Source organism: Telopea speciosissima, chromosome 8 (genome assembly GCF_018873765.1).
Source record: "Telopea speciosissima isolate NSW1024214 ecotype Mountain lineage chromosome 8, Tspe_v1, whole genome shotgun sequence".
NCBI classification, from domain to species: Eukaryota; Viridiplantae; Streptophyta; class Magnoliopsida; order Proteales; family Proteaceae; genus Telopea; species Telopea speciosissima.
The window spans coordinates 55043549-55187727 of NC_057923.1; the positions used below are offsets into that span (position 1 = coordinate 55043549).

A 144179-nucleotide genomic window follows, 5' to 3' on the forward strand; every position below is an offset into this window, starting at 1 on the left:
CCTCTTCTCTCTTATCTACATTTCATCTTCTCTTCTTTCTATCACTAATGTACTAACTAGTTGCAGGTTTTTGTTTTGTCTCAGAGAAAATATGATAGGTCTATCATAGTCCTTTCTCTGTCTTATCTACTATTACCTTTCTTCTCTTTCTTTCACTCTGATATTCTACTGTTCTTCTTCAATCATTTTTAATTTTCCTTCTTCTCAGTTTAGTTCTTCCATGTAATTCTGTTTCACAATCTGATTCCTAAACTGAATATTTTGATCTGAACTCTCTCTATTTTATTTTACTAATATGAATACTGGAATCATATTAGCCGACCCCATTTAGTTGGGATAAAGCTATGATGTTGTTGTTGTTGTTTTTGTATGATTACTAGAATCAAATCTTAAATCTGATTTTGGAAAATCATATTCGTTTTTAGTGCCCGTATTACTTCCTCTCTGAATCTGAGTTTCTAAGCTGTTGCATTGATAATTCGAGTATCCGTTGCCTGCATCAAGTTGTATTCATCAGGTAAGGAATACAATTGAAGTTGGGAAAAAATTATCACATGGATATCCAAAGGGTGACCAAGCTATCCAACGGTAAGATCCACAAGATCAACCCTCCATATGATCTAACTAGGTGCATTGTGAAATCAAGCTTGCCTTTTAGTAAGGATTAAGGAATTTTATAGAGCTTGGTTTTCCATTGGGCACAGTTCCAAGGAATTGTGTCAACTAGTTAAGAAGTTGTTCCAAAGAAGAGAGATGGATTTTAGATTATGTACCAAACAAAAATAAGGCTCAGAAGTTGAGCGGTTTCAAACAGTCGCATTTCCTTTTTGTCAAAACTGGTTGGCAACAACAAAAACAGCAGGACTTAAATAGCAACAGTAACAGAAATAAATAGTCTTTATGGAGTAGCTTGATGGTTGAGAAAGGGAAAAAAGAAAAACTTCATTAACACATATCTAGGAGAAATCAAAGCAATTAGCTAACCATAACAAAATTGGGAAGTGAATAAATCAAAACAAAATTGAGAAGTGGATAAATCAATAAAGAAGAAAGTTATACCTTATAGTCTCCATCTTATTAGAAGATATTCTTCTTCTCCAAGCTGTCGATTTCCTTGACTGTACATTCTATTTTTATCCTCATCTCTTTGCTGTAGATAAGATTGTAATTAAATAGGAAGATTGTAATAGATCAATCACCTACTGTCAAGGAGATTGTGTCTCCCTCCTCATCTATATAAATACCATACGATATGATCAATAATATCATCCAATTATTCACCAATTTTCATGGTATCTGTTTCAGAGCTTCTCTAATATATTTTTTTTTTCTCATTCCTTCTTCTCCATTGTGCTCGGTTCATCATGTGCCCTCCAGAGTTGAACATTTCTGCTACTGCTGCTGCTGCAGCCTCTGTTGTTACTGCTCCTGATGGCACTGCCAACCCTTTTTTCCTTCATCCTTCTAATAATCCAGGCGCAACTCTTGCTAGTCACCCCTTAACGGGTGATAATTATTCCACTTGGCGTCGCACCATGACGATGGCTTTCTCTGCCAAGAACAAATTGGGTTTTCTTGATGGAACAATCCCTTAACCACCCCCTACCGATCCAGAATTTAATGCTTGGACCCGTGCCAACGACATGGTTCTCTCATGGCTTCTCAATTCCATTCATCGTGACTTAGCTCCTTCCGTGATCTATGCGGACTCTGCTGCTACTATTTGGAAGGACCTCCATGACAGGCTCTCTCCTTCCAATGGCCCTCGCATCTTTGCTCTTGAGCGCTCCATCGCAACCCTCCAACAGAACTCCGATTCTGTTGCCAAATACTATAACACATTGAAAGGATTTTGGGATGAACTTGCCACGTATCACCCACTTCCCTCTTGTGCTTGTGCCACATCAAGCACTTTCGCTGAGCACCATCGTGCTCGCCAATTGATGCAATTCCTCATGGGCCTCAATGAAGTTTATGCCCCCATTCGGAGTTAACTTCTCGTCATGGGTCCGCTCCCCACGTTGAGTCGTGCCTTCTCGTTGGTCATCCAAGACGAATCCCAGCGCCTCCTTCAACCTTCACCTTCTCCAACTGGCATCGCTTTGCTGGCCACTCCACAGGCTTCTCCTCTTGCCGACACCCCCTCCCAAGGGTCGGTCAATGCAGTCACTCAGCCTTACAGATCTAAGGACCGCTGTGTTTATTGTAAAATCCTTGGCCACACTCGTGATACTTGCTATAAGCTACATGGAGACCCGCCTAACCACCAGCATGCACCTAATCATGTGCCTCCACTTCAACTCCAGCAACCCCATCTGCTGAAACGATACCCACTTTCACTAGTACCCAATATCAGCAACTTTTACGGTTGCTTACTGAGGTAAACACCCCTCCGGCTGCACATCTCACAGGTACATCTCTTTGCCTTACCTCTACTACCGATGCCTCCACCTTTTGGATCTTGGACACCGGTGCCACAGACCACGTTACATATCTCCCTACTCTCCTCCATGCTGTCTGCCCCCCACCCTCTCCCACCATCGGTGTTCCTGATGGTCGTTCCATTCCTCCCGTCTCTGCTGGCGACATTTCCCTCACCCCCAATATTATTTTATCTAATGTTTTATATGCACCATCCTTTAAACATAATCTGATTTCTGTTCGCCAACTTTCTTTACATCTAAATGCTAATGTCACATTTCTTTCTTCGCATTGTCTTATTCAGGACCGCTTGACAGGGAAGGAGATTGGACGGGGCCTCGGTGGCCTCTATTATCTTCAAATTGAGGCCCCCCATAGTCTTTTTCATCCACCGCCACCACTTTTCCGTTATAAAGATCTGAAGAATTACTACTGGTGGGGTGGAATGAAAAAGGATGTAGCTGAACATATGGCAAGGTGCCTTACTTATTAGCATGTGAAAGCAGACAGGCAGGAACCTCATGGTCTACTACAGTCATTGCCTGTTCTGAAATGGAAGTGGGAGAACATTACCATGGACTTCGTTACTAGTCTACCTCGAACACCTAGGGGTGTTGACATCATCTGGGTCATGGTGGAACGGTTAACCAAAATGGCCCATTTCATTCCTATAAAAGTCACCTGCTCGATGGACAAACTGGCCCGGTTATATGTTGAAAATGTGGTTCGCTTGCATGGAGTCCCTGTTAGCATCATTTCCGATAGAGATCCCAAGTTTACTTCTAAGTTTTGGGGTGGCTTCCAGAAGGCCATGGGCACACTGCTATACTTTAGTACAGTTTTCCACCCTCAGACAGACGAACAGTCAAAAAGGACTATATAAACCTTGGAAGATATGCTTCGAGCATGTGCCATTGACATGTAAAGCAACTAGGATGAGCACATCTCGCTCGTCAAGTTTGCTTACAACAATCGTTTCCAAGCCACAATTGGTATGGCACTATTCGAGGCTCAGTATGGGAAGAAATGTCGGACGTCGTTGTATTGGGATGAAGTTGGTGAACGTCGTATTCTGGGTCCTGAGCTGATCCAGGCAACCGTGAGAAGGTGGACCTGATTCGGGAGCGAATCAAGGCAGTCCACTCCAGGCAGAAAGGTTATGCGGACCTGAGGCGGAAGGACTTAGAGTTTGTCGTCGGCGACAAGGTTTTCCTCAAGGTGTCACCCACCAAAGGGGTGATGCGTTTCAGCAAGAAGGGTAAATTGAGCCCACGGTTTATCGGTCCGTATGAGATTTTGGCTAGAGTCGGGCTGGTGGCATATTGGTTGGCTCTCCCTCCATCTTTAGAAGGCGTGCAAGATGTATTCCACGGGTCCATGCTGTAGATATACGTTCACAACCCGTGTCATATTCTGACACATGAACCATCGGAGTTCGCAACTGATATGTCCTACAAAGAGCAACCCAAGAAGATTTTGGACAGCAAGATTGTTTACCTTCGTAACCGTCCTATCTTCTATGTGAAGATAAAGTGGTGTAATCACACAGAAGAAGAAGCATCTTAGGAAGCCAAAGTGGAAATGCGGGCGAAGTACCCCTCTCTTTTCGAGTTACAAGGTATACCAAATTTTGGGGACGAAATTTCTTGTAAGGTTGGGGGAATGTCCACACCTAAGATCATATTATAATAATGTTATTCTTAAGCCACGTAGATGGAGCTGGCATCTATGTTGGTGAGCTGATCGCAATGGTGGTCAAGCCAAGTTATACGGTTTTTGACCAGTTCACAGACATGGCAGTTGAGGAAAGATTTTTTAATCGGGATTGGGGGAAATTTGTAGATGAAGACTTCATGGACTACCCTCCAAGCACTAGTCCCAAGAGTGAGGAGTACAGAAGAGAGCCTCCAGTGTCCTGTCACATTGACAGGACGAGCCTTGGTGAAGTGAATGTCGAAGTAAGGAAACTCTTCGAGATTCTGGAAATCAATCCTTGATGGGGCAAAGGAACTATTCTTGGGTATATTCTGAACTTGTTTACGCGGTTACTTATTTCCTTTGTAACCCTCGAAAGGTAGGCCAAAGCTCGGGGTCTATTGCCTTAGGTTTACCCTATTTCTGTAGGACTGGACCCTGAGTAGGACTCACAGGGGTGATTCTACGATTGCGTTAAGCTCAATTTTGGGTAAAGTGCTATGGGACCCACTTGTCCCATGTCTCGAATTTCGTCTTGGTGTCCCAAACATGGTGGGCCCCACCCTCTTTTTTTTTATATTTTTGTGTTGGGCCTTTAAGTGTCCTAGGGACCTACTTGAGACCAAAAAATGGATTTTGGGGTCATTAGGTTAAACCATACATGCCCTTAACTAAAGCCACTATAAATAGGGGTTATGACCATTTAGTGGTCATAACTTCTCAAACCTATCTAAATCGTGGAAGTAAAGAGAGGAAGGAGGAAAGAGAAGGAAGAAATTGGAGGAATTCTAGGGCTCGTGGAGCTCAAGCCTAGCTGTCTTGCTGTCTTGGCTCAGGTAGATCCTTGAGTCTCTCTCTCTGTCTTCTTTATTTCTTTTGGGTTTGGGGAAAGAGCTGTTCAGGTTGGGGGTTTTGACCTAGGAACCCAAGGATGTTTATGGAATTGGTATCCTACCATCTTGGGGACTTGAAGCTCACCTGTAAGACCTCTCTTCACCTATTATTGGAATATATTTCTTAGATCTAGGGTTCTTGATGGAGAAACCCTAGATTTGGATCATTTGAAAGAATTTACTCCTTGAACCCTACAACCCCATGATAAGGGTAGGGTATTATGACCCTAGGTAACTTAAAGACATTTTTCCCAAGTCTTGATGGACTGAAACCCAAGTGAAATCCAGTTGGGAAGCTCAAACATTGGGAATTTTGGATTCAGTAAAGAGGTGGACCTAGTGGTGGACTCAGACCAGAAACCACCATAAGAGTCCACCCCTAGTCTGTTTACAGGTGGACCCAGTGGTGGACTCAGACCAGAAACTACCATAAGAGTCCACCCCTAATCTGTTTACAGGTGGACCCTGTGGTGGACTCAGGCCTGAAACCACAACAAGAGTCCATGCTTCCCTGTTTGCAGGTGGACCCAGACCAGGATCCACCCAAGAGTTCGGTCCTGTGTTTTTGGAGTATTTTGTTTGGGTTGGACCTAGGCACTGTGCCTCTACTCAAGAGTCCACCTGAACTCTATTATCCTACCTTAAAGCTTAACCTTTGAGACCCCTCCTACCTTACCTAACTTGCTTTGTCACGCTTTCTTAGGCAATATTACTCGTACGGTGAGGTTTACTTTACGTTGATCGACAACGAACCCTAATAAACAGATCGTGAACTAATAGGTGAGTGAGGTTGGGAGTTGACTTGATTTTTGGGAGTATTTACATATATTGTGTATGATTTGAATGCCAATTAGCATGTATCCTTCATAATTGCATATTTATAAATATGATTTGTGGATACGATAGTGATGTGAATTGTGTAGTTATGGTGGATCTATTAGAAATGCTTGGTTGGGATACGGTGTTAGATATGCCGACATTGGATCCCTATGAAATGTTATTCCTTGTCTGTCATGTGCCGTGTCATGCTAGTACCCAGGTACTAGATGGTATGGGACGTCAATGTGCCTGGAATACCTCTCGATACGATAGCTTCATGTAGTGTTATTGCGGTTAGGATTTTTGATCCCCTTGTTACGACTCTTACCAACAGGGGTTTAGGTGTTGGGTAATCGAGGCTCCCTGTGTGCCTGAGGAGTGATTCGAGGTCAGGTTTGGGATGACCATTGGTTATCGGGGTTTGCCTCCAGGTGGCGAGTGGCTTCTACTGGCGTGAGCCCAATTATAACAATTGAGGTCACATTTCGGTGATAAGATAAGTGATCTGCGATGTTACCCGAATTATTGCAGTAGCAAGTACCTAGTGACTGAGACGTGCCTGCTAGGTAGATAATTGGTTAATGATTTCATGCATCATGGACTATATGTTATTGCTTGTGTGTTCCCCATCCCCTCGCTAGGCTCAGTGGAGCTTATCCCCTTTGTGTACACCTTTTTAGATATGGCTGCAGATGATGGATTTATGGCGAACTTGGAGGTTCTCTCAGCTGAGTATGATTTTGTGGGCGTGGAGGACCCAGAGCCGTTGACAGGGGAACACGGCGACGGGTGTCCATGTGATGACTGGGCCTATGGGGCATTTTGATTCAGAGACCTACTTCTGTTTCTTTTGAGTTTATACCATGCATTGTATAAACTATGTTTTAATAGTTATGTAATGGTCATTTGAATTATCACTGGATTACTGTATAATCTAACACTAGGTAGATGAATGTTATGTAACTATTACTTAAACACTTCCGCAGTTCTGATTTACCTTGGAAATGTAATATTCCTTTGTTTCCATTTGCTAGTATATTTGTGATGATTATATTAGCTTCTGACTGTGATTCAATACACTGCAAATTGAGATCCTGGTGGTGTGGGGTGACACGTGTCGTCCTAATCACCCCCCCTCTTATTGTATTTTATTCCTTTTAGGGATGGGGGCGGAACACCGACTTTGGTTCTCTTGAACCTCAGTCATTGTTGAACGAAAGAATACGTTCACATTATGTAGTGACAAGACCCTCTCAGGTGTTGAGGAAAAGTCCTCATACTTTAACTCCATCATCTATCAAAGATGACACAATTGTTTTGACAAATAAACTGAATTATACTAACTCTTGTTGAAGATGTGTAGATAAGAGCATGACACCAAGTGAGGGGGAGCACTCAACACAAGAGATTGATGCTCAAAGCAATTTGAACCTTTGTCCTATCTATCAGACAAGTTTTGAAGACAAAGATTATGACAAGTTAGAGGAACTCACTTTGAAGACATTCATGTAAAGAAGTAAAGTTTAAGACTTGAAGAAGATTGAAGACTTAGAATTATACTATGTTGTAAAATCATATTTAAAGTCGAAATTGATGTAATGCACGCACATACACACGCATACATTCATATAGAATGACTTTAGGAGGTTAAAATTAACCCAATTCATGTGACCAAACTCTTTTAGAAACCCCCAAGTTAGTTTAACAAAGGACTTAACTTATTTCAATAGAAATTAGCTAATCCGGCATACTGGATCATAAAACAGCATTACCAGATCAGTTGTGGTCTCAGGAAAATGCCTACAGTAGCCTTCCAGCATACGTCGAATTGTGATCTAGCATATCGGATCAAGATTTGTTTTGTTTTACCCTAAACCGGCATACCGGATCATGATCCAGTATACTGGATCATGTTATAACCATTGGAAACATGACCGTTGAAATAAAGGCTATTTTAAGAAGTTTGGTGAACCGGCATAATGGATTAGAAACCGGTATATAGGATTATGTCTGTCCAATGAATCCGACCTTAAGATAGATTCCTAATTAGTTTGAGCTGCCTAGCTTATAAATAGGCACTTGTTTAAGCTCTAATTACTACTAATCACTATCATTAAGAGCCTTCATTAAAAACTCCAATTGCAAAAGCCTCAAGTGAGCATTCAAGCCTTTATTCAAGTAAACTCTCTCACAAGCTCCTTCACTTCACTTAGCATTAAGCTTCAAGTTAAAAGGTAACATACATTACTAAGGTTGAGGTAAGTCCTTCTTTAGTACCCTTTATTTAAATGGTAGTTTCAGTCCTCTTGCTCGGAATCAAGAGTAGTTTCAGTCTTCGCTTATGCCACTTCTATTCCCCCTTCTGACCCCTCCGATTCTAATGTCGTCCTACCCCTTCCCATCCATGATTCCTCATCCCACGAAGCTCTATTGCCCACGGCTTATGCCCCACCCACGACTGTTATACCCAATCCTACCCCACCCACAAGGCGCTCTCCATCACCTCCTCTTGCTCTTTCCATACCCTCTACTACCGTGGTGCCACCACACCCTCCCTCCACACGCACACGCCTACCTCCTACCCGCTTAAAAGACTACTACTGCGGTCATGTGCCCCCATCCTCGGCTCCCTCTTCGGCATGTGTGTCATCTCCATCAGGTTCTCTCTATCCCCTCTCTAATTTTTTATCTTATCAACCATTTTCCATTGCCCATCGTGCATTTCTTTGTTCTATTTCTAATGACCAGGAACTGACTTCCTTCACCATGGCCAACAAAGATCCAAAGTGGAAAGAGGCAATGGCAACTGAAGTAAAGGCTTTAGAACACAACAAAACCTGGACCATCACCACCTTACCCCCTGGTAAGAAACCAATTGAATGCAAATGGGTTTATAAGATCAAGCGCCATTTGGACGGGTCTATTGAGTGCTACAAAGCACGCCTTGTCGCCAAGGGTTTCACGTAGACCGAAGGACTTCATTATAATGAAACATTTGCCCCTGTAGCCAAACACATCACCGTGCGATGCCTTCTCTCAATTATGATTGTCCGTAATTGGCCGTTACACCAAATGGACATCAACAACGCCTTCCTGCATGGTGATTTGGCCGAAGAAGTTTACATGAATATTCCTCCAGGTTTTGCCAAACAGGGGGAGCATCGGGTTTGCCGCCTGCGCAAGTCCTTGTATGGGCTCAAATAGGCATCGCGGAATTGGTTTGAGAAGTTATCTGCTGCTCTTACTCAAGCTGGTTACACACAGTCAAAGGCCGATTACTCCTTATTTACCCATTGTAGCTCTGCCTCCTTCACGGCTCTACTCGTCTATGTCGACGACATTATCATCAATGGCAATGACCCTGTCTCCCTCACATTGTTAAAGAAGTATTTCCATTCCAAATTTCAAATTAAGGATCTTGGACCTTTGAAATTTTTTCTCGGAATCGAGGTCGCCCAGGCAAAGCAAGGGATCCATCTTTCTCAAAGGAAGTACACTCTTGACATTCTTGTTGATGTTGGTTTACTTGGCAGCAAACCATGTACTTTCCCAATGGATACCAACCTCAAGCTCACTCCGAACGATGGTACCTTACTCACAGACCCTGCCATTTATCGTCGTCTTGTTGGAAGATTATTATATTTAACTATAATCCGACCAGATATTACATATTCGGTTACGGTTCTCAGTCAGTTCATGAGAGCCCCGCGTGACCCGCATTGGCAGGTGGCCCTACATGTTGTTCACTACATCAAATCATGCCCTAGGACTGGCATTTTATTATCATCATCCAGTGACCTATGCCTCCAAGCTTATTGTGATGCCGATTGGGGTTCTTGCCCTACCACACGTCGCTCCATCACTGGATATTGTACATTCCTTGGAAACAATCTGGTTTCTTGGAAGTCCAAGAAATAACAAACAGTATCGCGTTCCTCTGCTGAGGCAGAATATTGTGCCATGGTATCGGCTTCTTGCGAGATCACTTGGCTCCAATCTCTTCTTCCAGATCTCCACGTCCCTTCCCATCTGGCGACACTCTATTGTGATAACCAAGCGGCCTTGCACATTGCTTCTAATCCCGTGTTCCACGAGCGCACGAAGCATATCGAGATGGATTATCATCTCATACGGGATAAAATCCAATCTAGCACTCTATCCACGGCACACGTCCCGTCCAAGTTGCAACTTGTCGATGTTCTCACAAAAGCTTTGGGTTATTCTGATTTCCAAGCTTTGACTCGCAAGTTGGTTTGTGACTTACACTCTCCAGCTTGAGGGGGAGTATTAGAAGATATTCTTCTTCTCCAAGCTGTTGATTCCCTTAACTGTACATTCTATTTTTATCCTCATCTCTTTGCTGTAGATAAGATTGTAATTAAATAGGAAGATTGTAATTGATCCAATTAAGATCAATCACCTACTGTCAAGGAGATTGTGTCTCCCTCCTCATGTATATAAATACCATACAATATGATCAATAATATCATCCAATTATTCACCAATTTACACATCTCCTGGAGGATTTGTGAAGCTACACTTTGATAAGATCCTTATTGGGTAATCCCCGCCCAATAAGGATCATAGGTTGCCGTTAGGAGGATCATGGGTTTTTCTCAGGTCCCATTGAAGAAGACAAATGATCTAGGCTGAACCTTATCTCTTCGCATCAGATTGGATTTTGTTATCAAGAAGACCTCTCTCATATACTGGAAGGAGATTCCTCAAATGTATTGAATGGGGTTCAAAGTACAGAGGAGAAGGGCTATAGAGGTGTTAGCACATCATTAGGCACATTAGGCATCTTGCTTACCTAGTGTATTCGGTGTTCCATTGAAGGCGAAGATCTCCCAATGGTGTGACAGCCCTCTTAGCAGAACAAGATTTAATCAGGGCCAATGTCCATTCAATATTCAAATTGGATCTTGTTGAAGCACCAGAACTGTTTCTATTAAAGTGCCTTCCAAATGCATTTTTATCTCTTTTATGATTCAGAAACACTTCTTACGCCCTACTAAACTCATTTTTACTCTCGTAGAAGTTCTCCTCGAGAAAAGAAATACAAAAAAGCACTATCAGCTCAGAAACACTCCCATGGAGCAGAAGTATTGTAAAACAACGACAGACTTCTAAACAATTACAGCTTCCCCCTCAACTATTAGGGTTGCATTTGTTGCACTTTTTGGGTGAAAACAAAATTATTTTTTTTAACAATAAACAGAGCTCTAAAAAATATTTGTTATATGTCAAACACAATTGTTGACTTCTTGGCGAAAGATGCTGCAAAACAAGTTTTATTGTGATGAACTTGCCTTTGATGCATCTTGCAGACCTAGATATCGATTTATAGCTAGCATTAGGAGATCCTACTGATGGCATTGCCAAAGGTGAGAGTATCCTAAATTGTTTTGTCTTTTGTATCCATCTAGGTATGCCTGGACGTTAAATTTTATACTTTTTTTCATTCTTTTAATAAAATCTGATCTTCTAGCAAAAAAAAATATTTTTTATATGTTAAAAAGAAAGTAACTTAGCATTTTATAGAAAAACAGTTATACTCTTGCATGCACATGCGAGGGTTAGCTTTGAAATTATGATCTTCTTGCATGGGAAAATCGGCAACGACAAATTTTCTCTCACATGAATCATACATCATATGAAGGGTAGTTTCGAAATTATGACAAACAATTTTTCTCCACATGGCGCATGGAAAATGGCACAGACACCTCCCACTTCCACAAAGAACAAAAAACTGCTTTGTAAAAGCAGTTAGAAACAACATATGTTTTTTGAGATTTTTCTGGTTCAAAAATTGTTCTTTTATTTCTTGAGCAAATGTCTGTATTTGTTTTTAAGGGGGGAAAAAAAAAGCCCTACCAAACACAACTTCTATAAGTAACCCAAACTAGACATTTGTATTTATAACCACTTTTCTACTTAAAACCTCCACAGCTGGGCCTTCCTCTTTTGAATAAAGACCCATGGGTCCTTTGTGCTCTCACAAGAAGTGCAGTGGGACATCAATCATTGGGACTTCTGGGATCTTCCAATTTATTAGAAAAAACCATGGAATAAGAAATTTCTCCCTCCCGACTTGAAATGATCTGCATAGACATCAACCATGATAAATTTTGGATTCATGTGCATTTTAAGAATAAAATATGGAGTACCCCCCCCCCCCCCCAAAAAAAAAGAAAAAGAGGATATGCATAGAGCCATAGAATTGTGTAATATAGATTCAAAAACTCCAGGAAGAAAACTATAAAACAATAAGAAAATATCCACTTAAAAGGAAAACCTAAATTAGAATGATAAAAAAGAAACTTGCTAATGTTTATTTTTGGTGTGGTTAGTCATATATAGTAAACCAAAAAAAATTAAAAAAATTAACACAAACAAAATTACACATGAGCAAGGTGTTGGGTATCAGTATTGGTCAGCATATCAGTGATTTTAAGAGACGTATCAGAAAGACGCAAAAAAATGCATGGAAATGTTACAGAAAGGTGTAAACTATTGTTTTGAAGGATAATACACTTAAACAAACAACAATTAGGTCTGACCATAGGAGGTTAGGTGGTCAAACCCAATATCTGACATGTGGCCGATCATTTAGGCCAAAATTTTGTGTATAGGTTAATGTAAGGCTGAATCACAAAGGACCTAGCCCAAGGTAGGATCTTCTTGAACAAAGTTTAATGCTGGTTTGGTCTTCAAAACTAGGCAACAATTGATGAACTTGTAGCAGATATTCCTTAATTGATCGCAAAACTTGTAGCAGATCACACAATGAAAAAAAAAAAAAAAAAAAGGAAAAATAGAAGATAGGATAGAAGAAGGATAGTTTGGATTGTGCCACTCACTCTCTCTCGGGTTTCTCACCCACGGCCTCTCACCATAACTGCATCTCACAGAGTTCCAACTACATGGTTGTTAAAACAACTCTTTTTTTCTTCCATTTAAATCGTTGGGGGCAATAGGGGCCCCTCTACTTTATTTATAATCAACTCATCAATGGTTACAAAATGGTTAAATTCCAGAAATGTTCATTTAAAATAAAAATAAAAATTGTTTAGAATGAAATATATTTTTTTATGTTAAATATTGCACAAAATGTACAATCAAAGGTTTTATGAATCGGGATTAAATAGGCTAAATCAATATCTAGCTGTATCGACATTACAATATGATCAAATTTCAGACAATCATATTTAATCATCATAGTACAATAAAATAATCTATCAAGTTCCACACAAAAAAAAAGTATTCTATAAAAAATAATAGACATATGTCACCTAACACAACCTGACACAAATTACAATTATGCGAAAACAATTAGATTTCAATTAATTTTGTTAGTTCAATTATCAACCCATAATTATATTTTAAAAAATGTTATGCAATCCAAATAAATATTTAATTATACATACCATCATATCACTCTAGCCTCACTATACTGAATATTGTGGTTTGTCGTATATATCATCATCAGCGTCATCATCATCCCTTCATAGTGATAAGTCGTGCTATTGGTATGCTACTGACTCCCCCGATTGTTGTCTCCAATAAGTAGACTCCAACTATTACTTCCCCACTACTATTCCCACACGACGTATGGCTTAGCCATGAGAAATAAACATGGTGTGGTGTATAGATAGGATGAGGTGAAGTTGATGAGAGTTTTCGTCGGTGCAAAAGTCCACCCATCACACATGATAGTAATACCCTTTTTGAGCCAAAGTGGCTGTATTGATTGAATGTAATTCTTGAGGTCCGACTCCTCAAGTGATAGGTATTGATGCTGAATTTATCAAGGCTTAAGGACCTCCACCTTCTCATCCTCTGCATAAACATCAAGGAGGTTTTGTAGTGGATGACCTTTATTTGAATTGAAAGATATTGCGTTAATCAGGTAACCTCAGCTTCGAAGTCTGAACTTTTTCGATCTTCTTCTAAGGAGACTTCTTACACCTTAACCAGGGGTTTAAAAATCCGTAAAAATCCAGAATCGTATTCCAGATAGGTCTGATGAGAAATTGGTCGGAATCAACCAAAACATGCCCTAACCCTAGTGTTCATTCAAAGATCGGCCCAGTCAGGCTTCTGAAAGTTCAACTTCACCATCGTTGTTTCCCCTTTCATGGTTTTTCTTGCATGATGTAGTACCTCCGCCCCTGTGGCGTGAACCGTCTCCGCCACAATGGCGTGTCCCCTTCCCTTGCTTTATCTTCTTGCCTGAAATACCAACTCCAACCCATCGTTTCCCCTTTTGTATTAGGCCTCCATAATCATTTTTTTTTGTTCAGAAACTTGTATTTCCAGAACCAGCGATGGGATTTTCTTTAGGGCTTTCCAGGTTTTTGGCCTTTTGGAAATCTCAAATTCTCTTCTTCTTCACCTTCTGTATCACTTGCCTATTCGAAAAGATCTGATTTCCTTTCATTTCCCCTTCTCTTTCTCTTCCTTCTCTCACCCACCTCTTTATGATCTCGGCCTTCTCAGTTTTCCAGCTTTCCCTCGCCTCTGCTTAGATCTACTCAGATCTGGGCTTCTCATGTCGAAACCTAGTAGGTATCCCTCGATTTTATAGATAGTGCCGCTCAATGAGATCTCAACTGAGTTTTTTGTGAAGAGAGCATAAATCCGAGACTCCCACAAGGAGAAACGACAGTAGATACACCCCCATCCCATATTGCTCCACCTACCACTGCTTCCACACCATTTTTGCCCTGCTCCCACCATGGAGGCCCACAACCTAGTTTGCGACATCACTTGGAGAGGCATCGGCGCCTTCACCTCCGTTTCTGCCACTGGCTCTGGTAGGATTATAGATATGCACAAAAAGGAGACAATGCATAGTGGGCCCTTTCTGTGGGTGATTAGGGTTTTTGGTCATCGTCGGCCAAAAATTGTAATTTTTGTGCTCCAAGGATATGTATCAATGTCAGGGCTCTTTGTCAAGGGTGGTTTTTCTTTTTCCTTTTTTCGTGTGTTTGTAGGTGTTGCCGACCCAGGTGCTTGTGGCACCAAGGTTAACGTCGGCTCTGATGCTCCAACCATCAGTCATGGATTGTTTGACACATTTGGGGCCCCTTTTATTGGCAAGTATGTGCACGTGCTTCAAATTAACAATGGCTACAGCCTGTTATCTAGGGAAGTGGTAGTGACCCAACCCCTAGTCTGGATGACCCAGTCAATGGCATGTGCGACCGGGTCTATTTCTACTCCTTGGTTTTGGATACCATATATCCATACATTGTGCTTATCATGCTCTCTAACTGTTTTATGTATTTCATTTTCTTTTGTTTGGCGTTGGGTGTGCATGAATGAATAGCCTTGCTTTCTACCAAAAAAAAAAAGAAAGAGAAAGGTATTGCGTTAGAGGTTAAAAACCTCATAAAGCCCTTACTACCCTATCTACGCTCCTCCTCATCAATACCTTTCACAAATTCATAAATCTACAATCTAGTACTTCCAAGTTTATAGTCACCTGATTTCATGGTTCGATCAACTGCAGCCTCCCTCCTAAGGTTAGCCTTCTCCTTCACCTGCTCAAATGGACCCTTACCACCTCTTACTGGACCTACTAGCTTGTAATTTGAGGTAGTACCAATTGATCCAATTCAGTAGCCATAAATCTCTATATCGTCTCATTGGCTTTAGAGTGGATTTGCTACAATGCATAGCCTCCTCCATTTGGCCATCAACATCCATGTGCAAAAGGGCAGTCTCGAGCCTCCAAATACACCTAAACAGTTTCGGTATTGATTCTATCGTATCCTTAAAGTTCCCTGTGGTAAGGGTCCCAGTAAGTACCTCAATCTTCCAATAGGGTTTGGCATAACAAAGGGACAGTTGTTTCGTGATATCTCAAATAAGGCTATTAAACGTTTTCAATAGTTGGAAGGACCTCTTGTTATATCATGCCGATAAAGAAATCATGTTAAAATCAGTAGCCTTCTCTCTTGCTAATTATGCGAGCTCCCACTTTAAACTATGGGCATCTCACCATAATTAATGAGGAAGGCAACGTATCGTTTCTTATGGGGAGATGATTCAGATAATGATAAGAGTCACTGGATTTTGTGGCAGTGAATATGTCATTCGAAAGAGAAGGGTGGACTAGGATTTCGCGATCCAACTCTTTACAATAAAACCTTTTTTTATCCAAGATGGCATGGTGTCTCTGGAAGGAATTTGGGTCTATGTGGGCAAAGTTTACTAAGTGCATTTACTACCATTACTGTGATTTTCTCGATGCCAAGTTGAACTCTAATCCATGACGTGTATGGAAAAGCATTATAGAGGGAGCAATGTTATCAAGATGAGGTTGCGGCAAGTAGAGATAAGGGATAAAATCCACATATACAACAATGCTTGGGTGCCCTCTTTACCCAACTTTTGTTCATAGTTTCCTCCATTGCAAAATTATCCTCTTCAATGTGTGTCTGAGTTTATCAATCAAGAAAATAGAATGTGGAGTATGATTCTTCTATATTTTTTTTTCATCCTACAAATAAAGAAACTAAATGTCTATTGGGCCATGATCGCAGTTCCAACCGACCATCCTTGATTCTAGTCTAGTTTGAGAGGAAAATGTCTCATTCGTTCCAGAAGTTGTAGATAAATGGAAGGCTTAAAAATCAAAACTACGAAGACATGATCTACTAAAAAATGAATGGGTAAGCAGTGGTTCAAGTCAAGCCCAGTCTGGTGCTGTCGTATTACGTAAAGGGCCAAAGAGGGGACTAGTTCAAGGCCATAATCTACGAAATCAATAAAAGCTTATCCTGGTTGGCCTTACTCAAATAGGGGCGAAATGAGATTCTTTATTTGCTAGATAAACTCCATTGCTAGGCCCACCTGTATATAGGCTCATACAAAGAGAAGACCCAATGGCAGATTCATTTCCAGAGTCAGATCGAGTGGAATCTATCCTGGATACGGGGAGCATCAAAGAATGGAGTTTCTTTATGTTAGAAGTGTCTATCATCTATTATATAACCATGGGACTTTGAAGACCATGACAAAACCATCAACAACGACACATCATGCTTGAACTGAAGTTCCCACAATGGTTTGGAAGAGGATTTGGAACTGCCATACGCTCACTAAGATTCACACACGCAGTGTGGCTTAGCTGTAGCCTTTCATTTAGAATCCTAGATAATGAGACTCTTAAGCTCCATTATCCTAGATACTGAGGCTCTTAAGCTCCATTGGTGGATCTTGGACATGAGTTCCTTCACCACTAACGGTAAAGAGATTTTTAAGGAAAACATCTTCCTTATGCTCTTATATATGTTGGTACATTTGACTTGAACTGAAGTTATTCTAGCTGCATTGGGAGCATGTAATGATTTTTTAGGGAATCAACCTATAACTGTGCCTCAACCATTTTCCTTACACAACAACGTGGAGAGTAATGCTTGGTGTTCACCCTAGTCTGGTTTCCTTAAACACAAGTGTGATGCTTCTTTGTCCGTGGATAAGAGACGTAGTGGACTGGGACATATCATGTTGCAGTCTCTAACCCAATCTCATTTACTGATATCTTGTTGGGGGAAGCAATGGCCATTCACGAAGATTTGTTAGAAACCATTTTCGAAGGAACATACAAGCTGTTTATTGAAGGGGAAAACCAGGAAATCATGTCGTGTTTACAATTTATGGACAAGCTTCCAATTGTTCAAATCCGTCCTATAATCGATGATATCCGCCATCTTTGTGCTTATTTTGATCATTGTAAGTTTCAATACATTTCAAGGGCTACTAACTGTAGTAGATTCCTTTTCTAGAAGGGTCCTTTTCGTTGCTAGTAGGAAAATTTGGCATAGTTCCGAATTCCGATCCATGTTTAATGGAGCAGCGCACTAATTTTTATGGGAGTGTTTCTAGTCTATCTTTTTTTTTTTCCCAGTAATAGTTTCTAGCCTATTTGAATAGATGTCTTTTGACCCCCCAAAAGGAACAGAGATTCGATTTTATTCTACATTTTGCAAAGTAAGAAAAGGGAAAAAGAAGGTTACCAAGTTGTGTGACCACAACACCAGTGCGAGGCCAATGAGACTTCGTGCATAGGCATCCAATAGGGGTGGATTCATGAGGATAGGGTGGTCGTTTCATCCTCCCTGTGTTTGGGCGTAGGGGCCACACAACCTAGCAACGATCCCCCGGACGTAAGGAAAAAATGGTTAAAAACCACTAATAAGTATAGACACATAATTCACCCCTCCCCCCTCCAAAAAAGAGTATAGATCTTTCGAAATTATGACTAAAACTATGGAATAAATGTTAGGTCATATGATTGAACTAGGGTTCCAAAAAATTAGATGCGGAAATTTTCATCCTTATATGTAGTGATAAACACTTTATTTTTTATTTCATAAAAAGAGTAAAAAAGAGCATGAATATGTAGATTGACATATTCTTGTGAGAATCATTGTAACTCTAATGTATAAACTATGAAAATATATAGAAAGAAAAATAGAGGGTAAGGGAGAGATGAAGGTGGAGGGTGAGATATATATTATTTGGGAAAAAAATCTTTGTCCGGGAGTGTGGCCTACACCAACACTCCCATGAGTCTATTTCTCTTCTCCCCATTTGAAAAGACACCTCTACCTCCTTATTTTAAGGAGAGAGATAGACACATGGGAGTGCTGGTGTAGGCCACACTCCCGTACAGAAAATTGCTTCCCATATTATTTATATTATTTGTACCTAATGCACGAGGCTCTCGCCACTATGGGGTCTGAGGAGGGGATATTGTACTATCTGTAATCACATGCATTGAAACGGAATAATCCTCTTCTCTATGGGTTCACAAATAAGCCCCTTAAAGGTTTCTATATTAAAAATACCCTTATTAATTAGTGTGGGATTCCACTTGGCGCATGCGGTTACCATTGTGAGAGAATCCAATGTAAACTCCAAAGTTTAAATTAGGGAAATATATAGAAAGATAAACAGAGTGTGGGGGGAGAGAGAAAGGGGAAGAGGATATTGTACAAAGAAAATTTTCATGCGACACTTGCAACAGGGATTTTCTTGTTGCCGGTAATCACATGCGTCCAAATGGAATAATCCCCTTCATGTATAGGTTTGCAAATAACCCCCTTAAACTTTCGTATTTTTTAAAATACTCCTGTAGTCTTGTTAGTCAAAGCGAGTTTCCACTTGGCGCATGCGGTTAGCCGGTTACGGTTTCAGGCTTCAGCAGGGAAATTTTGTCTGATATGTACGAGAGAGAGCGAGAGCGAGCGAGCGAGCCAACGTGGGACATGAGCACCCAAGGTGTGGACATGGGCGCAGTAATTAAACCAGGGTCAATTTTCTTTAAATTTTTTTTTTTTGTTTTCACTGTGTATACAGTATTGGCACTTTGGCAGATTATCAACAGAGAGGGGAGAGCGAGAGAGACAGAGAGAGAGACAGAGCGAGCTTCGTTTCGTTCTGTGTAAGCGTTTCGAAAACAAGAGTCTTTTAACGATTCTGAAAGCACCTTTGGTCGCCTCAAAACCATCCGAGTAGCTGGTTTACCCAAATTTCAAAGCCAAAATTTCTAGAAGTCTCAAAATTATTCGTGTCGATTCGTGTCTGCAACCTATATCTATTTAATTCCTTACCGTCAAAAGACCAAATGTTTTTCCTGAAAACAACCCGTTATCAATCGTTTTCTGGTTCTATCGTATATGTTTCTGATAAACTCTGATGCGTGATTCATCTAATCGTTTTATTTATTAACTTCCCAATGTGTGTGCTTCGATTTTGTGCCCCGGCGGTGACGAAAACCATCGCAGGGCCATTGAGTTTGTGATGATTTCTGGGTTTTCGTCGGACGATTTGTAGTTTTCACTTTTGATTGCATGGGTGATCTTGAAGTTTGGTCGCTACAGCCACACGGCGTCTTAAACGAAGAGGGCTCCTGTCTCTCCTCTTTGTCTGCTTCTTCGTCATGTAACCCAGACCCATTGTCAATTAGTGAAGCAAATTGGATAAAAGCCGAGCAGACGACCAATGGGATTATATGCCGGATTCAGCCCACTGTGGTATCTGAGCAGAGGAGGAAAGCAGTAATTGATTATATACAGAGACTGATTAGAAATTACCTTGGAAGTGAGGTGAGATTCCTTTCTACCTTTTTTTGTTGATATTTTTCTGGATAATAATGTTTAATTTATGGTTCTTAATCACTATTATTTCCAAGAAGTATAGTAGCCGTTTAGTATGATTCGGGTTATTGTTTCTGTATTTGTTTAATTTTATTTTCCGCTCTTTATTTCTCTTGATAGGTTTTTAATCACACTGCATTTTACCGTTCATACTTTTCATAAGCTCGAGCTTTGTGGGTTATGGATTTTTTCTTCTTCTTCTTTTAAATAAAGGAGGAACTTATGTTGGAAATTGGAATATGCATACACTTACCTTATTAAGAAAAGTACACTCATACATAGGCATTAATATTTTCATTTGGATGCCGAGAGAAACATCTCAGCTTCTACTATTTGCAAGATATACTCTATTATCAATCCTGTTTAGAGTTTACTGTGGACTCCAGTTAATTGGTTACACATCTAGTAGTTCAAATGGCACAGTAATAGCATAGTAGGAGAGAGTGAAGATGTCTACCATGTCTCTTTGATAAGGTTGGAAATATCACCCCACACATCATAACATTCTCTCATTTTCCTTTGGTATGACAGGTTAAGATGAATAAGATGCTGTGTTGGACATGTAGACAATTAAATGTTACAAGTTTTTTTGGGGATATCAAATGTACACTATTTTGCACACTCACAAATACATGTTTATAATTGTATGTGCTGGAACTTAGTATGGATCGTGGAGGATGATTTTTAATACTTTGGGATTGTATTTGTGGATTTCTGTAGGTGATTTTGGTTTTTTACAATTGTGATTTAAACAGAGTTGTATGGGAAAACAGGATCTATGTAGCTGATCCCATTTAGTTGGGATGTAGTTGTGTTTGAGGTGATTTTGGATTTAAAATGGACCTTTATATTATTCTTAAACTTGTATGCTGCAACATTATTAAGAACTGAAATCCCCAATTGGAAAGTCCAGTGAAGCCATTTTGTTCTTGGATCGCAATACCTAAAACAAATCATATGATCTTTGCTATGGATACTCATGCTATGCTAATCTGCTATAGTTTCTTTTGCAATGAAAAGATGGTAAAGTAGAAATTAATATTGCTGGTTCTATATGCAATGAGAAAGAAAATATTGAGGTTTATTAACTCTATTCTGACCATAATAAGGTATACCTGAAATATTTGCCTTGTCAACATGAGAATTGTTATACCCTTTCTGGGTCCCCGAATCAGGATTGCCCCATTGCTTATAGCCTCCCAGAACTGATTCATCAGGTCATTAGAGCTAAATTCATTTGCATGAAGGGGATGAATGATATGAATTGATGTGGTGATCTTCCTCAGGGGATAATTCCACGATCTTTGGTTTTGTTAATTGTGTTTCATTTTATCTTGATGAAAATTTCATGAGATTGCTCAATGTTTCACAAAATTTGCTGCTTTGGAAAACTAGAAGGAAAAACTTTTGGCAACAATTATAGCTCCTCTTGAAGGCTACTTTCATGTATAGGATCAGTTCTCATTGGTTGGGGTTGTTCATTTAGTGAGGTTTTTTTTTGGTGTGTGTGTGTGTTTAGAGGGCGTACTTTGGTTACAATTGTTGGATTTTTTCTTGCCCTAGGATTACTCCACCCCCTATTGCGGCTCTAGGGCATGCAGTCAAAATGGTGGTAATTTCAACCAGAAAACTGAAAGTCTCTTGCTTTGACCTGTAAAATCCTGAAGTCGAAGGTATTGTGCATGTTGATGCAGAGCATGATGAAATGCTGTATGCCTCCATTTCTGGTCTGTTGCAATCTATAGGGTCGTGATGTTTGGTCGAAGAGCATCTTTAATAATTGAAAAAGAAGGGGGAGGGGTTGTTTGGAATTAGTATGTTCTTCCTGTAGGCAATGGTATAGGTGCGACCATGAGTCCAAGATCATGTTTCCTCTTCATGCCATTCCATGTAATAGGCATGTACTAGTTGAGTAGTTTTTTTTTTTTTGACAAATAGCACTTTATGTGCAAGAAGAGAGAGTAGTAGTGCAACAGAAGAGCCTTCCAAATGGGAAAGTACTGGAAAATATCCCACCCGTAAAGAAAATACTGGAAAAACTTACGAAGGGATACCATTCCCAAAAATGGTCTCTACCAAAGTACCCCCCTTTTGCCAAGTCAATGCCAATTCATTAACACTTTTTGGCACTTTCATATTTTCCTCTGATGTTCATTGAGTATCTTTTGGTCCAATCAATATAGTTAATCTTTATTTTCACCTATTTCAAGCCCTTAGCATTCTTTCCCCCCTGTTTGATAAGTAAAAAAATGTTATCAGGTTAGAATCCCAAGAGAAAACAGTCTTACTACTTGTGCATGTATGTTCGTGATGGCCTGTGCTGGTGATGGTCTATTTAGTACAGCAATGAATCCCAGCTTGAAGAGAAACCGTTCTTCTCTATCCAAACTAGTTCTTTTAGTTTAGCCCATGATCAATCAGATGATTCAGATCTGATGGATCTGATTGGTCTGCGGGTAATAGACCCACTGAATGAGAGAGATCCTGATCTGACGGCTAGATATGGGCCAGATTGATCTCTGATCAAATGGTCAAATTTTGAGAGAATTATCATTAGATCTGAATAAATAATTTCCAGAATAAGATCAGTCATAAAATAGTCAGGTATTTTAATTTGGTGAGGTGCAATGGAGGAGAGGAAGAAGGGGATCAATGGGTGTTATGGAGGAGATAAAATAGGGAAGAAGCAACCTAAGATTTAGGATAAGTAAATTTAGCAATCGATGAGAAGAAAAAAAGGAAGATAAGAAATAAGAGGAAAAAAAGGGAGAGGAGAGAGAAAATCCAGCCTTCTTAGATAACAAATAAAAAGAATAAATATTTTCATTCAACTAACTCCTTAAAATTTTTTTTTTCGGGGGGGGGGGGGGAGTGGTTACATATTTATAAACTATTAATATTTTTAAATTGACTCTTACAAGGACTCCTTATCACTCTCTTACTCCTAGTAAAAACCAAAATTAATAAACTCTTACTAGCGTAGTATAACTAACAATAGGACTCTTCACTTCTCTAATAACAAAATATTTTTATCCAACTACTAAATGAAAACTCCAAACATATTACGTCGAGCTAAAAGAAGACCTCAATAGATGGAACCCACGAAACATCCTACGCCCATACTAATCTCCCCCCTTTACAGCTGTAAAATAAAAACTACATAAATACCCCTGTTTACAAAATTATTCTCCACATACATAAGAACAGATCTAGACCGTCCACTGGGTTTCCGAAGATGCTCCTGCATTAATCCCTCTATGTTAGAAAAGATGTCCTTAATTCTTATATTGAAGGGTAATCGTCACCTTACGATTAGCACCCTTTGTGTTGATCCAATGCTTCACGCTAACAAAATCAGTAACGATCAGCTTCATCACGTTAAAGATTTGTGGAGGTAGAAGGAAGTCAACGGTCTTGATCTTTTTGAATTATGTTTCCTCAATTGGAATCATCTTGATGATCATCGAGTTCTTTTGCGTTGGATCCTCTTGCTACTCCTGTAAAATTGGCTGAAACTAGTCCTCGATTTTGTGCTTTCCTCTTTACCCTCTTCAAGTTGTTTCATACTATGCCGAGTAATTTTGCAATTCTTCCACAAATTTAATCATGAGATGGATCGATTGTTTATCCATGATCAAGGTTTGGCTCGATACCAAGCTGAGGCAGTTCTGATGAATTTGATTGGCCCACGAGTAATGGGCCCACTAAATGGGAAGAGATTCCTATCTGATGGCTAGATATGGACCAGATCTGATCTCAGATCAAACGTTCAAATTTTGAGAGAATTATCTTTAAATTTGAATTAGTAATTTATAGAATAAAATCAGTCATAAATAGTCTAATATTCGAATTTGATGAGGTAGTATGGAGGAGAGGAAAAAGGGGATCATGGGTGTTATGGGGGAGAGGAAAAAGGGGATCATGGGTGTTATGGGGGAGATAAAATGGGGAAGAGGCAACCTAAAATTTAGGGTAAGTTAATTACCAATCCATGGGAGGGAAAAAGGAAGATAAGAAATAAGAGGAAAGAAGGGACAGGATAGAGAAATCCAGCCTTCTTTAATAACAAATCAAAAGAATCTATTTTTTTTTTCATCATTCAACCAACTCCATAAGCTTGGGGGGGGGGGGGGGAGGGAGGGTGATTACATATTTATCAACTGTTAACATTTCTAAATTGAGTTGCAGTGTCTCACAAGGACTCTTTATCACTCTTTTACTCTATATAAAAAAGAAAGGGCGTATCAAGTGCATGAGGCTCCCGCCACTGCGGGGTCTGGGGAGGGTCGTAATGTAGGCAGCCTTTACCCCCACTTTGCAGAGAGGCTGTTTCCTGAGACTCGAACCTGTGACCACTTGGTCACAATGAGCAATCGTACCGTTGTACCAAGGTCCACCCTCTACTCTCTTTCTCTACATAAACAACCAAAATTAGTAAAGCGTCCATCTGTTTGTAACCAAGAAGGCTACAAGTAGAAACTCTAATCGTACTTTGTTTTCCTATGAAATTGTTTTAATTGCCTAAACTACCCCCTGCTTTCTTCATTTTGCATACCTGCACTAGCTCGATGGTGATATGGCCGATGGAAGAAAGAGCAACTCCGCTCTCCTTCCTCCTTTGATTTTGTGGATGAATATGATCTATGGCGTCATCGATTAAGATGGGAGTCCATATTACTTTTACCCCCACACTGAAAAACCACATCATAACGGATGTCTTATTGCAGCGACATTCTCTCCGGGATTGGTGAAAAGAAGACGACGTATGAATAACGAACTGACTAAATGAAGGCTGAAACATTTGTTTTATTTTTGTTTTTTAATTTCCCCCCTCCCAGGTTCCAAAATAGATTTATTTCAATCAAACCCAACGGGCAGTATTCGTATACGCAATGTTATTTAACTTATTTGGACATTATTGCTTCTGAAACATCAGAATTCGGCATATGACAAGGAGCCAAGAACAGAGAACCATGAGGTGGAACCTGCCATAGATCTTGGTGGGAAATCTTGGTTCTACCTCTTTGTTCTTTCTTAGGCTCTTATATACAAAACAATTGTCAAGTGTCACATGCAGAAGCTATTGAAGCAGGATAAAGAAGATTAGAAGTCTATGACAAAATGTGTAAGGTGAATGGAAGAGAAGCATTGTCGTCCCGTTTTACAAAAATAAATGTGATATTCAGAGCTGCAATAACAAAGGGGCATAGTACTAATGAGTCATACTATGAAATTATGGGAGAGGGTTACTGAAACCCACTTGAGAAAAGAAACTACTATTTCGGAGAACCAATTTGGTTTTATGCTAGGAAGGTCCATGATGGAAGCTATTTTCTTACTTAGAAGCCTCATGAAAAGCTATAGAGAGGGCAAGAAGGATCTCCATATGGTTTTTATTGACCTAGAAAAGGCTTATTAATGTAGTCCTAGATAGGTAGGAGACCTACTAGGAGCCAGTTCAACCAGGATCTGTAGAACTGCTGGTTCGATGGAGGCAGAATTGAGGTTTTAGGTCAAAAGTAGGGTTAAAGTTAGGTTTAGGTTAGGGTAGTCTTATATGGTAATGATAGGCAGGTGTAGGGAAGTCTAATGGTATAGGTTTTATGATGTTTGAGTGAATGGAAGTAGGTTAGATGAGTTGGACAGCAAAATAAGGTTATTTGAGACAATTCCTGATGGAGGTAGGAGAAGGGGATTCTAGGGTTTAGGGTAGTGGGGGTCTGATGAAACTTGGATCGAGTGTCAATAATGATGGAAGGGATGTATGCTGAAAGTTTGGTTTGAAATTGATGGACAGATTTGAAGTTATGGAGGAATCCTAGTTAGGGTAGGAGTGAGAAGAAAGTTTAAACAAAGTTCAGATTCAAACTTACTGGATTTGAAGAGATCTTCAATGGCAGCAGCTTTGAAGATGAACAATGGGGTCTCCCGATCTTCACGATGCAAGGAGTCGATTGGAGATCCACCAATCCCTTCCACCTTGATGAACCCACAAGAATGCAACACTCTCAAGGAGCAACAACAGCAACAAAGGCAGCAAGCATAAAGCTGAGTTTTTATTAATCAAATTCGTGTTCAATGTTGGCTTCCCTTACAAACTTATATATAAGACTCAAAAATAGACTTAGACACTAAAAAGGAAAGGCCTAACCCAATCCTTAACCTATCAGCTAACTTAAACTGACTAGGAAACTGAAATAGACTCAAAATAGAGTCCTAATCCAGCCCAACTAAACAACTAAAAGAAAAACTAATAAAATCACTTAAATTGAACCACTGGTTCAAACCAGCTTTGGACCGGTTCAATTAAAAACATTTAAAACATGAAAATAAACTAAGTATAGGACTAAAACATCTAATCCCGTATGCAACCTAATTACCCATATTTTAGGCCTATAAAAGTGACATATTACATAGAAAACCCATGGGATCAAAGGCCCAACATGTACATAACCCAACCCTAGACTTATTTCTAAAGAAATAAGCACATTTCGATGATGAATCTGCATCACTTATGACAGAATCTCTAGAGAGTTAATCTGGAGTATACTAGAGAAGAGAAGGGTTTTAAGTAAATACGTGGACATAATTAAAGATATGTATGATGAGGTGGTGACTAGTAAAAGAACTTGGGGGGGGGGGGTCTAGGTAGTGAATTTTTAATTACAATTGGGTTACATCAAGGATAAGCCTTAAGCCCTTATTTGTTTGTGCTTATCGTTGATGATTTAACAAGCGATATTCAAGATGAGGTTCCTTTGTGTATGTTTTTTGCTGATGATATCGTTTCGGTGGACGAGACAAAGGCAGGGATTAACGCCAAGTTGGAGGTTTGGAGCTATGACCTTGGAGTCAAAATGTTTTAAAATAAGTAGAACAAAGATGGAGTATATGGTGTGTAACTTCAGTTAAACTAGGATGGTTAATGAGGTCGTGAACATGGATGAGAGAGTGAATCTTCAGAGTGATTTTTAGGTATTTGGGCTCAATCATAAATAAAGAAGGTGATATAGAGGATGATATTGCTCATAGAATTAAAATAATATGGATGAAGTGGAGAGGTGTGTTTGGAGTGTTGTATAATCTGTCTATTCCTTTAAAGCTTAAAGGAAAATTTTGTAGGGCTGTTATATGATCGGCTATGATGTATGGTGCGGAATGTTGGGCAGTTAAGAAGCACCAAATAGATAAACTAAGTGTAGCGGAGATGAGGATGTTGAGATGAATGTGTGGCAAAACTAGGAAGTATAAGGTAAGGAATGACCATATTAGAGCTGACTTGGGAATAGCTCCGATTCATGATAAGTTATGAGAGAGCCGTTTGAGGTGGCATGGCCATGTGCAACAGAGGCCTTGTGATGCTCCAGTACGGAGGAGTGATTTGATCTAGATTGAAGGAACTAAAAGAGCCAGGTGCAGGTCTAAAATAACCATAGGAGAAGTGGTGAGGAAAGACATGCATAGCCTAGGTCTGGTTTCATGTATAACTTTGAATAGAGCTGATTGGAGAAGAAGGATCCATGTAGCCAACCCCAACAATAACAGCCTCTCTGTGGAAGCAGGGGTAAGGCTGCGTACATTATGTCCCTCCCTAGACCCTGCAGTGGCGGGAGCCTCGTGCACTGGGTATGCCATTTTTTAAGGTTATGTTGTTGTTGTAATCAAGGGACTTATTTATGCTCTTCCTCCCATACGTTTGTTGTTCGACTTTGTGTCTTAGGAGGGTTGTTCTGTATGACTCGGGCTTTAACAAGAGGTACCCAGAGATCGATTCTTTTCTTGACCCCATTTTGGTGTCCTCTTTCTCTAACATCCACAGTATTTATTTTGCTATAAAAAGGAAACATTTTTCATTTCTGCTAAAAAAATGGGGATGTTTATGGGATGGCTGAAAGGGAATAAATGCAGAAAATTTTGTTATTTTGTTCTGCCTTTGTAAAATTCAGATTTGGTTTTAGATTGAGTTTCATATGTTTTCACTCTGTTTTCTCTCTCTCTCTCTCTCTGTTATGTTTATTCTCTTACAATTTTCATCAATGACGATTTTTGTCCTGGCGCTTGAACCCTAACTCTGACCACATCTCGTCCTCCCCTCCCTGACAATGTGAGATTTGAGAGAGAGAGACCTTTGGATATATATCAAAAGAGTATACACAACAGTCGGATCAGTTACACCAAAAACTACCGTTTTTAATTGGATTAAAGATAGATACTATGATAGATAGAGATGGCCGAAGAAAATTGATGAGGGAGGGCATAACGGTCATGGAAATGGGGAGTTGCAGTGGCGGCCAGAGATGATGTCTGTGCATGACTCTGAGACATGAGTAAGGGGAGAGTGTGAGTTGTCGCTCTTTATGATAGGAGTAAAAAGCGCAGAGAGGGAAGTTGATTGAAGCTGGCTACAAAACCCTTTATACCTGCAGATGGAGCTGATTGGAGTTGTCACAAGCCTCCTTGTGAAATGACAAAAATTTAGCCCTAGAAAGTAGGTAAATTGTATGGGATGGGCAAGTAAGCAAGGTTACAAACAAATTTGCCATCAATAAGAACTCTATACTAGCCTAATATAACTAACAATAGGACTCTTAACTTCACTAATAACGTAATATTTTTATCCAACTACTCAAAGAAGATTCTAAGCATCCGACAACCAGCTCAAAGCTGTAATATCCCCCCCCCTCACAGCTGTAAAATAAATAACCACATAAATACCACTGTTTACAAAAAAATTATTCCCCACATACATATGAACAGTTCTGGACCCTCCACCGGGTATCCCAAGATGCTTCTGCATTAATCCCTCTATTTTACAAAAGATTCATCCTCGAGTCTTATAGTGAAGGATAATCGTGACCGCACGATCAACACTCTTTGTGTTGATCCAACGTCACACTAACAAAACCAGCAACGATCAGCTTCATCATGTTCAAAAATTGTGGAAGAAGTCAAGGAGGAGGAAATCAACGGTCTCAATCTCTTTGAATTGTGTTTTCTCAATTGAAATCATGTCTGGATTATCATTGAATTCTTCTGCCGTTGGATCTTTTTGCCACTCCTGTAGGATTGGCCGAAACTCCTCTTTGATTTTTTACATTTTTTTTAGCGTATGTTGCCTCTATTTCTCTTTGCTCCTTGAGAAGCCGTTTCGTACTCTCTGGCTCTCTGCTGATTAATTCTGCAATTCTTCCACCCAGTTAATCTCGTGATGAATCGATTGTTAATCCATGATCAAGATTTGGCGCAGGTTTGGCTCTGGTACCAAACTGATGCTAATCAGTCAGATCTTTTCGATCTGATTGGCCTGCGGGTAATGGGTCCACACTGAATGGAAGAGATCTTGATCTGAGGGCTAGATATGGGCCAGATCTGATCTTCATATCTGATGGGTTTCTACTAGAAGACTAAAGGTTAGGTTCAGAAACTTGGTATGAATCCAGAAATGCAGTGAATAAGTGATGACCGGATTAAAAGAATTTCAATAGTCTGGAATCAAAATCTCGGGTAGGTCCGATATTCTGATCAAAGGTCAGAATTAGATGGGGGAATACAAAATGGGGTCCAGATCTGATGGCCGGATCTGAAGTTATAATGATGACCTACTAGGAATAGGATTCTTGCAATTTAGGATTTCCAGAAATAATATCGATCTCAGAATTGAAAGGTCTAATCGGTAAACAAAAGTTGATTAATTGAAGACCAGCATCAAGAATGAACAATGAGATAAAAGTCGAAACAGAATTTTGGTTTCGATTCACAATACTGTTCATCCGAAGAGTTTGCTCTTTCCAAACAAGAGCAAGAGTGGATCTTGAAAACTGAGATCAAAAGAGCGTAAGAAGCGATTCTAAATATGGTGTCAGATCTGAAAAATTGATTCAAAAACTGAGGAAATCCAAGAGTTTCAGTTGGAAAAGGAAACTCACAAACAAATCAAAGATTGAGTTTTCAAAACAGAATACTGAAGATCATTAAGTGCCATTGCAAGATATGTAATCAGATCTGAAATCAGAGATACAATCAAAGAGAAAACTCGGATTTAAATCACAGGATATGTGCAAGAAGTTAGAGTTAAGAACTGACCTGTTTGCAGGAACTAGACAATGAAGAAGAAGATTAGAAGAAGATCAAGATATGAACTAAGCATCTCACCTTGTCCTCAACTAGAATCCCACCAGCCATTGTTGGCATCCCAACAATAGGTTGCTGCATCTCACAATAGAATCCTGTATCACACAGAATATGGAAGTAAAACCATGCTTTATTCAACTTTAAAATCTTGGGTTTGGCTGAGAACAGCCTTACATATTTATAGATCATGATTTAGTCCTATTCATAATCATTGTAGGAAACCAAATTAAAGAAAACAACTTAGAATTTCCTCTATGTGCAAGCTGGAAAAGGAATCCTATCTAGACTAAGATTTGAAGAAACAAGATAACAAAAAGTTTCCTAATATGCTGTAATTTATAAATTCTGTTCCAGATATGATCACAATAAATAAAATAATTAAAAAGTACTTCTAGGAAGTACCTACGATTCTGGTTTTGGGCATAGTTTGAAAACTCGGATTTTGGCCTCATTTCAGCCTGACTGAAATCCAAAATTTCCCCGAAACAGTGTAAATTTCCTGGGTGAGTTTCGGTTGGCCATTTCGGGGGCAAATGGCCATATCAAGCTCCGATACCTAAGGGAAACCTTATTTAGCCTATATAAACATATATAAACCTTTATATTGCAAGAAAAGTCACACAAAATGGTAGTTTGGATTTGCACCCTTGGTTGACAGCATACACCAACTCCTATTGCATACCTTGTGTAATATTGCCTATTCTATACATTATTTTGGTACTAGAAGACAGAAAAGGCAAGTAAAACAAGTAAATTATGCATCATGAATGAAGAAATATACTATTGATTAATTATGAAATAGTACAAAGTACATCTATTTATGTAACATAGACTCATAGAGACCCAAGTCACAACAATACAATACTGTATGGTGATACATGAGTACAAAGTGGACCACCTCAGGCCATCCTAATGGCGAATACCACATAGGGTTACATGGAGGATCAAGCCCACTCATGAACTGATGGTGCCAATCGAGCCCAATCATATTTTTTTTTTTTTGCAAAAATTCATTTTTGGGAAGAAGCTCATACCTTGAATTATTGAATGTGGCCAAATCTTCACCAATATGCAGTAAACATAATAATTGTATCCTGTCGTAGGGTCTCTTATACATGATACCTTCGAGGAGAATGAATTGTGCTGCATATCTTCTCTAGAAGCACCTCTCTTGTTTAGTGGCCTCTTTAGGATACATCTTTTCCTGGATATAATCCACGATGTTAGCATACCATTGTCGACCATCTATTGTAAGAGCATTGATCTCATGGTAAGCTGGTTGTTCTCTTTGCTCCACAAAGAATTGTCAAATACAATCATTGGAGTGACATGGCAACCCCCAGCACCGTATTCCAACGGTGCGTAGAGGTGAGGTGGCCAAAATCAGGCTGAAATATGGGTTTTCCTTCTCCCACAGAGAAAGAGGGGTGAAACAGGAGAAATAGCTCGAGTTCGGTCAAAATTTTGACTAGGCCTGCATTCGAAACAGGGTATTTATAGTACCCTGTTGAACTGTATCACCGAAACGATACGATATAGGGTCGTATTTTTGGCGAAACACTGAAATTCAACTGCAATATTGTTGATTCTTTGATTCGTATAGTATTTCAACTTGGCCACTTCAAAATCTCTGAATTTTCAGAAATTCGGCAAGATTTTACTGAGTTTTTTGAACTATGGTGTTGGGTGAACCAGAAAACACCCAAGCTTAAGGGTTGGCTGAACCCAAAACTGGTTCAAACTGAGTTAACTCAGATCCTCAAGGCTGAGTTACTGAGTTAGGTTCTTTCTCTTCCTTTGGTACTTTCTAGAGTACCTTCGTTGATGCTGATCTGCATCAAGTTCTAATGTCAGACACTGATATTCTGAGAATAATCATTAGATCTGAATAAATAATTTCCAGAATAGTCATTCATAATATAGTCAAGTATTTGAATTTGATGAGGTAGAATGGACGAGTGAAAAAAGGGATTGATGGGTGTTATGATATGAGGGAGATAAAATAGGGAAGAAGCAACCATAGTTGTCATGGCGTCTAGGCGACCCTAGGCATTGGAGGAGGGGAAAAAACCAAGGCGATGCCTTGCAAGAAAGTCCTAATATCTAATCAATCTAGGACTCAAAAAAACATAAAATAGTAAATTATACTAGAACTCCAATTATATATTTTGGATAGATAGTGCATGGTCTGGATTGGCTAAGTGTCAAAAGTAAGAGATTTGTTTAATTAATACCATCCAATGTGTTGGCGTGCAGCCCTCGGTAGCTCATCCATTAGTGCACCCTCTTGGTAGTCATGGAGTTTCAGAGCTATATATTTTCCATGCCAACTTGGTTTTTGCTGGAATTTGACACGTGAGCATTGGACCTTGGGATCTACATATCTACAAAATTTGGGTCCCATCTGAGCTACCACGTGGCAAAAATTTGGGGTATAATGGAAGTTTCTCAGTAGTGTGTCAGCAAACCATAGCTCATTATAAAAATGAGTTAAAAGTATGTTTATTGTGAACATTAATTTTGTTTTCAAATTTTCATAAAAATAGTAAAACCGGGATTTACTATGATGACTATGTGAATTAGCATGAATAGTAAAATGAAGGGGTTGAAGATATTGATGATTTGAGGCCCCATAAATTTGATTCCCAGTTTTTTCCAGATTGTTGTTCTATCTAGGAGATTAAAGGAGGTGGTCAGCTTGCCCCTTGGTCTGTACAAGGGATCTTCAACATAGGAAGACGTATTTTAGAAGGTATATGAGAACATGGATTCTTTATTTGGTTGGACAATGCAAGAATGATCTTTAATATCGACAATGCAAGAATGATCTTAAGATCTATTTGACTATTTGTAAAAGCCATATGTTCATGTAGAGCGTAGCCATAGTACTACATCTCGCCGAAATCTTGAGATTTCGGAAATTTCGGCCAGGTCGAGACAAGATGGCAAGTCGAAATGAAGAAGTGCAACATCTCGGTCGAAATTTCATCGAGATGTTGAAATTTCAACCGTTTGTAGCATCTCGCGGAAATTTCAGCCAGATGTTACTAACCATGGGTATAAAAAGGCAAAAACTCGTGAGTCTCAGTCGAAATTTCGATCGAGAACTCTTTGGTGACTCCCATTTCGACTGTTTGTGCTGTTTTGTGCTTTCTTCTTCGATTTTTTTCCGCAGGTGGGCAGGCTGATTGTATGGACATTGATAATTTATGTAGCTGGCGGATTGAGTATGGGTGACAGCAGATCGAGTGGGCATTTACGCCCCATCTTTTGGCGGAGAGACAAGTCCATCGCTATCGGAGTTCAGTGCATCACATTCACATCCATATGGGCAGTTTATTGGGGTGGGGAAGCATATATCTTCTTCATCCATTCCCAGTTTTGAGTATAACTCCCACTCACATTGACATATTGGATCGTCTTTTGTGGACGACATTTTCTCCTACCCAACCCACCAGCCGTACATGCTGCCAATGGCGTCATATCACAGTGGCTCAGTGGGTAGTTCTTCACAATTTGTTGACCTATATCCCAGGATAGGTTACCTTCAGTATGTCGATGAGGCAATTTACATAGCAGTTGTGGTGGACTATACTTGTTCCAGATTATGACGTGGCATTCATTTGTCTTATAGTCAGAGGACAATGCACGTCGGCTCCATCGGACCATGAGTGGGACTGATCCTGGACAGCACAGTAATAATTATTAGTAGACACTTGTATTAGGAAGTGTATTGACATCCAAATTATGTACTTAATTCTATGACTCATTGACTCTATGTTTGTACGATTTACTTGCCTTTTATGTCTTCTAGTACTTAGACAATGTGTAAGTATACATTAGGATTCGACCGTATACTACCAATCAAGGGTGCAAATCCAAAAGACCACTTTGGGTGATTATTTTTGCAATATGAACATTTACATATGTCTATATAGCCTAAAACAAGGTTTCCATGAAGTATCATGCCTTAATTTGGCCTAAAACCCATCGAAACGGCCAACTGAAACTTTGCACGAAAAAGGACTAGATTTCGGGGAAATCTCGCTGAAATCTTGGTATCTCGGTAATTTCGGTCAGGCTGAAATGGCCCTCCGAGACTGGATTTTAAACTATGAGCGTAACTTTTTGGGGGTATGTTAAAGAGGTGATGAGGTTTTGGAAATTTGAAGGAATTAATCATGGCTTGTGCAAATATGGTATCCTTTCGATTGTTGTTGATGGATCTGATGCTGTTACGCAAAGCTCTCATCCAACCATACCCCTCTCATCAATTTTGAAGCTTCTCAGTTTAGGGTAGTATTAAATTTCAGAAAATGTGGCTGTCTCACGATCCATTTTTATATATGGTTAGACAATCCTGGGATGGTCCAGTTTATGGGAGTGAACTAAGTAAATACTGTAAATTCGCCTTCAAGTTAAGAAGACTTAAAGAAGAATCAAAAGTATGGAATCGTAATGTATTTGGTAATGCCTTCCAGAATGTTAGAAATGTAGAAGACGACGTCTTGGCTATAGAGCATGATTTAGAAGTGAATAACTGTGATGAAAATTTCAGGAAGCTCAGAGATGCTAAAGTTATGTATGGAAAACAATGCTCTTTTAAGGATACTTCAGCACGGGCTTACAACTTCAGTGGTTTCATTGTAATAGGTTCCATTATGAGGCCCAAATTTTAGGTCCTAAGAAGAGCACAGACTTTCTTCTCTTGTTGGAGTTACTAAACTGTTGTGCAAGTCATTTGTCGTCTAGCTATAAAGTTGTTTTCAGAAAGTCTACTTTTTATTTAAAAGAGTGCTAAGGTAAGTAAATAGGTCTGTTAGAAGTTTCTGTTTTTTCAAAGTATAATTTTTATAGTCAGGTTAGAAGTCTTAAAGTACTTAAGTAATTTCTGTATATATTTTTTTTGGCAAAAGTTTCAAAATCGGCTGGTCTAGAGTGGTTCTCTAGATTGGACACCAAGTTTTCCCATGTGGAAGGGTGATGTGACAATTTCAACCATTCTAATATCTAGAGAATGGTCTAGATTAGTCACATGTTGAATTTCAAACTTAGATTCAACCATATGCACTCCCATGTATTGGCATCTTCCCTTGTATTTTCAGTCATCCATTTCTTTCTAAAAAAGCTTCATTTTTTCACTGATTGAGCTCCACTTGGCCAACTCCATTTGGCTGAAACTTGATCTCTGAGCAGGGACCCTTGGGGTGCACTATCCTAGGATTTTCAATTTCAGTCAATCTGTCATGTGGTAGATATTGGTGCCAGACTAGAGAAACTCTTTAGACCTGCGAGACTAGAACAACTGCTTCTTTTTTTTTTTTTAATAAATAGGAGTTTCCATTTATTTTACACTAGAGGTCTTTATATATCAATGTAACTCCAACAGTTTTAGTGGAAGTGATGGAATAAACATAGTTCGAAAACTCGGGTCTCGATGGGATCTCGGTACCATGGGAAACATTTAATTTAGTAATACATAGCAAATTAGCAATCAAAACATTCAATTTAGTACATAGCAATCAAAACATTCATATAAAGAGTACATTAAATCAATCTTCTCTGAATTTGTTACATAAAATGTGATCGAGTAATGAATTCTTCCCCATATTGATCCACAAAGAATTCCCATGTCATCGAATTGCTGAAGTGTTGCACATAGTGTGACACAACCTCCATATAAGTGTTGTCATCAACATATACCAAACCCCCTATCCTAGGGTACATGGGAGGCTGTAGGTATGAGGTGTGAGATCCAATGCTATTGTCATATTGAGTTTGAGGCGTGTATGGCTGGTTTGGGACTGGGAATATGTACCCAAAACCTGACCCAATGCTTTGATTGTCAAACTCAACTGCTGACTGCCTAAACTGACCATAGCTACTATATTCAGAACCGGTGCTCTCCTGGCCATATTCATAGCCATGATGATGCTGAGATGAATGCCATGACTGATGCTCACTAGTAGTATCTATACTCATGCTTCCGAAACTTGCAAGTATGGTGTTCATACTGTTGTCATCATCTTGAGCATGTGAGTGTTTGTGACCCTTCTTTCTGTTGTACGTTTTAGTGTGGCCACCATGGTCTTGATCTTGAGTGGCATTCGTAAACTGAGACTCACCTGTGAAACGCATAGGGTCCATTTGCGTTTCCACATCATACTGGTAGTCTGGTACTGCTCGCGCATCCCCTCATGACGATCATCATTATAACCACCACTTTGCATGCCACCACCACCACTACCACCATCACCATTACCACCATCACCATCATCACCACCATCACCACCATCATCGTCACCACCATCATCATCATCAGTAGGACTTCCTCAAAAGGTCTCGGTGACTCTGAATGTCCACGCCCCTCTTGCGACATATAGTCCTCAACATCAGTACCGGTTACAGACGCAATGGTGGGGTCGGGCCTACCCCCAGGCTGATCCATATCGGGTGTACCATGATCCCTCACCCACTGGAATAGGGGATCCTCATCATCATCAGAGTCCTCCTAGAAAATGTTGGACAGTTCAATGAGTTCTTTGTCATTGGCTTTAATTCCTTCACGTATGTGCCTCATCCTTAATCTCATATTGTAGTGCACATACACAAGCTGCTCCAGTCGTTCGCTACCCAACCTGTTCCGCCTCTTTGAATGTATCAATGAGAATGTACTCCAGTTGCGCTCGCATCTGGAGGATGAACAAGTTTGTGAGAGCACTCTCACTGTTACCTTCCTCTGGTTGGGTGAACTTGTACCATAAAGCACCCACCAGTCGGTTGCATTACAAATATAGAATATTAAGAATATGTACATTCTAAAGGGATAAAATTATAATTCATAAATGTAATATCATGCCACCTACCAGGGTCTGACTTTTGTCTACCCTCCATTGCAGCTTGTCGACCGAAACTTGCTGAGGCCTCTCTGAAGTATTTGATCTGTTTTCATTTTAAATTTCAAACATTGTTAGAGGCATTAGTATTTGCTATTTAGTAATTACATTAATAAACTTACTACCAAAGTACCAAAGTCCCATACTCTTACCTCATCATTGCAGGTAGCTTGTATCTTTGGATTGGGCTCCAACTTCTCAATAACAGTTTGAACTCCCACTAACTAATCTGTTCTAGCCCAAGATCATGGGAGTATTGATACTTTGGATTCAAATAGTATGTTGGTAAAGTAGACACCACAAATATAATTTGTTAGTGACTTAATGCCTTTGGGTTTTGCATATGTAAATATAAAAAAGTTTTAACATTTAAAGTGTAAAGTATGTTGAACTCACCAGCTTTATGCAATGGATGACTCAAGTGCTTCTCCCGCCGCTCATCAATGATGTTAATGTAGGACTTTGCACTTCGAGGTATAGCAGCTCTAACCATTTCCTTCATTTTTTGAATGGTAGCATAAATTTGGGCCAAGGTAGGCTTCTTCTCTGTATCAACCATCCTCAGTATTGCCACCACTGGCTCTAATATGGTAACCACTTTATGCAAGTCCTTCCAGAATCCGTCACTTGCAAACATAGACCTCAGACCTATCACCTTCGTCTGAAAGCTCTTCAATGCAAAGTAATTGGTGGCAAATCGAGTAACACCAGTCCTCACTAAATCTCCATTGCATTTTTCCCTCAACATGGTTAAAGCATAACCATGGTTATATACAAAATTTGTCACTTGTCTTGCCCTATTTACCACACCCACCACCAAAGTTTTTTTTCCCCATGTCCTTCAGCATTAAATCAATGGAATGTGCTGCACATGGAGTCCAAATGAGCCGGATCCTCTTACTCTTTTTATTCATCAACTTCTCTCTACCCTTTTTAAAGTTAGAACCGTTATCCGTCACAATTTGGGTAACGTTCTTTGCTCTTACCTCGTCCACCACTAGCTTCAACTCCTTATATAAGTATGATGCATCCTTTACATGCTTTGATGCATCGACAGACTTCAAGAATACTGTCTTCCCATTGCAACTCACCATGAAATTTATAATGGACAGTTTAGTAGGTCCAGTCCAACTATCAACCATAAGGGTAATCCTATATGTCTCCCACATTGGCTTCAAACCATCAATGTACTCTTTCAGCTCTTGTACCTCCTGAAACAAATATACATTATATAATTCATGTGGTGAAGGCCTCTGCCATTCTGGGCCAGCCATCCCTGCGGCATCAAGGAATACATTATAGTATGTTCCTTGTGCTACATTAGCTGGAATGCCATTGTATAGCATGAACTTGCTGAAGGCTTTCCGTGCTTCCTCTTGTTTACCACCAAACATTTACGGGATGGCTGGCTAGTAGGCATTTTGTTGCCTAAAAATTGTTAGATCCTGCTAAAAAATGGGATATGGGGAATGTGCTCGTGGTCGGGTTGGGGGCCGTGGTGTATTTCTTGTCCTAATGCTTTTCCTCCTCTCATCTTCTTGCATTGGTGCAGCTGAGCCAGATCCACCACCAGCTCCTCTTGCCTGCTCATATCTTCTCACATTCTCAAAATGCAAACTTTGTCTACTCTCTGCCAAAGTTTGCTGGTAAATTCTCCATTCAGCCTCTGATTGAAACTCACCAGGTGGAGGCCTAAATTCAGTATCATCTCCTCCACGGACCTCTACACCAGGCCTCTCTAGTACTGCCTCATCAAACTGTTGTTGTATTCTTACCCTCTTAGCTTTCTTTATTCTTCCTCCTCTTAAGTGTTGTGCCATAGCCAGTTTCACTTGGGTCGGAACATTTGGGCATGAGGCAACATCCTTGCTTGTACCAGACAAATGTTGCTTTAACTTGGTGGCTCCTCCAGATAGCAACTTTCCACAATAATTGCATTAGGACTTATTTTTGTCTTCGGACATCGGGACTCCATGTTGCCATGCTATATCAGACATTGTGTACAAAATGTCTTATATTTTACGCTGTTACATAAAAAAACATTTATTAATAATTATTAAAGATTTAAAGTAATGTATTCAAGACTTAAAGTATTCTATTCATAACTGTTAAACATAATGTCAAGCTACTAGAACAATCAAATAGCTATCTCTTATTTATCCCCTAACCCTAGTATTTATTTCTTAATTAAAAATAATATTTAGAATTTTTATTAAAAATAATATTTACAATTTTTATTAAAAATATTTATACCTTAAAGTATAAGAAAAATATAATGTAATGATTTATTTGACACCATTTGAAGTTGAACATTATGTACAGATGTTGTGCATAATTTTCCATAAACAACAAGTATTTTTCCTTAATATTATATATATATTTTTAATTTTAATAATATTTTTATTAATTCTGAAAAATAAAATAAATTTTGTAATGGATGAAAATAAAAAACTGATCCATGAGGCTGTAGAGCATCCAAAGTTGTTCAACATATATGAAAATCATTTCCAAACAATCACTATTTATCCTATTTTTTTCAATTTTTTTTCAAATAGATCATTTATTTTTGTAGAAATTATTATAAAAAAAATAATAACAGAAAAATAATTCGGACTCCATCAAGTGATAGATTGGCCAAAGTTGTTCAACATATATGAAAATCACTTCCAACCAATCACTATTCATCATATTTTTTTCAATTTTTTTTTTCAAATAAAACATTTATTTTTGCAGAAATTATAATAAAAAAAGTAATAACAGAAAAATAATTCGGACTCCATCAAGTGATAGATCGGCTAAAGTTGTATAAGATATCTCAAAATCACATGAATCTATCAAGGATTGCACAAATTTTGTTGAAAAAAATAGATTTGGGGAAAAGAAGGAATACCTTTGAAAAATCTTCAAATATGTGATGATTCTTACAATATTGGAGTTGAATCTTCAATTTAGTAGTTGAATCACACTTCTAAGCTTGCAATCCATAAAAAATTTGAAGCCAAGAAGAAGAAAATGGAGTTTGGAGCTGTTTTTTCAAAGTTTTAGCCTTTTAGGACAGAACTCGCCGAGATATGCGAGTTCTATCCATGGTTAGGTGGTATTAATTTAGGTAGATGGGTCATGATGGGTAAAAAAAAGGGGCCAAATCGATACCCGAAACCGAGACTGAGATCTCGGCGAGAAAATGCAGTTTTAGAATGCGTATGTGGTATCGTCTCTGCTTTTTGAAATACCAAGAAACTCGGCGAGATCTCGCAAGTTCTCGAACTATGGGATTAAACAATTGTCTTGTATGAGGTGTGCTCATGGTGGCCAAGTGAAGGTTGTGTTCTTCTCTCTAAGATTTCTCCTATTTAGACTCTTTTATAGAGTTTACTGTTCACTGGTCTGTTCACATTCCCATACAACAAGATCAACAACTCAACCTTATCCCAACTAAATGGGGTCGGCTACATAGATCCTTTCAAAACAAAGTAGGAAAAAACTGAGGTCCTCACAAAGGGAAAGGAAAGTAAGAGGAATGAAGATTAAAAATGAAGAAATGAGATAAGAAAAGTGAGAAATGGAAATGAAAAATGAAAGTAAGAGGAAAGAGGACAGTCCAGGAAATCAGGAAAATCTCAGCTACATGGTGTCGACAACGTGGATCCTTGCCTTCCAATAGGCACTATCTGAGGTCATACTTGGCACAAGACCCAGACTTTGCATGTCATTCTTCACAACTTCACCTATGGTCATTTTAGGCCTGCCCTTAGCTCTTTTAGCTTCTTCAATTGGAATCAGATCACTCCTCCTTACTGGGGCATCCCTAGGCCTCTATTGCACATGGCCAAACCACCTTAGACGACATTCTCAGAGCTTGTCGCTGATCGGGGCAACTCCCACATCAGTTCTAATACATTCGTTCCTCACTTTATCCGTCCTAGTTTTGCCACACATCCATCTTAACATCCTCATCTCTGCAACACATAGCTTCGCTATATGGCACTTCTTAACGGCCCAACATTCCGCCCCATACATCATAGCCGGTCGGACAACAGTCCTGTAGAACTTTCCTTTAAGCTTTAAAGGAATGTGTCGGTCACACAGTACTCCGGTCGCACCTCTCCACCTCTCATCCATCCCACTTTAATTCTTTGTGAAACATCATCATCTATGTCACCTTCTTTGTGTATGATAGAGCCCATATATCTGAAATAGTCACTTGGCGGTATTTCTCTCTCCTCAATTTCATCATGTCATCATCCATCATAGTGTGACTAAAGTTACTCATCATATACTCCGTCTTTGATCTACTAATCTTAAATCCTCTTGTTTCTAAGGTTGATCTCTACATCTCTAACTTAGCGTTAATCCCTGCTTTTGTCTCAGCCACCAAAACGATATCAGCGGTGAAGAGCATACACCATGGTACCTTGTCTTGGATGTTCTTGGTTAATTCATCCATGATAAGCGCAAACAAATAAGGGCTTAGGGCTGATCCTTGATGTAACCCAACCATAATTGGGAATTCAATACTATTAGTAGCATGCTGTTCTATTCAATACTTTGGGGTTTGGGCACTAGCTTTGCTCTCTATGAAGTAATGAAGATGGAAACATATAAGAGGCTTCCTTTGGTAAGGAACCGAAATTAGAGAAAATAATAAAAATAATTTAGTAAAATTGCGTACAACTTGCAAAAGAGATTGGAGGGGCTTGAGAGTTGGGACTAGTGTAATCAATATTCAGGCACTCCAAAAGGCTTTGGCTTTCAGCAATGTTGCACTTTGGAGGGATGTAACAGTCCTCAAGCATGGGAGCGATGCAAGGGGGAAAACGAAATGGTTAGATCCACACATGGAATAGCTTACGGAAAAAAATTATGAAACATCATGAACCATTTGTTTCATGGGAAGTAGATAGATGCATAGTATCAGGTTTTGGTTTCAAACCAGGCTTGACACTGAAATGTTTTGGCTGAAATTGAAATTTTGGTTGGACCTGTACATTTTTTTCTGCAAGTTTCGATGGTTGGTTTTGAGAGCCAAATGGCCAAATTAAGTCTTGAAACTTCTAGGACGCCCTATTTTAGGTCCTCTAAAAATAGTGGAACCCTTCAATTTTGAAAAATCACACCTAAAATGGTAGTTTGACTTCGGACCTAGGTTGGTAGTGTACGCTGTATACATTCTGTAATATGGTCTATTCCGCACAATGTTTAGTACTAGAACACATAATTCAAGTAAAATAACTTAAATATGCATTAGGAATGAATAGACATCAAATTATAAACCATTTCATAAATCATGGAACCCTAATTTTTTCACAATTTTGTTGCATGGTAATTAATTTTTTTTAGAAAATTTAAAAATATTTAAAAACAGATGATGAATTCCGGCTCCCTGAAGTCATAGATCAGGCTACTGTCTGTACTATATAAAAAAGTGAATTCCAACCACAAAGTATTTATCAAAAAAAAAAGAAGTTAGTTTTTGGGAAAAGTGATATAATACCTCCAACTTTGAATCTTGCACAAATGTCCAACCACGTAGCAAATCATTGCTTCCATTGCGTTCCTCTATTTCCCAAGCACTTGTTCCAGCCTTGATCAACAGTGATTTGGCCAAGAAATCTTAAAAACCAGGTAAGAAAACCCTTCTGTGGCGAAATCAGACGAATTTTCGACCCATTTCATGCGAAATCATGCTTTTATTGTAAAAGCATTGTATTATTTTGGCCAAAACTTCGGCAAAATAAAAAATGACTGATATTTCGGTCGAAACATTGCAATTCTTTTCAGTAATGCAGGCTGTTTCATTTTTTTTTTGTTTTGATGAAAGTGTAATCACACAAACCACACACCAATCCCAAAAGGTTAACAGACTTTTAGGACCGTGGAATGGCGGCAGGCTGTTTCATTTTGACTGTCTACAAAATTGAAATATTTCGGTTGGTTTCACGAAATTTCGTTGAAACCGTGTACCATGGATAGATGGAAGGTGGCTGTTGAGATTATTAGAGTTAATAGTCTACCATAGGTAGTATCAACCATTAATCAGTTATCTCCAGCAGCATCCAAGCATGAACAAAAGCTGAAACCCTAGTTCTTTATGTTAGAACCAACTAGGGTTTCACGACAAGCCAATGCAGCATAGGTTGATGCATGCAAACCACAAGAGAGAAACCCTAGTGTGTCCCTCAAACCAGGAAAAGAAGAAACAAAGATTCTTATCCTTTATCGCTGTGATATCATGTAATGAAAGTGAGAAACCAGAGAAATAATGGACAGAACCTGCACAAGGTAAAGAGAGAAGAGCAATAGAGCTCACGATTTGTCTCAATGACCAAATCGTGAACAGCATATCAAATTTATATTGATAAAACAGTAAATATTACAAGTACGCCCCTGTCCACAGTAAATTACCCGTAACCATATAATCTAAGCTTGTAGAACAGAAATACCCCTGCGGTAGACCATTAATTATAATAATCTCAACAGTGGCAGGCTATGTCATTTATGGCTGTAGATAAGTCAGCTGGTCTTGGAGAGAGAAGAACTTTTTGAACAATGTGCTGAGCTGCACAATGATTTTGTAGTTCGACTTCAGAAGGAACTTAATTGATGAAAAGATAGAATAATGCACACTTCTGCTTTAGCAATTTGTACGTCCAAAAAAGCTAGCTGAGGACCAATTGATGCCGGTACACATAGAGATATTTAGAATTTCTGCTTTATTTTTGTAATTTGCAATGTATTTCTTTCTTTATTAGAATTTGCTATGGATAACGTTAGTAGTAGTTGGTTTCAATGTCTGTTTTAGAGTTTGTTTCCGTTTTAGAGTCCAGTTATGAGTCTTTTATTATCTTCTTTAAATACATGGTTCATGGTTGCAACCAACAAAAGATTTTGGAATGAAAATTTGAGTTGATACCATTGACTGCCAAGAGCTGCGCATCCCTCTCTCTCCCTCTCTGATATCCTCTCTCGTCCCAGGTACAACCCGTCCATACTCTGCCCCACTTCCATCTTTGCTCTTTCCTTCCTTCATTTCCTACCAGTATTCTGCTTTACTGTTTATTTTTCCTGCAAATTGCGGTGCTTTTGGAATAAATTCTTGACTTCTGACACACCCTCACAAGTCGGTTTGGTCCAGCTACCCAGATCCTTGCATCCAAAGTGCATCACTGCTGTGATATATTCCTGTGACACCAAACCTGGTTCTGTAGGTTCCGCTAGATCTGATTTCAGTAATTTTTTTTTTTTAATTGCTGGTTGTTGTTTTGGGTTGTGGTCAGATGGGTTTCAGAGAACTGTGAGTTGGTTCCTTCTAAAATTTTGAATCCAAAGGTGTTCATATGAGAGAGTTGTCTCAGTTGAAGTATCTGCAGGTTCTACCACCCTTGCTGTTTGTCGAGAGCTAGAAGAAAGCACTTTTCATAAAAATTACAGAACTGACCCTACTTTTTAAAGAGCTTTGTTATGTCCCTCCTTTAATTTCCACAAATACCCTCTGTCTAACAATTCTCTTCCAGCTTGGTTTTAATTCTGTATTATCTTCCAAAAAGGACCTTTCACTGTTCACATTATTTACAGATTTGCCATCACTCCTTTAAATTGGTTTCTGAGCTTGTATTTAATTACTAAATTGCCGCTGATCTCATATTTTAATTTTATTCATTTCTGTGGGCTCGTAGCGATCCAATTTAAGGGTTTCGGAACCTGGGACCTTAACTACCAAAGCATTGTAAATATTAGGCATCTTGCCCGGGGGAAAGGCTACATGCAGTACTGGACCAATGATTTGAGCATTACGCCCCAGGTTTTTTCTTCAAGTGCGGAAATTCCAGGATCAGAAGTAGTAGGATTGATTCTCATAATAATAATAATAAAGTGAAATATGTCAAAATTTTTTTTTTTTTGCGAAAATCGACTAACCGAAAATAAATTAAATGCCCGATAGCAAGTTGACCGGAGGGAATGGATTTCGAGCAATTGATTCGTGGTCCCCCCCTCTTTATTTTTTTATTATTTTTATGTTTCATTAATTTAATTTCGTTTGATTAATGCGAAGTTCCTTAAAAACTTCTGCCGCCTTTGAAAATATCCTTATTTCTGTCTCACCAATAAAGTTGGATATTGCTCCCTTTGGGGTTTACGACAAGATTCTCTGGGATCTCCTCTCATATGCTATCACTTATGTCCTGCCGTCTTGTGGAGAGTCTTTTACCCTTGGATGTGTGCAGACAATGGCTCCCTCTTATTGGTTTGGCTTGTTCTACTATGCAAGGGATATTTATCGTGATTCACTGGGAGATTCTCGAAGATCAGTTCTATGGGATTGAATCACAATGCATATGCTTATGAATTTTTGTATATTGATTGCGAAGCTGTAGTTGAATACACTCATGCTCAGTAACTCACACTTTTAAATTAATGTAATGCAAACTTGTGGCGTGACCCCTTCCACTAGCTTGAAACTATGATTTCATTTATACATGATGTGTTCTTATTATCTTCTACAATTATGCTTTAACCATTTGACAATTAAGTGAACTATGTTGTTTGAACTATTTCTAGATTTTTGTAACTAACTCTTCTTTGCACTTATACAGGTCTTCCCATTTGGATCTGTGCCACTGAAGACCTATCTTCCTGATGGAGATATCGATTTGTCTGCCTTTAGCACTCTAAATGCTGAAGATGCTTTGGCGAATGATGTTCGTGGAGTTCTTGAAGTAGAAGAGCAGAATGAGGCTGCTGAGTTTGAAGTAAAGGATGTTCAATACATTCATGCAGAGGTTCTTTACTTTGAACCTTCTAATTATATTATTGTCTGTTGAGAATTGAGATCTGTGTAGCCAACCCCAGTTGGTTTGTTTTAGACTTTTTGTAGTTGTGGTTGTTGTGTTCCCTTTCTTTTATTCTTAGTATATTAATTGTTCTTCGTAAGGATCTGTGTAGCTGACCCCATTTAGTTGGGATAAAGCTGAATTGTTGTTGTTGAGAATTGAGATCGCATATCTCTTTACCATCTAAGGGCCATTGTCATATCTTAGGATGTTACTTGTTGTTTTGCAAGTATATGGCTTTTTCATTTTTCTTGAGCCATTTTTTGATGTGCTGCCCCTGGCTAGATCTTACGTAGATTACCAATTATTTTTTAAGCCCTTTATTTCGAGCGATTAATTGATTTCTACTTTCTTTTGTGTGATGTTTTCTTTTCCATTTTGACTATAAAATTGTTATCTTTTGATGCTCCTGGAGTTTCCTCCGTAAAATAAATGTTGGAATATAGGTCTGTTCAAAGTGAGATTTGCTAGTTCACACTTTAGTTGCATGTCTATACCATGGTTATGATAACCAGACCAGTGGGAGTGAACTGTGAGCCTGGTTTCTATGGTTGTGGTTGGATAGATCCTGGTTTGGTGCATTTGGACTAAGCCGACAACAGTGGCTGGTTCCAGTTGAACCTCTGGTGCGGTCTGGTCTTCAAAACTATGGTCTGTACTAGCCTTTGCCTTAATTGTTAATTCTGCCCTTCATTTTTAATTTTATTTGGGTTTTATGGAGGTTTTAACTTGTTAAGAGATATGTAACACAATAGGGGGAGTCCCCCTATCAGTTAGAAATGAGTTAGGATTGATTCAAGACAAGAAGTAAGAGGGTAAAGGCTGAGAAGAGGAGGAGGAGAAGAGAAGAAGAGAGAAGGGAAGGAGAAGAGAAATGAACACAACTGTATGGGAGAGAGAATCGATTTCTCTCCCCTATATTCTTCATTAATCAACTGCTGGAATTACAAACAGCTCCCTAGGGAAGTAAAAGGAAAAAAAAGAAGAAACAAGAGACAAAATACAACTTAAGGCACAATACAATAACCAGTTACAGAAATACCCCTAAAATATAAACTCTAACACTCCCCCTCAAGTTGGAGAATAAATGTCGTACATTCCCAGCTTGCATAGAAGAGCACTAAACTGGTGAGGAATGAGTCCTTTGGTGAAGATGTCTGCCAATTGATCACCGGTCTTCACAAAGGGAGTACAAATGTACCCAGAGTCAATCTTTTCTTTGATGAAGTGTCTGTCAACTTCAATGTGCTTTGTTCTGTCATGTTGCACAGGGTTGTGTGCTATACTAATGGCAGCCTTGTTATCACAATAGAGTCTCATAGGTGCCTCAGTATCAAGTCCCAACTCTTGGACCAGCCGTCTCAACCATAGGATTTCACATACTCCATGAGCCATAGCTCTAAATTCTGCCTCTGCACTTCACCGAGCCACAACTGGTTGCTTTTTACTCCTCCATGTGACCATATTACCACCCACAAAGGTACAATAGCCAGATGTAGATCGCCTGTTAGAAACTGAACCAGCCCAATCAGCATCAGTGTAGCCTTCAATTCTCAAATGGTTGCACTTGGCATATAGGAGACCTTTTCCTGGGGAGGACTTTAAGTATCTGAGAATCCGATAAACAGCATCCAAGTGCCCACTCTTGGGGGCATGCATAAACTGACTCATCACCCCAACTGCATAGGTGATATCTGGGTGAGTCAAAGAGAGATAAATCAAGTTCCCTACAAGCCTCTGGTATTTCCCGACATCAACAAGGGAAGGTCCACAGTCTTCTCCTAGCTTATGATTCTGATTAATAGGAGAGTTTGCAGGTTTGCAACCCAACATACCTGTCTCTTTCAACAAGTCTAGGACAAACTTCCTTTGACATATATTTATTCCCTTCTTAGACCTTGACACTTCAATCCCCAAGAAGTACTTTAAGAGACCCAAATCTTTAATCTCAAACTGTTGAGCCAAATAGGTCTTCAACCTAGCTATCTCAGCCCTGTCATCTCTAGTTACTACAATATCATCAACATAGACAATAAGGGCTGTGAGCCTGTGATGGTACCATTACCTCACTGGGTAAATAAAGTGTGGTCAGCTTGGCTCTGGGAATAACCATTCTTCAAAATGGCTTGTCTAAACCTCTCAAACCAAGCCTTCGGGGACTGCTTTAGACCATGTAGTGCCTTCTTGAGCAGGCACACTTTCCCTTCAGCTGAGGGACACTTGAAGCCAGGTGGAGTCTGCATGTACACTTCCTCTTCTAGATCACCATAGAGAAAAACGTTCTTCACATCCAACTGATACAATGGCCAATCTTTGTTAGCCGCCAAAGATAAAAGAACTCTTATTGAGTTTTGCTTTGCCACAGGAGCAAATGTCTCCTGATTATCAATCCCATACACCTGACTGTAGCCTTTAGCCACCAACTGGGCCTTGTATCTCTCAATTGTACCATTTGATCGGTACTTGACTGCATAAACCCATTTGCATCCAACTGGAACCCTTCCCTTGGGAAGACCACCAATTTCCAAGTACAATTCTTCTCAAGGGCCATCATTTCCTCCGACATGGCTCGCTTCCACTTTGGGCCAGACATGGCCTTAGTGACATTTTTGGGAATGGAAATAGAAGAGAGCGCGGCAATGAAGGCAACACCTGTAGGAAAGAGCATCATAGGAAACAAACTGGGCTACAGGATTAGCGCAAGCTCTCTTTCCTTTTCTAGCAGCAATAGGAAAGTTTAAATCAGAAGGAAGAGAAGGAATGTTACCTGACTGAGGAGGATGTATCTCAGGATGTGGATCCAAAGAGGGCTCTTGGCAGGTCTTCTTTCCTTTACTCTTCAAGCATTCACCTTTTGTGTACGTAATGTGGTATTACTTCTCATTACCCTTCTCATTACCAGAACCACTTTCGACAACAACCCCTTCTTTAGGTTTTCCAATATCAAACAAAAATAGAGAAGTAGGTAAAGGTGGGAAGAAAGGGATAGAAACAACCTCTTCATTTCCACTATTCTCCCCCGAAGAGGATGTTGAGAAGGAGTGAAGAAAGGTATAGATTCAAAGAACGTAACATCTTTGGAGAGAAGTCGCCTTCGGGAAGAGGGATGATAGCACTTATACCCCTTGGTAGAGGAGGAGTATCCAAAGAAAATACATTTGAGTGCCTTGGGGTCAAGCTTAGTCCAAGCACATTTATTGACATGGACATAGCAGACACACCCAAACACCTTGGGAGGAAGAGAGAAAGCAGAAGTCGGAGGCGACAACAAGTCTAATGGGGATTCAGAGCCAAGAAGTTTAGTGGGCATGCGATTGATTAAAAAGGCAGCGGTAAGAAGGGCTTCAGACCAAAAGGTCTTAGGAACATGTATGCCAAATAGGAGACTCCTAGTGAGTTCCAACAAATGACGATTTTTCCTTTCAGCCGCCCCATTCTAGTGAGGGGTGTCAACATAAGCAACTTAATGGATAAAGCCATGATCAGTAAAAAACTGATAGAGCCCCCATACATATACTCCCCCCCCCCCCTTTATCAGAACGAACAATTTGAATGCGAGTACGAAATTGGGTATGATTGAGCTGATAAAAATTTTTAAAGACATCATAAACATCACTTTTTTGTTTCATCAAAAAAGTCCAAGTTGATTGGGAATAGTCATCGACAAAGGAAACAAAAAAACGATAGACAAACAAAGAGGTAGTGGGAGAAGGCCCCCAAACATCAGAGTGCATAATATGGAAAGGGACATTGGATCTATTACTATGATAAGGATACGAAGAACGGCAATGCTTGGCAAACAAACGGGGTTCACACTGAAACACATGGGAAGAAGGAATGGAAGAAAACAAGTGGGGTAATTTTGTCCTCATAACACCAAAAGAAGGGTGATTCAAACGTTGATTCCACAACATCACAGAGTCAACAGTACTGTTGTCATCACACCCACATGCGTAGGACTGAGCAGTAGGTAGAGGGGATGTTCCTTGATCAAGAAGGTAGAGTCCCTTTTCCTCACGTCCTTTGCCAATTACCCTCTTTGTCACCAAATCCTGAAAAACACAATAAGATGGAAAAAAGAGTAACAAAACAATTTAAGGATTTGGTTAGGTGGCTCATAGATAAGAGGTTAGTATGAAACTGAGGAACATGAAGAACAGAGTCAAGGGAGATAGAAGAACTGAAGAAGTGATACGAACACTACCTTTACCATAAATAGAGGAAAGGGAACCATCAACAACTCTAACCTTTTCCTTACCAGAACAGATAGAGTAGGATTCATAACACTGAGATATGCCGGTCATATGGTCAGTGGCTCCAGAGTCAATGACCCACATAGAGGTAGTGGAAGGGCCAGATGTAGTGGCCTGTAAAGTGGAAGCTGAAGAATCTGGCACTGCAGGTGTAGAAGGAGGGTTATCCAAATTCCAGATATGACAAAACCCTGCGAAATGCTGCATATCATCTTGAGTGAGGGATGTGGGTGTCTGTCTATAGTCCATATGGAGATTCCATAGGTGCAACCGCAGTCATCACAGAGCATGATTTGGCGCTCCCTCTCCTGCTGCCGTGCATACCAGAGGGACAACCATAAAGTATCCAACATCTCTCTCTCGTGTGTTCAGACTTCCCACAATGGTCACAACGAAACCTATTTCTGTCATTTCCTTGGGGGTGGACCCTTGCCTCTTCCTCCAAGAGTTGACATAATGTATGGATACTCAGAAAAAAAGGACATGATACTCAAATCCAATGGGGAGTACACACTCTACCCAAACAGAGACAGTTCTCCAAAGAACACACTTCAAGATGGGAGTAATACCCAAATTCAAATGGGGAAGTATATTCTCAACCCAAAAAGAACACAGCTCAGCAGCCAAACAAGGCGAACAGCCATAGTACTAAAACTCGCAAAATTTCGGTCGTGATATCGAATATTTCGAGTATCTTGACCTGTCCGAAACGAAACGCAAGTCCGTTATGAAAAAATGCAATATTTCGAATATTTCGGAAATTTTGAAAATTTCGATGAAATTTCGGTCATCTCGTTTCTGAAATTTCGGAAATCTCGTTTCGAAAATTTCGGAAATCTCGAACATTTTTGGTATTTTACACCCACAGAAAAATACCATATTTCGACCGAGATTTCGACGAAATTTCGGTATCTCGGAAATTTCTGTCAGACCGAAACACCGAAACGAAATGAGATTTAGTACCATGCGAACAGCTCAAAGAAATTCAACACCACAATTGGTAGACATGGTACCAAAAGTACCCAACAAATCAGAATGGTGTCTTGCACAAATGGGGAGTAAACTCTACTCAAACACAAGCAAGATACCCCACAAACAAAGGGCAATACACTGCCCCAAGTAGTCACAACAGTAAAAAGGAGGATAAATCCGTAAGAAACATTAAATCAAACACCTCATATGCAGCCCAACTGCAGTCACAGCAGCCATACACCACATAACAGTCCAAAAAAAACTTCAAAGAACCTTAGTTCATAACCATCCAACACCCAACTAGTGTAACAACATGCAGACCTTCCAATCTCAGCAACCAATAACCATCCAATGCATTGGTTTCCAAAAAAAAATCAAATATGGAGCAGAAACTGGGCTGGCGGTGCCTTTGGAGCAGCAAAGAGATGAACTATGCTCCTCAAACTGCTTCTCTCTTCAATCGAGTGCTGGGGGGTTTGAAAGGAGACCCCTGAGCGATTCTAATGGTGCTGGTCCCACTCCAAATGGTGATGGGATGAGGGAGAGACAAGCTGGACAAGGCAGGGCTGGCGGTAACAGTAGCAGAATTCTGTGCAGCAGCAAAAAAGAGCACCACTCTCTAACTTTCTCCCTTCAAGAACCAAGCCCTTGGGGCTGTAAAAACACACCTCTAGGCGACTCAAATGGGCCTAGCTTCAAGACAAAACAGCCTGCCAAGAGGCAGAATCGAAACTGAGACAAGAATGGCTGGCGGATTATTTTGGGTTCATCTCCAAGTGCTTCAATGCAGTTTTCCAGCCAAGAGACCTCCTCCATTCATCGTTGCTTTGAAGATCTAGCCACAATAGATCATTCTATGTGAAATTCTTTACATATGGTCTCAATGGAACCCCTTTACATTTCTAGGGTTCCAAAGAGAGTTGAGAGTCAAGAAGAGCCAGGTTGACTCTCAAAACCTGCTTTGATACCAAGTTAGAAATGAGTTAGGATTGATTCAAGACAAGAAGTAAGAGGGTAAAGGCTGAGAAGAGAAGGAGGAGAAGAGAAGAAGAGAGAAGGAAAGGAGAAGAGAAATGAACACAACCGTATGGGAGAGAGAATCGATTTCTCTCCCCTATATACTTCATTAATCAACTACTAGAATTACAAACAGCTCCCTAGGGAGGTAAAAGGAAGAAAAAAAAAGAAGAAACAAGAGTCAAAATACAACTTAAGGCACAATACAATAACCAGTTACAGAAATACCCGTAAAACATGAACTCTAACACTATCGTGGTTTCTTTTATTAGTTTATGTCTTTAATTGTTAGTTTCCTAGTCTAAGTTTCTTGTTTTAGGCTTTAGGCTTAATTAGGTAGCAGTTATATTCCTTTTGTAAGTCTGTTTTGGCTTTAATATAAATATATGTTGGTTGGTACGATAGAACATACATTCTATCGCACAGCCCTTTTCTCCCATTGTTCTCTCTTCTCTCTTCTCTTTGTCAGGCACTGGTTACAGGTTCTGGGATTCTTTGCATGGTATCAAAGCTATAACCAGTTGGCGGTTTGAGAGTCGTTTTTAGTTTTCAGGTTTTGTTTGATTTCAATGAAGATTCTTGTATGATGAAGCATGTGCCTATCATTTTGCTGCTGCTACTGCTATTGAAAGTGATAGAGTATTTCTGCTATTTGAACAAGGGTTTTGTATATTGAGACGATTGCAAATTTATTACTATCGTGAGTTATTTGCTACTTCTCTAAGGTTCGAAAATTTTTCTGGTTCGAAGGGGGTACTTGGCTGTTGATGAATTGTATACATCTATTTGTTGGTTGCTTTGATTGAAGTCCATTGTCGCTGCTGTTTGCTTTGATTGCTATCAAAGATTTACTTGTGGAATCAAACTCTGGTTTGCTGCTGGTTTAGTTGTCAAACCCTAGTCGATTTCTGGTTTTTATATAGCAACATCGTGGTTTGGTTTGCTGCCTATTTGAATCGATCCCTGGTTTCCGCTGTGTGACTGCCGAAGATTGAAGACAACCAACGTGGCTGTCTATTGCTTGAATCGATCCCTGGTTCTATTGTTGCTATCGATTTGCTGCCTCTGTTTCATGAGGAATAAGACTTCCTCTTCATTGTGGCCATTTATTTCTATCTATTTGATGCTGCTATTTCTTCCATGGTTCTTGAAAGTCGATGGGTTGAAGATACAATTTCTATTCTGGTTTCTCAGTTGCTGGTTGCATGACTCTGAGGAAGACAGTCGCGATTTCTATTCGAAGGTTACTGCCTTGATTTCCGCCGGATTTTCTCCTCTTGATTGAAGGATTGAAGAAGGTATACCCCTTGGTTTCCCCTTTGTTTCCTCTGGTTCAGAGCCGTGATTGTCAAGAGGTAGAAGACAGTCGTGACTCTTAAGTCTCATCATTTTCTTTTCCCATATTACCCCTAGTTGGTACCGTGAAGGTCTCCAACACCTTCTCGGTTAATCCCTATTTTTCAGGTTCCACCTTGTTTTATTGCCTATTTTCCAAGTTTGCCCCCAGCCTCTCTATTTGTGTTAGTGAAGTATCCTTTTACGAATGGCCTTCTTTGTTGAAGGTATTTAATGCTATTACCCCTACCTTTAATTATTACCCATCCTTCTCATGTTATTTACATCTTGCCATTAAGAGTTTTCTCCTTCCAAGTATGTCACCCATCTATAAATCTAATTCCCTACATGACCCATTACTTTTTTATTTACCAAGGCCCCCTTGAAAAATTCTGGTTATTTACGAAACTGCCATCACCTTTTAATACCTTCCCTTTTGTTGATTGAGTGGATCCACAAATGATCTGGACCGGGTTTTGGAACCCTGGGTTACGTTATTTGGTATATTTGCTTGGACTCTACCAGAGATTGCATGGATTAATTCTAGAATTGCCATTGGGCTTATGTTTTTACATGGAGTGATGATTGTGCTAGCCTAGCATTTTACCATGAGGGGGAGGTACGACATTATTATTGGGACTTTATTTGTTACCATGTGGTGGTGATTGAAGAATAATTTATTGGGATCTTATTTGCTGGTGCTCTTGCTTATGAAATTTGTTGCGATGTTCGTCCTTTGAGATGTTGATCATTGGTCGTTATACACATGAGGGGGAGATTGAAGATGTCTATTGCAAGCAATTTTATCTGAGACCTTTTTACGTGTTCGGGACTCAGGAGCGAGTCTGATTGTTGTTGGAGTGCCTTCCTTGAGATGGACTTTTGTGTAGCCATTGGAGCTGCACTTTAATGGATTTTTGTGTAGCCACTGGAGCTGCACTTCTATGGATTTTGTGTAGTCACTGGCGCTGCACTTTAGGGGATTTTGTGTAGCCATTGGAGTTGCACTTTTATGGGCTTTTGTGTAGCTATTGGAGTTGCACTTTATCCGTCTTTGTTTGAGCAGGTTACTACTTGCATTTTGTTGCCTTCATTGGGAAGGACGTTTGATGTAGCCGTTGGGTGCTGCATTTTAAGATCTTCCTTGGGAAGAGCTTTTGGTGTTGGCATGTTGCTATTGCTGTTGCTGCTTGGATTTGTTTGGGATTCTATTGTTGATGGATTTATTGATTGGAGTGCTGCTTTGAACTTGCTGGTGTCTACAACTATATGTGTTCAAGACTGGTTCTGCCTTTCATATCTGTTCTTGTTGGTCGAAGCTGGAGCTTTCTTCTGACATGTGTATACTCCAGCTTGAGGGGGAGTGTTAAGAGATATGTAACACGATAGGGGGAGTCCCCATATCGTGGTTTCCTTTATTAGTTTGTCTTTAATTGTTAGTTTCCTAGTCTAAGTAAGTTTCTTGTTTTAGGCTTTAGGCTTAATTAAGTAAGAGTTATATTCCTTTTGTAAGTCTGTTTTGGCTTTAATATAAATATACGTTGGTTGGTACGATAGAACTTACATTCTATCGCACAGCCCTTTTCTCCCATTGTTCTCTCTTCTTCTCTATCCTGTTCTCTCTTCTCTCTTCTCTGTGCCAGGCACTGGTTACAGTTTCTGGGATTCTTTACATAACTCATTCTAATTTCTGCAAACAGGTCTCAATTTCAAGTTAATGCTGGATTTACTTTGAAAGAAGTCAGAACAACAAAACAAAGCCTAACTGAACTTTTAACACATTAAGCCTTCTAAACCTTCTTTAACCTATATATTGACTAACAAGTGATGGAGGATAGGTTGCAAGACCTATGTCCTGCGCACAATGATTGTAGGTGTAACTTATGGAAGTTTAGAGTAATAGGGTCAGAGAATAAATGAACAATGCCAGGTTGTGTAATTATTAGGAATTCCAGCAGGGTTGTTGTTTAGGGATTGGGAACCCTTAATAATTTAATAGGAAAGCGGATCTAGTGGTGCCTACATGGTAGCAACCCCTCATATGGTGTTGTGAAATTGAATTTGGACGGTTGGGAAACCTGGGGCCATTTGGGGGGGGGGGGGGGGAATTGAGATTGGCTTGCAGTTTTTATTGGTACTTTGCCTCAATGGGAGCCTAGAGTGGTCAGTATTCAGGCTGATAAGCTGTCCATCACCTTGGCCATGGCAACCGTGAGTAATTCTCCTCTACTGATGACTGCTCTGTTCCCCTATCAGACAATTGAAAACTCTTTGCTGGAATCCAAGTTTGTTGATCTATAGGTACATTCAGTATTATTTGCTGTTTGAGTTTTCCAGATTGGTTCATAATATTTCCATATTTTGATTTCTTATCTATTTATTTAATCAGAACTCTTTTGATTCAGCAAGGGTTCTATTTTGACTTTAGAATCACTTGCAATACTGTGCCTAGATTCCCTAGATTCTGTACCGCACATGTTTGGTAAAATTCTTCTATCCGTCACACTGAGGGTTTTAGATATCCAAATCCATCCTACATTGAATTCCCTTTTTCCAGCTGAACCAGGATAAGCTGCAGTGCTGCACTTCTAAGCAGTCCAATACTTCAGGGTTTTCAATTACCAAGCAAGCATCCATCAAAAGTTGAGCTTGTCAAATCTCTGTTTGGATAGGGAACCACTCTTGTGAATGGTTGTGTTTACTTCTTGTCAAATCTTTGTTGGGATAGGGAACCACTCTGGCGAATGGTTGTGTTGACTACAAAATGGTTTGTGTATGTTTGTTACAACAATGGAGGCAGTTTGCGGAGGCCATAGGAAAGGCTTTCTAAATTTGGATGCAAAATACTAATACAGATAAAAAACTCTACTCTCTTTTATGTTATTAAACACTGGAAAACGTCAAGAAGTTTAACTTTGCAGTGCTTCATGTTAAAAAATTTTGCAATGCTGATATTGTAAATTCGAGAGGTTTTTTAGCTCCTGTAGCATTTTCATGAGTAAACTAGAGTCTACAAAGTCATAGTTAGCTTTTCTGTGTCTACTGTGGGGCAAAAGATTTTCATACTCTCGAAAGGCCAAGCACTATTTGGCTTGGACAGCACAATCATATTTATCCCTACTGCTCCAAAGCTCTCTCTGAAATCTGAATTCGCTGGTAAGTAGTGATATGGTTCTTTCCTCCCTTTTCCCATTTATCCGTTCTTCCGTCCAGTCAAGTGACCCTTTCTTAACACTGTTCCTTGTTTCCTTCTTTCCTTCTTTATTTCCTTTTCTTCCTGTTATTCTTTTCCCTTCCTATACCTTGCGATCTGTTCTGGGTGACCTAACAATCACTCATGACTTGGGCTTGACTTCCCTCATTCCTTCTTGTTTTTCTCTAATATTTTGGGAATTAATTGACCACCCTGGGGCGACTGAACCCCTTGAATATCGTCCCCTAAAGACTTTTCTGTAGTGACTTATTGACCTGAAACCAGGCTGCTATTCTTTTCTACCACCAGCTCAGATATCAGAAGTTCTTGGTTGATCAAAGACCTAATTTCTGAAGCTACTATTGGTAACTCCTAAGAGGCCTAGATGCTACATATCTATGCCTGAAATTCCAGACCAAACAAAGCCCTTCAGAGTGAACTTTCTCATTTGATGGCAGGCTGGGTTACCGCTGGCTTGAAGGTACTTTTTTTTAAAATTACAGATAAGTCCTTCCCTTCTAAAATTGATTCTGTTGGGTCCCATCTTTTATTTAATTTTCATAAATACCCTCCACATAAGTAATTATTCCCAGTTTAGTCCAGATTTTGTTTCCCCTTCCAAAAGAACTTAACTATTCACAATATTTGAAGAATTGCCACACTTGCTTATATTCTGATTCCTATCATTTGTGTGGGGCTCATAGTGACCCAAAACTAGGGTTTCAGAACCTGGGGTTGCATCAGAAGTGGTGAGAAAATATGTACACGGCGTAAGATTGACAAATATGGCCCTGTATAGGGTTGAATGAAAAAACAGGGCTCGTGTAACTAGACCGATTTAGGACAAGGCTTAGATGTGTTTGAGTTTACTGTTCCAAATCAATTCTTTTTTGCTTGCTGATCCTAGATTTACAGTACCGTATGAACTTAGCTTCTGATGCTTCCATTATTCAGCTATGAACGGAAAGAAACCCTTAGCTTCTGATGCTTCCATTATCCAGCTATGTACCCAAAGAAATCCCTCAACTTGCAGCCTTATATCACCTTTCAGTCCAGAATGTTTTTAGGTGCTGATGTAGTTCTGTAAGAATGCTGGTGTATCTATGTGTTTGACTTTCTTTTTTTATTGACTCGTATATGTTTGATGTTTCATGTGATCCCATTTTGGTGAAACTCATTTTACCTCTTGAACCCTTTTTAAGATGTTGCTTGCAATAAGCGTCCAATAATTTGGATTTGATTAGATTTTGATAAGTATCTTTATCTTATAGTTTTCCTAAGTTTATCTGGTTTTTGCTCAGACTTTGGTATTTCTGGTGGCAGGTTAAACTCGTCAAGTGCCTTGTACAGAACATTGTAGTAGACATCTCTTTCAATCAAGTAGGGGGACTCTGTACATTATGCTTTCTTGAAAAGGTATGATCCAAGCATCCTTGAAGGTTCCAAGTCTATATTGAATGGTTTCCTTGAAAGTTCATTTCTGTATAACTTGGACTTGGACACATGCATTGAAACTTTAGGTTCCATTTCATTCAAAGAAAACATTTTACAGGAACTAAATCATACTTAATTATTTTCTTTTCATTTTATTAATTGTCTTAATATGTTGCCTATTGAAAAAGGAAATTTTAGTAATAGTAAAAACATATTTTTTACCGAGTGCAATACAAAATTATGAGAAAACAACTTTCATTTAATTTTTGGATGTCATTTTACACAGAAAAAAAAAAATGTGTTGTTATTTCCTCAATTTTTTATGTTCAAATATAAATCCATTGCCATATACAATTTAAAAAAAAAAGAGACAAATGGCTAAGAAATACAAATAAATTTCTATAACTAAAAGTTGGTTTCTAGAAAGTACTTTTCGATTGAAACAAATGGAGCCCAAAAAGCACGATATCTGACTTCATTTCCCAAGTGCTTCAACTGGTCAGAAGAAACAACCATCTTATTTGCAGGTAGAACTGTAGAAGCTTTTATGCATGTATAATTCATGGTTATAAGAAATCGTTAGAGAAGGTATTTCAAAGTGAGTTCTTTATTTTGTTGCATCTCGCTTCATTATCGTTCTGTGATCCTTTTTTTTTGGATGAATGAAAATTTAAATTACGAAGAAAGAAGATGGAATGTACAAGCCCAAGGGCCAACAAAGCTGAAGCTAGCGACTAGCAGGGACACAAAATGGAGGTAGGAAGACCCCAGGAGACAACAATGAGCCTGTTCCTTGGGGTATCTTTAACACTACTAGGGGGAAGGGTGCCTACTTTAGATGAAACATCAAATAAGATGGCCTTCCAAATCCTATCGAAAGAGCAGGAGTTGGATGTCCATCTTCTAAGATTGCGTTCCATCCAAATGTGAGAAATAGTAGCGCAAAAGGCAAGCTTGCCCACAATGTCACAAATCGAGTTCCTTCCAAAAGTCATATCTATCCAGATCCATTCCCTAGAGAGGGGTAATGGTCTTCTTCGAGCCGGCCAGCAATGACGGAGAACCTGGTTCCAAATGGAGGCTGCGAAAGGGCAAGTGAAGAATAAGTGGTCTGTGTCTTCGAGCCCATTCCAGCAGAGGCAGCAATTGGGGGAGACTTGCATGTGGCGGCGAATGAGAAAGGCTTGGGTGGGAAGGCAGTCTGCCAAGGCACACCAAGCGGTGAAACTCTGTCGAGGGATGTGCCCTTTGAACCAAGTTACCTTATGCCAAGGACAGGGCGTCCCTCGATGACGTACCATGTCCCAAGCGGAGTGGGAGCTGAAGATACCCGATGGGGAAGGAAGCCATATAGTGATGTCACCCCTGCCCCTGTGGCCTGGGGGGATGGGGGGGAGGGAGCTCTAAAGATCGGCTAGAGGGGGGGGAGGGGGGAGGAGTCCACGTGCCTCTGGCAATGATGGAGGCCACAGGGGCAAATCTGTCCAAGCCTGAGGCATACATGACGCGGGGACTGACTATAGTGGCAAGGACACCTGAAGGATGCCACTGATCAAGCCAAAGGAGGGTCTGCTGCCCACCATCAATCCTGCAAGATATAGCACCCTTGGCGATATGTCTCACTCGAAGAATGCTGCGCCAGGTCGAAGAGGAGTCTAGAGAGGGACTGCCAGTCCAAATAGAGTCTCTACGCAGAGGCCTTGCGTACACCCAGGAAGTCCAGATACTAGTCTTGTTGGTGAGAAGCTTCCAGAGCAGCTTGATCGAACCAGCCATGTTGACATCCTTGATCCTTCTGAGGCCGAGACCCCCTTCGGCTTTGGGGAGGCACGTGGAGGACCAACTCAAGGGATGAAGAAACCTGGTGGAGTCCACTCCTTTCCAAAGGAAAGTGCACATAATAGACTCAGCAGCCTTTATGGTAGCTTTAGGGAGGCCAAAAACAGCACTCCAATAGATGTAACAAGACTGAAGAACCGATCTTATAAGCTCGAGGCGGCCTGCGTAAGATAGGAGTTTGGCTTTCCAAAGCTGAAGTTTCTTTCGGAGGAGGTCAAGGATAGGGTTACAATGATGGGCTGAAAGCCTGGCTGGGATGAGGGGGAGGCCGAGGTATCGAACCGGGAGGGTGCCTGGAGTAAAGCCCGTGATGGCTAAAAGGGACGGTATGGTGTTGTCAGGGACCCTGGCAAGGAAGATCTGGGATTTAAGGAGGTTAATGTGGAGACCAGAGAGCTCCTAGAAGAGGTGGAGGGAGGCCATAATGGACTGGAGGGAGGTTGGGTCAGCCTTAGAGAATATCATGAGGTCATCAGCAAAGGCCAGGTGGGTTAGCTTGGTGGGTTTGCATTTGGGCATGGGAGAGATGAGGTGAAGGTCCGTTTTGGACTGGATACTGCGGAAGAGGACCTCAAGGGAGAGACAAAAAAGGAAGGGAGAGAGAGGACAACCCTGACGAATACCAACAGAGGAGGGAAAGAAGCCGGCAGGGCTGCCATTGAGAAGAATTGAGAAGCGGGGGGTGGAAATACAGAAAAGGATCCAATTGACAAAAGCGGGGGGAAAAGACATCTTAAGAAGAGCTTGGGAAATGAAATCCCAACGAATGGAGTCAAAAGCCTTGTGGATGTCGATCTTCAGAAGGGCAGAAGGGGAGATGGATTTTCAGTGAAACCCGCAGACTATTTCCTGGCAAAGGATGATATTATCAGAGATGCTTCTACCAGAAATAAAGGCTGATTGATTGGAGTTGACCAGCGAGTCAATGACAAGTTGGAGACGATTGGCAAGGATTTTTGCAATGAATTTATAGAGGAGATTGCAGAGGGAGATGGGTCTGAAGTCAGTCATGGAGGAGGCTCCGAGGGATTTAGGAATGAGGCAGAGGAAGGTGTGGTTGATGTTAGTGATCTGGTGGGGGTTGAAGAAGAAGCTTTTGATGGCACTCGTAAGCTCAGGGTCGATGATGTCCCAACAAGTGGTGAAGAACCCCATACTGAAGCCATCGGGGCCAGGCGCTTTGCTAGCCTTGTGAGATCTAACAGCTAAGAGGATTTCCTCATCGGAGGGGATGGAGCAAAGAGAAGGTAGCATGTTTGGAGGGACGAATTTGTTGATGAGGCCATCAGGGATCGGAGGGGATGGAGCAAAGAGAAGGTAGCATGTTCTGTGATCCTTGATAGTTCATTTGTTATACTTAGCAGTTTTCTGATTGTTCTCCTTTCTTCTTCCTTTTTCTTTCATAATTGATGATATATTATCATCAATTGTTTATTTATTGTTATTCATAATTTCTAAGTGTCGTATTGGCAAGTTTCTTCTTCTTGTTTTGTTTGTGATCTAAAGTTTTTAATAAAGGGTTCAAGAGGTCAATTCTGACCAAGTTTTCAACCCTGGTCGCAACCAAATTATTTCGGGAGTCGATCGAAATCTGGTCGACTTTCTGCCAGGATTGGCTGTTGAATTCGTTTGACCATTTCTGTGGTCAAACAGCCATATTTTGAGCTGAAACTTGGCAGAGACCCAAATTAAACACCCCTAAACACAGTGGAACCTTTAGATTGTTGAAAATCACACTCAAATTGGTACTTTAGTTTCGTACCTTAGGTTGGCAATGTACGTTGTACCTTGCTTGTATATTTCTCAAAGATAGGCTATGTTACCCATGATTTAATACTATTTCATACCAAATATAAAGACAACAACAACAACGACCACAACCATAACCTTATCCTAACTAAATGGGGTCGGCTACATGGATCAGATAGAGGCTATGACAATAATAGAAATAAAAGAAGTAAAAAGAAGTAAAAGGAGTAAGAGGAAGTAAAAAATACAATAAGTAAAGGAAGAAGTCCACGCAGTAGTCAAAGCAGCATCCCAGGAACATTCCCCTACAAGGGGTCGGCTACACGGGTCTTTGTCCTCCAAACAACTCTATCTGTTGTCATACTAGGATCGAGCCCTACCACATGCATATCCTTTCTTACCACTTCTCCAATAGTCAATTTAGGCCTGCCCCTACCTCTTTTAGCTCCGTCAAACTGAATCTGGTCACTCTTCCTTACTAGTGCATCCATAGGTCTCTGTTTTACATGACCATACCACCTCAATCGGCTTTCACGGAGCTTCTCTTGGATTGGTGCAACTCCCAGTTCAGTTCTAATACAATCATTCCTTACTCTATCTCTCCTGGTCTTGCCACACATCCTTCTCAACATCCTCATCTCTGCTACACTCATCTTATTTATATACTCTTCTTAACTGCCCAACATCCCGCCCCATAAGTCATGGCCAGTCTTAAAGAAACCAATTAAAATATGCAATTGCAAGTTACAGATGGAGAAATTTTCATAAATTTCTGGATTTTAAAAATATTTTTTCTAATTTTCTAAAGTGGAAAGTTTTCATACACGGCTGTGTAAGCCGTGTATGTGAGAGGGTGGGAGTTTCAAGGCATTAATTAATGGGTGGGGGTTTATGACTTTTCCAACTCTTTGTGAGAGGGGACACGACCGTGCATATGCTTACACGACTGTGTATGAAAACTTCCCCCTTTTCTAAAATTAATAGAATTTATTTTGGCAGAAAAAAAGTGACACCGTGAGGCTGTAGATTGGCCAATGGGAACTAACATATATAAACTTGAGCTCCAACTACTCAGTATTAACATTTTTTTTCCCAAAAATTTGTTACAAGAAAATCAAAATTTTAAACCAGAAAATAGAAAGGGAAAATTTCTATCACTTCCTTGAAAATTCCCCTATCAAAAGTTCCACTTCTGATTCCCCCCCCAAAAGTGAACTGTTACCTCTTCTCCCTTGCTGTTTTAAAATGGCCAAATTACCCCTCTTATTAACATATTAACCGGTTGCCATCACTGGTCTTTCCCCCTTAATTTTTTTTTTAAATTTTACTCCTCCGTGGAATGCAGCAAACCATCCGGGATGGTCCATCCCCTCCTGACCACACCTCCACCCAGTTCCAACCACCCCTCTGTTTTTCCTTTCCCTACCCCCTCTGTTTCTCTGGTGGGCTATCCAACAACGAGCCACAGATTTTCCCACCGTTCCAAGATCCACTTCTATGCGAGAGCCTCCCTAATATAAACGGCTAACACTTCCTGTTGCAGGAAAACAAGTGAAATACCCAGGAACCATGAGAGCTTTGCAAATTACAACAGAGATATTTAGTCTACTCTACTATTTTCAATTTCTAACAGAAACCTCGAAAATGGAAACACAGAAGGGCAAAAGAAAAAACTAAAATAGAGGATTTTAAAAAGAATAGAACATCTGCCGATTTACTACGCATTCCTTCACAGTTCAGAAAAGCACATTATCGAGAAGAATGAAATATAGCACAGGGAATTCTATTTCTCTAATTTTTTATACGTTTCTTGAGACGGAATAAAGCTTGAAAAAGCTTGATTTATAATTACGAAAGCACAAGACTGGATTACTCAAGGAGATGGTACGTCTGCTTTGGCAGCCTCCTTCCTCTATTTGCAGGGAAAACACTTCTTAGAACCACATTTGGACATAAACAGGGGAAATAGAGCAAGAAACAAAACAGGGCCACAGAGGTAGCTGATAGCATGAAGACAAATAGAGAAGAAAAGACGAAACAGCAATGACCAGCATACAAAAACGAATTTCCAGCAGAAACACATCCTTGAGAAAATGGGACTCAAACATGTATAACTCACTAAACTGCAGTCATCATGGCTAAGAACTCATTACAGGCAAGCTCAAACAGGAAACCGAGACGCTATAAAACAGTCCCATTTCCAATGTGGGCAGGGAGGCTGGTCCCACCAACCAATACAACAAGCAGAGACCAAATATTCTTTATGCTGAAACCCAATGAATACTTGCCTGGGTTTGAGGTCATTGAGGCGTTGTTGAGGATTGTGAGTATTGACTCAAGCTTGTAAGGTTGGAGAGGTGAGTCAGTGGCAAGATGAGGAGGAATAATATTTCCCAATGTGTAGGTTTACGATAAGAAGCTGCCATTGCAGACATCAGCGCTAGGAGATGGAGCGACAGACAGGGCAATGGAGATTCGCAGAAAGATAGCGTAGAAGAATAGGAAGAGGAACAAGGGCGTGGTCAGAAGAGGTTTGATTTGGCCTATTTGCAGTAGCGGGTGGAATGGGGGGTGGGGGCATAGTACTTGAGATTTCAGATATTTTGGAAATTTTGACTCTACCGAGACAAAATGCAACTTCGAAATGAAAAAATACAAAATTTCGGAAAGTTCTGTCATTTCGCTTAAGAAATTTCGCTCATTTTGGTTTAAAAAAATGCACTGTTTCGCTGAAATTTCGGTTATTTTGCTCATTTCGGCATTTTGCACCCCGAAATGGCCAAGCAAAACTCAGAGAAAAAATAGAATGCTCTGGCGAAATTTCGGTCTGGCCGAAATGGCCCTCTGAGACGAGATTTATTACTGCGGCTGGGTGTGGGGGCAGGATTTGCAGGGTGGGTGGGGGTCCTTGCAGGGTGCAGCAGGGGTGGGGTGGAGGTGCGGTCAGAAGAGGAGGGGGATGGACCATCCTGGATGGTTCACTGTATTCAACAGAGGAAGAGGTTTACAAAAAAGGGGGAAAGACTGGTGATGGGAATGGGTTAATAGGAAGTGTAATTTGGCCATTTCAAACTAGTAGGGGAGAAGAAGAGGTAAGAGTTTACTTTTTTTGGGGAAACAGAGGTGGAACTTTTGACAGGGGAGTTTGAGTAAATAGAGTATAAGTTCAAGGGAGTGATAGAAATTTTCCCAAATAAAGAAAATATTTAAAAACAGAAAAACTAAGACTCCGTGGAGTCACAGATCAGCTAATACTATCTAACATATAATATATTGAAGCCTAACCACTACATATTTACCCTATTTTTTTACAAAAAATTAGTTTAGAGAAAGGGTATTACCTTGAAGTTTGAAGTTTGAATCTTCAACCAATCTCCTTCAAATCCACCAAATCTTCGTTGTAGATGACTTGCACATGGTTTGAACAGCTTGTTCCATAAAGAAATGGAAGAGGAATAACCAAAATACACTCAGATTTGAATTTTTTAGCCTTCACAGTAGGTTTCGCACATAGTTGTCAAAACATCGTCTAGGTGCCGCTTCCTGGCAGAAAATCTGGGTGTTACGTGCGTGGATTAGCCTGGCTTCCCTACCTTGATAATCGACTTCAAGGATGGAAAATAGGGAATTAAGAAGAGAGTTTACACTTCAAACGAGTTAGGACAAGGGATTTAAGAGTGATTGGCTGGTCTAATAGAGGAGACCATGACCTCTTTACTCAGTTGAGTAGTAAGATAGGATTCAAAGACTAATCCATCATTCATCATACGTAGGCTATTTAAAGATTACAATGCAGTTGAGATAACTCCTACTAATTAGCCATTTCTAATAATAAACCCACTTCCTCTATTATCTGATAGAGTTCTAACTAAACCTACTGCTTCCAATGCGTAGCATGCATTCAACAACTGATAACTAATCCATAACCTCACCTCTACCACGTTTAGAATCACCCAGTGAGTACTCTCAGCCACGTAGATCGTCCCAATTGCAAGAGAGACGTAACACTGGGCAAGGCAAGTCGTCGCCTTATTTTTAATGTATTCTCGAAAGATTTGTCATCATCTCAATCTTAAAATATCCAGAAAGACTTTGGAACCCTTACTTTGCATTAATCTTTTACTCATGTTCCTTTTGGTTATAATTAAATAGAATATTAATATATTAAAATAAGATAAACAAATATGTTCTTAAAGAAAGGAGGGGCATTCTCGATGGATTATACCACAAATACTAATTAAAGAAGGGGAGGTTGAGGGAATTAATAAATAAAATAAGATAAACAAATATCATATTAAAGGAGGGAGTTGAGGGCATTCTTGATGTTGATGAATTCTAGAAGCAGGGACTGGAGAGCCAGGGGGAATAGCAGAGCAAAAATACTCGTCCTCCCGGAAATGTACTCTATGCACAATGTCAAAACAATCACGACTCTATGGCTGCCTGCTCTCAACGAGGCTGCAACAGTGTTGAAGGGAGTGGCAGCGGCACTGGAACTCAAACAGGTACGCTCCCTCCTCTTTCTTCTTCCTTTTTTTTTTCTTTTATGGTAGTGATGATGGTGTGGCGGCGGCCGCTGCAACTTCTCTTCGTCGGAGGCAATTGTTGTGGCTGCCTCTGCTACTGCTTTTTCAATCTTCTTATTATTCTTCCTCCCCCTCGTTCCATCTTCGAACGCCATGGATCGCCTAGCGCTTTGACAACTATGGTTTTGGACGAAACCTACAAAGTGGGGTCTAAAGTCGATCGAAACAGTGTTGGCTTCGATCGAATTTAGATCTTTTAAACCCATGGTTGTACCATTTCGGCAGAACAAAACAACACAACCGAGATGATCCGAAACTTGAATGTTTTGGTTGAAATTATGTATACCATCATGTGTGTACTACATTTCGGGCCCCGGTACAGGTTGAAACCGAAATATTTTGGTCGGTTTCGACCAAAACGTGCGACTTCGCCAACCATGTCAGTTCGATCGAAACATGAGACTTCTCCAGCCATCTTTAATAGTTCATTTGTTATATTTGGCAGGTTGGAGTGTTTTCTGTTTTCCTTCCTCCATCTATTCTTGTTTTTGTTCTCCTTTTCTTCTTCTTAGCCTCCTTGCTTCATTAACAATGTGTTATCTTTGGTAGTTCATTTATTGTAGGGATTTGAAGTGTTGTCTTTACTCCTCCTCCATGCCTCGTTTGTAATCTATACTCTTTAATAGTTCATTTGTTTCTTGGTATGAATTGTTTCCTTTGTTCCACCAGTATCTATTGCAGTTCTATTTATTTACTTTTTTCTAATCATACTGGCTTATTAGAACATGAAATAGCTTCATTGCTTCAATTTCTATAAAACTTTCTCTCTTTTATTTTATTAAGTTGTTTTATTTAATTAATTCCTCTAAAATGTACATACCTCGTCGTTCATCTTGTGTCTTTAATTGTTCATTTGTTTTAATAGGGAAAACTTTGAGGTTTTTTTCCCCTTTTTTTTGGGTTGTTCAGAACTCTTTTTCACTCCAATTATCTGATTAGTTTTATTAGATTAATTCCTCTAGTATAGAAAAGAATACACATGATTGCAGTCAATGTGTTTAAGTCTGGTCAGAGATTCTGTTAGGAAAAATTCCAGATTCTGATTACTGGATATTCCTATCCAACTGACGTGGTTTATTTGGATACATAAAGTATAAAGGTTGCAACATCTTTACTTTCTTACTTTTTGGTATTGATGTTATTTGTGCGGTCTTTTTGCAGATCGATAGTCTTATTGGCAAAGACCATCTCTTTAAACGGAGTATTATACTGATTAAAGCTTGGTGTTATTATGAGAGCCGCATTCTTGGTGCTCATCATGGTCTAATTTCTACATATGCTCTTGAAACATTGGTCTTATATGTCTTCCATCTATTTCATTCGTCTTTAAATGGCCCCCTAGCGGTGAGTGCTTGCTGGGAATAAAAGTTGTCATCATACCTGCACAATGACGAGTTTAACTGTCTAAACATGCTACCTTTTTATAGGTTTTATTTAGATTTTTGGACTACTTCAGCAAATTTGATTGGGATAACTACTGTATCAGTTTAAATGGTCCGGTCTGCATATCCGCTCTGCCTGAAATAGTGGGTAAGATATTTTCCTTCTCTGTACAGAGCTAGACAGATGAGCTTATTCTTGTCTTGATATCTTTATTTTATGTGTTTTTGCAGCTGAGACACCTGGTAATGGTGGGTCTGACTTGTTGCTTAGTAAAGAATTTTTAAAGAGATGTGTGGATATGTTCTCTGCTCCATCAAGAGGGTTTGAGACCACCCCACGGGCATTTCCCCAGAAGCATCTTAACATCATTGATCCATTGAAAGAAAATAACAACCTTGGACGTAGTGTCAGCAAAGGTAGGAAGTCCTTTCTCCTTGGGCTGGAAAAGCAGATGTGGTTATTGTTCTTAAAGATAGTTTGTGATGACTTCTTGTGGGTGCATTCCAATTACTAGCCACAATTGTTAATGTTGGTGAAAGCTTCTACCTAGGATTTTGTGATGATTTTGAGCCTTCAGAAACTAACATACACACCAATTAGAAAATGAAAATCTTTTAACCATTGAAACATATGGACATGTAAAATCTTCAGTCTTTTCATCAAAAAGAATTGCCTTTTCTTTTTAATACTTCTCTTGAAATTTTTTTCACTAACCTTCTAAAAAAATATTATTTTAAAGACAAAGAACTTTTTTTTTTTCGTGATTTTATGGAAATTTAAAATTTTCAGATAGCAGAAACATTTGTGAGAAAGGTCAACCTGTGAGCTAGGCAAATGAGTTGACCTCAAGTAGACTCCAAATTTTCCTCTTCTCTCTCACATTCGTACATGTGTATGTGGGTTTTGGATGTGGCATTTCTGTTTTTTAAGAAACTTTTCCTCTCCTGTTCTTGCAGGCAATTTCTATCGTATACGTAGTGCGTTCACATATGGGGCCCGGAAGCTTGGTCGGATCCTTCTGTTACCAGGAGAAAGTATAGAGGGTGAACTCAACAAGTTTTTCATGAACACCTTGGATAGGCATGGAAGTGGACAGAGACCAGATGTGCAGGATTCTGTCCCAACTTTCCATGCTAATGGGCCTGGTCTTACATGCTCGAAGTCAGCTGTAGAGAAAGGCAGAGAAGATAGGATAATTTCAGATTCACCATATGTTAGTTCCATCAGGTCAGTCGGAGAATCTAGGATTGATCATCTGGGATCTGTTTGTGAGGGATTCACTAACATGAAGATATCAGAGACGGAAACATATCCTGGAATGCGATTTGCAATTGAACCACAAGGATACTCGACCAAAGTGGCTCCCCCTCCAATGGTATTGGACTCAGATGGTTCTGCATCTGGAAATTCAGGATATCATCTTGCTGGGGATGCAAAAGATCTTGCTACATCTAGAATTCAAGGTTTCAGAAACACAAGTGAGACCACTAAATCTACGTCTCCAAGTACCGAGGCTGGCACTGCACCATTTGGAAAAGCACATCATGCACCTCATCTCTATTTCTCCCACCCATCTCCAAAATGTGGGAAGTCTGGAAATGGAAACTCCGAACGAACAAAGCCATTTAATTCTTCTATATCTGAGGTGTCTTCTTGTCAACCTTGTTGTCCTGATGAGGAGAATGGCATAACTATACGACCAGATTTGGAGGGGACTGACCCGATCACCAGTAGTTCAAGCTACATGTTTAGTAATTATGAGGATGCAACTTGTGTTAGCTCAGCAAATGGTGTTCTATTTGTGAATTCAGGTGCTTATCCCATGGAAGATTTGTCTCATGGATTTGGGGGTATGGACACAGCTGGAACTGCTGTAAGCCCTGAAGTTCAGGGCATCTTGGCAGACCTTAGTGGTGACATCGAGAGTCACCTCAGAAGTCTTCAATATGGTCGGTATTGCCAGGAGTATGCCTTCTGTGGTCCTGTTATGCCATTTCCTCCACAATCATCTTCTCAGTTCCAGAATAAGCATGCATGGGAACCCTTTCATCAGTCTGTACCATTTAAACATAACATGTTTCCTCATCCTAATGCCAATGGCAATGTCTCAGGACCAACATTCTACCCTGGGAAACCTTCCATGGTGTCCAGTGGTGCTTTTGGTGCAGAAGAAATGCCTAAGCCACGGGGAACTGGCACATATTTCCCCATCACGGTACATTCACTTCAAGCTCTTGGGTATTTCAGGAATTTGATTTTGTTGAATTTAATCATGTGAGGCTGCAATGTATCAACTATTGGTTCATTTTGCAGCCTGTGTTTCTTGTTGAACTGCCCAGATGGTGGGGTTCCATTGTCTCAAAATGCCTTTATGCTTGAAATTTTGCAGAACCATCGTTCGTACAGGGACAGGCCCACCATGCCAACCATGCCCTCCATGCCCATGGGGAGGGGAAAGTACCCAGCTCCAGTGTCCCATGGTCAGATGCAGAGATCATTTCGTTACAATGACCGGGCTGTAACACTGCCAGACACAAACTGGATTGAAAAAGGCAGTCAAGAGCAGTTGCCAGTACAATTCCCGGTTTTTCCTGGCCGTGGGAAGCCTGGATCACTGGGATTCATCCAGTCAGGTCGCCCTACCATGAAAGGGTTTTCCTCTGCCAATGGGTTCTCACTGCCTTCTGAGAAACTTGAATTTGGGTCTTTTGGGCATCTACCATTGGGTGCACGCTCGCCAGATGCGAGCAGACAGCCAGACCCTGGCTCTCCAAATTCCCAGGTCTCAATGTCGAGCTTCCGATCACCAACAATGCAGAGATTGAGACCGTCATCGAGTATGAATCAGGAAAGGTATTGGAATTGTTTGACCTAGGAAATTTTTTGGCAAAACATATTCAGGACGATGTTTGAGCTCTCTCTGCTTTGTATCTGCAGGGTTGCAGTACAATCATACCATCTGAAAGACAATGATGATTTCCCCCCTTTGACCATTTGAGAGCAGTGGGGAGGGAATGGTTTATGTATAGATAGAAAGAGATGAAAAGTCAGAGAGCAACAGTAAATGCTAACAAAAAACCAGGACAAAGCTTGAACTTTTGCGTGGTTGGCCCCCAACCCGGCTGATTCAAAGTTTCAGAAAAGGAGTCTTCTTTTTTTTATTTAAATTTTCGTGTGGTAAAAAGTAAAAAAAAAAAAGTCTATGTGTACATTCTTCTGATTCTTTTTCTTTTGAGTCTCCATCTCTTTGCTTTCTGTTTAGGTTATTTACAAGCATAGACTCTTTGATTATGCATTTCAGTCTGCTTCACTTTTTTCTCCTCTCACCCTTACTGGGTGATATACAAAGAGGTTGGTTGTTGTTGTTAATGTTTAGAGAGAATGTACTTTTGTTAGATGCTTTATGTGCTCTTTGGCAGCAAAGTATGATGGAACTTGGTGTATCAAGCATTTCAGTCAAGACAAGGTTTACATTTTTTGCCTTTTATTTTCTTTCTTGTTCTCAGAGTTCTAATTATTCATTTTGCTGTTCTGCAAAAGCAATTTCTTGCAGCTATACTGCAAAGGTTGAGTTTCTGCCTTGCCCAGGTGACTTGAGGACTTGCCAATCTTACTTGCTTACCTGGCATGTGGAATGGGCAACATGATTTTTGGCATATGTGATTCTGTTTTTATGTATGGGTGCTTGCATTTGGCAGCAATGATATATGTATGATGTGCTCTAGCTTGGTCTTTGCTTTTTGTTTTTGTTTTTAATGGTTGAGGGATGGCTATGGAACTACTGATGTTTGCCTTGAGAGCGAGTGGTGAGTACTAATCTGTTCCTTTGATGATGGGAAGATGATAAGGTGATTGGCATCTAATAACTTGGGCTTTCAGTCTCTTACATATTGATTGCAATAACAGTAATTGAATTGATCCCTTGGTGGTATGATTTTTTATTCTTTTTTGGTTTTTTTTTTTTTTTTTTTTTGGGGGGGGGGGGGGGAGCGGTGTGGGGATGGTGGGGGAGATGAGTGTGAATCCCTACATTGACATCCCAATGCCATACTATAGCCATTATTTCTGATGTAGCCAGATCATGTGGGGTTCAAATTTTAGTGATACAGGGAGGTTATATACTCCCCGTACTCATCTACCAAGTTTAAATTTAGTATATATAATTACTATGGGGGACTGATGTTCTCTGTGCTGCAGTGCAGCTTTCGCCCAGACACATAGGTTGGGTATTCCTGCCATTTAGGGAACACGGTGATTATTTTGCCCACCCCTATATGTCTAGGCGCAACATGCGCCCTTGGCACAGAGAACATTTGGCCAATTACTATATATCAAAGTGATAAAAATGGTTGAAAAACCAGAGTACTGTAGTGCTTGGAAAAAAAAAAGGGAAGCGTAAATAACTTTTGGACACAGTTTTCCTTCACCGACGGTAAAGAGAATCTCTTAATCTACAGATTTTGATGATTGGATGGAACTACTGGAAGACTTAGTACAAAAGGATGCAAGAGAGAATAATGATACCCAGGCTATAGATTATCTCCTCACTACTGCAAGTGGAGTAGCTACAGTATTAACATAACATGACTTTTTCGGCGGAATTTGCACACAACTTCAGCTCTGAACGCTGGCTTCTATTTACATTAAAAAATGAGGAATGTATAGGTTTTCGGACCGAGTTTCCCTGGGTGAAAGAAAGAGTTCCATCATCATAGGTAGGATATCATCGGATGTCAAGCGAAGGGGATAGTTTTGACTCCAAACAATAGGGGATGGGAGTTTATAATATCACAAGGGATAATCTAGTCTCTCGATGTTGCAACTTTTGGATTTGTAAGGAGTTCATAGTTTGTCGACCATGAAGGACAATTAACCTCTCTGTCCATCGGGTATTCAATTCTTCTTCGACCACTCATTCAACGGTTGAGAGAATTTGGACATGCATCCCAACACTTGCCACACAAAGTTAATAGCGGATAATAGATTGATATATTTAATGAGAAGAGAAAGGAGAGGAGAGAGATTGTGACTTTTCATAATGTATATACATGGGAGAGTGGGAAACGTGTCCACTGTATCAGACTCCGACCAGGGTTCAGCTTCAAATCTCAAGTCATTTACCTTATATGTATGTCCATACACCCTTAGGTAGTTTCATGCTTCTTTTTTTTTTTTTTTTTTTTTTATTTTTTTTATGATATTTAGATTTTGAAGCTTTGTTTTGATCTCTTGGCAAACCCCGTCTAAGATAAAGAATGACATGTAAGCAAGGGATCTTGGAGTCTACCTACCCATTATAGTATATATTACGTGTAGACGAGGTTTTAGTTATTAGTATATGTACCCATGTCTATCTCAATATATGTCAGCATACCAATCAAGGTTTTAGGTATTGATCATGGATCGGCCGTATCAATATCGACTGACATCGATACTAATACCTGATGGATATTAGATCGGTGAACACGAACACAATATGGACAGAAGGTATAAATATTAGGGTAATTTACACATTCCACCTCTGAGGTTTGACGAAAGGATAATTTTACCCCCCAATTTTGGAAAATTCTACGTACCCCCTGAGGTTTGCAAACAGTAACAACTAAGCTCATTCCGTCAGTTCATGATTAACTGCATTAAAATTTAGATTTAAACTGACGGAATTACCCTTATAAGAAGAAAAAAAAACAACAAAACAAAACCTGCAACTCATCTTCCCCAATCGATTTTGGGGAAGATGAGTTGCAAAAATGGAAACACCATGGAAACCGATACAGTGGCACAGCGAGCGAAGGTTATATGTAATCCAATCTCAGCCTCCTCTATTCCAGAACGAACACGTAAGGGTTCTGCAATTCCCAAAGTTCAAAATCGAATCAAGGATCAAATTTCAATTATGGCGATAAACCCTAAAATAAGGGAAGTCTCCACAAGGAAGCCCTTTTGGCTAACAAAAACAAGGTAGGGGAATTTTTGCGGAATTCCTATTTTGGTGGTTCTGGTGGTTCCTCTGCAACCAGTCATGAAAACTATTCTCTTCTTTCTGTGTGGTGAAGAAGAAAAAGAAGGTCGGTGGGGAGTTTGAAGCAGAAAGGGCTAAGGAGTGTGGCGAAGTGTTGCTATAAATACAATGTTGTCTAGGGTTGGGTGATCATAGTACAGGGAAAAATCTTCAGCACATCTCGCCCAGTGAATTTATGACCTGTAATTTTATCCCTATTGCTCTAAATCCATTTTTGGTAAATGACGACGCATCTTCATCTTTTCAATCGCTCTCTCACTAATCACAATTCACTGCTTTTCTCTCCTCAACCTCCTAACTTTCTTGCTTCATTATCTACTATCCATAATTCAAAATCTTCTCTTGTTTTCAAAAACCCTTCTATTTTCTTAATCTTCTGAGAGCTCTAAGAAAGGCAAATTCAGAGAAATTAATTGTCCAACAAAGAAGAAAAAGAAGAAACAATGAGGAAGAGAGGACGACCCTCAATTTTCGGTAAAAGAAAAAGAGGACAAAAATGGCAAGGCAGTGTAGATCAATGATGAAAACTAGAAAGATAATCAAGGGAGATTTCCACAAGTTTCTTGAATTTTTTTCTTGTGGGTCACAAGGGCCAAAAGTCAAGTGAGCTCTGGAATCTGGGGAAAGCAGAAGCTGAAAGACTGAAATCGTAACTGAAACTGAAAAACTGAATTAAAAGTTTGATAAAGGAAAAGGATCTTCTACCCAGAAAGATGGTGATTGTTTCCAAGGTTTATGCATTTGTAAATTGTTCTCTTTTCCAATTTTAATTGACCGAAAAATATTCAAAATGTTTGCCTCATTTCTCCTCTTCTGAAACGGATTCAAAGTAAAATAAAAAGAAATTGGACACAGGATGAGGATTTAGTATTGAAAACTGAGGAAGAAGAAGAAGAAGAAGAACCCTTAAGGTAATTCTGAAACTGATTTGAGTTTGTTGGAGTTCTCTTATGCCAATCAGTTTGACCTGGTACTTCATGAAATAGATCACCTCCCTAGGGCAACTCAAACTCCAGGTTCCTGCCCCCATTAGCTTCTCCTATCATCAGAATTGAACCTTGAAATGTGCTCGAGTTACCGCCAGTCCCTGATTTCAGAACTAACCATTCGATTGCTTGCTGGATTCAAAAAGGGAAAAAAAAAACCCATTAAAACTTGACAAGAGAGAGAGAAAGAAAGGGATACCTGCAACTCATCTTCCCCAATCGATTTGGGGAAGATGAGTTGCAGGGTTTTTTTTTCTTTTCCTTGAAGGGGTATTTTTGTAATTTTACCCTTTGATTTTAACACTGTTAGTCATGAACTGACGGAATGGACTTATTTGTTACCGTTTGCAAACCTCAGGAGGGTACATAAAATTTTCCAAAACTGGAGGGTAAGATTATCCTTTCATCAAATCTCAGGGGTGGTATGTGTAAATTACCCTAAATATTAAAATACGATACAGTATCAATATCTTTGAGGATAAAACTATCCGATACAGCCTAGTATTCATATACTAATACCTAAAACCATGATACCAATACCTTAACTTAACCCAACCGCAGCCACCATGCTCTATTGGTCGATTAGACCCTACCCCTTGCGTATCCTAAGGTACCAAGGGATTCTCAAAACTAGCTCCCAAAAAGGGGGAAAAAAATAAAAAAATTCTCGGTCTTCTCTTCTCTCTCTCTGCTGAGCCTGAACAAACCGTAAGTTCACACTTCAGATTTCTAAGTCCAAAGTCCAAACACAGAGAGGCCCAAGTGTGGCCCTTACCCGTCCTCTATCCTCTCTCTTCCCAGCCAGCGATTTCTTTCGCACGGCTGACGGCACCCGCGCCAGTGGACCTGGTAAGTTCATTATTTTCTTAACTCTCAGTCTCTTTTGAGTCTGTTTGTGAGTATTTGACTTAGTTATTTTTTCATGTTCTATTGGATACTTGGATTACTGAGAATCCTTCCCATCTCGGTTTCCGAATTCAATATCATTACAGTCTTGGTTGATGTTCAATATATCAGTACTGAGAATCCTTCCTTTGCGTGATACTCTATCCTAACACAATTTTTTTGTTTATTTTTTATATGACTTCAATTTTGATAATATCTTAGATCCAAGCTTGCTTTTAGGTAGAGTTTGGATCACAGAGAACTTCATTTTTGTTATTTTTGTGAGATATGTAGCGTATTGTTAGAATTTCATGACATGCTAGTTGTGTACCTTGTCTAGAAAATTAGGATAGTTAGAATCTACTGACGGAGATATTGATAATTTTTTTTAATCCTGAGTGTTAGAATTGGAAATGTTAAATACCTAAATGTTTCCGTACTACCCGTTCCCCCTTTTTGACCGAATCTCCTACCTTTTATTTTTTCATCCTCCAAACTGAATAATATGTGCATATTTCCCATACAAAAATTTTGACATTCCTGAACTTAATAACAATGATCTTGCTAAATCGCAATGCCATTTTCGCATGGCTTGTTTTAAAAAAAAATTTTAACAATATAATCTTCTAACAGAAAATTGGAGAAGTGGGAAACTAGTCTATGATGAACTGCTTGTTGTACGTGTCTTCTGCTGCTGTGTTTGTAAAGTCTCATCATTTCATCTTGAAGACTTCTTTCTATGCTATTGTTGTTCATCACGGAAAAGATCAATACAACATACTCATATTATAGACATTAATTTGAATTTCATGTTTACGAGGTTTAATGTTCAGTGTTACTCCACTTGGCGTGGTGGGCGTGCTTTTTGCTCCACAAAGATGAACCCTGGAGCATCTATGGAGAAGGACGCTTTCTATGTTGTCCGTAAAGGGGACATTGTTGGAGTTTACAAGAGTATAAGTGATTGCCAGGCTCAAGTTGGATCTTCTGTAACTCCTATGCTACCTCCTGAACTGTTCTCATCTGTTGATATTATTTCTGTGATTTAATTTTTTTAAATGCTTCATTGTATTCTAGGCACTTTGTTCATATTTTCCTATACAATAAGGTTCTTTCTTGAACAACTATTGGTATTTTGTTGACCAATAGCTTATTCTGTTGCTTGGGCAGGCATTTGGTTGTATGCATGTGTTAGCTGGAGAAAAAATAAATAAAAATGAGATCTATGTTACCATTTTAACTTGTTTGGTTTTAAAATTTATCCACAAAAAGTTTGTTTTAAAGTGCCTCAATTCAGAAACTAGAAAGTGGCACCCAGAGTGTTCTAACATCTAATAGCTACACTAGTTACTAGGTCATGTTTGGTTAAGCTATTGCCACTCAGATTTTGGTGGAATTTTATAATGCCACTTATGAGGTTGGAGAATCCTTATTGGGACACAAGAAGCATTCCGATGGATTCTTGGATTTTATGCCTTTGGTAGGGAGCTAGAATCATAGTCTAGGTCTTGTTCCAAGTATGACCTCGGATAGAGCCTATTAGAGGGCAAGGATCCATGTAGCAGACCCCATTTAGCTGAGATTTTCCTGACTTACTGGGCTGTGCTTCTTTCCTCTTACTTTAATGTTTCATCTTTCATTTGTCATTTTCCATTTTTCATTTCCCATCTCTTCATTCCCCTTTTTTTGTTTAGACCTCAGTTTCCCCCCACCTTGTTTTGTTTGGATCCATGTAGCCGACCCCATTAAGTTGGGATAAGGCTGAGTTTGTTGTTGTTGTTGTTGTTGTTGATAGGGAGCTAGAAGCCAAGGTCCCCCAGCTCCTGGATTCTGGTTTCTTGGTTGATTAATAAGCTATGCAGTTTAGCAAATAACATGCTTTCTTATGTAGTTTTCAGTTTCCTATAGAATAAATTAACAGATAATATTTTCTTTTGCTAGGTATGTGATCCTTCTGTTAGTGTTTTCAAAGGCTATTCCTTGCCTAGGGAGGCTGAGGAGTATATTGTCTCGCGGGGGCTCAAGAATGCTACCTATTCAATTAGTGCTTTGGATGTAAAAGAAGACCTTTTTGGCGAACTCATGCCCTGTCCTTTTCAGGTGAGATAATCGACGGCCACTTGTTTACATCAGAAAACTTTTGGGTGGCATATCTTAGGCTTTATTACTTGTTTGTATTTCAAGATATTGCTGCCAAAGTTGACTAAAATGCTTGGTCTATGTTGCCAACGGAACAGTCTTCACATTTTGTGAGATGGAAGTATATTTAAGTGAACAATCACAGCATTTTGTAAAGTTTAAACCTCCTTTATCTTTAACATATGAGTTTTATGATTGTGGTTCTGCACTTCTGCTCCCACTGCCATGAAAAGAACACAATCAATTTTGGAGTTTTAGACAGAAGATAGAGTATGAATCCATTTGCATCCTTTTGTATAAAAAACTACATTAGGGTCTTTATATGCGTTTATTTTTCTTCTCTTTTTCTCTTTCTTTTTGATGGTAGGGTGGTACCACCTTTTTTTATGTAAATTTACTAATGCATTAATCTTGGAGCTTATTGATGCATTTGCACAGTTTTTCACTCATTTAGAGATCAGTTCATTGACAAAATTGGGATCATTGGGGAAACACAATTTTTCTAAGGTTCCATGGAGGATTATGATAAGAGCTTAGGGTATTATATATATCATGTTTTAAAGTTCTTTGTATGTTGGAATTATCTTTTAACCTTCAAAAATTCATTAAGGCTGTTGGATATACTTTCAGTTGTTATTGTTTTAAAACAGTGACAGTGAAAAAGCATAATTTTGGTGACTAGGAACACTTTTCATTTCTTTTGAATTCAAAAGAAAGAGAATAATACTTTGTACCATGATATTTTGACAAATTGTTTTTCAAGGTTTATATATTAGATTCTTAACAAATGCATGTGACCATATTCATACCCCATGGGGGGTATTCTTTGACAGGCATGCCGAAAAGGAAAATCTAAAATCCGTATTCACTTTACAATGCACATCTAAAAACTATATCACGATTAAGTTTCTACTTAATGTGGGTCAAAAAAGTGTGCGACCCACGTTTGTGGAAGTGCATTAGAAAATATGAGTCAAGAGTTCCTGAACTGCAGGCCTTATTGTCCATGCTATAAAAGAATCACTTATCCCATTCTAGCGTATGATCCTATACAGTTTGTGTATTCATAATTCGATCATGAAAGCAGTTCTTGAACGGGGAAGAATCGTTGCGATGGAGATTCTGGGTGTGCACATTTGGGACTCACTTTAGCCAAGGTAAAGGTATGTTAGGTGGCAAACATATGCTCTAAAAAGGTTGCATGCCATTAGCCAGGATGTATGTCACGTTTTCCTTTTACTGTGCTATCTAATGTTATATTTCTCCAAACCATGTAAAATTAGGGAATTCATTGGTAAATCCTTCTTCTAATCTATAACTTGCCTGGTGGGGCCCATTGAAACTATTGAGGTACAAGGCAACCTACACAAGAATACCTTCAACATGCTGTCATTGGCATTTGGTAAACCCTTCTTCTATCTCATGATCCTATATTTCAATCACTAATTCATAAATATAGGTATTGCCACCTTTTGCATTTGGCATTTCCCTGTATTTTACCCATTACACACTATTGGGACCTCTCACTGAGGCTCCTTCACCCGGTGCTTGTACAATTTCACAGGCAGTCACCAGGTAAGGGAATCTTGGAAAGCACATATTTCTATGAATGCCAGATCATGTGGGGCTGAAATCTCGTTGACAGAGGGCCTGCTACTCACATCCCAAGTTTCAGCCATAAACAGAGTTGGCCATATGGCAAAACAAACCATTGAAAATTCCAGGATTATGGAGAGACTGTACGGGACTACCGAGGGGATGCATGGACATACATGTGAGAGTAAATGATTGAATTTATCTGAAATTTGACAGGTGGAGTATTCAGTCCATTTCCTATATATATCGAATGGTGGGAATCGCCACATGACTATCACATGGCAGAACTAGGGGACCATCAATGGATTCCCTTACCTAGACTGAGGGCCAGAATATTTTTGGAAAGTGTCTTACCAAATGTTATTTTTTTTGTTAATTTTATTAATTTATTATTTTTTTTGTAGAGACTCCAATTGTTCCCATGTAAAAGCATTGTAAATTTATACTTTTTTGCACTGATTTTACTAAAGGATTTTCCTTTTAGTTGGTTTTTATCTGGAAACAAACACAACGAAAAGGAAAAAAACAGATTCTTAAAGTTTACCCAAATGCAGCCTAACATATTATAATGAAGGATAATTGAGTCATCAAAGGGGACTGGTGTCAAATCAAAAGGAAGTGCAAGTTTGGAGTTCCATAAAATCACAAGATTGTCATTTCAATAATGGAATCTAGTTGCATCCTTGTAATTTCCATCACTTGAGCCTTGCACTCAAGACAGTTTCCCTACTTATTTGTGGTTGAAACCTGACCAATCAGATGGGTGGAGGATCCTCCATCACGTGGGCCTACCATGCTTCCCATGTGGCAAATTGTGAAGGATACTGACCATAACAAATGCTTGTAACAATAATACAAGCCCAGCTATTTCTTATTAGATGCCTAATTATCTGGCTTCATATATTCACTTGGTTGTTCAGAGTTATTTTCTTAGTTTCTTTATGAAATGTTATTGCTATACAGTTTAAGAGACAAGATGGCTGTTTCGCTATTTTTGTTTCTCATGATCCTTCTTGAAACTTAATTTACAATTTTCAATGCTTCCCTTCCATTTCCAGAATTTTTGCAAATTTTTCCATTCACTTTTGTAAAAGTAGTTAATAACTTTAGTTATGTTGTTTCATGGTCTTCCATTTGCTAAGAATTATGTACGTTTTGAAAGTTAACTTGGTTAGAAGGAGGTGATTCTGATGGAGAATTCCTGGAATTGATTCTATTTGAAGAATGTTTTGCCGCTCTCTCTTTTTCTTTCTTTTATCTTTTTAACATGTTCTTGTATTTGTGTTTGTTTGTCATTTTTGTTCTCAGCATCCATCTTCTCCTAAGGCTAAAACGTCCAAGAAGGATTCTCCAAAAAAGAGATCGCTGGAGGTGCTTGAATCAGATGGCAATGTGGTAAGCTGGAAATCACGTTATTTACTCTACTAGAACTTTCTTTTTAATATTTAATTTAATAGCATTGACGACATTGGACTTACTTTCATTCGTGTTGGAACTTGGAGTAATCTAATGGAAAGGGGTTTCTCTTTAGACAAGATTCACAGACCCTGGGGAATGCTAGATGATGAGCTGACTTGTTTGTTAACATAGGGACATTTGAAACTATTTTATTCTTTCCCTACCTAACTGCACATTTACAGTTCAGGCTCACAGATGTTACCTCAGGTCACATTGCCTATTACTTTTATCTTCCTGAGATATGGTTGTTCAATGATGGCTGACTGGGAAAACAAAATCATCATCTCTTCTTCCTCTTTTTCTTTTTCTTTGGTATAAATAACTCAAACTTTACTGATATAAAAGGATATATGCCCATTTTCACCTAAAACATTACAACTCACATTAAGCACAAAAACAGTATACAGAAACATACGCTGAACTATTCCACCAACGTAAAGGTTACCCAGACCACCATTGATTTCTCCCAGCCTGTTGCTTAGAACCAATCAGGTACACCTTGGTCTTAATTCGAACGTGAAGTTCACCTGTGAAATAAAGTGTTTTATGTGCCTAATGAAATGAGTTAATCTCCAAGGCTCTTCCTTGTTTGATATCACCAAAGCGATAAATAATTAAAGAGTTACCTTCCACCAAGATGTTGGAAAAAACTTCTCTTATTGTGCATTCAGAACATAGTAGTTCAAGGCATCTAGGAGACCCTAGGCATTGGAGGAGGGAAAAAATCAAAGGCAACACCAACAAGGCTTCCAGGCGACCAAGACACCCTTCCAGCAAAGGGCGCGTGGACGCCTAGGCGTCACCTTGACAACTATGATTCCAAACCAATACGCAGTGATAAAAGCTCTGCCCTCAAAGTTTCCTCCCCCTATTGGGCTAGAGTATGCTCCCCTAGTAGTGCACAGACTAGACCTGATGACCACCCCCACAGTGGATGGTTCTGAATTTTCTAATGAGGGTCCTACAGAGAATATATCAAAGTTTAGTTTCACTGGGTTCCACAACTTGCTCTCCTGTCTCTAGGTATGTTCCCCATAATCACATTCCCCCAATCGGTCAACGCTTAGGCAACAAGGCATGCGTTGATACCCAATGCCACCAGGTGCAAGGTTCAAGAAGTCATTGGTTAAAACTGAAAATTTTCGAGTTTCGGTATATTTCGATTGAAACCTGTACCATTTCGGCTGCAAGTTTCGTTTTGACCATTTCAGTGGTTAAACGGCCCTATTTTGGCCTGCAACTTTAGGAAAACCCTAGTTAAGCATCTCTAGACATATTAGAACCTTGAGATTGTAAAAAAAAACCACCCAAAATGGTTGTTTGGTTTTGGACCCTATTTTGTTAGTGTATGTCTTACCCTGCTATACACTCTCTAATATAGCCTATTCTACACATACTTTCTCTAATAGAATTTTTCATGATTTTTTTACCTAAACAGGATATTCTTCCCTATTTTTGTATAGAAAAAGATCCCTGCCAGGTTGCATGGCGTGCCTGCGCCCAGACACAGAGGGGGTGAAATGGTGGCCCTGTTCCCTGTGAAATATGAAGAATCCACTGCTGTTGATGCCCCCGCCCGTGCTCTCATTGGCCCTCCTGCTGGTGCAGGGGCCATATTACCTGCCAACAATCTCCCACCTTTTTTTTTAAAATTTCCAAATTTTTTATTATTTTTTAATTTTAAAAAAATTAGAAAAAATTTCAAGCAGAAAAATAAAAGTGACACCATAAACTTGTAATCAGCCAACGGTGTCTAACATATATGAAATTGATCCTTTTCTCTCTTCCTCCGGTTGTTGTTCTTTTTTTTTTCCTCTTATCTATTTCTCCTTCGGTTCTTCTTCTACTCTGTTTTTTCCTTCTTTCTCTTTTCTTCTCCTTCGGTTCTTCTTCTTCTTTTCTGAAGGCTGATCTCCAATCACCCATTGCTTGTGGTCTACAAAAAAGCTTTTCAATCTCATTAGCCTTCAACTGCAGATCATTATTGAGTTCCTGACTTCCTTTTGACTGCCTGGTCTTCTGAACTTACTCAGTTGGGGTTATTGTGGTTGAACCAAAACACCTCCAAACTTTGTTTCCACGACAGGGGTGGTCTCACCCCTCCTACCTTGTGACTTCTTGCTCTGTTTAGATGCAGAACTCTGTTGCTGCAATTTTATTCCCTGAAGATTATTTTCCACCCTGGGTAGAAAATTTCCATGGTGCATCCCCAAAGGCGTCAATTCTTTCCTCCTATGACCTCCATCTTCTTTATTTGAATATGCGAAGAGAATACAAGAAAGGAGATGAAGAAAAAGGAAGAGTGAAGAGGAATCATACCTGGAATAAGGAGGAAGGGGATGGTTGACCCCCTGGTCACACATGAACAACTCCACAACTGTGATGAATCAACCAAACTCAAATTTCATTCCATCTCTAATTCCATCTTAGGGCTACATGCATATATAAAAATTAAAACTCCAACTTACTGAGATAGAACTCAATTAGGAATCTAACACTAAAACAGAACTTCTACATAGCTACTTCTCCAAAATTAAATAAAAGATTACAATACCCTACCAAACCTTGTTGGACTAAAAACCGGTTTGGGTCCGGTTCACCTTGGTCTGTGTTTGCAGATCTGGTCATGCTGGTCCAGCCACGATAATGCTACAGCATCATTATGTTCTGTTGCATTGTCTCTGTTTCTTCTTATAAAATGTTAGGTTTATTAAGAAGAAATTCATTTTTTTTTTCTAATTGTTGTTTGTAGATATAAAACAAAATGAGGAAACTGTAGTTACTTGGAAGAGTAAAAGTTGCTTTTAGTTTTATGCCTGTGGCAAATGACTATATCATAGTAACATCTAAAATGCCAAGCATTTTGTGCGCTAATGTTGTATTAAGCTCACGATGAGACCAAGGATTTAAGTATCGCACTGTATCTGCCGATACCAATACATATCATATCTTTAAGGTTTCGATATGATTCGTATCTGATGCAGTACTTATTATTAAAAAAATTGTATCATACCGTATCGGCCGATAGGGCTTGATACTTACCGATACTAATCAATACAGTCCTTAAAACCTCCACAAAAACCTATTTTCGGGATATAAAAAGAATATGGAAAAGAATTGAAATTATTATGGATACATTGTTGCAAATGGGTCCACTTTTGTGTTGAGAATGAAATACATTATGGATACATTGCTGCATTTTTTCTTCTGATTTTCTGTATTTATAAAAAATTATGGATACATTGAAGCAAATCAGTCTAATATTGTTAAAAAATTACATGTAATGTATGAAATACATTGTGCATATATTGCTTCATTTTTTTATTTATTTAAATTTTATGAAAAAAAAATTTCTGGAAAAACAATGAAACATTTATGGATACTTTAAACCTTGGTTGCACTACCATTAATATTTCGATTCAGGGAAGTATTGCGTATATGTTTGCTCTATACACATCATCATCTTGGTTGCACTTTTACCTAAGACCACCTCCAACTCTGAGTTTGAACCAGTCTGTAGCTCTTTATCGTATTAGTACATGTCAACTGATTGCAATTATCTCATCATTCTTTATTCTCCTTTTTATACATATTATGTATCCTTTTGATAGTGTTTGATGCTTCAAAAGTGTATTTTGCATGTATCCTTAGCATTTTCATGTATTTCTTGATCATTTTCATGCGTATCTTTAGTGTATCTTGCGTCTCTATGATACGATATGTATTTTAAAATCACCCTTCTGATACGATACCCGTATACTAATAATTAAAACCTTGGATGAGATAACTGTTAAAATTATTAAGCATGCACATTTTATCCATTCTGAGTAGCTTAATGATCAAGATCATATTGTGTTCATTGTTATTCATATGAAAAATCATTGGCTGCTGTAATGATGCCATTGTCTTAATTCCTATGTGAGTGTTAATGTGTTATGCTGTAATTATGAAATGGCACATCAGATATGCAACTGTTGTAACAATATTGTTTTGCCTTAAATATATTTTGACCAAGTTATTCTGATGGTTCCCCAGGTCACAGATGTGTTGGATCCTGTAAGAAAGCATATCAAACTAGAAACTTCAGTTGCGGCACAATCAATCTCTTCTAATTGTGTAAGTTCACATTTTTGTGATGATGGTGGATGCAATCCCTTGTTTTTCTTTGAATTTAAAAGAACATTTCAATCACGCTCTTCTATAATAGAATATTGATGAAATTAGTTGGGATAAGGTTTAATTGAGTTAATTTGCATCGTCAAGATTTTTCTAATTTATTATTAAGGACGTACCCAGTGCACGAGGCTCCTGCCACTGTGGGGTATGGGGAGGGTTATAATTTATTATATGATCTTCAATTCGTAGGAGCTCTTTCTTCCTCTGCTTGGTCCTTGTTATGCAGCTTGTTATCCAAAGCATATGAATAACAGATGCAAACAAAGCCCAATGATGCAAGTTCAGATAAGTAAACGGAACAGTAATCATGCAAGTTCAGATAAGTAAACAGAACAGGAAATAAACTGGGAGAAATGATTCTTATTTAGGTAGCAGATTACATTGTAGATGAAATTTGGTATCTGAGAAATTAAATAGTAAATGTAGCAAAAATTAAGACAAGTTTCAGATCTGAAGTTAGAGAATTAATTCCAGGAATAATAACAGAAAACAGATAAGGAGTTGATTTCTTAATAACAGAATGCAAGTAGTAAAAACAGCAGAATAACCCTGTTCAGTACTTGCGGGAATCAACACAAAAGGAATAAGTTCAGGGTATTGCAGGGGAGGGAAAGAAGGGAGAGAGAGGAGAGGAGATCAAGAGGAATAGGGAAAGAGCTCACAGTCCATTTATTTTCACAAAATAAAATTCTATTCACTGTCTAATTCAATTGGGTGGGGGGTGTTACATCCTAATATAAGACTCAAAAGTAGTGTTTTAGTGAACTTCAAACACTTCAAACAAATTCTAACAGAATTAAATAACCACTGAGCAACCTAATGGACTTAAACAGTAACACTGACTAGACTGAAACAATACCAGAGATAGAAAACCAGAACTAGCAACGTAGAAGAAGAGAGAAGAGACTGCTGCAAGAAAGAAAAACAGTCCATACATACAATAGTTCTCTCAGCACATTATATTAGGGTAAACAGATTACAATACCATAAGGACTAGAATCCCCTTCAGTCCTTGCAGTAGAAGACTAATTAGTACTTAAACAATAGAAACTAAAAATAATTAAAACAGATTACCGCAGGGTATGATAAATTTACTCTTGCGGTACAATATATACATCCTAACACTCCCCCTCAAGCTGGAGCATATATATCACTCATGCCCAGCTTGGCACAACTCTCTTGGAAAGCGGGACTAAATAGAGGCTTGGTAAACATATCATCCAACTGATCTGCCGAGGAAACAGAGTGGCAATCCACTTCTTCATTACTGCATTTCTCACAAAGTGATAATCAATTTCAATATGTTTGGTCCTTTCGTCAAACACTGGGTTGCTTGCAATGTAGATAGCAGCTTGATTATCATAGAACATCTTCATAGGTTTAATAATCGAAAATCCCAACTCTTGAAGCAATGATTTCAACCACATTAACTCGACTGATGTGTAAGCAATGGCTTTGTACATAGCCTCAACACTAGGCCTAGCCACCGTCGTCTGTTTCTTGCTTATCCATGTGACAAGATTGCCACCAATGTACGTGCAGTAACCTGTAATAGACCTTCGATCACCATCAGTTTTAGCCCAGTCTACAGTAGAGTATCCAACCACATCAATATGCTGATTAGGTGAATAAATGAGCCCCTTCTCTGGACCACCTTTAAGATACTTTAATATTCCACATGCTGCCTCCCAGTGAGCCTTCTTATTTGACTCCATAAACAGACTAATAACCCCAATACCAAATGATATGTTTGGTCTAGTAATAGTAAGATAAATGAGTTTTCTTACTAATCCCCTGTAATGCTGCTTATCATCAAGTTCCTCCCCATCATTTGTCCCAAACTTCTGGTATGGGTCCATAGGTGTATCAACTAGCTTGGAAGCAAGCATACCAATATTAGGCAAAAGCTCCAAAACATATTTTCTTTGTGAGCGACAAACCCCCTTTTTTACTCCGAAGGACTTCAATACCAAGAAAATGCCTGAGAGCACCCATCTAAAAATGCTTATGCAAATAAGATTTCACCTCTGTAATCCCAGATACATCATCTCCAGATATAATAATATTATCGTACACAACCAAGACAATCACCCTAAATCCCGACGACGGACAAACACTAAATGGTCACAATAATATTGCGAGAACCCGTACCTAGTAACAATTGAGATGAACTTATCAAACCATGCTCTAGCTGACTGTTTTAGGCCATAAATCGCCTTGTGTAACTTACAAACTCTACCAGCATTCTTCCCCTAAGCAACATACCTTGGAGGTTGCTCCATATACACCTCCTCATGTAAATCACCATATAAGAAAGCATTCTTGATATCCAATTGATATAATGGCCAATTATAATTCACAACTAAAGAAATAAGCACACAAACTGAATTAAGCCGGGCAACAAGAGAGGCTCAAAGTAATCCACACCATAGGGTATAGTTCCCCCCCCCCCTCTTCCCCTTTTTTGGGGCTTTTGGTAATGATTATTTATTCACAAAAAAAAATAAAAATTCACACCATAGGTCTGAGTATAACCCTTCACAACCAAATGGGATTTTAACCTTTCCACAGATCCATTCGGATTATACTTAATTGTGTCTACCCAACGACATTGCACCAGATCCTTACCGGGAGGTAAAATCCACCAGAGTCCATGTCTGTCAAGAAATCAAGGCATCCATTTCCACCTCCATAGCCACGTTCCAGTTTCTACCAAGGATGAGACAAAGCCTCATGATGGTTTTTAGGGATAGTGTGGGTAGATAAGGACAAGGCAAAGCTATGATGGTTTGCCGGGAATGAGTGGTTTGTTGCGGAATTGATAGTGTTTGTTGGATTACTTACTAGCCCCAAATATCTTTTAATGGCAAAAATACTAATTACTTTAGTAATGGCAATTGGAATGGTATTAACTCCTATTTATTCATTATCTATGTCACGCCAGATGTTCTATGGATACAAGCTATTCAATGCTCCAGTAATTGGTATGCTGTCAGGATACAAGGAGGAAGCTGGAACTTCATCTAGAGGATCAAACTATGTGGTGGGCTGTGAAGTAGGAAAAACCGAATCAGGCTGCATTGGCTTCGTACACCACTGATGCACTTTCATTGGTGCTGGTGAGGTGGAAGTTGGAACATCAGCCCAAGGCACTAGAGCAGGAATAGAAAGGGAGCTAACAACATCTGTGGAAAGTATGGAGTATGCTAAAAAAAGTAATATCAACACTGAAAAACTGCCGTTGAGTAATAGGATTGTAACATTTATACCCTTTTTGAGTTTTAGAATAACCATGAAAAGCATACTTGACAGCCCGAGGAGATAGCTTATCAACATGAGGTTGCAAATTATGAACAAAGCATGTGAATCCAAAAACCTGAGGTGGCAAAGAAAACAAAGTTGAATTTGGAAACATAATAGAGAGAGGGAATTGGTTATCGAGAACAGAAGACGTCATCGGATTAATCAAGTAACACGCTGTTAAAACAACATCACTCCAGAAATGTTTTGGAACATGCATATGAATCATTAGAGATTGAGTAATTACCAATAAATGTCTATTTTTTCTTTCAGTGACCCCGTTTTGTTGAGGGGTATAAAAACTTGTTTGATGAATAATGCCATGATCTGAACAATAAAACAGAAAGCTCATGCTGTGTGTATTCAATATCATTATCAGAGCAAACAACTTTAATGGAAACATCAAACTGAGTCTTTATTTCAACATCAAATAGATAGAAATTCGAAACGATCTTTCAACAAATACAATCATGTCAGACGCGAATGATCATCCACAAAAGTGATAAAAGAGGAAAAATCTGAGCTATATTTGACATGACACGGACCCAAATATCTGAATGCACTAAAGAAAATAAAGCCGAGAAGGAAAGAGAACTGATGATGCTTCCCGTGCTCACATGCTTCACGCTCGAGGAGAGGAACAGACTTGCAACTTGGAACCATATGTTGGAGTTTTGACAAGGATAGATGTCCCAAATGAAAGTGCCACTGAATAGTTAGAAACACCACCGGATGTAGCAGTAGCAATAGTAGAAGGGGCAACACAATCAAGTTAATTTGGCCCATCCTGCTCAAGCCCTCTACCAATCGTCCCCCTTGTCTGACAATTCTAAAAAACACAATAGGAGGTAATATGGCCTAACCTACTCAAGCCCTCTACCAATTATCCCCCTTGTCTAAAGATTCTAAAAAAAAACAGTAGGAGGGATGGAAGGTGACAGAATAGTTAGAGATTTTATATGTTGACTAACAGATAAACGACTTAAAGGTAATTGTGGCACATGAAGAACGGAAGATAGAGTCATGGAGGAGGTAGGTGAATTGTACCATGAGTTGAAGATCCATTAGCAAGAATTACAGGGGTAGGATTGGGAACTTTATATAAAGAAGACAACAACTTTGACTTAGCAGTCATATGAGTGGATGCCAAGGTTCTAAATCTCGTTTTCGACCCTGGTTTCGACCAGCCAAACACCGAGATTGTCTCGGTTTCGACCATATCTCGGTTGAAACCTGGTAGTTTCTCCAAACTAACTCGAACCTTGGTTTTGAGTACCAAAATTTTTTTTTGGCCCTGATTCTTGTTGTGCTGCCTATTTTTGTCATTTTGAACCCAATCCATGCATTAGTTTCACATAGTGAACACTTAGAATAATACTTGCAGTTTTGACCCAAGTTTGATAGTGTATATTCTATATTGTTCTTGGACATGGTATCGAATAAGGTTTGACCAATAATAACTCCTTCAAGATAAATTGGGTTTAAGTAATCTTGGATTTGTGTGAAAAGCTTTCACACAAATCCAAGATTGCTTAAATCTGATTTATATTGAAGGAGTTATATTTAGGTCAAACTTAATTTGGTGTGCGCGAATGCGGTTTAAAATCACTCTGAATTGGAATATATTTTTAGACATCAAAACCAATGAATATTTTACCGCTCTTTTGTTTTTTAGCAATGGTTTATCATGTTAAGATTTATGGAATTTTTAGATTTGAGAAAAACCCCAGCATTTAAAAGTTGAAAATTGCACATGCTACCGAAAATCCAATTTTCGTTCTTGAATTGGGGGATTGACCTTTTATCCTTTTAGAATTTTTTTTAACTATTTTGTTTGCCTTGGTTTCTAGCATAAATAAGTGCCTGTTTGGTTTCAAGCCAGGTTTCCTCAAGTTTCGATGGGGATAAGTGAATTTATATAGGTGTTCGGGTCAAAACTTGTGAAATTATTGAAATATGGTCGAAACTTGCGAAATTATTGAAATATAGTCGAAAATAGTTGAAACATTGCATTTTTTAAACTCCCCCTTCAACTCGTCTCAATCAACTACGAAACCGAGATTTAGTTCCATAGTGGAAGCTTCAGAACCAGTTATCCATGGGATAAGAGATATAGTAGTAAGAAGGACTGATGTACCTGTGTGAGCAAGTGTGGTTGTGGATGAGGAAGTAACAGTGGATGACTCAAGATTTTGGAGACGTTTAAGTATCAGATTGTAGTCATCCCGAGACATGGATCCTGATGAGGAAGTAACAATGGATGACTCAAGATTTTGGAGACGTTTAAGTATCAGATTGTAGTCATCCCGAGACAGATCCTGATGGAGAAGATCCAGATGAAGTGGTAAATTTGGCGTCGCTTAACGACACTTTTTCAGTATAACCATTTGATAATATTGTATTAGTTAATATCTGAGCCCATTCTGGTTTACCATGTTTAGCCTAACATGTCTCTACTGTATGATTAGGCTTGCTGCAGAAAGTACATTGTCGGAAAGACCGGTCTATTTGCTATCTACCACGACCACCTGCACCATGGCCATGGCCTCCCCCTAAGCCATGACCTCTCCCAGGGAAACTAGAACCACGGTCATGACCAGCAACATAAGTAGAAGTTTCCTTAGAAGAATATATCAGCTCTAGAGGGAGAATTAAAGTGTTGAAGATGAGAGAAGGTCTCATTCAAGGAAGGCACATTCTCCCCAGCAAGCAACTAGCTCTTAACTGATTGAAAATCAAATTTTAATCCGGCCATGAACTTTGCAACATGAAACTCAGCCCGCTGAATCTTCAACCGTTCCAGATCAGTAGTCAGAGGCTGATAAACATTGAGTTCCTCCCATATTGCTTTAAAGGCACTATAGTCCTCATTCAAGTATTTGTTCCCCTGCTTGAAGTTAAACATTTTGTCACTTCAGGTTCCCATTTACATTGACTCCTGCAATCAATCTGCCACTTCAGGTTCCCATTTTGTCCACTTAGGTAGTCCATTTGCTGGTCATTGTGTATCAGTAGTCTCCACCCCTTGGATCATAGATTCTGGTGCCACTGATCACATGACCGGTTCCTCTAGCCTCTTTTATCGCTATTCACCCACTTCTGAGAAAGACAAAGTTTGGGTGGCCGATGGTTCTCTCTCCTTTATCTCTGAGAAAGGCTCTATCAGTTTTTCTCCGTCTATCTCTTTATCCTCTGTTTTACATATACCTAATTTTACTACTAACCTTTTGTCCTGTAGTAGTCTTACTCGTGTCTTGAACTGTAAAGTGACTTTGTTTCCTACCCGCTATGTTTTCAGGATCTGGCAACTGGACGACAATTGGATGGGGTAAAGTGCATGGTGGATTGTATCTGCTTGATGATGGCCGTCCTCCTTCACCACCACCACCATCTCCTCTTCATCGAACTTCATTGGTCTCTTTTGAACTTCAACAATGGCACAATCGATTAGGTCACCTCCCTTTAGGAATTTTATCTCATTTATTTCCAGCATTAGTTAAGCAATGTAATAAGGATGATCTTTTTTGTGAGGCTTGTGTTCTAGCCAAACAGACAAAAAAAAAGAAGTCTTTCCCTTTTTAATCTGGTTCATATTGATGTATGAGGTCTTAGTCGGAAACCTTCTATTTCTGGCCATCGTTGGTTTGTTTCCTTTATTGATTGCCACTCTAGGAGTACCTGGGTGTATACTGTATTTGATGCATAATAAAAGTGATGTTTTCTCATGTTTTTTGCATTTTCATAAATTGGTTCAGACCTAATACAATGCTACTCTCAAAATTTTGAGGGGTGACATGGGATCCTCCACTAGACTAGTTGTGTGGATACTGCTGCCCAGAATGGAGTGGTTGAAAGATAAAATCGCTACCTTTTAGAGGTGGCTTGAGCACTTATGTTTGCCCGTAATGTTCCTCCCCAATATTGGGGGGATGCTGTTCTTATTGCAGCATACCTTATTAATAGGCTGCCTACCATAGTCCTTGACTCCTGTACCCTTGCTACCCTTTTAAATGGCTCCTCAACCTTTATAGTTCCACCTAAAGTTTTTGGCTGTGTTTGTTATGCTAGGGATACTCAGTCCCCTAGTAAACTTGAACCTCGTGGCCTTAGGTGCATTTTCTTCGTCTATTCTCCCTCCCAGAAGGGTTATAAATGTTACCATCCACCTACCCGTCGTATCATGGTGAGTTTGGATGTCATTTTCCATGAAACCCTTTCCTATTATCCAACTACACCTCTTCAGGGGGAGAATTCCAGTAAAAAGGTGTTGACTCTTAGGGCCCCTCTCCCTCTTGAGGCTCCCGTGTATAACCAGCCTGAACCCACTCCTGTCCCTCACATACCATCTAATGAAGAGGATTCCACACAGGGGGAGATCTTGGATACTGGTAATGACATAGTTCCTATTCAGGGGGAGCTTACTCCAGTCCAGAAAACCATTGGAGAATTTCAGAAGAGAATTAATGACTCAAATCTCAAAACATTTAAGAGAGGATGTTCCAAAGACAAGCAGCTTCCATCCACTGCAGCACCAATACCCTTTCAGTTGCCGACTCAGATCCGAATCATCTTCCTACTCCAGGTAAAACCCCTTCTCCTGAGTTACCTATTGTTTGTCGCAAAGGTACTAGGAAATGTATTCACTACTCAGCATCCTATATCTCATGTTGTCTCCTATAATTCCGTTTCTCCATCCTTTCGTGCTTTTGTTTCTTTTGTTTCTTCTGTTTGCATTCCCCAGAATTGGCAAGAAACTCCTGCAGATGGAAAGCAGAAGGCAACAATGATGGAAGAAATGAGAGCCTTGCAAAATAATGATACATGGGATCTTGTGGTTCTTCCTCCAGGGAAAAGACCAGTTAGATTTAAATGGGTGTTTGTGGTGAAACGAAAGGTTGATGGCACTATAGATCGATACAAGGCACGGTTGGTGGCAAAGGGGTTCACTCAGACATTTGGGATTGACTACCAAGAGACCTTTATACTTGTTGCTAAACTAAACACTGTCAAAGTGTTACTGTTTTGTGCAATAAATCTGGGATGGGATTTACAACAGTTGGATGTGAAGAATGCCTTCCTCCATGGAGAGTTTGAAGAGGAGGTATATATGGACATTCCACCTTAGTTCTTAGGTGTCAAAACTAGCGGGAAGGTATGTAAGTTGAAACGTGTTTTGTATGGGCTAAAGCAATCACCTCGTGCCTGGTTTGGAAGATTTCATAAAGCTATGGTTTCTGTGGCATATAAGCAGAGTAATGCTGACCATACTCTGTTTATCAAAAGGAATGGTGATAAAGTAACCATTCTCATAGTCTATGTGGATGATATTGTGGTGACAAGGAATGATGGTGATGTGATCAACAAGTTGAAGACTTTCCTTGGCCGTGAATTTGAAATAAAGGATCTAGGAAAGTTAAAGTACTTTCTAGGGATAGAGATTGCACGATCTTCAAAGGGCATCTTTCTTTCTCAAAGGAAGTATATCCTAGATCTATTATCTGAGATCAGGATGTTACGATGTTACCTTGCTGATATACCTATGGAGGTTACTACAAAACTCAAGGAAAAAGATGGTGAACTGGTTGACACAGGTCGTTACCAGCGGCTGGTAGGGAAACTTATTTACTTCTCTCACACACGGCCAGACATAGCCATTGCCGTGAGTTTGGTAAGTCAGTTCATGCATGATCCTTATTCCTCTCATATAGATGTTCTTCGTATTTTTTGTTATTTGAAGTCAGCCCCGGGAAAAGGAATTCTCTTATCTCCTCATTACCATCTACGAGTTGAAGTGTATATTAATGCTGATTGGGCTGGATCTTTTGATAGAAAGTCCATATTTGGTTATTGCACCTTTAATCTTGTCATTTGGCGTAGCAAGCAACATAACATGGTAGCAAACTCCAGTGCTGAAGTAGAATTTTGTGCTATGACACAAGGCATTTGTGAGCTATTATGGCTTAGAGGTTTATTACAAGATCTTGGTGTTCCTGTCCGTCTCCCTATGATGTTGTATTGTGACAACAAGGCTGCCATTAGCATTGCTCACAATTCGGTTTAGCATGATCGTACCAAGCATGTGGAGGTTGATAGGCATTTCATCAAAGAGAATCTGAAAGAAGGACTGATCTGCGTTCCTTTTGTGAAGTCTGCTGATCAATTGGCTGATGTGTTCACTAAAGGGTTGAGTGGGAAAGTCTTTCATCCTATTTTAGTCAAGTTGGGCATGTTTGATATTTATGCTCCAACTTGAGGGGGAGTGTTAGAATAAGTGGGAGTATTTTGAGCAAGGGTAGAATTGTAATTAGGGCTGTGACATTGCTCACGTGAACAGTGACAATGAACAGTGTTGGGTCAATTCTGTAATTTTTTTCCCCCCTCTTCTATTATAAATTAAGGGGCTTGGATTTTGTTCATATAGGATCACTTCTTATTGATTAGGTTTTACTTGCTTCAAGATACTGAAAGAGCTGGGCTGGGACTTATTGGTGCCTTGGTGGCCCTTTTTGCATACATTGGCATTTAATGATATGCTCGTACATTTTGTAAACATATAACTTCTTACAGTCAATACTCTCACTTTTTGAGATTGCAAAAACTTTCTTTTGTCCCCCCACCCCCCCCTCCCCCCCCCCACCCCACCCCCAAAGGAAAGGAGAAAAACCTTAAGACTCCCATCCATTGAGTAAGATCCCTCTGCCCAAAGATTTTTTAAAAACATCTTAAACACCAAGTATTTATATGTTATTAGAAGACCTTGTCACCCATATACTAGTGCATGTAACTTGTTTTGTACTTACGTATAAAATTTGGGCGCATAATAGAATCTAATGTCCATATCAATGCACAGAACTCCTGTATTCTTGAGTTTGATGGTGCTTCAAAAGGGAATCCTGGACTGTCTGGTGCTGGAGCTGTACTACGAGCTGAAGATGGAAGTGTGGTATGCATTTAATTGAGCACATTTCATGGTTGTTTCGGAAATTTTTCTTTATTATACTGTGCCTTTAACTGCCTAACTCTTTACTTTTAAAGGTCTACCGATTACGTGAAGGTGTGGGCATTGCAACCAACAATGTTGCTGAGTATCGAGCTGTGATTTTAGGATTGAAATCTGCTCTTAAGAAAGGGTTTAAACAAATTCGTGCACAAGGTGACTCCAAACTCGTCTGTATGCAGGTGTGTTGTCTTCATGCATTGAGTGATTTCTGACCTTCATTTATTTGCTTGTGACACTGCTCATCAATTGTCATTGTATTCTGCTGTCTTTTTTTTTTCTTCCTGTTTTAATTTTTGCCTGTATATATTATTGAAACAATTTTTTAACATTATTATAGCTTATGATGATTAATTGATGTGGTTCAAGAGAATATTGTAGAAGCACAACAAGGCTAGAATCACACTAACAATCCAGGGTCTATGAGAAATTGACGAGACCATATAAGGGACAGAATTGATAGCTAGTAGGAGAAATTAAATTACACACAAACCAATGGTCAGATTAAGCCAAAAGCCAGGTTGAGTGTAAAGGTATCAGACCTATTAATTGGCATAAAAATATTGAAAATAAAAAAATCAGAAACTAGTGAAACACAATCTGCTTATGTTTTAAACTATACTCAAGAACTAAGGAATCACAACAGAATATATTGATGAGAACTGATAAACTGTTCCATAATAATATTAGCAGATTTCTGATAGCCTGATTCAAAGGTTGAAATTCATTTTCACAGATATATAACCGGACTTAGAAATCGATGTACAGAGGGAGAAAAAGTAGAACCAGGGACAAAGTGAAAGAACTAGAAGAATAAGACAAGAGATGAAAGGAGAGAGCACCTGATTGCAGAATGATCAGAACTAGAAGAACTCAGCGTCAGCCAACAAGAAAGCTATGTCAGTCAAATGCAACCTGCAGCAACATAATAAAATTCAAATTTATCACTCAAATCAACTTGAGCAATGGGGGAGGGGGTGTGATTACATATAAATAATCTTTGAAAATTCCTAACTCAACTCATACTTGAACTCCTAGTCACAATCTGAAATTGAATAAAATAATCAAACTCAAAGTAGAACTCCTACAACAACAACAAACTCAGCCTTATCCCAACTTAATGGGGTCGGCTGCATGGATCCAAACAAAACAAAATAGAGAGACCATAGTTATACTCAAAATAAAAGGTGGAGAAAAGATAGGAGAATATGGATGAGAAATGACAAAGAAAAGGACAAATGGAAGATGGGAAATAAAAGAAAGATGAAAGGTAGCAAGAGGAAAAAGACACAGCCCAACATGCAGGCTAATCTCAGCTAAATGGGGTCTGCGGTATGGATCCTTGCCCTTCAATAGGTTCTATCCGAGGTCATACTTGGGACCAGACTTAGACTATGCATTTTTAGGTCTGCCCCTAGCATTTTTAGCTCCTTCAATCAGGATCATATCACTCCTCCTTACTGGGGTGTCCCTCGGTCTCCGTTGAATATGGCCATACCACCTTAAACGACTCTCTCGGAGCTTTTCATTGATAGGGGCAACTCCTAAGTCCGCTCTTATATATTCATTCCATACTTTATCCTTCTGTTTTTCCACACATCCATCGTAACATCCTCATCTCTGCTACACAAAGCTTATCAAAGTAGAGCTCCTAACATGCCGCCAATCAATATAGAATCCTATTCCAACTTAAATTCTTGTTTAATGACTGAAACTAAATTCTTAATCTCAGTACCTATCGACAGCTTGTGGGCCATAATTAATTCCTAATTACAAAAAATGCCCCCAATATTTTACTAAATGCCCTTGTTGCAACTGATGGCCTACTTTAGGCCTGGGCTTCCAAATTGGACATTGTTTATACAGCCAGGCTGCTGCAACTGCATCATTAATGATTCACTTGGAAGGACATTTGGCATGTTGGGAATTGAAAACTGTGTTTGGATGGCCAACAGCCTCTTGTGTTATAGCCTATATGTTTGAGGCTGTATTAAGACATTAAGTAAAGGCACCAAAACTTATATAATTGGATTGATGGAACTACAATCCTTTGAAATTCAAGTTTTTTGGGAGGCTGTCAGCCACCTTTTCTGTTCCTCTCCCTGGAGATAGCCTTTATATCATACCTGCAGAGTTATAGCTAATCTTACTGAATGAGAAAATGCTATTCATTTTCAGTATAATCTATTAGGGAGCTGTGACGTAGGTGCATTTTCCATTAATGTTTTCATGTCCTATAATTCTGGTCATTTAAATTCTCTTTGAATCAAAAAACTTTCATTTGTGTCTAATGATGAGTTGTTGGGAGCAAATGTTGGCTGTTTTCAGTTCTTGGCTTGTTAAAATTTGGCTCTGCTACTGATTTATTATGCCTTTTTTTTTTTTTGTACTTTATATTCAGAGAGCAAAAATTTGAGCTTCTTTACCTCTTATTAGTCATGTTACTGGTTATTTTCTCTGTGTCATCTTAGGTTTGATATATGTTGACTGAAGCAGACTGAGCATTTTATTTTTTTGTCTCCCTAGTATATTTATGCAATGTGAGTTGGTCAACTTTAAACGAATTGGATGGTACAATGTGCAGTGGAAGTCTGTTGCTTCTATTCCAGTTTGCTTACCACTGGGAAAGGAGTTTTCGATTCAATTTCTTTTAATTTCCTTGTTCTGGAAACTGAGACTAAACCCAGAATTTCATTATTGTTACTCTTAACATCCTAACCACCAGGCTTAGTGCTTACAACTTTCTTTAATTGTACTGCATTCAAAAATTTCTGTAGTAAAATTTTCTGGTGTTAGCATCACGATGATAACTGTAATATAATTCTTTTTCATACTTTACTGAGGAAAGTTCATGGAACAGGTTCAAGGTCTGTGGAAAACAAAGAACCAGAACATGTCTGACTTGTGCAAGGTAGTCAAGGAGCTCAAGGACAAGTTTCTGTCCTTCCAGATCTCTCATGTTCTCAGGGTACATACAGTAAATTCCTGTGGTGCTTTGAGGCTAATAATTATGCTGCTCATCTTTTTGAATTTATCCTCTTCCCTTGCTGGTTCTTCATTCATTATCTGATGAACATTCTTCTAACCTCAAGGATTTCAACTCTGAGGCTGATGCTCAAGCAAACTTGGCCATAAATCTTCGAGGTGAGGCTTTTGCCTTTAATTTTTCATTTTCAGTTGATTGATTTGTGGGCGCTGATTTAAATTCCTTACCTCAGATGGTGAAGTTCAAGAAGATTGTATCAAGAAGCAGCTCTAATGATTGGAGGCAAGTGGATCTCATATGCACATTTTGTGTTGCTAATAGAGATGCAGTGCATACATGAGCATATTCCTGAGATTGGTTGAAATTTGCATTTGGGCAGGTGATAACCAATTGAAAGGATATTGAGGCTCCAATATGATTAGAGGACTATTAGATATCATGCATGTAATGATATTGCCAAATGGAAGTACAGTTGTGGGTGGTTAACACATTTTAGAGTTTTGTTCGTGTCGGTGTCTTCTTGTATTTTCCTCGGAGGGAGGGAGAGGGGTTGGGATGTTCCAGTCCTTGATAGGCACAAGAAGCAAAGAAGTGGAAAACAAATGAAATGTGTTACCATGAGATTAAAAAAAAAAGTCCCAAGGAAAGGGGGTTTCTTTTTTGGTAAAGCATTGATTTATTCAAAGGAAGATCGGTTACAAGCCAAGGCCTCATGCTGACACATTTGAGAGAGCCAAGGAGTGGAATTAGACCAACAAGCCCTACACCGAACGGACTGGCCTTTCCTGGCTAGGGTGTCGGCAATGCCGTTCAAGTCCCTAGAAGTGTGTACAAACTTGCACTGAATAGGGGGGGCACAGAGAAACCTGATGTCCTCAACAATGGGAGAGATCTCCAAGGGGGGGATCCTAGAAGGATCCGAGAGAATTTGGATCACATCCAAAGCATCAGCTTCAACGATAAACCTAAAGAAACCTTCTTCCAAAGCAAACAGAACAGTAGACCTGATAGCTTCAGTTTCTCCTGCTTGTATAGACGACACATATGCATTCTCAGAGACGGCAAAAACAGGGGGATCTTAGATGATCACGACCAATAAAACCACATCCTCCATATGGATCGCTAGGTTTAAAAGAAGCATCAGTATTGATCTTTAGGAACCCTGGAGGAGGAGGTGACCAACAAAGATAAGCCGAGATAGGCCTTTGCTCAGGATGGCAAGGGGACTCAGTAGAGGGACAGTGTGCATTCCAGAACTCTAGGAAGAGCTTCTCAGCAGTGGGTATGAGCTCAGAAGGAGGTCGATTTAGCTTATTGAAAATTAGGTCATTTCTAGATAACCAAATCGACTAGCAGATAAAGGAAGCTAGGCTAAAACTCTTTCTCGCAACAAGTTTATCGCGGGAGTTTAGAGAGCACCATTGTTGAATCCAGGAGTGGATAAACAAATCACCCTGAACATGAGTCCTGTGAGATAGAGATGAGCCGAACCAAATCGATTTCGCATAGGGGCAGGAAAGGATAATGTGCTCTATGGATTCTTCCTCGGCTCCACATCGAGGGCAGCTTTGGTCAATAGGAACTTGTCTAATGAGCAGATTATCAGCGGAGGCAAGACCATTGGCACACATACGCCAAAGAAAAGCCTTTATCTTGGGAAGGGACTTAGCATTCCAAATAAAGTTCCACACTTTATGAGGGACCTAGCTTCTAGCTGAGCTGTGGGAAGATGAAGGCCTGCCTTGATTTTTCTCCTCACGCTGGTTAGATAGGAGTTGGTACGCAGTCTTCACAGAGAAGATGCCATTTTTGGAGGCACCCCAAACCAATCTGTCCTCCCTCTTAACCAAACCCAGTTTGATTTTTAGGATCTCAGCTGTGTCATGTTGAGAAAACCACTGATTAAGCAGCTCCAAATTCCAATTTCTATCAGGACCTATTAACTCCGAAACCCAAACAAGAGGACAATTCGCAGGAGCCTCATGGCGGAGCTTAAAGTTGGTAGTCCCAGGGAGCCATTTATCTTCCCATATATGAACCTTAGGTCCATCTCCAATGATCCAAACAAGGCCTTCCAGCAAGATTGATCTACCATGTATGATGCTGCGCCAGGCCCAGGAAGGGCGATGGCCAAGTCGAGCATTAAGAAAGCTGGTGTTCGAAAAATAAATGGCTTTAAGTTGCCTTCCCCACCAAGAATCAGGACATGACCATAACCTCCAAGCGACCTTGGCCAGAAGTGCTGAATTTTGAAGTGCCGGATGTTTAAAGCCCAGGCCTCCCCTGGATTTGGACCTACATAGCCAGTCCCAAGATATCCATTGTATTTTCCTCTCCTCTTCACCTTGACCCCAATAAAATTTCGCAGAGGCCTTCCTAATGGCATCGTGGTGAGATTGAGGTAGTTTAAAATGCGAGGTAGCATACCCCGATAAAGAAAATGCCACGGATTTAACCAGGACTTCTTTCCCAACGTGGGTAAGAAGTTTTTCTTTCCAACCACTGATCCTCTGAGCTGTTCTATCTTGGATGTCCTTGAAGATAGAAGACTTATTAGCTCCAAATTCCAGCGGCAAGCCTAGGTATTTCTGAGGTCCTTCCCCATATTTGATGTGTAAGATTCTTGAAACCATCTTTTGAATCTTGGGGGAAGTGTTTGGACTAAAGGTGATAATAGACTTAGCTCTATTGATCGCCTGGTCACTTGCTGCACAAAATAGATCAATGCAGCCTTTGAGGTTATGAATTTGATCAAGCTTTACTTCGGAGAAAAGTATGCAATCATCTGCAAAGAGGAGGTCGGAAACAGGGGGAGCTCTATTCCTAACCTTGATACCTTTAATCAGTCCATGCTGGGCAGTATTTTTTTTTTGGTTGCATCTGTGCTCTAAAAGCTTGCATTAACCTTTAGTCTTTTTGCGCAAAGTGGCTACCCTCAAGTCTCAAATCCAAACATCTCACATGGGAGTCCAAACCTTTTACTATTACTCTAAGCAATGACCCCAACTTTCAAATTATTTTGAAAATTTTTTTTTATCTTTAACTTTATAGAATAAGATAAGGGGTAATCAAAAGATGTCAAGTTCTAAGTATACCTATAGAGGTGTCATTATACAGTCCCCCCTTTCCCCCCTAAAAAAACAAATAAAAAAATGTGTATTTAAAGAAGGCAGAATGTTTTTTGCATGGGATACAAGGGTCACACCCACGCACAACAGGGGCCGGAATGATCACCATGCCCCCCCATGTATGGAGGAAATTCTGCCCCATTTTGTGCCATCGGGTGTGCTATCATTGGTTGGCGTGTGCGACGTGGTCCCTGTGTCCCACCCAGAAAACAACGCCCCTTTATAGATATTATTCTTAATGTGATAGTAAGAAAACAAAGTTTTGATGTGTGCGAGTCACCCTAATTGAGTAAAAGAAAACATGAAACCTAGTTAAGAATCATGAATATTAGCCCACGTCTGAGTCAATAGACGTTTTCCTTTACTTGATGTTTTTGCCTGAGTCATGTGAAATACACCGAGTTTGAATTTTTTTATTGGGTCATACTATTCATAGACCATAAGTTCGGTCTACAAATAGAACCTAAGGAATTTTTGTTCATTGTCTTCATTATCGGCCCTTATTTTTTCTTCTCACCTGCAAAGCAACCATAGCCTCACTCCTTCCTCACTCAGAGGAGGAGGAAAATATTACAAAAATAAGAAGAAAAAAAAACATAACTCACCTTGACTAAGTTTGATTCGCTCGAATCACCAAACTTTGAAAAGGACAAGTAAGTCAAAAGTAACCAAAAAAAAAAAAACTTACGTAAAAAATTTAGTTTTCCAAATATAGTTAATGAATTAATCATCCTCTAATCTAAACCTTTTCTCAACATTACCCCTATTCTTATCCCCCTCCCCCCCCCCCCCCCCAAAAAAAAAATAATAATAAATAAATAAAATTACCCTTATTAGTTTGGTTTGTTTGATAGAAGAAAAAAAATCCCATCAAGAATACCAAAATACTCCTTATTTGATGAACCATGGGTCTTGGTGGGGTGTCATGTATGAATCCTCACGTTTTTTGTTTTTTTATATTAGAATCTTTCCCTTTTCGAGGATTTTCATGAGACCTCTCATCGCTTATAGGCGTTTTATTTGAGCCTTTGAGGTGGGAGAATTTGGGTGGGAAAGTGCTGATGTGGTATTTCAAAATCCCACCTTAATCTTGTTTGATTAACCTAGGGTGGTAAACGTACAAAGGTTTTGGAAACAACATTAAATGTCGTCTGCTGACGTGGTATTTGAAAATCTCACCTATATCCTAACCAAAATCCCACCAATTAAGGGCAATTGATGAGACTTTGATTACTGTTCTTGGAAAAAGTAAAAATTTCACCCCCATGAGTGGCTCTCCTTCAGCTGTGGTGGGAGCTGAAGGATCCAACCCAGCCAAAACAGGGGTGTTTGGGTCATTTTCAGGCAGGCCCACCCTTGAAATGACCAAACTCCCCTGTTTTTGGCTTGGCTGGATCCTCCAGCTCCCGCCATGGCTGGAGGAAAGCCAGGTCCGATCTCAATAGGCGGAGCAGTCGCTGTTGAAACTTGAGAAAGTTGGAAGTTTGAATTTTAGTAATGCAACGGCATCAAAACGAGGGATAGAAACTGGATCACCCAACATCATCCCACCGGATCTCCCTTTCCCGGATTTTCCCAATTAGTCATCGCACAGATAGCAATTACGTTCGTCGCGTACTTCATTCCTTTCATTGGTTTTCTTTGTGTGTTCCAAAATGGAACTCCCATTCTCACGCTTCCAAAATGTATCATTAGATCAGATCCAGAGTTATTGTGGTTTTTCTAGTTTCGTACTAGATCCCAAGGGTTACAGTCCCAGAAATTTTCCCCTTTTTCCTGGGTTTGATTTCTCTTATAGCAGAAGAGATAGTTGGAGAATGCCGCCCTCTCATGTCAAGTGTTTTTCTCTTAAGCAAGGGCTACAACCAAGACCCAAACCAAAACCCAAGCATAATCATATCACCCAAAATTTAGAAATAGCGGTTGCTTCTGAAGAAACCCAGATTAGGATATCCACTTCAGGGCTATGCGTTCAGATAGAGAAGCTCGTTTACTATAAAAGGTTTGAAGAGGCACTTGAATTGTTCGAAATTTTGGAGTGCGAGGGTAATTATGATGTGGGGAGCACCACATACGATGCGCTGGTGACTGCATGTAGTGGGCTGAGATCTATTAGAGGAGTTAAGAGAGTATCCAATTACATGATCGAAAGCGGGTTTGAGCCAGATCAGTATTTGCAAAACAGGGTCTTGTTGATGTACGTGAAATGTGGGATGATGATAGATGCACGACGATTGTTTGATGTTATGGCCGAGCGAAACTTAGTGTCCTGGAACACAATTATGGGTGGGCTTGTCGATTCAGGAGAATACAGCGAGGCTTTCCAGTTGTTCCTTCTCATGTGGTCGGAGTTTTCAGATGCCGGCTCCCGCATGTTTGCCACGATCATTGGGCTTCCGCTGGACTGGGACTAGTCTCTGCAGGGAGACAATTGCACTCCTGTGTCTTGAAGATGGGGATAGGGGCTGATATTTTTGTGTCTTGTTCTTTGATTGACATGTATAGTAAGTGTGGGGACATTGAAGCTGCTCAATTTGTCTTTGGTGAAATGCCAGAAAAGACAGTGGTTGGATGGAACTCAATTATTGCAGGGCATGCACTTCATGGGTATAGTGAGGAAGCTCTGAGTAAGTATCATGAGATGCAGTGTTCAGGTGTGAAAATGGATCACTTCACTTATTCCATAATTATTCGAATATGCACCCGTTTAGCTTCACTACAGCATGCTAAGCAAGTCCATGCTGGTCTAGTTCGTCGTGGTTTTGGGTTAGATGTAGTAGCCAACACGACACTGGTCGACTTGTATAGCAAATGGGGTAGGATTGAAGATGCTCGGCATGTTTTCGATAGCATGCCTTGCAAGAATGTCATCTCTTGGAATGCTTTGATTGCTGGATATGCTAACCATGGTCGGGGAGCGGAGGCTGTCGAGATGTTTGAACAAATGCTTTGTGAAGGCATGGTTCCCAATCATGTCACTTTTCTTGCTGTGTTGTCTGCCTGTAGCTATTCAGGTTTGTCAGATAAAGGGTGGGAAATTTTTTAATCAATGAGCACGGACTACAGTATCAAGCCCCGAGCAATGCACTATGCATGCATGATTGAGCTATTAGGACGAGAAGGTCTCTTGGATGAAGCTTTTGCATTGATAAGAGAAGCTCCCATTAAGCCTACTGTGAACATGTGGGCTGCCTTGCTGACAGCCTGTAGAGTCCACAAGAATTTAGAACTTGGGAAATTTGTGTCCGAAAAGCTTTATGGGATGGAACCTGAGAAGCTTGGCAACTATATTGTGTTGTTGAACATATATAACAGTTCTGGAAGGTTGGAGGAAGCTGCTGCGGTCATACAGACCTTGAAAAGAAGGGGCTTGAGAATACTTCCTGCATGTAGTTGGATTGACGTCAAGAAAAAACCTCAGCTTTTCCTTTCAGGAGATACATCCCATATTCAAACCAAAGAAATCTACCAAAAAGTAGACAGCTTGATGTTGGAGATAACAAAAAGTGATCATATCCCAGTTCAGAAATCTTTGCTTCCTGATGTGGATGAACAGGAAGCACAGATTTCTTCCTACCATAGTGAAAAACTTGCAATTGCTTTTGGACTCATCAATACGTCAAGTTCAACGTCATTACAAATAGTGCAGAGCCATCGGATCTGTGCTGATTGCCATGAGGTGATTAAGTTGATAGCCTTGGCTACTAGACGGGTAATTGTTGTGAGGGATGCAAGTCGCTTTCACCATTTCAAGGATGGAACTTGTTCTTGTGGGGATTACTGGTGACTACACAATTATTCCATTGTAGGAATGAAATTTTTGTATTCCATTAATATTGCTATATACAACCTAGTGGTTTTGGGTTCGAGCTTGAAACAGCCTCTTCGCAAAGTGGGGGTAAAGCTGCATACATTATAACCCTCCCCAGACCCAACAGTGGTGGGAGCCTCATGCACTGGGTATGCCCCTACATTACTATTGCTACATGCCTCTTCTTAGTACTAATTAAAGGTATGATTATTTTCTAAATATATTAATGAAAATCTAAATCTAGTATTCTTTATGCAAAATCTTTGCAAATCTTTGGGAGTTGGACCACATTTCCTAATTCCTTTGCATTGCATAGTTGCCTGCAGTTATTTGATTTACTCAAAGTGCCTTATCTTTGATGATCATTATTCAGTGTATTTAGCATAAGTGGATGAACCCATTTCTGATTTGAGAAATATAAAGAAGGGTTCTATATATTTTTGTCAGAAACACTTGTAATGAAAAATCTTTAACTTCCTTGATCGTGCTTTTATTGTCTGTATGGTTATTAAAACATAATTCCAGTATATTGAAGTACATATATGTTCTTACACCTCATTGCAAGGTTTAAAGTATCGGTATCGGGTATCGTATCGGCCGGGTGATTTTAAGAGACGTATCGTATCGTATTGTATCGTTTCGGAGATACATATCGAACAATACAGTTACGCATAAAAATTATCAAAATACACATGGAAATACACTTTTGGAACAAAAAACAATATAAATAAGCAATATATAATAAGTGTCATGTATAAAACCTAAAATGGTGAATAATGTATACCCAAACAAGTGCATTAAATTGAAATTGTTATAAGAGATGAGGTTTCTTACATGTTGTAATCATCTATAGCCATGAAGAGTATTGGATGATGCAAAGGATGATGTTGTAGCACTCTTTGATTCGTTTTTTAGTTTAAAAGTGTGAAAAACCAAGATTCAATGCAAGATTTTAGACTCTTGGTTGAGAGTTTTCCTTCATTTTTTTGTTAGATTAGGAGTTGTATCGAGTCTGTGAGTGAAAATGGCTTTGTTATGGAATGTATCGATGGTATCGGTACGTATCGGTATGTATCGGTGCATATCGGTATGTATCGGTGTGTATCGAGCCGTAGAGACAGATACGTATCGTATATCGATACGTATTAAACCACCCACAGAACCCTTTACTGGACGTATCGATGGTATTGATACGTATCGGTCGTATCGTATCGTATCGGCCCGTATCGGTCGATACATTTCGATACAGTTCATTTTTTTTTAAAAAGGGAGACGTGTCGGTATCAACCGATACCGATACGTATCGGTCGATACTTTAAACCATGCCTCATTGAAGTTAAGTTACTCATGTGAACTCATTCTCGAATCTCCTGACCCTATATCAGTTCCTTGAGGAAGGTCTGACTTTGAAGGGATCTTTGAAATTCTTATCTCTAAGATGTGTCATCATTGGCATTGGCCTCCATTTTCCTCCAATCTGTGTCTTCTGGGAGCTCAAGCCGCCGAACATACCTGTATTCCCACCAGTGGCCATTTCTGCAGTCCCTTGTATTGGATTCTCGTTGCTGCTTCCATTTCCTACTGATCTTCAAACTCTTCCCATTCTCTGTGCATACTTGATTGTTGTATTTGCCAACCCCTGGTTTTTCAACAAAGGGATTCTATAATTTCCATCAAGAATAGTTTATGAATTCAGTGATCAGTTCTTTCACTGATTGGTGCCTCCCCCAAGGATGCTCTACCATGGGGAGTTTTCAACATTAATCACAGGGAGTCTTTACCTTATCCTCAACCTTTCCAACAACAACAACAACTCAGCTTTATCCCAACTAAATGGGGTCGGCTACATGGATCCTCTCAAGATAAAGTAAGAAAAATGAAGAATAAAAATGCAGAAATGAGATAAGAAAAGTTAGAAATGGAAAATGAAAAATGAAAGTAAAAGGAAAGAGGAGAGCCCAAGGAACCAGGAAAATCTCAGCTTCATGGTGTTAACAACGTGGATCCTTGCCCTCCAAAAGGCTCTATCTGAGGTCATTCTTGGCACAAGCCCCAGGCTATGCATGTCATTCTTCACAACCTCACCTATGGTCATTTTAGGCCTGCCCCTACCTCTTTTAGCTCCTTCAATCGGGATCAAATCACTCCTCCTTACTGGGGCGTCTCCAGGCCTCTGTTGTGCGTTGCCAGACCACCTTAGACGACATTCTCGGAGCTTGTCGCTGATCAGGGCAACTCCCACATCGGCTCTAATGCATTCGTTCCTCACTTTATCCATTCTAGTTTTGCCGCACATCCATCTTATCATCCTCATCTCTGCAACACATAGCTTTGCTATATGACACTTCTTAACTGCCCAACATTCTACTCCATACATTATAGCCAGTCGGACAATAGTCTTGTAGAACTTTCATTTCAGTTGTAAAGGAATGTGGCGGTCACACAGTACTTCAGTCGCACCTCTCCACTTCATCCATCTCACTTTAATTCTTTGTGAAACATCATCATCTATGTCATCTTCTTTGTTTATGGTAGACCCAAATATCTAAAATAGTCCCTTGGCGGTATCTATCTCTCAATTTTCACCGTTTCATTATCCATCATAGTGTGACTAGAGTTACACATCATATACTCCATCTTCGATCTACTAATCTTAAAGCCTCTTGTTTCCAAGGTTGATCTCCACATCTTTAACTTAATGTTAATACCTGCTTTTGTCTCATCCACCAAAACGATATTATCGGCAAAGAGCATACACCACTACACCTTGTCTTGGATGTTCTTGGTTAATTCATCCATGATAAGTGCAAACAAATAAGGGCTTAGGGCTAATCCTTGATGTAACCCATTCGTAATTGGGAATTCCTTGCCTTAGCCTCCCGCAGATCTCACACTAGTTACCACACCCTCATACATATCTTTAATTACATCTATATATTTACTCGACACCCCTCTTTTCGCAAGAACATGCCAGATTAAATCTCTAGGGACTCTGTCATAGGCTTTCTCCAAGTCAATAAAGACTATATGGAGATCCTTCTTACTAGCTCTACATCTCTCTATGAGCCTCCTTAGTAGGTGGATAGCTTTCTGTCGTGGATCTACCTGGCATAAAACTAAATTGATTCTTCGAGATATGAGTCTCTCTTCTCAGATGGACTCCAATAACCTTCTCCTAAAGTTTCATAGTAGATTAAACTTCTTGTACACCCTTGAGGTTTGTCCTGTTGTCATGTACACCCTAGGATTTTTTAAACCTTACTTACAAACCCCCTAGGACTAACGAAATACCTATTCTGTTAGAGTGAACAGGTTAAGTGATGATGTCAATAGGCCATAAATCTATAAATGGCCAAAAAACCCTTATGGCTATTGGAGTTACCATAATACCCTTTTGGATAGATTAGAATCTATTGGAGTAAAAAATCGAGTTTTGTGGGGAATCGGCTTGAGGACTGGGCAACTGCTCAGTCCTCGTCTTTACCGCCGTTGTCAACAATCTTTCAAGGTCAATACCGGTCAAATTAGGTCTGCTTAGCAACCTCTAGATTCTCAACCTCATCAACAAAATACTCTCTCCGACGAAATTCAGGCCGAGTTAGGTGAGTTGAGTAAACTTGTTTATCTCAATTTTATGGGGAATTGGGTCAAGGGTCCAATTGATACAGATAAGTCACATAATAGGCATATTTTATTGGAAATAAGCCTTTGGTGGGGTTATATATACATTGGGCCTTTGATTCCATGTGTTTTCTTTGTAATGGGACAATTAATGGGCCTAAAATATGGGTACAAGGAAGGCATACGGGATTAGGCTTAGTAGTAGCTTATTTTTGTTTCTCCTAGGCATATTTAAGCCTTTTCCTATTCCTAGGCTGTTAGTTAAGTCTTTTAATTTTTGTAAGTATTAGTCTGGAGTCTAGTGTTAATCCTTTCATATTCCTAGATTCATGTATTATGTCTTTAATGTTTTATTGGTTTTAGTTTCTAGGTCTTGGGGGTAGTTTTCCATGTCTAGGATTTGGTATCTATGCATGGGGAATTCCAAAGGGAATTTGGAATTCTAAGAGTCTACTATAATGCTACTTGATGTACTCCAGGCTTTTAAGGCCTCCCCCACTCCTATATAATGCAAACCATGGGCTGTTCTCAAAGGCATCCAATAGTTTTTTCCAGCAAACAATCTGAATATTTTCTTGTGTGGCTCAAGAGGGCTTAGGTGAGATTCCTACATCGGGCCTAGGTGGGACTCCTATGGCTGGGGAACTAGTGGGACTCTAGCTTGTCAAAGTTATCCTACTATCTTCAACATTCATCATTCATCATTCATCATCCATTACCATTTGCACCTTTACCTCCTTCATCATTCAAACACCAACACAACAGGATCAGAACTAAACCAAATCTGACCCAAGCTGTCCAACACCTACCCCTATTCTCTTCCAGATTCGATCTTGGCTTGCTTACCCTCTTGGGTTTGTATAAAATTTGGTATCAGAGCATGGCTGGACAAAAGAATAACCTTGATTCAAATCCCTTCATATTTAAGACCAGAGTTTGATTACCTAATGAAAGAACAACATTGTTGGTTGTTGGTGAACGATGGCGTGACAATACCATTTGATGCAAACCTGAGAGGATAAGCAAGCCAAGATCGAATCTGGAAGAGAATAGGGGTAGGTGTTGGACAACTTGGGTCAGATTTGGTTTAGTTCTGATCCTGCTGTGTTGGTGTTTGAATGATGAAGGTGGTAATGGTGCAAATGGTGATGGATGATGAATGTTGAAGATAGTAGGATAACTTTGGCAAGCTAGAGTCCCACCTAGGCCCGATGTAGGAATCTCACCTAAGCCCTCTTGAGTCACAAGAAAATATTCAGATTGTTTGCTGTAAAAATTCATTGGGTGCCTTTGAGAACAGCCCATGGTTTGCATTATATAGGAGTGGGGGAGGCTTTAAAAGCCTTGAGTACATCAAGTAACATTAAAGTAGACTCTTAGAATTCCAAAGCCCCTTTGGAATTCCCTATACATAGATACCAAATCCTAGACATGGAAAACTACCCCCAAGACCTAGAAACTAAAACCAATAAAACATTAAAGACATAATATATGAATCTAGGAATATGAAAAGATTAACACTAGACTATTAACTAATACTTAGAAAAATTAAAAGACTTAACTAACAACCTAGGAATAGGAAAAGGCTTATAAATATGCCTAGGAGATATGAAAATAAGCTACTATATGCCTAATCCCATATGCCTTCCTTGTACCCACATTTTAGGCCCATTGCAAAGAAAACACATGGAATCAAAGGCCCAATGTATACATAACTCCACCCAAGGCTTATTTCCAATAAAATAAGCCCATTATGTGACTAATCTGCATCGATTCTCCCCTGCTTGAAAAAAACTCGACCTCGAGTTTTGGTCAAGGAAGGAATTAGCTTGGTATGATGGAGATCAGACTTCAGCCCATAACAATGTTCTTGTAGTTCTCTGAAGCTTGAAATATAGTCTTGCATGTGTGGTTCACGTTCTTCAAAACAGTTGAGCGGAAAAATAAAATCAATATTCTCAGTCTCCACCTCTGGTTCAATCTCACTTACCAAGGGTGTAACCACATTTTCTTCAGAAACTATTTCATTATTCTTGATCTCAATAGTGGAAAAAGTATCCGTAGAAATCTTTGGATCTACATCAACAATCTTTGCTTCAATAGAAGTGTTGAACTTATCGATCATATTCTCATCTACTGTTTTAGCTTGGTCTTCTTGAATTTCTTCTGTTTTATGCGCTTGAATTTCAACATATGCTATCTCAATAGAATCTTCGATTTGTTCAATTGTCATTGACGATGCTTCAATCATTGTTTCTTCTTGTGTTGGTCCAGTTGATTCTTTTTGTGGTTGCACGGTTGGTGTGGTCATTACTGGCTTTAATCCTCTCAGAACTTGAGTCTTGCATAGATACAAATGGTCTTAGGATACAAATATTGTCAATCAAATCAATCTCACCCTTTCGCTGTTTTAGCCAATCATGACCAACTCTAATAATTCTCATTGAACTTGGAAAGATTCGGCATTGAGCGCTGTCATAGTATGAGGTCATTTCAAATTCAACGAACACTTGATTGGCAGGCTCGATGACTATCTCGCCTGTCTAAGACAACATATCTACAATGGATTGTGAAATGGTGTTGTCATGCCATCGTTTACCAACAACCAACAATGTTGTTCTTCAATTAGGCAATCAAACTCTGGTCTTGAATATGAAGGGATTTGAATCAAGGTTGTTCTCTTGTCCAACCATGCTCTGATACCAATTTGATGCAAACCCGAGAGGGTAAGCAAGCCAAGATCGAATTTGGAATAGAATAGGGGTAGGTGTTGGACAGCTTAAGTCAGATTTGGTTTAGTTCTGATCCTGTTGTGTTGGTGTTCGAATGATGAAGGTGGTAATGGTGCAAATGGTGATGGATGATGAATGATGAATGTTGAAGATAGTAGGATAACTTTGGCAAGCTAGAGTCCCACTAATTGCCCAGCCATAGGAGTCCCACCTAGGCCCAATGTAGGAATCTCACCTAAGCCTTCTTGAGTCACACAAGAAAATATTCAGATTATTTGCTGTAAAAATTCATTGGGTGCCTTTGAGAGCAGCCCATAGGAGTGGGAGAGGCTTTAAAAACCTTGAGTACATTAAGTAGCATTAAAGTAGACTTAGAACTCCAAAGCCCCTTTGGAATTCTCCATACATAGATACCAAATCCTAGACATGGAAAACTACCCCTAAGACCTAGAAACTAAAACCAATAAAACATTAAAGACATAATACATGAATCTAGGAATATTAAAAGATTAACAGTAGACTCTATATTATTACTTAGAAAAATTAAAAGACTTAACTAACAACCTAGGAATAGGAAAAGGCTTATATTTATGCCTAGGAGATATGAAAATAAGCTATTGCTAAGCCTAATCCCATATGCCTTCCTTGTACCCACATTTTAGGCCCGTTACAAATAAAACACATGGAATCAAAGGCCCAATGTATACATAACCCCACCAAAGGCTTATTTCTAATAAAATATGCCCATTATGTGACTTATCTGCATCACCAATTCCCGTGTCTCTGTCAAAGTTGGGTGCTCTGCAGAATCTCAATTTGTCCATGAACAAACTCACCGGGGAAATCCTGAAGAATTTGGCGACTTGGGTGAGCTTGTTTACATGGTGCTCTCAATGAACAAGCATACTGGTCCTCTTTCTGGAAAAATCTGTTACAACATAACCAGATTCCTCCATTGATTAGAAACATCAGCAATCTTCAAACTCTAGCTTTGTACCACAATAACTTACATGGTGGTCTGCCACCGGAGATTGGGAAGCTCGGGAAGCTCGAAATCCTCTATCTTTATGAGAATCAGCTATCTAGGGACATTCCTTTAGAGATAGGTAACTGTTCGAGCTTGCAGATGATTGATTTTTTTGGAAATCAGTTCACCGGGAGCATTCCAATCACCATTGGAAGGCTAAAGGAGTAGAATTTTCTTGATATGAGACCAAAATGGTCTCACTGGTGATTTTTATGGAAATCAGTTCACCCTTTCTGTTTCACCATTTTCAGAGGTTTTGGGCGGTTTTTTAAACTTTTCCAGCCTATAGACACCGGGATTGAGTTCGCCGGTGACATCTGAGGTCGCTGGCCCTTTGGTTTGGCCGCCGCAAGATGCAGCAGTGGAGTTGTTGAAACCCTAAAATGGGTTTTCCATTTTCTCTTTTCTGGTTTTGCGATTTGGGGAAGGAGAGGGAATATTCCCTCTCTTATTCCTTATTTACTTTTGGCTATTTTGAGAAAGATGTACAAAGGCTATTTTGGTCTTTTACATTGTAAAACTAATACCGTTTACCCCAGGGGGTCTATAAGTAAGGTTTTAAAAATCATGAGGTGTACATGGCAATAAGACAAACCTTAGGGGGTGTACAACAAGTTTACCCTTCATAGTATGATTCATTAGTTTTATGCTTCTATAATTATTGTAGCTCTGGACATCACCCTTATTTTGTAGACCGGAAACTACAATGCTTCTCCTCCATTCATTTGGCATTTTTCTCGTGATCATAATCTTTTTAAATAACTTGGTTAACCAATATACCCCACAAACTCCAAGGGCCTTCCACACTTCTATTGGGATCTCATCCGGGCCTAGTGTCTTGCCTATTTTCATATTTCTTAAGGCTTTTTGAACTTCTGCCACACCAACTTTTCATACATATCTATGATGTGTGATGTCTTGATGAATAATGTCGTTAATCGGTTCAATCATACTCGAACTATCTCCATTTAATAGTTCACAAATATACTCATCCCATCTCCTTACAATGTCCTCATCCCTTACCAACACTCTTCCATCCTCCCCTTTCCTACATGAGCCATATGCCTTCAATTTATTTTTTAATTATAAAATTTCCATTGTTGGGTAGCTTTGATTGAATCTAGGTTTCAAATTTATGAATTCAGTGAAGAACTGAGCTGATAAAATTCATCCTCTTTTTTTTTTGAGAATTTATTTATATTTGAGTTCGGGAATCAAGGATGAGCGCCACAATTCCGTAGGTTTAATGTAGAAAACTCCTTTCATTGCATTTTTTCCTTCAAAATTCTGCACTTGGACATCATCTTGTTTGCAACACCTCCAATTCATAGCCATCATAACGATAATGTGAAATCCACTATAAATTTGAACTTTGGACTTGTGTGATTTTAGGTTCTAGTTTAGTGTCCATGTTTGCCTCGATGCTGTGGGCTGCATCTGTGGAGAATTCGGATCAACTCCTCGACTCACCTATGGAGGATTCTGGGGAGCCGACCCAGCTAACCATTCTTGAGTCCGAAGATTCTGCCAGCTGCCTACATCTGAGCTACATGTGTCAAACATGCTTGGATGCACACATGCAGAAGCTCTCCATTTCCTAGGCTGGACTATAGGTAATAGCCTATTCTCTTATATGTTTATATTGAATAATTGCTTAATTTATGTATTAGGGGCAGAATAGTAATTACCACTTGCGGGACCCATATCCCCAATGTGGAATCCAGATTCCTGTAGACTACCCTCACTGGCTTTCCATTTATGTCACATGACATCACCCGTATGACTTAGTTGTAGCTAATTAGGTAGTTATTTCTATAGATAATCAGATTAGAAAATACATTCTAAAATCTGATTTTGACTAAACCAAGGCAAACATGCCTTAGTCATACACTAGTATATAAAGAATACTTAGCTTACTATTCATTCTTACCAAACCAAAACAAGGAAACCGATTTCAGCAAGAGAGAAAGGAGAAGAAAAAGAGAAGGAAGGGAAGAGAAGAAAGCTAGGGTTTGAGAATTGGGATCCATTGGAGCTTGAAACTTGAAGCTTACACTACAACTTGGAAATTTGGGTGCTACCATCTCCTCCATCTTCAAATTCAGGTAAGCCATCGAATCAGTTTTGTTTTGCCCTAAATTTCCCTCCTCCTTCAATTTTTGTTGAGTTTACAACCCTATTAAACCCTAGCATAGGAAATTAGGTAAAATTGGATAAACCCCCAAATTGGAACATGATATTGGGTTATGTTAACCCAATTAGCTAGAGTTTTTGCTCCTAAGACTTTTTCTTCAAATTGGGGCAGTGCATGTCAAGATCCAATCCTGAGCAGCACAAGCCTCTTTTCTGTTTTGTGAACCGGATGGAGTTGCAGAGAGGCCTACGGTCAACCGGTTGGTCCCAGGTGTGAATCCGGTTCACCTTGTAGAGGTTGTCTTGATTCTGGTGGTTAGGGCTTTGACCTAAAGCTTCTTCTATGTCTGATTTATGTCATTTATTGTCTATTTAGGGTTGTAGTCTTCTGTGGGTAAGGTTGTGGTTTGACTTTGGGATTCTCTGGTGACTAGGCTTATCTTCATTCCAGGTAAGGGGATTTTGATTTAATTTGAGTGTGTTTATTGTTTAATTTCAGTTTATTATTAGCTGCCATGTCATACATCATAATAGCAGGTTATTACATATAGTTTTATAGCTTTCCCTTCTTATGCATTATTGATTGCATGATACTAGGGTGCATTCCATCTTGCATATGCATAAATTATCTTGATACTTATTGAAATTGATTGAAATGTGTTGCTGGAAATATTCTCTCTTATTATCTAATACTGGAACATATGCCATCATGATAGTGTGCATTGGGCTAGGGATATCATAAACTCAATGCTACGGCCCTTACCAACAAGGGAGAGGTGTTGGATAACTCGTGGTAGGTTCGAAGGGATGATTCTGAGATGCCATTTACTATCCCTTATCCGAAGATCATTACAGAAATGGGAACAAACAGTAGGGTTAACATTGGGGGGTTCGTTGACGTCAGATGTGTAATACCTGAGCTGGCGGGTCCCCACCGTGGTAGAGTGGTATCGCTCGGGTGACCGACATCTGGTTATGTGTTTCCGGGACCAAGGGTATCATACCTACTACAGTAGCATTTATACCTCATGAGACCTAGTATCAATGTTAGGAGCATACTTAACTTTAGGTCATTCATCATGGACTATCTGCATTTGCTTGTGTTTTTCCCTTGTTGGGCTTAGTGGAGCTCACCCCTGTGGATATCCTTATTTTTCGGATGACTCTTCTACTGTTACCGGTGTTTCTTTGGGAGCTACCTCCGCTCTGGATCCTCCTATTGTTGTTGGAGTATGTGGAGCACGATGTCTCGTGCTCGTGTGACGACTGTGCTTTTTCTTGATTATAGCCTGACAGTCTAGGCTATCTCCCCCACTCTTTTGTGTTTATACATCACTTTTGTATAGTTTAGTGTGATATAGATCTTGCACTTTTGTCTTGGGTTACTGGTGGAATTTGTACAAATGTAACTCAAGTTTCAGATATATATATATATATATATTTATATAAATGAAATATCACTTAGTTCTCTTTATTATTGATCTTATTCTTATTATTTAAACTCTTCCGCTGCTTTTAAATTACTGTATTGTAACCATTATTGTGAATAGGGTACTGCACTTGCGATCCATGGGATTGATTGGATGTCGGATGGCGTCCAGTTACACTAAGCCCTTATTAACCGGGCCGGGGTGTGACAGATAAATAAATGAACAAACAAAAAATGGACACTGCAAGGTTGGCTCCGCATCTATGTTGACATTTCACAAAAAGTTGTGTTGGGCACACACACAAAGTGTGTAGTGTTGTAATTGTTGTCAACACAGTCTCATCACTCTGGGATGGGCAAGTTCAGTTATGGCAGCTTTTATGGTAATTTACATGGTGGTGATGTGGCAGCTTATGTGACAGTATAGTATTGGCAGTGGCCGGCGTGTTGATCAACTCTGTAACTTGTTAGATGGGTGAACAGTGCTGTGGCAGTGTATTGGTGGCGTTTGGTTTGTTCTTGATGCAGTGAATATAAGGGATCAAGGTGAAGTGGCCTAGACAGTGGGTGAACCAATTTCAGAACACTGGTTTTTATGACTCCAACTTCGTTTAATTTTTGAGTTGTCTTAGATGGAGAATTAGTTGAAGCTTAAAACTAAAAGACTCTGTGATGCAGGAATGCTTCCATGGTTCAGCCCGAATCCATTTGGGAACCCAGACCGAGAACCAGGTTCAATTGGTTTTTGGAGTCTTGTAGGATTATAGGAATTTATTTATTTTTATTGGAAAAACCAAGTTATATTTTAATTGGGTAGGTTACATAGGAGATTAGATTTATTTTCCAGTTTCCTTATTTGAGTTTGTTTTCTAGTTAAATAGGTTTCCTTGTTAGCAGGGTTTTCTTCTTTTAAATAGCTTGTACTAGGATGAAATTTCTGAGTAGAAAATTGAAATTGAGTTTGGTTTGAGTGTGTACCTGCGTGGCTTGGCAGCCGTTTCTCTCTACACCTCTTTCCTCCTCCCTTGTGTGCGATCAGCCCTTCCTCCTCCTCCTTTCTTCTTCTTCTTCTTTCTTACTTTTTGTTGTAATATGGGTACAAGGGTATATTTGTCCATTAGGTTTTAGTTGGTGTTGCCCTAAGGGTATAACTGTAACTTGTACTTCATTAGCTTTATTATAAATAAAGAGGGCTTGTGTCTCATTGACATAAGTTCAATTCCCCAAATCCAACATGGTATCAGAGTGAGGATCGACATTGGGATCCGAACCCTAATGGCCTTGCTCATGGAACCCTAAACTCGCCGCCACCTCTCTCTTATGCCTCCACCTTCTCTCTCCCTCTCGGTTTCAGCACCACCACCAACCGCCAACACCCTCTCTCTCCCCCTCCGGGATGATGTCTTTCCATATCTTTCATGTTCTCAGGATACATACTTTTATCGTTCACTTTTCTTTTGTTTTTACATCATTCATTTGTCATTTCCCAATTTTCACTTCTGATCTCATTTCCCTTCCCTCTTTTTCTATCTCTTCATTCCCTTATTTTGTCTAATCCTCAGTTTTACCTACTTTATTTGTTTGGATCCATGTTGCCGACCCCATTAAGTTGGGATAAGGTTGAGCTTCTTCTTGTTGTTGTTTAATCTCCACCTCATGTTTTCCTTGTATAATAAATCCCAATTTTTTCCCCACTTTGTGGAGTGTATGCTTACTAGATGTGCTGGTGACTATTTTATCCTTTAGAATTGTCATATGATTGACTAGACTTGTTATTAAGAATTGGAAATCTAGGGGGTGTACTTTATAGGTTCACATATTATTATTTCATTATGTCCTTTTTCAAATTTATCTAGTATTTACAGGAATATTTAACTTATTCTCTGAGTTCACTATATTTATTGTTCCTTCTTGATGCAAAAAGAATGCTTCTATCTATTGTTCCTTGTAGGTTTGCATATTTAACTAGACACATCAGATCCATTGCACATTTGAATTGCTCATTTAATTGGAAGCCCACATTTGCTAATAATATGGCAGCTCAATTAGCAAGGGAAGAGTCCATAAATTGGGATGTACTATTGGGAATTCTGTCCCACTGTTGGAGTAGGGTGGAGGTCTCAAAGTATTTCTGGTTCATCTGGGCAGTGTTTTATCTTTTAATATGATTTACAGTGTCAAAGATTTACTGCTTTCATGTTTCTTGTAATATCATCTTTCTCTTTATAAATAGAAGTTTTTCTGTTATCTATCTATCCAAAAAGGGGGGGGGGGGGGGGAGGGGGAATCTTGTTTCATATACTCATCAGTACTGCTCTAGAGGCTATCCAACTTCTAGGAGTCTAGTGCTGCAATGCATTCTCCTACCTGAAGACAGATCAGCCGGATCCAATTAACTTAGCTATAACCTGAATGCCCTTTTGTCAGCCTTCACTTTTTGGAGATTATTTAGACCATGCAGGTTTCCTACCACACAACAAGAATCAAAATGCATCCCAAGTAAACAATTACTTCATTTAAGGCTGGAAATGTTTGATCCATTTGAAATAATCACACTCCCTTAGTTGCTTGCATTTCATGGTTAAAATAACTTTGGTTGGAGGATCTGATGTATTGCAACCTAGACTATGTTATGTGCTATGTTATCGGCAGCTATATTGAGACATCTCTTTCTTCCTTTCAAACATTTCCTTTAATTTTTTGTTATTTCTGTTCATTTTGAGATGTTAATGCTGCTGCACTTTTTTTTTTTTTTTTGTGTATGGGGGGGGGGATTGTTGAGAATGCTGCTCATCTTTTTGAATTTACCCTCTTCACCCAGCCTCTTTTTTAAAAATTTTAAATGCTTCCCTTGCTGGTTCGTCATCCGTGATCTGATGCAAATTCTTCTAACCTCAAGGATTTCAACTCTGAGGCTGATGCTCAAGCGAACTTGGCCATAAATCTTCGAGGTGAGACATCTCTTTCTTCCTTTCGAACATTTCCTTTAATTTCTCATTTTCAGTTGATTGATTAGTGGGTACTGATATAGATTCCTCACCTCATATGGTGAAGTTCAAGAGATTGTATCAAGAAGCAGTTCCAATGGTTGGAGGCAAGTGAATCTCATATGTACATTTTGTGTGTTGCTAATAGAGAGCAGTGCATGCATGAGTTTACTCTCAAGATTGGTTGAAATTTTCTTTTGTATTTGGGCAGGTGATAACCAATTGAAAGGGATATTGAGGCTCCACTCCTTTCTGATTAGAGGACTATTTGATATCATGCGTCCAATGATATTTGCCAGTATGGAAGTACAGTTGCAGTTGTTGATTGTTCCATCATCGACGTTAACATATTTTAGAGTTTTGTTGGTGTCAGTTTCTTCTTGTTGACTGGAGAAATATTTTCCTTGTGGGAGGTTCCAGTCTCTGATAGGCACAAGAAGCAAAGTGGAAAACAAATGAAATGTGTTTCCATCAGATTAATAAAAGATTGTCCCAAGGAAAGAGGGAATTTTTTTTTTGGTTGCATCCGTGCTCTAAAAGTTTTCAAGTACCAAGTACATCAAACCTGCTTGAGGTGAAGCTCCGTGTCTGTAACCTTTCCAGCTGAAAGCATCCACACAAAAACCTCCAAGCAAGGAGGTGGGGTGGGGATGGGTTTTCTCCGAATTTGTCCTAGTTCCTAAGTTACCAAAAATGCTGAAATCAGCTAATTTAGGGAGGAAGCTTCAAAGCTTCCTCCCCCCCCTTTTTCTCTTTTCCAGTTTTTGCTCCCCTTTCCTGGTTGCAGACAAGAAAGATTACGTCTCATTCCCATGCTGACCTCCACTTTTCTACATTATCTGTTACAACTCTCCCCACCCCTCCCTTCTCTTTTACCCAACCCTCCTCTTTTCCATTTTTTGCTCCCCTTCCTTGATTACAGAAAAGAAAGATTGGGTCTTAATATCATTCTACCTTTTGCCTCTTGGTCTCTGGTTGTGGGTCACTGCCTATCTGGTTCTTTTGCTTCTTTAGACTCCTTTGTTATTTTCTAGTTAAAAATCACAAAAAAATGGAAAAAAGTTTTTTTTTTTTAAAAACAGCAAAATTGTTGCTTCACAGCCCAAGCAGATAGTTGTATCTGGTTGGCCCATGGAATTCTACCATGTGGCAGAATGATGAGGATATTCTAACCATTGGATTGGATAGAAAGGGCAACCTCTTGATTTGCTGCTACCTATCAATTATCATATTCAAATTCAAGCAACCCACTTTAGTCAACTTGAGTCTGAATACACCACAGGGTTTTAGCCTTTTAGGTATCCATATCGGTGCCCCACCGGTCACTGTGGATACTGATGTTGATACTGATATCATACCGATATGGATCGGCTGATATCAGCCCATACCGAATGCAAAATAAAAATCACTTTTTGATCGATACTTTTGATCTGTATTAGTATCATATCGATATTTGGTATTGACAGATACGATATCGATACCTTAAATCATTGATATGAACGGTTGGATGCGACAGCTGCTAGGTGTTGACATCTCTACCTAGCACTACTACATTGCCACACTTTAAGGAATTGGAGCGGATAATTTTCCAATAAATGGGTACTAGGTTAATTAGGCCTGGATAATTCGCTGTTAGCCTGTTATGCTTAAAGTTGGCTGAACTACAAGTACTAAATACTTGATGTGCTGTCTCTTTGCCAAGCCATGAAGTACTAAAAGAACGATACCTCGTCGCGTGGCCAGTGTGGCTCTTGCTCTTAGACATAGTTCTGCCTTGCCTCCATGGGAAGGTGAAAATGCCCCCTAAATCAATGCTTGTATGTGCATTTTCATTGGCCATAGTGCTAGTGCAAGCTCTAGAGGCCCAGACAGCGTTCTCTCACTCATAAAATATATAGATAAATTAGGCCGCCTCACTTAAAAGAAAATGAAATAATTTTGGCCACATATATCAATCAGATTGAGTGGTCATACGAACCAATAATTGTCAATCATATTAGGATTATCTAATAAAATGAATTAAGATGCCTCTTGAAGTCAATGTATTCTTGAAATTCTTTAACAACCATTAGATAAGGTGCATTGATTGGCACTAAAGAAAGAGAGAAAATCCCTAAAAAAAACCTTGGCCTCTTGAGCCTACAGGCGCATTAGTCAATGAGAGCATGCGCACAAGTTTGCCTTGGGTGGGATTTTCGCCTTTTCATGGATAACACTTATACTTTTGCAAACTTCTATGCCTAAGCATAAGAGCCACGCGGAACAAGTGACCAGATAACTTTCTTTCCTGAAACTAAAAAAAAAAATCGGTTCAGCTCTGTGTAAAAAACGGTTGGTTACACTAAGACTATGACTATACTGAATTTGCCTTTCTAAGATCTCGTAGATTAGAAGAAGTTCATAATTCAAACAAGGCAACGATTGAATCGAAATTAACCATAATTAATTGGCAATCAACTTAAACGCTAAAATTCAAGCATGAATCGGACGATTCTGATCCGATTCGACGCGAATTGACAATCCAATTCTTCAAACCATGCTTATCTTTTACATAAGAATATCTTTGTCTTATTTGGTCCATATTAGATCACGAGAGACACAAAAAAATTGATTACGAATTCCACCAAACATGGAAAATAAGTGGGAAGAAAAACCATATGAAACACAATTATCATTAGTGAAAAAATTAAATAAAACACGAACATGTTTAGTTGAGGAAGCTTCGTATTTTGGCATTGGTATATTAAACAAACAATTTTTTCTCTAATACGTCACATTTAGAACTAAGTTAATTGAATCACGTTAGCCATTAGAAGGTTGAGGATAGGGTTAGAAAGAAAAAAAGGAAAGAAACTTAACATTGTTTGATGGTTTGGGCAACCAAATCTTTTGTCTTTTTTTGTGTTTGAATAAGATGATGAAGCGTGCAAAGCCTTTGTGTCATACTCATATAGATTTGCTTCTTTAGATTAAAGAAAGAAAAGGGTGGTTAAGTACAACATAACCTCCTTATGTTGTTGGCAACTCCCCTGTTTTTACAAGATTTCAATGATCTCCCTTTGTCTAAAATTGAGATGTTACAGATCGTAAAAGGTCGTACCTGGTGCACAAGGCTCCCGTGTTTAGCAGGGTCTAGGGAAGGTCAAATGTACGCAAATGTTAACTAGGCCTGAAATTTAATAGAAGGATTGGGTTTTCTTCACGGATCCATATTTTCTCCAATGACATTTAACCACCAGAATGAATTTCACACCATCCAAGGGGTGTGGGGCTTCTTCACCTATGGGGAAAGAGGAATCTTCTCATCACTCCATCAGTTTCGTTTAATTGGATTAGGGAAGGGTATTTTCAACCTTGTACAATAGAAGATGAGAGTTTATGATAACGCAAGAGTCAAATAACAAGGTCAAATCATTGGTGATAAGAGGAATCTTTCTTTTCCAAGGTGAAGAAAACTATTGCCTATGATGTAATACTTTTTAGGAGAAAGTTTCTCTTCTTTCATTGTGAAGAGAATTAGAATTACTATGTGACTATGATCGAATAGTTTTGATAAGCATATATGCCTTTGCCACATCCGATATCATAATCAGAAGAGGCTTGAGGGTGATTTCGGCGTTTCATTGCCATTCATTTGTATGAGAAGTCGGTGATAGACTGGTGAAATTTATTTGGGTCATACATCTTTCCTTTTTTGCCTTTAGACCTCATCAACAACAATAAAAATACAAAAAATCTCTTCATCGTTTTTTTTTTGGTAAAAAGCTTTATTAACGCTGGAAAAACATTCCAGACAATTCAGAGTACAGAGAGAGGGAGATACAAGGGGGGGAGTATCCTACCAATACTGTGTAGACTGAGTCGAGGCGCCAAGAGAGGCTAGACAATCAGCCACGGCGTTAGCCTCCCTATAGGAATGAACAAACAACAGGTGAGTGAAGGAAAGACATAAAGCCCGACAATCAGCAATGATGTGAGCGATCTTCCAAGGCAGAGCCCTAGCCGTACCAGTCAAAAGCTGAATGATTGTCAGATTATCGCTCTCAATGATAATACTGAGGAATCCTCTTTGCAGAGCAATAGTCAACGCCGTGCGAATTGCCAGTGCCTTAGCTACTAGGGCGTAATTCCAACCGATTCCTTGCGAAAAGGCACAAATAAATGAGGTATCATGAGACCTACAAACTCCCCCTATACCCGCCGCTTCAGGGTTGCCCCTGCTGGCTCCATCAACATTGAATTTTACATTAGGAAAAGAAGGTGGGATCCAGCAGATGCTCCTAATATTTCTGCAAGGAGGAGGTGTATAGTTCTGAAGTTGTTCCCTACCATGAGCAATGGCTCGAAGAATGATACTGAGCAATCTCTTCACCGTGGGTTAATAGAAACTGAACCTATTTTTTATGGGAAAAAGTTCTCTATCCTGGAGTGTGGCCTACGCCATCTCTTCCATGAGTCTATCTCTTTCCTCCTCATGTGAAAAGACACTTCTGCCCCCTTGTTTTAAGGATAAGAGAGATAGACACATGGGAGTGCTAGCGTAGGCCACACTCCCGTACAGAAAACTGCTTCCCATTTGTTATTTATGTTCATATAGAAACTATGTTATAAAAGCAAAAAAGAAACTGTATTGGTTTGAAAAGATATCAATTATTCATACAAATATAATATAAAATAAAATAAAAAGATTCTTACGTGACCATGACAGGAACCTTTCCTACATGCTATTTCATTGATATGGCTAATTTGACAAGATTATGATTTAAATTAACCACATGTGAAATTTCAAAGCTTAATTCAATCAAATACCCTCGCACATTTTGGATGCATCTTATAAATATTCAAGAACATCTACACTGCCTGGGCCTCTGGATTTTCAAAAACTGTGTTGAAATTTTGATATATGAATAAGGACTTAAGGGTCTATCCTTTCACAAAATTTAGACCTCATCTGATCTGTCACATGGCATTTTTAGCATTTAAAGGGAATGTGTAGGAAAAAATTCCTATGACAACCATGTTGGAAGTGGGTTCTTATAAAATATATTGAAAAATTATTTTCATTTTGAAAATTTCAATGTTGTTTACTATTGGTATAACAACTATTTTATCCATATATAATACAAAGTAAGTGGAAAATCAGTTTCATTTTAAAATTCTAAATCATGTTGTCCATAAAAAGTAGTCGCACATTAGGCTGTGTTTGTATAAAGTGTGTCAATAAGCCTCTGAAAAACATGATAAGTCTCTCAAAGTAATATTTTAAAAAGCGTTGACAACAAAAAGTGCCAACTAATGGGCATCCAAGCAACAACGACCTTGTTACGAATTAAGACTTACAGTTGTGGTAGGCAAGAGCAAGGAAGCACCAAACTGCTCATCCAAACGTAACCTTAAGTCCATTATAGAATGAAAGACTTTAAAGTTCAACCCCTATTATATGAATTTGTTTTCTTATTCAATCATACCTAAATATTCTGTCTAATAATTTATAAAAATAAATAAATAATAAGAGAGAAATAAGATAAATTTTATAAATGAAAGTTGAGAGCATTTTTTAAAAAAAAAATTAGACCATCCATTATGGATTCTACAGATGAGTGCTTAGCCCTATCATGTGGCAAATTGAATGAGACTGAAATTTTGTGGATAGATAAACCCTAAAGTTTCTTACTCACATTTCAAATTTCAATTCACATAGAATTGGTCAAAAACGGAACTAGAGGATGCAATAACAATACATTAATGGAAATGTCTATGATTGGATCTTAATTTAAAATTAGACATGGGATTAATCTTCATCATTCCCTAGATATCCAATAGCCAAAATTATATTTCATCATCTTTCCACGTGACACAGCTAGGTATGGGGTCCATTGATTCTATAATGAATTACACAATTTTGAGAAACTTCACCATAAAAGTTGAGTTTATGGAAAAAAAAAATTTTCTATTGAAACAAACAAAATGATATGTTTACATTGAATCTCCGAGTAGCAATGGTTGTAGGGAAACACCATATCTGTATTTGGGAGAGTCTCTTCCAATATTTACAAGGGTGACATCTTCACCTCCATGTTTGACCATCCCCAAGAGACCCTCCTTGTCAATGTTTGTCACGTTTTGTGTTTGCTTGTCTTGGCATTTGTAAGAGAAGGTCCTCCATTTTTTTCTTCCCTTGCATTTCTATTGCTAAGTGGGTCATCTTAAATTGCAACACTTGCCTTCATTTTCCTTGGGTTTCATTTTCTTTTTTATGTATTCGGTCTTTGTTTGACATCTCTAAAGGTGTCAATTAATTTGTAATCTTACTTTTTTGCCTTTTTATTAAAACCCACTTTTTTGTTTCAATAAGGTTAATCATGTCATTTAACATTTATACTCGAAAAATGTGCAAGTCAACTTATCAATGACATAATGATAAGTTATTTTTAAATTATTTTAAGTATCATTACCTAATACGTGGTCCTGGATGGCTGGGTGAGTTCGGAGTAAGTCCTAACCTTCAATCTTTTTGTGCAAAGTAGCTGCCCTCAAGAAAATCCGAACATTTAGGAGTCCGAACCTATTATTATTGCTCTAAGCAATGACCCCCACTTTCAAATTATTTTGAAAACATGTTTTATCCTCAACTTTAAAACTTTATATAAAATAAGGGGCAATCAAAAGATGTCAAGTTCTAAGTAGACATATAGAGGTTTCATTTAGAGAGTCCCCCTACCACCCTAAAAAAGGATCGAAAAGATAAAAACACACATTTTAAGGATATTATTGTTAATGTCATAGTTGCAAAACCATATTTTGACTCAGGCGAGTCACCTGAATCGAGTAAAAGAAAACATGAAATCTAGTTAATGAGTCATGAATACTCACCTAGGTCTAAGTCCTAGTCAATCTAAGTTTTCATTGACTTGATATTTTTGCCCGAGTCATGTGAAACGCACCAAGTTTGGGTTTTTTATTGGGTCATATACTATTCATAGACCATAAATTCGATCTACAACTGAACATAACCTAAGAATTTTTGTTAGTTACCTTCAATATCGGCCCTTTTTTTCTTCTTCTCACCTGTTAAGCAACCATAGCCTCACTCCCTCATTCGGAGAAGGAGAAGAACGAAGATATTACAAAACTTAAGAAAAACAAAACATAACTCACCCTGACCAAGTTTTATTCACCCTAATCACCAAATTTTGAAAAGGGGTAAGTAAAAATCTTGGTTTTCCAAATATGGTTAATACATTAATCATCCACTAATCCAAGCCTTTCCCAACATTACCCCTATTCTTACCCCCTCCACCCCCCACCCCCCCAAAAAAAAAATTATTCCTATCAGTTTGACTTGTATAATAGAGGAAAATTTTAATTAAGTTAATACAATAAATAATGTGTGGATTTCCCCTCTTAGTTTGACACGCTTTTGTTTGTCTTTTCTACGAGGATAAAAACTGTCATTTCACATGTGTACTAGGACACCGTGTGAGACAATGATGAATCTTGAAAATAAGCAATGAAAATCACTTTCAAATAATTTAAAAATATTTATTTACACATTGAGTCCTTGACTTAAAAGAATTTTTGGGAATAAGACAATGGACCGCACAATCAAAAGAAGTTTACATGTTTTAAATAACCTATAGAGGTGTCATTTTGACAGTCCCATTAAATATAATCATATTTATAGATTAAAAAATATTTGTTCTACTTTTATGTAAAAAAATAACATAAAAATGATAAAAACATGACAGCCCATCCCAACCCATCTTGAGCTTGACCAGGTTGAGATGGGGTTTTAAAAAATCTAGCACAGTCCAAACCAACCCGACTAGATTGCACCCATACCTTTGAGTATATTTATCTACAAAATTTTGAACCCATCTAACTTGCAACATAATAGACATTATTGATGCAAATATACCTTTCAAGACCTTTTGGGTCATGAAATTTACTCCAAAACCATATAGACCAATGAAGAAGAAAATCATGAGAGAAAATGATGACTATTATTTTAAAAAGGAAAAGTAATTTAGCACACCTCGAGTAACACGTTTTCTCACATTTTTTTTTCTCATCTTAACATACTCTGACACACCCTCTCCTCTTTAATGATATGAATTCTTAAATATGAATAGTAAAGCATTTTCTATCTTTAAAAAAGCATAAGAGGTAATCTAAAATTATGAGAAACTTGTGGGGTTTTTATGTAGTCTAAACTGTAAACAAAGAAAACTTTTCTAGACCGGATACACTGCATCCACTGATGGGTTAGTGAGTGGTGAATGATTTTGTGAGTCAAAGGCGGCCAAATGAGGGATCGGCAGATAGGATTATACACTTAACTTTTAAGGTATAAAAATCTCTCGTGATAGAGAATAAATATATGAATGTGATCGTGAGGTCTATATTAATGATGAGAATAAGGAGAAAATTAAGAAGGGTCCCACACTTGGCCCAAGAGAGAGAGAATCCATAAATAAAAATACAAAAAAAAAAAAAAGTTGGGAAGGACTGCTCAAAAAACAAATAAAATTAGTGCGTAGAGAAAGTTAAGTGTAGAGGAGAGTCGACTTCTTACAAAAATCCAAGAGGTTGAACAAGGTGAGTGGCGCCACCTCCCTCGGTGGGAGACTATGGAGAGCAAGAAGTGCCCACCACTCCCAATGCCCAAGAGGGTGATGTCTTGTTTAGAATGTATCAGGTGAGGGCTTTATCCAAGCCAGCCAATTAGCCAAGCGAAGCCAGTCTTTATTGATCGACTGACTCTGTTGAGCTTGCTAGGTTGTACATATTTTTTCTTTTCTTTTTTCTTTTCCTTTTTTAAAGAATCCGTTAATAGATTACTCTTATGTGGTCTATAAATGCCCCTAAATCAATGTGGAGATCGATAACATCTTAATTCCAAATTCGTGGGATCTGACTCTATGATTGGACTGAGAAAATGTGTTTCAGACCTTCATTAATAACTAAGGGTGAAAATTATAATTATACCATCAAATCACATCTTGGATAAAGAGATTTTCCTTTCTTGCTTGGAGGAATACGTTTTTTTTAATGAATTATAAAAAAGGGAAAAAAATGCTACCTAATCAGCGTAGCTCCTGTGCTTAGACACAAGACTAAATAAAATGACCACCACACCCTCCATTGAAAGGCAGAAATCTTCGAGGGTTTGGTGGTTATTTCGCACAACCCTATGTCTAGGCATAAGAGACTCTCTCTCTCTCTCTCTCTCTCTCTCCATTAAAACCCCATATTGTTGAACCAAAAAAATAAAATAAAACCCTATATTGTATGGTTTGAAACTCTCTCCCCACCCATTTATCCTAAATTGTACACAACCTCGTATGAAACTCTCCACCTTATGTTATATGTATATTTGGGGGAAATTTGTCTCTTTAGGAAATTTTTTCTAAATGGGATTTCTTTTTGACACCTCTTAAGGTTGTTAAATAATATGTAATCTGACTTCTTTGCCCTCTTATTGTAACAAATTTTATTTTCAATGACGGCAAATCTTGTCAATTCATATGTGTACTTGAAAAAATATACAAAACAATAACAATTTTTGATAATGATAATGATATATATATATATATATATCAAAAGAAGGTTATTTAGACATTCCCTTCCTAAATAGTACTAAAAACCTGCGACATGGTAGATTGATAGGGTCTAAATTTGTTTAAAGTTATGCTTCAAATCCCCTTACATGTCAAGTTTGAACTCACACAAAGTTTGTCGAGTAACAAAATAAGACTTTTGAACATTCAAAATTACGATGTGTGTGTAGACATATGGAAAATATATGTCAATACATGAGAGGATATTTGATTGAACTATGCTTTAGAATTTGCTACTTGGCTAATCTAGACACTGTCTCTATCCAATGGTAAAAATATTCGCATCTTCTATTCACATGGCACAATGAGAATCGGCCACTTAGAAGCCTTTTCTAAACAAGGCCATGTAAAGTCGTTTTACATTTTTTTATAAAGAAAAGGATGTGCATGCCATGTTGTGTAGGTCACTCTCTTGATCTCTCCCCTTGACACTTTATCTTCCCTATCATGTGGTCCATGTATACTAATCATCAGACATTCTCTCCTTCACATCCATTGGCTTTTCATTGTAGCTGCCATTATATGTGAGCGGCATGTAGATCCCCAACCCTATTTTATATTATCCTTCTACTACTAAATGACATCATTTCTCGTGAAGTATATTTTACCATAATAATTCCTAAGTAGTTATTCTTGAAATGTCAATTAATTAGCTGCTTAAACTACAAAAGGATAAGAGCTGGGGGGGAAAAAAAATGTAACAATTAAGACATTTATTCAATAAAATTAGATAACTAACCAGAATTTTATTTTCTTCAAATATCACCTTTGTTATTTTCATTATAATATTTGGTGCATTATAAAAACGTTATCTCTTATGGACTCACAACTAAGCTAGTTCATCACCTTAGAACTTAATATATTCATTTTTATTAATTTAAAATTTCTATTTATGATATGACTAGCTTTTAATACAGTACCGAAATTTTTATGGATATATTTGTTAGTTTTTTTTTTTTTTGGGTAAAATTTACTGATAGGAATATGTAGTACACATGGATTCTAAATTATAAGCTTCATGAAACCATGGAATAGAAGTGGGCCAAACAGTTCCACACTTCAAGAACCAGGCTCTCCAGATAAGGGAGTCAGTCACACTGTTTTCCTCCCTTGAAATAAAAACGAAAATACATGATTTCAAACTAGATGCCAAATGAGCTGTAATAGCTATATTCGTTGAGGCATTATTCAAATAGCGTCCTTGTAATTCTGTAGCATTTGGCATATCATTTGTTACACCCGCACCCGAAATATACCCAAATACCTCGGGACAAATTAGATTTTTTTTTTTTTTTTTTTTTTTTTGGGTGAATGACAAATTAGATCTTACCAAAGGGGTAATGCCTAGGTGGCTATGATTAACATTAATGACCTTGAGCCTAATATTTTATTATAAGTATTCCCTCAAAGTCTTGAGAGTACGGGTCAAAACCCCACAACTTTATTAGAGTTTGGGCCTTGACAGCAGCACTGGAGTCACGAACGGACTCACGTACTCGAACTGATACCGTTCGTGGATCCGCCCGTGCTGTTACCTACCCTTTTGATTTATTTTCCTGTGGGACCCACATCCTCGTGTCCCGGGCATCATACTTAGACCCTTGGACTAGATGGACCCCCACCCTTACCATTAATTGGTTAATTGGGCCATGAAAGTGGATCCACAAAGCCTAACTTAAATAAATAATGAATTTTATACCCTAACTTAAACCAAACAAACCTTAGAGGACAAATAGGTCTTATGGACTTAGGGTGCACCCAAACATGTCCTAATTAACTAGATGAACCTAATAGGTTATGGCTTGGGCCAAACAAGACCTAAGGCCCAATTAAAACCCATTTAAAAACCTAAGGGACTAACTAGTGTTTGGGGATATCTAAACAAACATGACCTAAGGCCCTTTTAACCCTTAAAAGACAAACCTAAACTCTTATTCTTTTATCTCTCCCCCTCCCAAGCAAACTATGGAGGAGAAGAGATAAGGAAAGAAGGAGAAAAAGGAAGGAAGAAGAAGAAGTGGAAGTAGGAGAGGAATAGGAAGGGAAGGGAAGAGGATGGAAGCCATGCCAAGATGGTTGGCTACCCCACATCTCCTCCTCTTGCTGTCCAAACAAGGAAAGAAGGAGAAGAGAAGAAGAAGAGATGGAAAGGAAGGGAGGAAGGAAAAGGAGGTGGATCTTCAAGGCTAGCAAGGGCTGGAATTGGAGCTACTCTCACCAAGGTATGACCTAAACCCTTGGCACTTCTCTTTCCATTTTCATTTTGATAGATTCCTTGAGCTTGAGCTAACCTAGGGTTCCATTTGGGACTCAAGGTGAAGCTCAACCCTAATTGGAGCTCAAATGGTGATGACCGAACCTTAGTTGAGGCTTGTATGTGCTGCATTGTAGCCATTGCTGCTAAACCTTTGGTTTTAAGCCATGAAACCCTACCCTTGGACCAAATGAGATCAAACCCTTGTGTGATCTTGGAATCCATGAGGTGAGCCTAGGTTCTAATGACCCTAGGGAGACCTAGACACCATCTCCATGACCCTGAGTGTTGGGGGTACTCCAAGCTTCAAGTTGGAGAAGAAACCCTTTGAAATCTCAGAAAAGATTTTCAACGGACGCATAACTGGATCTACCAATCGTGGTACCGTCCGTCAGTCTGCCCAGTGTAATCCCAGTGACTTGACCTGAACGGATGAAGGAACAGATTCACTCCGTTGGATCCGCCCGTAGGTCAGTTCCCTCTCGAGAACGTCTCAAGGATCGAACGAATGCAGGGGTGGATTAAAATGGCGCATCCGTCCGTGGATCCGCTCGCTCTCAGATGTGTCTTAGAAATTGAACGGATGCACGAACGGATCCAAGCAAGATGTTCCGTCCGTGGATCCGCTCCTTGTATTTTTATATTTTGGCCTGAAAGGAGTCAAGGACAGATTCACCCTGTTGCTTCCGTCCATGAGTCCGCTCGTGTTGTCTTGGTTGAAACTTGATTTTAACCTTGGGGGCCTAGTATGGGACCCATCTATACATCTTTTAATGATTGCATTTGTGTTTTTAGGCTACCCAACTCGATGGATAACTGGTGCACCAGTGAGATTCATGTCAACCACGCCGGGTGACACCTGAGTTCGATGAGTGGGTTTTGAGTGGATTTTGAGTGACTTTGTTGGGTGTGAAAATATATAATAAGCAAATCTTAAGCATGCTATTATATAACTATAAGCATTATTTATCTCAAATGTGAACTGTTATGAATGTGATATTATTCTTACCAGTATATCGGGTGACGGTGTCGGGTGTGCTGGTACCGGAATCCCAATTTATTTAATTATGAAAATTGTTATATGCCATCCTGATCTGTATGTGTCGTGTCGTGCTGGTACCCGGGTACTAGATGGAATGGGACGTTGATGCACCCAGAATACATCTCGGGACGATAGGACTTGCATGTAGTATATCTGTGGCTAGGATGCTTACTCCCTTATGCTACGACCCTTGCCAACAGGGATTTATGTGTTGGATAGTTTGAGCATCTGTTGCCTGTGGAGGTGGGAGAGGCCAAGTCAGGGGTAGTGATGGCTATCAGGGTCTGCCACTGGGTGACCAGATGGTTTCTACCGGCGTAGGCTCCCGTGTGATAATTGAGGCTTTCCTGGGGCGATAGGTTAACCGACCCTCAGTGTCTCCCGAGTTATCACAGTAGCATACACTTGATTTATAGAATTGTGTGTTAGATGAAAAATGAATCTGACATTAGCATACATCATTCTGCTTGAAATTATTGTGTGTATCTGTGTGCAATCCCCTTTGCACCCTCACTAGCTGGTGTAGCTAACCCCGTTGTGCAACCCCGTTGCGCAACCCCTTTTTTAGTTGATATGTATGTAAACTCTTGATGAACACCGTTGGATGCGAATCAAGTAGAGCCGGTGACTGTGACTTGGATGTAGATGTATACCCAATAATGGTGCCCTAGTGGCGATTATTTATTATTTAATTTCTGTATTCATCCACAATCATGTATACACTTTATGTTTAATTATAAGGAGAGAATTGAATGGTTACATTTATGAAAATTGTACTATGTGTTATCATTAGAGAATCGATGCTCTATAATTTCACATGCTTTAATTAAATTTCGCTTCCGCTAACTCTGTAATTGGAACGATTTATTCCATTTGGGTATGTTCCTTGCTGTTATCACAATTGATGACAGGGTGGACTGTGGCTCGGGACACTGTATCTGTGATCTTGGTAGGTATTGGGATGGCACTGGTTGTCCCAGTCACCTTCTATTTAATATAAAATATCTTCATCGGGATGGGGGCGTGACACCATTGGCTTGTTGTGCCATTATGGTTAGTGCTACTTGATTGTTGAGAAATTGAAGGCTACTATGGTTTATAATTGATTGATGAAGTTCATTGTTACTAAGAAGTTACTCGTCACCTACAACGTAAGTGTTACCATTCTTTATTTGTAGGGATTGATGAGCCCCATAATGATCCTTAAGTGAGTAAAACAAATGAAATTGTGGAAACTTATTCCTACTAGGAGATGCTGAAACGGATGACATCGAAGGCATGTAACCCTTGACCAACTATAGAGGTTGATGAGCATTAACTAGCAGAGAATGTGGTCGTGTAACCACTGGTCACATGTTGAGCATTTAAATTTGTAAATGTTTGAATGAAGTTACAATCATTTAATGCAAAGGTCGATTGGAGGGAACAACCACGAGAAATCACTGTAACGGCATCGGCGGTTGAAGAAGCTCATTGTCACTAGGAAGTTACTTGTCACCTGTAACGAAAGTGTAACCACTCTTTATTTGTAGGGATTGATGAGCCCATGATGATCCTTAAATGCGTGAAACAGATGAAATTGTGAAAACTTATTCCCACTAGAAGATGTTGAAACAGATGAAATTGAAGGCATGTAACTCCTAGCCAACTATAGAGGTTGATGAGCATTAACCGTTGTAGCAGAGAATTTGATGGTGTAACCGTTGACCGTATGTTGAGCATTTAAATGTGTAACTGTTTGAATGAAGTTACAATAATTTAATGCAAAGGTTGATTGAAGGGAACAACCATGAGAAATCATTGTAACGGCATCGGGGGTTGAAGAAGGTCATTGACACTAGGAAGTTACTTGTCACCTGTAACAGAAGTGTGACCATTCTTTATTTGTAGGGATTGATGAGTCCATGATGATCCTTACATGCGTGAAATAGATGAAATTGTGAAACTTATTCCCATTAGGAGATGCTGAAACAGATGAAATTGAAGACATGTAACCCATGGTCAACTATAGAGGTTGATGAGCATTAACCGTTGTAGTAGAGAATTTGGTGGTTTAACCGTTGGTCGTATATTGAGCATTTAAATGTGTAATTGTTTAAATGAAGTTACAATAATTTAATGCAAATATAGGTTGAAGGGAACAACCATGAGAAATCACTGTAACGGCACCGGGGGTTGAGCCACCTTGTTGGCAACCAATGTTCACGGTACTGGCAACTGAGGTCGGTGATGGAGTTGCAGCGACATTGGAGGCCCAAGCTCAGAAGATCTTATATCATAGTGTAACAACACTCTCTAAATTGAGAGATAGCAACTGACGAGAAATATCGTGAAATTATATCCATATAGCAATGTATTTGAAAACCCAAGCACTATCATCACCTGCCTCCATCTTATTATGTTGAAGATATAAGGAATATTAATTATATGCTATATAACATATTAGGTTTATCATAGCATTGTTAGAAACTTTAATTTGAGTACTTATGTTTGGTTTACATAATTTATATGAACTAAGTGGTGCTCTAGTGTTTCAATCTAAACCCTAATTAAATTTGCAAATCCATGTTGAAGATCCGTTTGAGTAAAAACTTATCTTGTGCTTTGAAGATTTTTACAACTTGACAAATAACTTCTCGCTAAATATTGTTCTTATACATGCCCAACATAATTGAGAGGTTATCGTTAGAGGTATTGATCTATAAATTGAATGGCCTGGATTTATTAAGATAGGCAAAATTTGGATATATGATATGTAGTGGTATCACTAAACTGTTTAGGTAAAAAGGTTACCTAATGTATTACCATGATACTACAATGTGTCTTTCCAAATTGGGAGCATCCGAATGACATCTCTATAGGTGTATTTAAAATTGGCACCTCATTTTAATTGTCCTTTATTTCATTCTCAAAAGTTCTTTAAGTTAGAGCTATACAAAGGTTTTCAAAATTAAATAATTTGAAAGTCATATCATTGTATATATCCGCCATTCCACGATCCTTAAAAGTAGTTAACCTTTTGGGATTGATGGATGTGGTTTGTGTATGTGATTACAGTTTCATCAAAAAACAAAGTCACATATCATTATGTCATTATCAAGCATATATTTCGAGTACACATGTGAAATGACAATATTTACCTTCATTGGAAAAAATTTTGTAGTACCAAAAAGGCAAAAAAATAAAATTATAAATTATTTGACACCTTGAATGGTATCAATAAGAAAATCTCTTACAAAATTTATCTAAGTTATTGTTTATGAAATGCTAATAATAAAATCCCATGCATAAGTTAATTAATAGTAATGATTGGTATAAAATTATAATTAATAAACAATGATTTTAGTTAGGTAAAGGTTTTCTATTTGGTCCTTAAAGATAAGGTTATTTTGAAGGCATGCAACATGGTTGATGGGTCCAAATTTTGTGGACAAGTATAATCCTAACTCTCCTTTTTATATGTCAAATTTAATCGTTAAACAAAGTATAAAGTGGTAAAATAGAGCTTTAAAAATATAAAATTATGGCAAGAGTGCATAGAAGTGGTTGGAGTATTATATGCGTGCATGAACATACATGGTAATGCATGCCAATACATGGGGGAATAAATGATCCAAATTTGAGTATAGAATTTGACAATGAGTGTAGTGACAAGTGACCTATCCAAACCATCCACTATATATTTGTTCAATAATAAAATTTGGTGTATCATTCTTCTACGTGGCAAAATTTTGTGGACCCTACTCAATGGAAGCTTATTTTGAAGGGGCCATGAAGTCCCGTTTTTCCTTTTTCTATTCTGATAAATATTTAAAAAAAAAAAAAAAACAAGGGTTCAATTTAGATAGGGAATCAAAATTAGATAAAAGGAAATAATTAATGGAGTATACAACCTTTAAATTCTTATAACAAAAAATCTATAAGATTTTTCCCCTTGAATATTAATATGCTTATGTGCCATGAATATTAGACAAAAAGAATATCACACCACTACTTTGGACATTGTTTTTATCTATATATATTTAATATGTGCCGTGTAGAAGGGTGAAATGACACTTTTAACCATTGGATAGATAGGACGTACATGACTGGGGTTGCCCCATGTGTTAATTTTGTAGAGCTAAATTCACTCACATATTTTTGCATCTTCCTTTGTATTTTAGCATTGCATTTATTTACAACAATTTGATCAAAAGATCTTTTGCGGTTTGCATGAGTCATGTAATAATATGTGGTTTGCCTCAAGGTCTACTTGTCCTAAACTTTGTTGACAAGTAGACATCAGGGTTCTATTGTCAGTGACAAAACAAAACATTGAAAAATCTGAGACCACCTACCAGCTGCATGGATCACCATAGGAGTGTAAGTATGAGTATCCTGTAGTATATAAATTATTAGAAAAAGGATAAATAATTAAATATAAGACAAAAATTTGACACATAACCAATCCAATTCATTCTCAGACATCCAATGGTTAAAATTACCACGTAATCCTTTTATGTGATACAATTAATTAAGTAGACAAACATGTAAGATTATGTATGTTTACGCTATCAAAAATCAATTTTTCTTTTTTGGTAATTTTAAAGTATTGTTTTTTCACATATTCGACTTGTATTTGAACAGAAACTTCACATATAATCGGGACCATCATAAATCATTAATGTTCACAAAATTTGGGTCTATGAGTTTAGCCTAATTTAGATCTACTACATGGTTTATTTTAATTTTTTTTTGGGGTAAGACGCACATGTTAGAATAATAAGGTTGTGGGGGCAGCGCAGCCTGCACCCAGGTACATGGGGGTGGGCACAATAACCACCCTACCCCCCTACACAGGCTGCCCATGTGCTTGGGTGCAGGCTGCACTGCGACACAGAAAACATTCTCCCTAAGATTGTAAAGAAAACTATTTATGACAGGCGGGTGCCGGGTGGGGAATGTGGCGGCCTCAGCTGAGCCATTGAGGATCCAGAATAGATAATAAATAAACTGAGCCGAGTTGACCAATATTATCACCATTACTCATGTAGTCCCAAGTGTCATACTTAAAATGCTGCTACTAAAGATGCTTTCTTACGCCCTTTTATTTGATGGTATCTCTTCTCTGCTTATATTGTTTTATGTTTTTTAGTGGGACCCACATGAACAGTATCCTGCGCCTACTAGTCTTTTATATCAATCACCCTCCCTCCCCTCTCCCCTCACGCCAAGCCTTCCCTTATCATTATTTTCACTGCTTTCCATCAATCCATTTCCAATTTCTTTCCAAACTTTTTTTTTTCTGATCAGATTCTCTCTCTCTCTCTCTCTCTCTCTCTCTGCGATTTGGGATTTTCTGGTCATTCACAAATGGTTTATTCAAAGCGTCGCCACAGATTCTTCAAGTTCAGAAGTCCAGTTCTTGTCTCGCTAAGTCCCCTCTCTACGTCTCATTAGCTTCTGATATTCTCCAAAGATTGAGATCTCTCCCACCTTCACTTTCTCTATTTCTCACTGAAATCAATTGTTCCCAATCGAAGCTCGTTCTGTGAAAAAAAGAGGAGAAAGATCAAAACTTTCAGTTTCTGTTCTGCTCTGCTCTTATAAAATCCATTTTTTTGAATTTTTTTCGATCCAAATGGTTACTGACGAGTACGACTTCTCACGTGCTGTAGTGGAGATGGCTTGGATCATGTTGAGGATCGATTACTCGAGACTATTCTGGCTCTTATTCGGTGTCTTCTCTTACGAAAATCACGAAGGAAAGCCTCGGATCTGACCTAAGCTTAGCTTTCCTTTCCTTCCCTCAATTCCTTTCTCCCTTCCTCAAATTCTAAATCCAAGTACTGAACAATAATAAAAAAAGCGGTTTTTCTCCCCCGCCTTGTTCGTATCGTCGTCGTCGAGTTCATCTCGGAGAAACCAAAAATGTCTAAAGCGCGAATTGCAGAGCGTGTTCGAGGAGCTGCTGCGGCTGACTCTGAGTACGTTGAAACCGATCCTACCGGCCGATATGGACGTGTAAGTTCTTCCCCTTCTGAGCTCTTCTGTCATAGCTCACACGTGGGTGTTTCTTTCTTTGTTTCTTTATTAGTTCCAGAGCCTACTTGAGTAACGTGCACAGAGGGAGAGAGAGGAAGAAACATTAAATAACTCAACTAATAGGATTACAGGGGTTTCCTGAAATAAATAAACTATATTATTTTCTGTTTGGTTTGGTTTCCCATTTACTCGAAATTTCTACTGTTTTTATTTTTTTGGGGTTTCTTTTTCTGAGTCAAACTTGAGGGATGGCTGAGCATAAGGATCTGAGCCATTGTTTATGGTTGAATCTAATGGAATTTCTAAATCATAAACTCCTAACTTTATGGAAGAGTTCATCACTTTCTCGATTTAATGTCTTCAACATCTATTATTGAATTCTTTCTCTTCTCCAAAGTCTCTGCTTTTGGAGTTAGAAGAACATTTTCCCTATTTATAAGTATAAATTCTTACTTCATACCTCAAAGAAAAAAGAAATAGTTCAATCTGTGTGGAAGATTTAGGACATAACGATATTATATTTGTTGAACTCTATTCACAAAGTTTGTCCTTACAACCAGGCACATCTCAATATGATGCCAAGTGGAAAGTGTTTTCCGTTCATCAACCAAACACAACCTACGTCTCCATGTGCTCTGTCTGTGTTTGGTTTGGTATTTTGGGACCTTTTCTTTTAAGGACAAAGCTTTCCTCTATCCATGGAGGACGGTTCTCCTATCATCCAAGGGTTTTTGTTATGTTCCAAAATACCCTTTCCATATCAATTTTTGTCCTCTCCGGCCTCTTAATGAATGGGATCCCATTCACCCTAGGTGGAGGGAAATTCGATTCTTTCTTTAAAGGCTAGGTTTTAAGTATCAGAACCAAGATCCTGACAAAGCTAGGTTGTGACAACCCTCAGGAAAATAGATTATCGGGTTGCAAAGAAGAAATGGAATATTGCGCTTCCCCTTTGGATTTACGAATATCCTCCTAGATTTTAGTATTTTTCAAAATACTTTTTGAGATTTCGTTTCTTTGTCTGTGAACCGGGTACCAGCAAAATTTCGTTTGAGCAGAACATAGGTACCCTTTTTTTTTTTTTTGTTTCTTCTCATGTGCGAGCTCCTATCTATCTTTTACATTGAAGCATAGAGATTCCAGATCTGATTGCATATACTAAACTGTTGATAGTTTTTCATGGCTTTACTAAAGTTCTAAAATAGCTTTTGTTATTAAATGTGCAACTAGGGATGTAAAAAGATCGGATTCGGCTCGGATAGTGTTATATCCGCATCCGCATCCATTTAGTTTTCGGATGGATTCAGATAATGCTAAACGGATACGGATCGGACATTTTATCCGTTTACATGTAAATATAGCTTTTCGGATAGCTATAGTCTACCTGTATCCATATCCATTTAGCTTTCGGACGAATTCGAAAACGGATACGAAAACAAATTTCAACTATTCATTTACATCCCTATGTGTAACCCTTCATTGGTATATGCTTGCACAGGTTTTGTATTATACTTTTACATTTTCTGTGGAGCTGCTATGCTAAGTTTGCTAATAATTGAAAGTTGATAGTGGAGGAATTGGTGAAAAGAAAACGAGTGAAGTGCAATAGGAATGCTCTTATGCTTTGTTTCACTAAAATGGAAAAGAAAAACAAGAAAAAAAATAATGGCAACAAAAGCTCTCTTTAGAAAAAGAAAAAAAAAAATTTTGGGGGCCCGGGCTTCTTAAAATTCAGAAGTAAAAACTCTGTAAAATTCATTAGTTGCTAGAAATCATGGTTTACAGTTGAACCAAATCTGAAAATGCCATAAATAATAGCCTTTTGTATTTGTAGAGGATAGAGGATATTAACATATTTGTAATTTGGAGAAAAGTTTCCTGCACGGAATGTAGGGCTACGTCCTAACATTGAGGGGTGCAAATGATCACCCTGCCCCTGATGTGTCAACGCACGCTTTCATTGGCTGTCATGCACGCGTGGCCCTACACTCCCAAGGAGAGAACGGTTCCCTTTGTAATTTTTAGTAACTAAGTTTGAAGTGGTGAGTAAAGAACTCTTGGATACTGAGTACTTGCTTATTTGAATATTTCCTAAAGTAGAGATGTTGGGAATATTACAAATCTCTAAAATGAGATTTTTATTTTTTTCTTTCTCCTCCCATAAATGACCATGTGAATTCCATGAAGATGATTCTATTTTGCGTCACCATTAGTGTAATGTGAGAGATTCCCTTACATCGATTATTGTGAGGGAATCAGCCATGTGTCTGTCTCTCTCCTGATCCCATGTGAAAAGATGTCCTTGCCCAGACCATCCCACACTCCCCATTGGTGCATGCCGCCAGTTTGTGAAAACAATTGGCATGCCCATTTACTTCAGATCCTTGACTCTTCATCTTATAGCTTAAAGTTTTGGGTTGGAGCCTTGGACACTTTTGTAAATCATATATAATGATAGTAATTCTTCGTCTCATCTCAATTCTCATCCATATGATTAGTTCTACTTTGCAGTTCAAAGACATTCTAGGCAAAGGAGCAACGAAGACAGTATACAGAGCATTTGACAGAGTCCTAGGGATGGAGGTGGCATGGAGCCAAGCAAAGCTCAACGATGTCTTTCGATCACGGGAGGAATTGCAGCGGCTCTACTCGGAGGTGCACCTCCTCAGCACCCTCAAACACGACTCCATTATCCGTTACTACACTTCTTGGATCCATGTGGACCAGAGAACCTTCAATTTCATCACCGAACTCTTCACCTCTGGCACACTCAGAGAGTACGTAATAATTAGTGACCTCCCTATCTATAAATAAATAAATAAATAAATGGTCCTAAAACTGCCATGTGGCAATGGATTATAGGTACAGACAGAAGTACAGGAGTGTGGACATCCGAGCTGTAAAGAACTGGGCCCGTCAGATCCTACGTGGACTTGTGTACTTGCATGGTAATGATCCTCCGGTAATACATAGAGACCTCAAGTGTGATAATATCTTTGTCAACGGTCATCTTGGACAAGTCAAGATCGGTGATCTAGGATTAGCGGCTATTCTTCGTGGGTCCCAACCGGCACATAGCGTCATAGGCAATCATCTTTCTCTCTCTCATCCATCTGTTCTGTATTTGCTTTAATCTGTAGAGATTATTATTAATTCCATATTAATTATGGTTAGCTTCTGGGTGGTTGAAATATTAGGAACACCGGAGTTCATGGCACCGGAACTCTATGAAGAAGAGTACAATGAGCTCGTCGACGTCTATTCCTTCGGCATGTGTGTATTGGAGATGCTTACAGGGGAGTATCCCTATAGCGAATGCTGCAACCCTGCCCAAATCTACAAGAAAGTGACTTCGGTAAGCCTGGATGCGTACATCTGTTCTCTGTCCAAAAGCGCTTCTGCGCCCAGACACATGGGTTGGGATCATGGGCATTCAGAGGGCGGGCCGATCATTTGGCCCACTCCCCATGTGTCTGGGCGCACTGTGCGCCCCTGGTGCAGAGAACTTTATCCCTCCACATTTTTATTATTTTGAGCCTTGTGGTAGGATGACATGCAAGCCAAAGTACATTTCTTATTTATATCCATTTTTTAAGCCATCTTTGTATTGTATGTCCATGTACTGTATTATAATCTTTAGCTTCATATTTCCGTAAGTGGTCTACCTATTTACAAAATTTGGATCCAATCTGATTTGTCGATCGGTTGATATTAGACGTAATTCTAATTTACTCATATAGCTCATCTTGTATGACACATTCTCTGCTGTATTTTTAATTGTTCAGAGATTTGATTTTTTTTTGTTTTGTCATCTTTTTTGTTTTATTTTGACATTTTAATATAAGAGACTGAACTCAAACTTGACACATAAGTAATAGAGAACGAGACCTAACTTCTCTGTAAATTTTGTTGATATATGCAACCTCTAAAAATGCCATGTATGCATGAACAATGGCTGATGTGGCTTGAAATTTCTGTGCCTACTAATCTGAATCAGATAGCTGAAATTTTCTACATTAATAGGGAAAGCTACCCGACGGATTCTACCGGATCCATGACAAGGAAGCCCAATGTTTCATAGGAAAGTGTTTGGAGACAGCCTCAAAGAGGTTATCTGCCAAGGTACTATTACAAGATCCTTTCCTTGCGTCTGACCAAGAAGAGGCCTTGCCAGCACCCGTTCCTGTTCCTCTTCCAAAGGATGAAAACCACAATCCCAGTGAAGAAGATGAAGATGATGTTGATGATGATGCTGAGGAAGCCTTGGCCAATTCAGAAAAGCGTGTCGATATCACAATTAAGGGAAAGATGAATCCTGAAGATGACACCATCTTTCTTAAAGTACAAATTGGAGATAAGGAAGGTATATATTGAGTATCTTATTCTTAATAGGGGTGTAAGTTTGGCTCTGTCGGCACGAACCCGCCCTGGCCCGCCCTGATCCTGAATAAGGCCTGGGCTGAGATACCTGAGGGTGGGTTAGGGCTGGAAATTGCTGGCCCTAAGTCAAGGTTGGGTCGGGTTAGGGTTGAGGCCTCGGGTTGAGCCCAGCCCGGCTCTGTTTTAAATTGTATTATATATATATTATAAACTTTAAATGTCACGTAAATTTTGTTATATAATATATTATATATGAAGATAATAAATGATAATATATTTTATTATTGTGTTATTTTATGTAAAATTGATAATTTTCTCTCAGACCCTGCCCAACTTAGTCCAGTCCATGCATCTCTACCTTCCCCCACTCCATGATTAGGACCAATTAGGGAGAGGGTGGGTCAGGGTTGGATTTTTCAGGCCCTGAGTCAGGGTCGGGTCTGGCTTGGGCCCAGCTAAAGGGAGTCAGGGTTGGGTTGGGGTTTTGAAATGCCCGGCCCAACCCGACCCTGTTGCAGCCCTAATTCTTATTTCGTCAATTAATCACATTTAAGTTTATGAGGTGATGATGAGTTGAAAATCTAAGTGGGTTTTTTTTGTTCTTCTTTTGAACAGGTTGTGTTAGGAATATATTTTTTCCTTTTGACATTGTAAACGATACTCCACTAGATGTTGCAACTGAGATGGTGAAAGAGTTGGAGATAAATGATAGAGAACCAACTGAGATTGCTGAAGTGATTGAAGAGGAGATCTCTGCTCTGGTACCGAACTGGAGGGTCTGGGTACCATCTCCAGACCATACTCTTCAACATACCTTCAGCTACCACGAAGATGACGATGGCGATGGGCCTCAACATCCATTCTATATCTCATCTTCATGTTCTTCCCAAGCTTCTCTTTCAGGGCTGAGAACTTCGACCCACAACAACTCTCGTGGAGATGATGTGGTTTATAGCTCCGACTGGCCTCCAGGTACGCTTATTGTTTTAAAGAGCCCTAATAAGATTCCACACGGAAGGGGGAGTAATAATCCCACATCGAATGTGAGTAGCTCGATGTGAAGACTTATGGGTACTTATTGAGTTCGGATCTTCTCCAATGACATTTAACCATTAGAGTCGATCGCAAACAGCTGCCAGCTCAGTTGGTTGGTGGCATTGCAAGTTGGTGCATGCCCCCCAGGAGGTCAAGGGATCGATTCTCCTGGATTGCATATTGTGTCAAAAAAAAAAGGCACCTTTCTCCCCCCTCCCCCCTCCCCCCTCCCCCCCTAGTTGTAGATTGTGGACTTGTCTTAGCCTTTCCCTTAGCGTAGTTGGCCTATGGGCCCTTGAGTAGAATAGTCCAAAAAAAAAAAAAAAAAACCACTAGAGTCGATCTGACATCATCTCTGGAGTGTGGGGACCTATGGATGGTGGAGAACGACTCCGGTAGTTAAATATCATTAGAGAGGATCTGGATTCATAATAAGTATGAAGTTTCATTTAAAAATGGATTTTCACTTCATTATGGTGTTTTTTTGAAAGGTTTACCTAACCTTAAAGATACTTCTCTTGTTTAAAATAGACTCACCCAAACTTAATGAGGCAATTGTTACACTAAGCGATAACCCTAACCAATATTTTTTTTAGGCAAGAGCAACATGGAGGGATGTGCAAAAAAATTAAAAAGTGGGATCCAAACCATTATAGACTGGTCCAAAGACAACATCATTACTTTAGTCGATGGTGTGTATCTTGCTCTTTTATCATGTGTTTCCATTGAAATCTTTGATGGATGAACAAGAGGTCCCCACTGATTGGCAATGGTGTGTCCTTGGGTCATT

General features: G+C 39.1%; 3 protein-coding genes and 1 pseudogene across 6 annotated transcripts in view; all 4 read left to right on the forward strand.

Annotated features, from left to right (window-relative positions):
- The first annotated feature begins 19268 nt into the window (after nucleotides 1-19268).
- LOC122671496 lies at nucleotides 19269-71016 on the forward strand. 3 transcript variants are annotated; one of them, XM_043868742.1, is made up of 9 exons: nucleotides 19269-19951; nucleotides 45624-45809; nucleotides 57954-58046; nucleotides 67400-67582; nucleotides 67666-67768; nucleotides 67852-68037; nucleotides 68578-69836; nucleotides 70011-70474; nucleotides 70559-71016. In XM_043868742.1, the coding sequence occupies exons 1-9, from the start codon at nucleotides 19697-19699 to the stop codon at nucleotides 70617-70619; spliced, it is 2790 nt and encodes a 929-aa protein (XP_043724677.1). In that variant the 5' UTR covers nucleotides 19269-19696; the 3' UTR covers nucleotides 70620-71016. The 3 variants fall into 3 exon arrangements, with proteins under 3 accessions (XP_043724677.1, XP_043724678.1, XP_043724679.1); XM_043868743.1 differs by having other exon boundaries at nucleotides 57954-58042; nucleotides 67396-67582; XM_043868744.1 differs by lacking the exon at nucleotides 19269-19951 and having other exon boundaries at nucleotides 45689-45809; nucleotides 57932-58046.
- Nucleotides 71017-75440: 4424 nt separating this feature from the next.
- LOC122671555 lies at nucleotides 75441-98553 on the forward strand. 2 transcript variants are annotated; one of them, XM_043868843.1, is made up of 10 exons: nucleotides 75441-75478; nucleotides 76348-76503; nucleotides 77456-77614; nucleotides 80558-80644; nucleotides 84743-84823; nucleotides 95034-95126; nucleotides 95219-95362; nucleotides 98041-98148; nucleotides 98273-98324; nucleotides 98399-98553. In XM_043868843.1, the coding sequence occupies exons 2-10, from the start codon at nucleotides 76393-76395 to the stop codon at nucleotides 98437-98439; spliced, it is 876 nt and encodes a 291-aa protein (XP_043724778.1). In that variant the 5' UTR covers nucleotides 75441-75478; nucleotides 76348-76392; the 3' UTR covers nucleotides 98440-98553. The 2 variants fall into 2 exon arrangements, with proteins under 2 accessions (XP_043724778.1, XP_043724777.1); XM_043868842.1 differs by lacking the exon at nucleotides 75441-75478 and having other exon boundaries at nucleotides 76309-76503.
- Nucleotides 98554-102785: 4232 nt separating this feature from the next.
- Nucleotides 102786-105357, forward strand: LOC122671554 (annotated as a pseudogene).
- A 32205-nt stretch (nucleotides 105358-137562) lies between these two features.
- LOC122671693 (probable serine/threonine-protein kinase WNK5) overlaps nucleotides 137563-144179 on the forward strand; it is an 8137-nt gene continuing 1520 nt past the window's right edge. The window contains exons 1-6 of the mRNA XM_043869068.1: nucleotides 137563-137953; nucleotides 140486-140751; nucleotides 140837-141060; nucleotides 141172-141329; nucleotides 141998-142337; nucleotides 142970-143326. Coding sequence (XP_043725003.1) covers nucleotides 137861-137953; nucleotides 140486-140751; nucleotides 140837-141060; nucleotides 141172-141329; nucleotides 141998-142337; nucleotides 142970-143326 — 1438 coding nt within the window. The 5' untranslated portion in view covers nucleotides 137563-137860. The remainder of the gene's footprint in view (nucleotides 137954-140485; nucleotides 140752-140836; nucleotides 141061-141171; nucleotides 141330-141997; nucleotides 142338-142969; nucleotides 143327-144179) is intronic.

What these genes read in the sequence shown, in the direction of transcription:
- LOC122671555 (XM_043868842.1), top strand. Translation starts at nt 76,324, where the DNA reads ATGTTTACGAGGTTTAATGTTCAGTGTTACTCCACTTGGCGTGGTGGG. An exon ending in AATCAATCTCTTCTAATTGT is followed by an intron (nt 84,824 to 95,033) that starts GTAAGTTCACAT and finishes ATCAATGCACAG; the next exon opens with AACTCCTGTATTCTTGAGTT. An exon ending in CCAAACTCGTCTGTATGCAG is followed by an intron (nt 95,363 to 98,040) that starts GTGTGTTGTCTT and finishes TTCATGGAACAG; the next exon opens with GTTCAAGGTCTGTGGAAAAC.
- LOC122671496 (XM_043868742.1), top strand. Translation starts at nt 19,697, where the DNA reads ATGGGTGATCTTGAAGTTTGGTCGCTACAGCCACACGGCGTCTTAAAC. An exon ending in CATTATGCTTTCTTGAAAAG is followed by an intron (nt 58,047 to 67,399) that starts GTATGATCCAAG and finishes GTCTTTTTGCAG; the next exon opens with ATCGATAGTCTTATTGGCAA. An exon ending in CGCTCTGCCTGAAATAGTGG is followed by an intron (nt 67,769 to 67,851) that starts GTAAGATATTTT and finishes GTGTTTTTGCAG; the next exon opens with CTGAGACACCTGGTAATGGT.